This window comes from Trichosurus vulpecula, chromosome 7 (assembly GCF_011100635.1).
Source record: "Trichosurus vulpecula isolate mTriVul1 chromosome 7, mTriVul1.pri, whole genome shotgun sequence".
NCBI lineage: Eukaryota > Metazoa > Chordata > Mammalia > Diprotodontia > Phalangeridae > Trichosurus > Trichosurus vulpecula.
In genome coordinates, this window is record NC_050579.1 from 225,380,474 (window position 1) to 225,524,652 (window position 144,179).

Genomic DNA, 144,179 nt, shown 5'->3' on the forward strand with positions numbered 1-144,179 from the left:
TCCCAAACCATCTTAATTCTTATGCTTTTTCTCCATTTATTATTTTTATTTATCCTGTATATAGATTATTTTGCATATATTAATTGCAAATTGTCTCCACCAACAGATTATAAACTCCTTGAGGCCAAGGACTCTTTTTATGCCTCTTTTTTTGTTCTGTTAACTTTTTTATTTTTAGTTTTCAACACTCACTTCCATAAGATTTTGAGTTCTGAATTTTCCTCTCCTCCCTCCCTGCCCCCCACCCCAAGAAGGCATACAATCTGATACAGGCTCTACACATACATTCACATTAAACATATTTTCACATTGATCATATTGTAAAGAAAATTTAGAACCAATGAAAGGAACCACAAGAAAAAAGAAACGAAAGAGAGAGAGAGAGAGAGAGAGAGGGAGGAGAGAGGAAGTAGTATGCTTCGATCCACATTCAGACTCCATAGTTTTTTCTCTGCATGTGTGCAGCATTTTCCATCATGAATCTTTTGGAATTATCTTAGATCATTGTATTGCTGAAAAAGCTAAGTCGATCAAGTTTGGTAATCACACAATGTTGCTGTTACCATTTACAATGTTTTCCTGGTTCTGCTCACTTCACTCAGCATCAGTTTCATGTAAATCTTTCTAGGTTATTCTGAAGGCCACCTGTTCATCATTTCTTATTGAACAATAGTATTTCATTATATTCATATATCACAACTTGTTCAACTATTCCCCAATTAATGGACATTCCTTCAATTTTGCATATTGATCTGAAAAGGATACATTTAATATTTCTGCTTTTCTGCATTGGATTGTGAGGTTTTAATACCCTCAAAGGTATATTCCTTTCTATCCCCATTCAATTTTCTTGAGAGGGCTACCCTATCTAACTTTTCTAAAATTATATTCACCTCCTTAACTTCTTTCTTGGTTATTTTGTGGTTAGATTTATCTAATTCTGAGAGGGGGAGTTTGAGGTCCCCCACTAGTATAGTTTCTTCCTGCAACTTCCTTGACTTCTCCTCTAAGAGTTTCAATGCTATACCACTTGGTGCATATATGGTTAGTAATGATATTGCTTCATTGTCTATAGTACCTTTTATCAATATGTAGCTTCCTTACTTATCTCTTTTAATTAGATCTATTTTGCTTTAACTTTGTCTGAGATCAAGATTGCTATCCCAGCTTCCTTTACTTCAGCTGAAGCATAATATATTCAGTTCCAGCCTTTCACCTTTATTCTGTGTGTATCCCACTGCTTCAATTGTGTTTCTTGTAAACAGCATATTGCAGGATTATGGTTTATAATTCACTCTTCTCTCTACTTCCATTTTATGGGAGAGTTCATCTCATTCACATTCAAAATTATGATTAATATCTGTGTCTTTCCATCCATCCTATCCCCGCACACCATTCTTGCTTTCCTTCCTCCTTTCTCCCTTTCTCTCCTCACTAGAGTTTTGCTTTTGACCATTGCCTCCCTCAATCTTCCCTCCCTTCTATCAGCCCTCTTCCTTTTCTTTCCCTTTCCCCCTATGACTTCTTCCCTCCCTTCTATCCACCCCCTCTGGTTTTTTTTTTGCCTTTCCCTTGTTACTTCCTGTAGTGTAAGCTAGATTTCTATATCTAACTGGGTATGTTATTCCTTCTTTGAGCTAAATCCAACGACAGTAAGATTCAAACAATGCTTGTCTCCTTCATTTCTTTCCCTCTACTACAATAGGTCTTTGTGTCTCTTTATTTGATGCAATTTACCCTTTTCTCTCTCCTCTTTTCCTCTTCTCCCACTACAATGTCTTCACTACTTAAGTAGATTTTTTATCAACACATCATAGTAAACTTATATCCATGCCCTCTGTGTATGTATACTCCTTCTAAATGTCATGATAAAGATACAATTTAAAAAGATACAATTCTCAAGAGTTACAAGCATCATCTTCCTATGTAGAGATGCAAAATATTTGTTCCTATTTAATAATTTTTTTTCTTGTTTACCTTTTTATGCTTCTTTTGAGTCTTGTATTTGAAGATCAAACTTTCTGTTCAGCTCTGGACTTTTCATCATGAAAGTTTGGAAGTCTCCTATTTCATTGAATGTCCATGTCCTCCCCTGAAAGATTATGCTCAATTTCACTGGGTAGTTAATCCTTGATTGTATTCTAAGCTCCTTTGCCTTATAGAATATTATATTCTACGTCCTCTGATCTTTTAATGTAGAAACTTCAAGGACCTGTGTAATTCTAACTGTGGTTTCACAGTATTTAAACTGTTTCTTTCTGGCTGCTTGAAGTATTTTCTCCTTGGCCTGATAATTCTGGAATTTTGCCTCAATATTCCTTGGCATTTTCAATTTGGGATGTGTTTCAGGACGTGACCTGTGGATTCTTTCATGACTTTTTTACCCTCTGATTCTAGGACCTCAGAGCAGTTCTCCTTCATGATTTCTTGAAAGATGCTGTTTGGGCTCTTTTTTTGATCATGGTTTTCAAGTAGACCAATAATTCTTAAATTATTTCTCCTGGATCTATTTTCCAGGTCAGTTGTTTTATGTTTTTTTTTCTATTTTTTAATTCTTTCCATTTTGTTTGATTCTTGATGTTTCATAGAGCCATTAGATTCCACTTGCCCAATTTTAATTTTTAACAAATTGTTTTCTTCCTTTAGATTTTTTATCTCCTTTTCCATTTGGCCAATTCTACTTTTTAAGGAGTTCTTCTCTTCGGTGAGTTTTTATGCCTCCTTTTCCATTTGGTCAATTCTACTTTTGAAGGAGTTGTTTTCTTCAGTGTACTTTTTTTCCCCCATGTGGCCAATTGTGTTTTTTAAGGAATTGATTTCTACAGTACATTTTTTGTCCTTTCTTTTCCAACTTGTTGACCCTCTCTTGAATACCTCTCATTTTTTTCCCCAATTTTTCTTCTATCTCCCTTATTTGGCTTTTAAAATCCTTCTTGAGCTCTTCCAAGAATGCTTTTTGGGCTTGAGACCAGTTCATATTCTCCTTTGAGTTTTTGAATGTGGGTATATTGAAAATGTTGTCCTCTTCTGGATTTGTGTTTTGATCTTCCTTGTCACCATAGAAAGAATCTATGGCCATTGTCTGTTTCTGTTTTTTGCTCTTCATGCTTGCCCATTCCTTGGTTTTTAAAGTTGAGCTTTCCTGATGGAACACAGGGGATGCAGTTCCAGGTTTCTTGTGCTAGGGGCCAAGGGCCTGGTCACTGACTTTGTGTGCTGGGGCCTCAGGTGTTGGCAGTCAGAGGCCGTGGTGGTCTTGGAGCTTACCTGGTGCTAAACTGGGGTCCTAGTGGTGGCAGTTGGCTTGTGCTGTTTTTCCCCAGGGCTACCCTGAAACTCTTGGGTTGGGGGGGGCAGGTCTGATCCCTGGAGGATCCTGGGTGTACTGACTCACAGGGATGTTTGCCTGCTGGATGACATCTGCCCACTTGGAGTTGCACTGAAGCTTGGGGAGGTTCAGTTACTGGAGGAGGTCAGACAGCTGGCATATGTGGTGGTTTTAGCTAGAGTCTGTTGGATACACTGGCTGTGCCAAGGCACTAGTGGATTTCTGGTGTTGGTGCTTGCCTGCTCCACCACCCTGGGGCTCAGTATCTCTCACCAGTTTGCTTAGGTGAAGCTTAATGCTGGCTTTCTGGGATGCTTCCTATCTTGTACAGCTCCCCTTCCACAAAAGTGAGAAGGACTTTTCCTGTTAATTCCCCAAGCTTTCCAGACTAAAAGACTGCTGCACCTTGTCCCAACTGGCTCCACTGTTCCAGGTTTTTCTCCTGGGGATGATATTTTCTGGGATTTTAGATGTCAATAAGGGAGAATGAGAGCAGCTTATTGTTTACTCCACCATCTTCTTCCCTTAATTTTTGAAACACTAAACACAGTACCTGGCACATAGTAGGTGCTTATCAAATGTAGATTGATTCAACCACCCTACTGGTCAATGCCTAGATGACTTCAGAATAACTAGCCACCTGGTTCTTTTTTTTTTTTTTAACCAGAAATATACTACTTAGAAAAAATATATATATTCCCATGGATTTTCAATAAGTAATATAAAAGATATATTATATCTAGCTGTTCTAATTTTATAGGGATGGAGGAGACTCTGAAAGATTGTCAAAGATGTGGATATAGTTTGTTAAATCACTTTCCTTGTGATGCTCTTGGTAGCATATGCAGTTAGTGTCTTCTAAAAAGTACCTTTCTTCTCTCAGCCTTGGTAACCATCTCTGCCACAATCTAGCAAACCAGCAGGTTTGTCTGAGCTACACTGTGTATTGTTGCCGTTTATGACCTACAGCATAAAAAAAAAATGACTGGTAATGGTCTTACAATTTATAAAAAGACAAAAACAAAAACAAAGAAACAGAAAAATAAAAAGATTATGGAATAATTCAAGCAGCACAATAGTTTGGGACCCTTTACAGGGATGACAAACAATATTTTTATTCATTTCTCCTAAACTTCCTAGAAGGTTCCTCTCAGTTTCTGTTCCAAAGCTTCTCCATCTTCCTCAAAGACTTAACGCTGCTCCCTCTTCTCGCACTTCTACAATCACTTACCTTCCTCATTTTCTAAGATCGAGGCAGGCTGGTATAAATCAGTACCTTCATCTGCCCTTCAGCACTTTCTGTCGCCAGACTTTTTCACTCATCATAATTTTTAGTGTGAGATTTTTCTTGCTGTCTAATATTGTCTCCCCACTTTGATAATATTCCTTTCATACTCCTATTTCTTTTCCTTTTCTTTTTCTTCAATCTCCTTTTCTCCTTTGCTTCTTCACTCACAAATATGTGTTTTTGTGCATATAAAGTTTTGTACCTATATCTATACCTACATTTGTTTCTATGTCTATCTATTCCATCTAAATCTATATGCATATGCCTATATCTATGTCATCTATGTCTATCTTTACATTACCTTAAATAAATCCTTTACTCATATGTAAAGTTACAATCCTATCTCACTTTCTTCTGTCAAGCTTCTCAGTAGCCTGGTCTTCTCCAGATACTTCTATTTCTTCTTCAACCCACTGACTAATTTTGTTACCTTGTGACATATTTTACATATTTAACACCCCTGAACCTGTAAATAAGCTTTTTTTTTTTTTACTGATAGCATTTTCTCTTTTCATTCTTTGTGACATTTATGGCATTTGGCACCAACAACCACCGTTTATTTATTGAAAGCCCCTTTTCCTTTGGCTTCCATAAAATTATTGTGATATGCCCATTGTAAGTTGATATTCAGGGGCTACAGAATCATAGATTCATAAAAGGAAGAAATCTTAGCAATTATCTAGACTAATTCCCTGATTTTATAGATGGAGAAACTGAAATAGTGAAGTTATATGGCTTCCCAAAGACCATAAGGGTAAGGTAGTAAGTAAGCATAGCTAGAATATGAATCCAGGTGCTCTGATTAAAAATTTAGCATTTGCCTGTAGTAACTGACTTTATTTGACTAGTAGTACCTCTTTTTACATATAACAGGCAGAGGTGTGTGTATGTGGGTGTATAAAACATAGCTGAAAAGCTAATAAATACAAAGACATTCTATTCCACAGGTACTGAGATCACATAAAAAAGATACTTGCTTATTTATATAACAAAAATGATTGCTAAATTGAAATGAATTGATAAGCTTTTTAAGTGTACTTTTAGAAATACCAGAAAAGAAAAAAAAGATAAAAATAAAGCCTTTTAAATACAATGGATGCACTTAGACTTGTTCCTGGAAATTTGGTGTGGTACAATGGAAAAGGCACTCAGTTCAGAATAGAGAAAGATAATCATACTTTTAGAGTTGAAATAGACCTTGGAGGCCTTCAAACCCAGCCTCCACATTTTACGGATCAGGAAACTGAGGCCCAGAAAGATAGAGCAACCTTTCCTAGATTCACAATGGCAATAGGAATATGAAGTAACTTTTAAACAATTCTTTCTCACTCCAAGTCTAGTACTCTACCCAGTACACCTTAATGCCTCATGTCACCCAGTTTCTAACCTTGGACAAGTCATTAAACTTACTGAGCATTCATTTTGTTAAATATTAAACACTAGATTAATCAATGCCCCTGACAATAAAAGGGCTAATAAAATCAGATGAGAGCATTTATGAAGTAGTATGGTTTGTAACATATTATTATTATATTTTAAAATTGTGATCATTGTTTGACTCTCCATCTTTATTTCTATCTCTCCCTGCCTACTCTTGACTGACAAGCAGGTCAAATTCTGGTATTGAAATGTCACATTAACAGAACACTGTGAGTTATGAGGAATTGTTCAATCTCAATCATCCCTATTGAATTCACCAGGTTTAGACTTTATTTCTCAGAATTGTCACCCTCTGTACAGGTTTGTTCCTTCTTCCCCTCTCTTCTCTCACTTCTGGACCCCTCCCCACCCCATACATAGAAGTTGCTCTCTCCAAATCTCCATTTATTTTTTTCACCTATTTCTCTCAAAAGTACTAATATTCTTCTGTCTTCAGCTTTATAATCTCAGTCTTATGCAATCATTCACTTTCCTGTATCTCATATGTCCAATTAGCACCTGAGTCTTGCCACTTCTACCTCTGTAGCATCTCACACATCCATTTACTTCTGTCCACTCACTCCACCATCACCTTAGTTCAGGCCCCTCACCCCTTCACACATGCATTTGTGAAAAAACCTTTCTAATTGGTCTTCCCAGTTTGAGTTTTCCCCCTTCTCTTATCCACCCTCCACATAGCTACCAACCGATATTTCTAAAGCACAGATCTGATTACCAAATACAGCCTCAGACACTTACTAACAATGTGATGCGGAGCGAGTGACTTAACCTGTTTGTTTTGTCATCTGTAAAATAAAGATAATAACAGTACCTACACCCCTGGGTGCTGGTGAGGATCAAATAAGATAAGTGTAAAGCACTTAGAACAGTGCCTGGCACATAAAAAACACTATATAAATGTTAGCAATAACAACAACAACCCCAACGAAAAGAACCAGTTCTTTGTTAAAGAATCCCCAATGATTTACAATGTATTATGATCTAAAATGCACTTATCTCTTTGGCATTTAAAATGCTCCATGAACTGTCTTTGTCCTTATTTTCCTAGGTTTATGGTAGAGTGTAAGGTATATTCAGGGAGGACTAGTACTTCTGGTGTTAGGGCTGCCAAGCCCTTTTCAGGGCTACTTTCCACCTTTAGTGTCCACCTAACTCTTATCTGTGGCATGGAGAAGCTGTAGCATGTACAGTAGCCACACCCTGGTAAACCATTTCTGCAAACAGGCTAAACCAGTGTAACCAGAATGGCCTTTGCTTTCTTTGAGTGACTCAGTTTATCTCAGTGAGCTTTACTAAGTGCTAAGCCCCAGACCCAAACCCCATTAGGTGTTAATGTAATCCATATGGATGTGAACCTCCCAGGGTCCTAAGGGGAGGGGCCAACTCAAGAACCAATCACCAGAGCCTGAGCTCTGGTGATTCAGATGATATTTAATGTCTGAAGCCCTATAAGAAGGGAGGACAGAGCCATTGGTGCGGGGCTCTGGAGATGGTGTTGATGAGGAGGCTCCGGGCAGCTATAGCTAAGGAGCCCTCCAGCTTGTAAACCCAGATGTTGAAACTTTGTTGAACTCTGGTAACTATCTGTTGTGACTTGAATCAGACAAAGTCTGTTGATGTTTGTAATTTGTTTGCATTTTGTTTTGAAGTTTAGGATGCTGTTTTTTTCCCCTGAACTGAATAATATTTGAATGCTGAATTAAAAGTAAGCTTGTCAACCCCTTCACCTTGCTTCACTTGCTTAAGCAGATCGAAAGAACCTGTGCTGTTGGCAGCTTTCTGGGTGCTGGCTGTGGGTGAATCTTATACCCCCACAGAAGCTGCTACCCAGATTGTTGAAACATATGGAGTCGGCAGGATCTGGCTTTAACAAGGAAGCATGGCATGTTGGGGTACTGGGCTGGTTGAATGTTTCCCAGTTTTTGAATTGCTCTTTGTACTTGGAGTGGCTATGGTTCTGTGCAGCCTCAGGAGCAACAAAATCCTGAAGGAAAACAGACCTGTGGAAGTGCTGGGTGTGGTTTCCCAGGGGCCCAGAGCAGGAGATAATCCCTTCTTCCCAGGGCTTAAGCTCATAAACCTGGCCCCGGAGGACTGTGCTGAAAGGGTGAAAGTCTTGAGATTATATTGTATATGGAGTTTTGAAACAGGAGTGGAGAATGGCCTTGGAGAGTTGGAGAATGGCCTTCCTACAGATTTGGCAGGAGGGGCTGGTGAGGAGAAAGAAGAAGCAGACAGCAGCTGCCAAAATATTGATCCAAGAGACTGCCTGCATAATAACTTTGGAAAGGTGAGAGCAGTGAGCTGCTTTCCAGCTGACTTTGGTGAGGTGAGCACAAAGATGGGGAACCACCTACATCAGGATTCCAGAAGAAGCCAGGTGAGGCCAGCTGGAGTTGGAACCCAGGAGTCTGAAATCCAGCCCTGGGGCGAGATGAAAACTTTGCAGCAAGGCACTGAGTCTGCCTTTTTGGTCCCTTCAGCTTGGGCTGCTTGGGATTCAGGAGGGCGGCATGGATTTGTTTTTGTTGGGGTGGGGGAAGTGCCTTGGACCCCCAGGGACCCCACCCTGTTGGCTTTATTGCCCAGCGGACCCTCGGGACTTGGAACCGGGGCCTGGAAATTAATGGGGAGAACAGACCCTAAAAGAACTTTGTTTGGACTCTTTCTTTGAAATTGTGACTTTGGGTGCCACATGGAAGCCTGCCATGGCAGTGTGCTGCTGAAGAAGCACTTTATTTGACACTTTATGAGCTTAAGAGATTAACTTGCTTTGATCTAGGGGTGGACATTTGAATTATTAATAATTATTTTGGGGATGATTGATTGAAAAGATTATCTTGCTGGGACCTAGGGGTGGATCACATTTGAATCATAAACCAATATTTGGGAATGTCGCTGAATGATATGTTTTGCTTTATTATGAATGATATGTTTTAGTTTCCTTTGTAATTGGATCACAATGTATGTTCTAGGATACGTGGCTGATTAGATTATGTATCCTAGAACAAGGGTGGAGTGTAACCAGAATGACCTTTGTTTTCTTTGAGTGACTCAATTTATCTCAGTGAGCTTTACTAGGTGCTAAGCCCCAGACCCAAACCCCATTAGGTGTTAATGTAATCCATGTGGATGTGAACCTCCCAGGGTCCTAAGGGGAGGGGCCAACTCAAGAACCAATCACCAGAGCCTGAGCTCTGGTGATTCAGATGATATTTAATGTCTGAAGCCCTATAAGAAGGGAGGACAGTGCCATTGGTGCGGGGCTCTGGAGATGGTGTTGATGATGAGGCTCCGGGCAGCTGTAGCTAAGGAGCCCTCCAGCTTGTAAACCCAGATGTTGAAACTTTGTTGAACTCTGGTAACTATCTGTTGTGACTTGAATCAGACAAAGTCTGTTGATGTTTGTAATTTGTTTGCATTTTGTTTTGAAATTTAGGGTGCTGTTTTTTTCCCCCTGAACTGAATAATATTTGAATGCTGAATTAAAAGTAAGCTTGTCAACCCCTTCACCTTGCTTCACTTGCTTAAGCAGATCGAAAGAACCTGTGCTGTTGGCAGCTTTCTGGGTGCTGGCTGTGGGTGAATCTTATACCCCCACAGAAGCTGCTACCCGGATTGTTGAAACAACCAGGTTGAGGGCAACTGAGGAGTCACAAATCCATTGGTAAATTGGGAGGTGACTACCTCAGGCATGTGAAGACTTCCTCAGTTCAACAGGCAGATGGGAACATATTTTTCCGACAACCATGAAGGCAGCTGAAGCAGGTTTTGTGGAGTGCTTAGAGCTTGGTTAGACATCTAAGACAACAAGAAGATTGACTGCATCTTGAGCCATCACCAGGTTTTTTGACTCCATCCTGACGCTGGACTGTGATGACTGTGGAGGAGACAGTGAGGTCAATGACTTCATGCAACTCTGCCTCATTAAATCCAATTTATGCACAAATCAAAAGACACCACCCATATCATGTTACCATCCTCTATTGCAGAGAGTGCAATTCTGATAGGCTGGCCACAAAATGGACCCTTGCCAAAAAGACTGTTTTATGGAGAACTCACATAGGGCAAGTTCTCACATGGTGGTCAGAAAAAGCAATACAAGGACACTCTCAAGGTCTCTCTTAAGAACTCTGGAATTGATTGTGTAACATGGGAGACACTGGCACAGAACTGCTCATCATGGCATTACCACATCAGAGAAAGTGCTGTGCTCTATGAACAAAGCTGAATTGAAGAAGCTCAAAAAAAACCATGAGATGCACAAATTTTGAGAATCCACCCCAGATGTTCACATGGATTATTTGTGCCCATCCTGTGGTAGAACATGCCAAGCTTGTATTGTTCTGATCAGCCACAGTCAGACACTCTGTAACTTGACTATAGCATAGTGATGTCATTTTGTTTCTCTTTGAGAATGAAGGACAATAACCTAGGTTTATGGCACGTTGCTCCTCTTCCTGTGAACACGGAAGCCCTGTGTTCCAGACAAACTAGACTATTATCACTTCCCATCTCTCTCTGCCTTTGTACAGGCTGTTCCAGAAGTCTAGAATGCACTCACTCCTTGCTTACACCTGCTAGAATGCTTAGCTTCCACCAGGGCTCAAGATCAAATAACACCTATACAGGACTTGCCGTATTGTCCTAGTTGCTAGTATGTTCCTTGTCAAATTACTATGTATATATAGATGTACATCTTTAGCTACTCATGTTTATACAAAGTAATTTCATATATATATATATAGAGAGAGAGAGAGAGAGAGACAGAGACAGAGAGAGAGAGAGAGAGAGAGAGAGAGACAGAGAGAGAGAGAGAGAGAGACAGAGAGAGAGAGAAAGAGAGAGAATTTACATACATGTATGTCCTTGTTTCCCACCCAAATATACAAGCTCCTTGAGGACAAAACCATATTGTCTTTGCATCTCTAAACCTCCATGATCCCTGGCACAAAGTAGTCTCATAATAAAATGCTTCTCAAATTTAAATGAATTGCTAAAATGCCTTTTTTCCCCAAGATTCAGCTTAGGTATCACTCCTCCATGAAGGCCTTCCTGAATGAATGAAAAAGCAATTATTAAGCTATTACTATTTGACCAGTACTCTTCTAAGCCCTGTGAATATGAGTACAAAAGTGAGACAAAAGCTACAAGTGATACCTTCTCAGTCTTTATCACTTATTGACATCATATGTTTAAAATATTTTTTGTCTTAAAACAAATCCATTGCCTGAATCCCCACCCAGAAAGCCATTCCCCATAACAAAAAGATTTTTTTTAAAAAAAAGAGAAGCAGGTAACTTCACATAAATAATTAACAAATCAGTTGTATCACACATTTGAAGTTCTACATGAGTAATCTTCCACTTCTCTATCGGAGGGAAAGAGATGTATTTTAGGGTTTTTTTGCTATTTACAGAAGGCTTTATTTGTGAGCTCACAGCTAGTGGGGAATGCTGGAATACTCCAGGGCAGTGCTCAACATGGAGGGCTTAGTTCTTCTCTCCCAAGCCTCACCCCACTCACTGGACAGTTTTGTCAGGGGACCCTAAGGGACCTTTGCTTCACAGCCTCTGTCTGGGCAGATGACCTTAGACTTTCCTGTTTAATCTGTTTATATTGAGATGAAGGGTCAGTAGCTAAGCCAGTCCTCCTCAAGGCATCTTTCTGGCTCTGTCACTCTGTTTCCAATTCTTCAAAATGCCTGTCTAAGGGTTCGATGTTGTTTTCCAGAGTCAGTGTGGGGTGCTGGCAGTGATGTCCTGCAGGAATGAGGTCAGGTTTGACTTCTCTCTGTGAGAAGCTGAAGCCACACTGTTGAAGATCTTTCCTCTGAGCCTGCGTGGCTTTTGTGGCCTGTTGTAAGGGAGATACTAAGCCCCATCAAGTATAGAAGTGGGTTGGTCTAGCTGTCAGATGTGCTTCATATAGTTATCAAGGATCTGTTATGAGAAAAGATCACTTTAGTGACAGGGTTGCTCATTTTATTTATATAGTATTCAATGCCATTTTGGTTTTCTTTCCATTCATAGTAGTATGGGAATTACTTGGGTTATACAATAATTTTAATATGGTTTCTTTTTGTGACAAAATGGTCACATGTATGTGTGTCCTTTTTTCTATTCCCTCCATTTTACTACTGACAATTAAGTTTCATCACACATGCTTATCTATCTTCTTCCTCACCATTTCCCTTTTCTACTTCCCCCAGTTTTGCAGTTTAGTCTCACGCAAAAAACAAAACTAAACTAAACAAGACATTGTTTCATCTGCAGGCACGGTATTGTTAGATTAATCTACATTGTTTCGGTTAATGATACTAAACAGACTCAGAATAACTGAACTTGACAAGATCATACTGGACTGAACTCGTTTTCCCATCTCCAGTTATTTCTATCAATTGAGTGCTAGATTTTATGTCACATACATTTGTTTGCTCAATTCTTTATGTTTAATTATGCTTCATCAGCTCCCAGTCACAGGTCCCCAGGTCCCCAGAGAGCTAAATTGTTTTTCATCCTTGCCCGCTATGTTCTTAACATTGCTCTGAGGATATAGTCAATCCTTAATAAACATTTTATTAATTTGAGTTGAATTTTTGAGGTAACTCCCTCATCCATTTCATTTCTCTGTTTTATAAGGGAGGCATAAAACATCACTGTGATTCTAAATCAGTTGCTAAGTGAGACTCAAAATGACTCATTTACTCAACTTTTTTCAAAGGAGATAGACTGTTTTACAGTAAAAACTAACATATGCTAAGCAAAGATAACCTATAACTTTTTTAATGCAGTGCAGTGTCCTTTATAAAGGACGCTATTTACCAAGTCCATTTTTTTAAATCTCTGTGATGAGTTTCCATAAAACTATACTATCCTACTCTTCCCACTGGTTCTATGTTCTTTCTTCTATTTCATTTTTGTTAGCTCTTCATCATTCTCCACTCTAACTTAGCTATTCTTCAAAGGCCAATATTCAAACTTCCATTCTCTTCCAATACTCTTATCTATTCTCATGTTTCAGTTAGCATCTATAAGTGATTAAATTGTATACCCAAATCCATGAACTTTACCCCTCCTGAATTCCAACCTCAAATATCCCTGTGGTTGACAGGATATTTCTTCTTTGATGCCCCACAAGTTCAAACTAAATATAACCAAACCACTGAATCATTCATGGGAGAAGAATAAACTCACCCAGAAAAATATAATACACACGAGAGTGTGATAAATTCATGAGGGTGTATATGAGATCAGATGAAAAAGAAATATTTGCGTCTGGGGAATCAGAGAAGGAAAGGTGGATATGGAGAAAACCCAAATTGGGTCATGAAGAGTCAGACATGAGTGAAACAGCTGAACAGTGGCAGTGTCAATTGCTACAGAGAAATCAGAGGGCGAGACCTAAGAAAAGGTCACTGTTTTGACTGATATCTTTGAAGAACTCATTATTATTCCCACTAGAGCTAATTTCCCTTTGCAACTTTCATATAAGTAAGTTAATTGACTGAGAGCTTGCAGGGAAGTTATTCATCTACTCTAACCCTCTTGCTTCCAAGGCCAAGACATTTGATGACCCATCCGCTCCATTGTAATGTAAGGATCCTGTCATTATTTGTGAAAGAAAATGCCTATAATTCTATTATATCTCTAAACCATTTGGCAGAGTCAATAGGAGGTTAGCCTCAGAGTTAAGATAACCTGGGTTTAGGTCCTCCCTCTAGCATATAATATGTGATCATGGATAAGTTACTTAACTTCTCATTGACCCAGGCAACCCTCTAAGACTAAGACCTTGGCATTGTTTGAGGTATTTTTTTTCACAGATACTTCCATAAGGAAATCACAGGACCAAACCAAAAGAAAAGCTTTTTATTTGTAAGTCTGTATTTCTAAGATGTGAGTAGAGCAAACAGATCTGAAAAATCTGTCAGTGGTCACTGAATAAGTTGTTTTTTTAAGCCAGTGAGCTCAGATCCTGGGAAAGTCCAGTAGAGTCAGGGAATCTGATAGGGAAAATAAAGTGAGTCTACTAGGACTGTTTCTGTGCTCTGAATATCAAGGGTAAGACATGATCAAGAAAGGTCTTAATGGTAACCTGGGACACATCACTTCATTATACAAGGGCCCTAGAAAACACCCTAGGGAAAGGGAGAAAACAACTCAAACAAAAAGAACTAACAAACAAACAAAAACAACCCTAAAGTTGATGTTATATTTCCACAGTCACCTAATGAATTTGTTTCAGGCAAAATACCCTCTCAGCCCTTTGAGGGCAGAGACTGTTTGACATTTGTATCTTCAATATGTAACACAATTCCTAGCATATGGTAGTTGATTAATAAAAAAAGAGAATGTTATGTGGAACTATGAACTTATATTCCATAAAATTTTTTAAATGCACATCTTAAATTTCCCATGGTGTTGTCTGTGTCCTTTCAGAACTTCTACTCTTTTTAGCCCTACTTCTTACTGGTAAGTCATCATTACTAAAATGCAAGTTACTTATGTCAACCATGAATCATTGCATTGCTTTTGGGTCCCCCCCACCCCCGCAATTGTGATGCTTCAGAGACCACGATGTTCCATGATTTGCCACCAGATAGTATCAGTGGGAGGAGGCTATAATTTAACACCTGAACTTTGTTGGTATAGAGCACTTTTTGAAGATTGAGAGTGCTAGGCAGTTTTCCAAATGAAATCTGACCTGTTCAATTCAATGTGTGTATTTATAATTAAGGTGGGACTTTTTTACTCTTTTCTCTTTTGGAGCACTTAAGTAATGAAGTGCCTTGATTAATCTGGCCTTTGTTTATTTGATTCAGTCAGGAGTCTTTGATGACCTGCTTACATCAAGGGAAAGCCTAGTTCACATAGGTTTGAGTTGCATGGTTGTGATGCCCTTTGACCATGAACAAGGTATATAAACTCAGAGGTTAGCATTTTGCATGGGGCTCTCACTCACTGGAAGAGTGGCTTGTGATTTGATCAGGCAAGAAGGTGGGTAGCCATTTTTAAGAGTTCCCCAGCTTTGAAAAACCCAGATGTTGGTGCTTCTCTGGTAACTATGTATTGTGATTCCATCTATTTATATGGTCTCTGTTTGTAATTTCTACTTGTATTTGCTCTGAAGTTCAGGGTGCTGGCTTTTCTCCCTGAACAAAGTGAATGGTATATGTATGTTTGATTAAAGTGAGATTAAAGTATTAATCCCTTAAAGTTGCTTTCCTTAGAAGAGCAGATCAAAGAGCCTGTGCTAGCAGCCTCCTGTGTGCTGGTGTTGTTGGGATCTAGGGTGAGATCCTCCTGGCTTAGTTTTCCCATTGTGTTCCCTTGTACATCTGTGGAAAGGCTGGGAGGACAATCTTAATCTCTATCTAGGGTGGGAACCTCCTGGCATAGAATCCTCGTTGTGTTCCTTTTGAAAAGAAGCATTTCTCATCTGAGCTTGCCTATGAGATTGAATCTTTGCATAGTTGAAGTCTCAATCAAAATGGAGATGATTTTATTTTAAGGATAATAGTCCATTCTTGCCTACTCTTTTTGGTATTTGTTTTGGTTAAACTTGCTCCTAGTTCTGTCTCCTTTAATCTTAAGTACCTTAAGTATCCTACACTTTCAGATAACTGACTGCTTAAGGATTTGGCATCAATTGAGTTCCTGGGGGCCACCTTGCTAAAGAACTGACCTCTCGAATAGGACTCTTGACTTCTTGGGGCAGGGATAGCTCTATGGCCAGTTTCAGCAAGAAGAAGCTATGGAGGATGAGACATTTGCCCCTTCCCCCAAGATTTTGAGCATCATTCCTTCTAGGGATGGACTGATATTATTCTGTGTACTTATTTTGTATTATCCTTGTTGTATTGTTTTGTTATTTGGCACCAATTTCCCATTGACCTATGTAATGGATACAAAGATCTGTGGGCTGATGAGGGGGGATTTGGCCACTCTGGTGATGAGATGTTATGTTAAGTATTTTGCAATGTGATATGTTCATTTTGAGGAGATTCTGTTGTACTTGAAAAAATGTTTGTATCTATTCAGGAGCAATCTTTCCTGCTCATTGAATAGGCTTCAGGTGGGGCCAATAAAGGGAGGCTTGATTAGAGACTGGTCCACACTCTTTCATAAACTAGATGTGAGGCCCCAGGCTAGTTATCAAACTAGTTTGCTAGTTTGCTAGAGGCATAAAGCCCTCAGGGCCTTAAGGGGAGTTGCTGAGACCAGAGCCAATGGTATGTGTAATAAGATCGAGTCAATCAGATGATGACTAGGACTGTATAAAAAGAGAGCCCAGAACTGAGAGCAGCAGAGCGGAAAGGAGAGAGCAGAGAAGAGCAGAATTCAGAAGGAGACATTAAGAAAACATTGAGGCAGTAGATACAAATGGAGAGCTAGCATCAAGACTGCAAAGAGTGTTGAACAAGAGAGAGTCATGGAGATTAAGGAACTCAGAGTCAGCAGAGCTGCAGGAGAGAGTGCTAAGCAGAAAGTTAGGATTTGTGAGTGATCTTTTACAGGAAGGCCCTAGCAGTGGGGGTTGGGGAGAGCTGGGGGAAGGCTGCAGTATGGCTTGATTTCTTGCTATAATACTTCGTTATAATTTCCTTGTTAGTACAGTGAGATGGGCTTACCCTCTTTGGAATATTATTGCTACTATTTGAAATGGGGGTCATTGGTCCTTGGATCTGATCCTTTGGAGTCTAAATGCATGTTATAATTCCTCTGCCTCTACCTAGAGAATTCCTTATACTTCGAGATTCCAAACCACTCAGGCATGTCCATGGTCTACTTCGAGGTCATGAATTTTGCCTTACTGCTATATTGTGGGGTCCATTTCATTGTCCTTTATCAGTGAGTGGCCAAGATGTATGTACTGATGGAATAAAAATCTAATATCCAAAAGTTTATTATAAGGACAGCAATATGCATTCTTTATTTACATAGGCTCTTTTCTCTATTCTGGCCAACATTAAACATATATATTTGAATAATAATTATTTTTGATGGAAGTGAAGAATTTTGCATGATGTGGTTTTTCAATAAGATGCATATTTGATAATTTGTCAAGGAAAATTCACTTTGTCATATAAATTAGCCTGTTTCATTCAATTCCTTCATAATAAGAACACCTGATTTCAGTAGTCCTTTACCACCTCCATCCTCACTTTGTATCCTTTTCTTTATCCCCCTTTCTCCACAACAGTCTTCTTATGTAGGTAGTGAAGGTATTCTTTGAAACAATTGTATAGATGATGTTGCTAAGGCTCACTCTGGAAATGGGGATCCCACACCCTATCAACGTTTCATAGCTAGCAATTGTTACAACTGAAGTTTGAATCTAGGTCTTCTGACATTAAGTCAAGCTCTTTTTCTGCTATAGAACAATGTCTCAGATCCCACCCCGAGTTATGAGTAGAAAAGTTAAGAGAAGTTGGAAAGAAAAGGAGATACAGCATAAATCATAAGAAATCAATGTAAATCACATATTATAAAATTCACTTGGCAACCTATGGCTAAAGATAGCTAAAGAAAAATAATATTAATTGTGATGTCAAGGTAGCACTCCATTTTATAATAATTATAATAACAAATCTAATAATAATAATAGAAACTTATAGCACAGCAAGGTTTACAAATCACTTTACATTTATTGTTTTATCCTTGTTAATGATCCCATGAAGTAAATGTTACAGTTATCATCATCTCCATTTGACAAATAAGGAAAATTCAGGCTTAGAAAGACTAAATTATTTTTTTCTGAAGTGGCACAGAAAGTCTGAAGCAGGATTCAAGGTCAGGTCTTCCTGACTCCAGAAACAACACTACTACACAATTTTGCCTCCATATACTGTAAGGAAGTATCTATTAGTCTGTTTGAATGTGGGATACTGCTTCGAAATTGCAGCCTATTCAAAATAACATTTTGAAAAAAATATAGTGTTTCAACCACTCTATTCTCCCTCAGTAAGGGAATATTTCTAGAGGATATGATTCATTTTTGCTCATGTAGTCAATGAAGACACTGAAACAGGATAATAGAAACAGGTTGTGCCCTTCAGGGAAAATGGGCATAACTTTTCAGCACTTCCTAGGAAGAAAAAAAAAGTCATGGTTGATGGTTAGGATTTAGATTTGGTATCAGTAATTAACCATGACATATATTAATGCAGAGAGAGACTCAAAATATACATGGGGATAGAGAAGGAAAATTTAATCAATGTAAATAAAATTTTGTTTTCTGGGTTAGTTCCTGTAATGAAAAAGATTCTGTGACCTCCTGTATCCTCCTCCTTCTCACTATTCTGTCTTCCATTTATAAAAATCTAATTACTCAAAGGGGGAGCCTTTGTTTCCTTGATCATATACTGGGCTTGTAGACCAGAAACTTGGGCTCATCCTATTTTTGACAGATTATTTGTGTCATACTACACAATTCATTTATCTGTGCAAATCCCTAGGATTTACCCATTATGTTATCAGGATTTGTGTTGATGGAGGGACAAAAATGCAGATTTATTGTGTATTCATGGTGCTCAAATATATCAAGTCAAGAAGTCAAAAAGCATATGTAAAGGACTTAACTCTGTAGAGGCACTGAACTAAGTTCTGGAGACAGAAATACAAGGAAAGACAGTTCCTACCCTCAAAGATCTTACATTTTAATGGGGAAAAGACAAAAAATAAAAAGATAAAAGCATGAGAAGATAAGGTATCCACAGGGGTCAGGGTGGAGAAAGAAGTTCCAGTAGTCAGCAGCTGAGCCCAGAGAGGAATGATAGAGTGAAGGGTGTTGGCCTGGAAACTTTCCTCAAAATGGAGGTTCTGGGAGGAACCTCACTCAGAGGAAGGGCCCATGAGGGAACAGTGATCCTCCAAGATGAGAAGGCTCCTTTGAGGAAGTAATCTGGTATGAGAAGACTGCTAGATCGCGTTGGAGAATTAAGTCCAGAGAGTTAGGATTGGAGACCAGAGAGGAATTAAGAAGTAAACATAAATCACTTACAATACAAAAAAAAAATAAGTTTGAGCATTAAGGCAAGCATACTCATGGAACAAGGTTTACTTTCTTCCAGTCTTTTTTCACATATGTCAAGACATTCTGTTTGTGCCATGATTTGTTTTAGCAACCTGGTGAAGCCTGTGAACCCCTTTTCAGAATATTTTAAAATGTATAAAATGAAATACCATATTTCCCCATGTATGAGTCATCTCTTTTGAAAAATTTGGTATCTAAAAACTGGGTATGTTGTTATACAGTGGTTGTAGATTTTTTTACTTGTGTGTGTTTTTGCAGTCGTTGTTGTAGATTTTTTACTTGCATTTCCCACTTTTTTGCGATTGTTGTCTTTGCGCTCATTGTTTCCCATTTGTTACTAGTATATTAGATTATGTTTTGCCACGTTCTGCCTAGAAATGGCTCAGAAAAGATTTTCGTACAGTGCTGAATTCAAGTTAAAAGTGATCTAGTTTGCAAAAGTGAATGGAAATCATGCTGCTGAATGTGTTTGGTCCTCCTCCAACTGAGAAAACAATCCAAGACTGGCTATGGGAAGAAGAAACCCTACTGAAAATGCCATGGCAGAAGAAGGCCATGAGAGGCAAGAGAGAAGAAACCAATTATAAAATGAGTTTGTACCTGAATGAAAAGATCCTGAGATAATATCACGATTGAGATTGTTGTCAAGTCATTTGAGAAGTGTGGCATTTCAGATGCCATAGATGGAACTGAGGATGAGGCAATATATGAAGACAGTGATGTGTCATCAAACACAGATGTGGACAAGCTAATGGATGGAAGTTTGGCCAGTGATGAAGAGATGTATGAATTTTGTGATGAATAAAACATGAGTTCAATAACTTTTTGTAATACATATTTTTTAAACTTTGGGCCCCCAAATTAAGGTGCATCTTATATATGGGGAAATATGGTACATAGTATTAAAAAGCAAAAACAAAGTTGTCTTTTTATTGCCATGCTAATTTGTAGATCTTCTGAACTCTATTAACCCCTGCCATGAATCAGGTGGGTTATTAATTCTCTATGAAGATTTGTAAAAGATAACAATCATAATTTCAGTGTACTCAGTACACTTATAGACAGACAAAGTCTGAAATCAAAATCAAACAGAACTACTCACCTCATTGTCAGTGACTTTGTGTTTTTGATGTTTAAAAATATCGTAGAAATGTCCTAGAGCTCAAAAGAATCTGAATCCTTATTTGATTATGCTCTATCAGCTACTCTAGCCACTGAGATATCTCTGGGAACAAGAGTACATATATGATGACTAGGGAAACTACCATACATGTGGCATAGCAGGATGCCAGTTGCCCTTTAGCCACTACCACCCCTGTCTGGAAACAATCAGGCTATGTGTGTTTAATCTAGAATCAGATAATTCTTAGCCTATGAATATCTTCTTTTTTAATTAAGATTTTTTATTTTTAGTTTACAACACTGAGTTCCACATGATTCTGAGTTCCAGATTTTCCTCCCGCCTCCCCCAATTCCTCCCCAAGATGGCATGGAATTTGATATATCTTCTACACATAACTTCGCATTGAACTTATTTACACAATAGTCAAGTTGTAAAGCAGAATTATGACCAATGGAATGAATCATGAGAAAGAAGAGACAAAACCACAAAACAAAAACAAAAGAGAAAAAGAAAAAAAAAACAAAGGGAAAAAAAGGAGAGCAAACAGTGTGCCTCAATCTGCATTCAGACTCCATAGTTCTTTCTCTGGATGTAGATAGCTCTCTCCATCATGAGTCCTTTGGAGTTGTCTTTGAACCTTGTATTGCTGAGAAGAGTGAAGTCTATCAGGGTTAGTCATCACAGAATCAATACATCTGTGGTTGTGTATACTGTTCTTCTAGTTCTGCTCCACTCACTCAGCGTTGGATTGTGTAAGATTTTCCAAGTCATTATGAAGTCCATATCTTCCTCTTTTCTTATAGCACAATACTATTCCATTACATTTATATACCACAACTTGTTCAGCCATTCCCCAATTGATGTGCATCCCCTTGATTTCCAATTCTTTGCTACCACAAAAAGAGCCACTATGAATATTTTTCTACATATGGGTCCTTTTCCCACTTGCACGATCTCTTTGGGATAAAACCCTAGAAGTGGTGTTGCTGGGTTAATGGGTGTAAACATTTTTATAGCCCTTTGGTCATAGTTCCAAATTACTCTCCAGAATGGCTGGATCAGTTCACAACTCCACCAGCAATGTAACAGTGTTCCAATTTTCCCACATCCTCTCCAGCATTTATCATTTTTCTGTTTTGTCATTTTAGCCAATACGACAGGATTTTGTACCTAAGAGTTGTTTTGACTTGCATTTCTCTAATCAGTAGAGATTTAGAGCATTTTTTTCATATGCCTATAGATATCTTTAATTTCTTCCTCTGAAAACTGCCTGTTCATAACCTTTGACCAATTTCTAAATTGGGGAATGACTTGTATTCCTATACATTTGGCTCAGTTCCCTGCATATTTTAGAGATGAGGCCTTTATCAGAGACAAAATTCATGTGAGAGAACAAAAGGTCTAGAATATCTAGGGAATTAATGAAAAGAAATGCTAAGGAAGGTGGCCTAGCCATACCAGATATTAAACTGTACTATAAAGCTGCAGCTTCAAAACTACCTGGTACTGGCTAAAAAACAGTCATGGATCAGTGGAACAGGTTAGGTACACAAGACGCAGTAGTCAATGACTATAGCAAGCTTCTCTTTGATAAACCCAAAGAATCCAGCTTCTGGGCTACGAATTCACTATTTCACAGAAACCGCTGTGAAAACTGGAAAATGGTATGGCAGAAATTTGGCATAGACCAATATCTTACACCACATAACAAAATAAAGTCAAAATGGGTTCATGATTTAGGAATAAAGGCTGATACTATGAGCAATTTGGGAGAGCAAGGAATAGTTTACCTATCAGATTTATGGGAAAGCAAAGAATTGATTACACAACAAGAGATAGAGAGCATTACAAAATGCAAAATTGATAATTTTGATTATTTTAAATTGAAATGTTTTTGTATAAAAAAGCCAATGCAACAAAGATTAGGAGCGAAGCAGAAAATTGGGAGAAAATCTTGGAATATCTACTTATACTGTGCCAGCTCCCCCCTCCCAATTTCCTGCATTGAGGAAGTAGATAGAATAGAGAATGTGATGTTCTGAGACTAAGAAACATATGGCAGAAGTTAGCCCCTAAGAATGGCTACTCCATTGTCTGGGAACCCTTCTGTGATCACAATATTTGTCTTGCTTAAATAGTGTCATAGGCTGAGAGACCTGGATCTGGAAGGGAGAATAGAGGTCATCTAGGCCATCATCCTTATCTGACAGATGAAGAAATAGAGGCACAGGAAGGGCAAGTGACTGCTTATACTTAGAAGCTACACAAGTGCAGGGGCTTCTATGACATTTGAAGGGTCCAAATGTGGAAATCCATGATACAGCATGTTAGATGATCAAAGATTATGAAACAGGTCCTCTGGATTCTTTATTGATTTCTAGAAGAAAAGCATTTTTCTAAGCCTTGAAATGGTATATGAAAATGGCATGCTGTTATTCTTATTTTTATTGCAATCAGATGGTAGTAATCAAAGGACAAGTCACTATCCTGCTATTCTTCATTTATATTTATCCTTGAAAATCCTTTATATACTCCTTGAAAAATCTTTGTAACAAATCTAATAACAGAAAGGATGCTCATGGTTTTGATGTCTTCTGTTAGACCTTTATATTTTAAAAGCTTTTCATTCCATAATGTTTGGAACTCTGAAAATTCTATATGCTGAAACATTGTTCTTGTTTTTTTAATAGATCAATACTATGTTCTCACAATAGTGGGCAGTTATTTTGTTTATGATAATGCTATTATTTCTGAGGACTTTACTCTTTAAATCCTAAAGGATATTTTTGGATCTGCATTTTTTTGTACAGAGATTTAATCTATTATTTTATGAAGGATAGAAAGCTTTTCTTCCATAACTGATCACCTGACCACATCTTCCTAGATATTCCCTCAGCACTAAAATTTGTGGCTTTCACTGATGTTAAGCAGTTTATATGATTTCCTTTCTTAATCTATATAAATTTGTAAGTTTGGGTTAATTAAGGATAACTTTTTATAATTCTGGGTATAACTAGCATGGTCTTGAACCTTTATCACAAATTCTTCTGTTTTTTCCAAACAAATTCACATGACTTAGCCAATTTTTCAATGACTCTTTGTTGACATATTGTTGTTTGAGTTCAAGGAGGTCTTTGAATTCCACTCTTCTGTCTTAGCTGATTTATAAGTTCAATCTGGATGTACAATACTGACCATTATTGTAAATAAATCTATTATGGCATATATATATATATATGTATATATATATATACATATATATATATATGTGTATATATATATATATATATATATATATATATATATATAATTGTTAGCTTTTACTATTCCTCTGGAGTGAGGTCTGTTTATTCCAGAAGTATTTCTGGAAGTTATAAACCTGTTCATCATGGGGCCTTAAAACACATATCAATACTGTTCCTTCCTGATGAAGAGTGATTCAACTTTTCTTAGCTTCCCTGGGGAAATGGACCCTATGTTTTATTAGCATTGTATAAGTTTTTGTTTAGATAGTTTCAATATGTTCCCACTTATTTTCCTATTCCAAAAGTGATAACACACTTAATTGTTCCTGGAGTTGTTATGTTGGCTACCTTTTTCTAAAAAAATTCCAAAATTATATTTTGAAGTATATAATTAAGGCATGAGTTTGTAAGTGATCAAAAGCTTTGCAAGAATTTGTAAGGATTATGCAGAGGATACAGTGCTTTTAGAAAACTTGTTCAACAATCACAAGCTCTTTTTTAAATTGTTCTTTATACCCCTGGCATTTTTGGTCACATTTGAAAACTACTTTTCAACCATGTTGTTTTCTCATTTATATTTATAGTTTTTTTCTAAAAAATATGCTGTAAAAGTTTTGTATAAAGTACAACATGTACACATGTACTTGGACTACATTTTGGAAGATTGTCTGTTTTCTCAGTGAATGCATTGTATTGAGGAAAAAGTCAATGAGGATCTAGTCCCATAAAAACATGCAAAGGGGCTACATAGATTTTTAGTAAGCTCCCAGACTCGTCATCTAGATATGCTATTGCAAACTTCGAGAAGTTTGTGATGACATGAATGGCACACCCATTCTCTGATATCTTTTGACTTTTTCCTTCTATTTATTAATTGGTGGACTAACTGGGACTAATTGGGACTTTGGATTGGCTGTTGAGGCAGAACATCAGTTCCAATGGAGGAGTTTGCTCTGTTTCCTTCTTGGTGGTGACAGCATGCAAGAATGACTCTCTGAACTGTGGACAGGCAATGGAGAGCATGCCATTCTCCTCACTAGACTGGTGAATAAGTGCATAGCCTCCTTGACAAGACTGTTTATGTGATGGGGCCAAATTTTATTTATTCTTGCTTTGCTACAGGGTCTTCTGTGATTCTGAAAGGATCTGTGATGGGAATATAGATGGTAGCTAAGCTTGAAATACCAGTGTGTTCCTGAGAAGTGACCTGCTTGACCCAGCCTAAACAAACGGGCCAAGATATAGTGTCTTTCTTCAAGGAAGTTACTCTTCCAGTGTCTGCACTGCATTTAGAAGTTAATTTGGTTAAGTGAATGCTTTGTAACTACTTTAAGTTTGATCCCATTCTCTCCAGAGAATGAAGTGACAGAGGGAATAGTATCCCTCCAATTTAGGGGGTTTCTGTTCTTGCATATCTTTTCAGTAAGTGCACATTTGTCAAAGTTAAATGACTTTCACTGGTTAGGTGACATTAGGTCAGTATTATCTACTACTTTAGATTTGCAGAGTACATACAAGAATGGGGCCTTGAGCTGATTATGTTGAAGGAATCACATCATTCCCACAGAGTTACCGCTAGATTCCTGACATTTAGTTTCCTACTGAGTCTCTGACTTGCTACTCAGAGTATGAGCATGGAGAAGGACCTTCGATAAAATGTGTGTTACATATTTCATGTCCATCTGGTTTTCCAGTGCCTAGTTCTGATTAGGTTATATCCAACCTGAGAGTCCCATGCCTCACAGCCAATTGTGGAAGAGGATAGAATGAAAAAAAATTGAAGTGGATGCTTAGTTTGTGTTAGAAAAAAGCCCATAATTTCTATTGGTGGGATAGTGGGATGCAACTCATCTAAACTCAACCACCTCCAATAAGACCACAGCTTCATCTCTGGAGACAACTGCTCTGTATGGTATTTTAGGTAGATGGTAAATTATTTCAATAGTTTCTATGTTCTATTAGTTTAATAACATTCTGTTGATGTTGAATTTATTTATTTGTGTCTGTCATAGTATTTTTTATTGAATTATTTATTTTTATTTCACCTTCACAACCAAATATTTGCTTTCCTCTTCTCTTTCACAAAGAACCTTCCATTTTAATTAATATTTTTAAAAGAACATGAAATGTAGTAAAAACTAACTGACACATAAACACTATCTGACAAGATATATGACCTTCCATAACTATTACCTTTTGTCTCTCAGACTGAATGAGGAAGGTGCATTTTCTCAATTCTTTTCCAAGGCTTCTTGATTATAATTACATAACATTTGATTTTGTTTTATTTTTCTTTTCCCTTACATCATGATTATCATTCTATACACTGTTTTCCTTTATAGGGGCTAGTAATTTGATTTTGCACTAAGAGGTGTACTTTTCATCTTCAGTTCTTCCTGGTTTCAATGCCAAGGAACAAGATGCCCTTCTTTGGATGTGCTGATCACTTAAGATCTCATCACCATGCAGTTAACTAAACTTTGGGTATTCAATACCTTTCTACCTCCCTCAGCCTCTTCTTCGCTCTAACTGAAGAACTGAATGGGTGGAAACATGAAGTTTTCTTTTATAGAGGAAAAAACATGGACATTGTAGCTCTCTTTACTTTCTATCTGCAGCTCTATTTGGTTTCAGCTCCAAAGAACAAGTTGCCTCCCCCATACTGCCTGTTGTACTCCTCCCCTTTCCAGATTCCTTTTCTGTTGTATTTTTTTTATTAAATTGTAAGATCCTTGAGGGCAAAGGATGCCTGTCTTTTTCTTATTTGTATCTGCACTGCTAGACTTTGTGTTATCCTGATTGTGTTTCCACAAAAATTGAATTGTTTCTTTTTGGCTGTTTTGAATATTTTCTCCTTGACCTGGTAACTCTGCAATTTGGCTACAATATTCTAGGAGATTTCCTTTTGAGATCTTTTTCAAGAGGCAAGCAGTGGATTCTTTCAATTGTTATTTTACCCTCTGGTTCTAGAATATCAGGGAAGTTTTCTTTGATAATATCTTGAAAGATGATATCTATACTCTTTTTTGGATCATGGCTTTCAAGTAGTCCAATAATTTTTAAATTCTCTCTCCTGGATCTATTTTCCAGGTCAGTGGTTTTCCCAAAAAGATACTTTGTATTGTCTTCTATATTTTTTTCATTCTTTTTGGCTCCGTTTGAAAATTTCTTGATTTCTTACATAGTCATTAGCTTCCCTTTGCTCTATTCTAATTTTGAAGGAGTTATTTTCTTCAGTGAGCTTTTGGACTTCCTTTTCCATTTGACCCATTCTGCTTTTTAAGGCATTCTTCTCCTCATTGGCTTTTTGGCCCATTTTTACCATTTGAGTACATCTATTTTTAGAGGTGTTATTTTATTCAGTATTTTTGGGAGGGTCTCCTTCAGTAAACTGTTAACACATTTTTCATGATTTTCTTGCATCACTCTCATTTCTCTTCTCAATTTTTCATCTACTTGTCTTACTTGATTTTCAAAATCATTTCTGAGCTCTTCCATGGCTTGAGATGAATTCATATTTTTCTTGTAGGCTTTTGATGTAGGAGATTTGCTTACTTCTGGTGCTATATTTTGATCTTCTTTGCCACCAAAGTAAGATTCTGTAGTCTGGGTTTTTCCCACTGTTTGCTCATTTTTCCAGACAATTAATTGAATTTTGTGCTCTTTGTCAAGGTAGGACTCTGCTTCTACAATGGAGAGTGCATTGTCTCAAGCTTCAGGGGTTTGCATAGCAAACACAACAGTCAGACATGCTTCTAGGCACCTGCAAATTTTCAGTTCTTCTAAGGTGGTATGATCAAAGGAGAGGTGTTTACTCCTCTCCTGGACTGTGCTCTGGTATGTGAGTGGAACTCAAGCACTTTTTCTGCCTTGGAACTGCCAGGAGGACTCCCTCTCCATAGCCACCACAAGCTCTGCCACCAACACTCCTCCTCACACCAAGACCACCGCCCAGGTCTGCAACCCAGATCCAAGCAGGGCAAAAGCAAGAGAATCCTGCCTTAGTGCCAGCAAAGGCTTCCCTGCAATCCCATTCTGATCAGCTGCTTGATCCCCCCACCATCTGTGGACCTGGAGCTCCAGAAGCAGCTACTGCTGTGTACTCTGCTGCCACAGCTGCCACAGCCACCATCACTTCTGGCCATTCCAGGGCTGGGGCTAGACCATGCTCATCTCTCACCCAGGTCTCACAGAGTTTTCCCACTGACCTACTTTGTTCTTGACATTTGTGGTTTGAGAGGTCTGGAAACCACCACAGCTGCCAACAATTCAGTCCCCTGAGGGTGTAGCCCATGCTGGACTGTCCTCTGCTCTCAGCCCAGTGTGATAGACCTTTATTGTCAACCTTCCAGGTTGTCTTGGGCTGGAGATGTGTTTTGCTGTCATTTTGTGGGTTTTGTATTTCTAGAATTTGTTACAAGTATTTGGACAGGTTTGGGGGAAGTTCAAGCAAGTCCCTGCTTTTACTCTGCCATCTTGGCTCCACCCCTTTTCTCTGAAATGTTTCTTTTGAGAACTGCTTGTGCCCATCCTTTGACTTTCTATTAAAATGTTTTGATTCTGGATTTGAGTATAAATTCTCTATATATCATGAATATCATAACCTCATCAAATATATTTAATGAAAAGATATTTACTGTCTTTTTCATCCTAGATGAATTCATTTTTATATTAAATGCTTTTAAATTTCAGGTAATCAAAATTTATCTTTATCTTTTGTGATTGCCTTTTTTGTATTGAGAGGCCATGAAAGACTTGATGATAAAAGAAAATTTTTGTAATTGCCTCAGTGAGGAATGAGATAGAGAACCAATTACAGAAGAGAAATAGGATTGCCTTCTTCCCATAAGGGACCAGGTGAGGTTAAATAATATCAATATACACTAGATTCAGCATAGTTGTATTATTTCCTATATTGGAGGGGACTTTTCATTTACAGCAGTGAAATAAATGGATAGTGAACAAAATCCAGAATAATTGAACTGTGATGTTTTTCCTTTTACTTTGAGTTTTTGCAAGTCAAAATCTAGCTCTTCCTTGGTTTATTTTATCCAGGAATGACCCAAATGTCTTTTTTTTTACTGGAATGTTTATATTTTTTTCATTGATAATGAAACTCAATTTGGGGCATACATTATTTTGAATTGAAACTTGACCTCTACTACTTTTTGAAAAATACTTTCCATTTAAAAAAATTCATTTTGGCTATTCAATAATCCTGAGTTATTTAAATTGTCATTCATGCTACCTGAAATCCTTTCTTCTGTCTTTTTGCAAAATTTTGTTCCATGGTATTGAATTTGTAAAAATTTACTTCAAGTCTTTGAGTTATAAAGTTAGGGATTTTTTCTATTGGTGATCTGTAATTTTAATCAAACAATACTTTCTTGTCAGTATTCAAGACATCTAGACAGTTTCTTGTATCATGTCTTAGATTACGTTATTTGGGGTTTTGCTTATTTAATTTGTCATGACCTTCTGAGAGACCTATGATCTTTACACTGTTTCTATGAATCCTGACTTCAATTCAGTCTCTTTGGAATAAAATTCTTGTGTTTTTTAAAGGCATTTCAATTTTTCTCTCCTTTTATTTAGAGGCTCTTTTGAAGCCTCTATTTCTTTGGTAAGATTCTCCATGATATATTTTATGTTTCCTTTCTGTTATTTGTCTTCTTTAATTCTGCCTTGAAAACTTTCATTCCTAATCTGATTTTCATTCTTTATTATGATGTCACTCACTTCATTTAAATGTTACTTAGCTTATTATGTTTTAGACTTTTGCTTTACTTTCCTAGTAGATTTTCTGTGACTTTTCTCCCATTGGCTCTTTCTCCTTCAATTATTCTATAGACTCTTCCCCTATTTCACCCTTAACTACAACCTATGCTTACTCAGTTTCTTCTTGTAGTGTATTCAGTCAAGTTGATTCCCTTCTGAGCACAGATTTCATGAGGAGATGACTGAATCCCAGCTAGTTTTCTAATTGTCTTCCCTTCAGACACAAAATCTCCTAAGGACTTGCTCAAGATCATTTTTGTAGCTCTTGGTTCTGAACCATGCCTTACTCCAGTAACATTTCGTTTCATAAGCATGACTCAGGCACAGTATCTTCCACTTCCATTTTTTGTTGATTGTATGGTACTTCAGAAATAGTCACTGCTATGGATGGATTCTGCAGGGACTCCATCCCCCCATTCTGAACCCTGAAGGACAAGTCTTTGAGGATGTTTGCAGTACTTTCCTCAGTGGATAGTAGTCAACCCCTCTATTTCCACAACCTTTATAGGTAGTTCATGGAAGAATAAGAATTTGAACCCAGATCCTCTGAGTCCAAATCTAGCTATCTTTTTGGGGTTACATTGAGAAAGCACTTTGTAAACCTTGAAATGATATATACAAATGAGTTGTTGCTGTTTTTGTTCTTCTTTTTGTTGTTGTTGTTTTGTGTCCTTACAGTCTTAGAATATAGAGCATCCCTGGATGTGTCACTAGTCTATTTCTACTTGAAGGAGCATTATCATTGCTTTGACTTGGTTGGATGAGGTGGGGAAGCGAGCAATGATTACTACCCCAGTCTAAGATAATTAGGTTCTTACCTAACGGTAAGACTAAATCTGTTTCTCTTACCTCTACCATCATTCTACTATCAAGGAAAAACACCTGGGGAAGACAGCGCTGCCCATCATTCTTCCATGTTTTGTACTACAAAGAAGTGGGGGCTTAAGCAAAAAAAGAATTGGTCTCAGTGATGGATCTACCTGTCAAGCATGCTTCCAATTAAGGATACGCATAATGAATGCTAATGCAGCTTTACATTGCTTTTTCCCCGCAATCTCTCTCCTCATGGTTAGGTTTTTAATCTATAATTTATAATTTTTATCTGTGATCTTGACCTTTAAAATAGGAAATAACATTACATGATGTTACGTATCAAGATAAATACCTTAGTTTTGAGTAATTCATGCAGAGACTAATGAAAAAATGATGAGTTAGTGCTCTCATTTGGATGCTTTCAGCTCAAAAGCCAATTAGCTCCATTGTCCTGTTTCAAGCAGCAGAACATTACTATGTTTCCATGCAAAATTTCCATTTTGTCAGAAGAGAAGCCTCTTATCCACTAAGTCAAATGAATTTATAATTTGAAAAGTCCACATTGCCTGAGTGTCTGCAGAATACTTCAGAAGCCTAGGAAAATGGAAGTCAACAAAATATTTGGGAAATTATATAGGAGAGCAGCCACTATAAAAAATCATTAGCTTTTATTTTCAAAAGCTTAACCAGTTGTAGATAATATATTATCAAATTTCAAATTTCAAAAATTCACAAGAGCTCATTTTTTCATATCTAAATTTCATATCCAAATCATTAAATGTTTTATATACTATGGAGATCTTGTTATCCTAACTTCATAGAAAAGAAACAAACACTGTAGACAATTCTTAAAAATCTCCTAAAGGCAGACTACACAGTCAGTTTCTTTTGCTTTTAGTAGGAAATAAAATAAACCAAAGCTGGTTATGAATACTCACATTATCTCCTGGAAGAATTGAAAGCTGATTTTGTTCCAGATACTACCAGCCTGGTAATGAAATCTTCACCAGGATAATCTGGCAATTAGATGGTTTCCAAAATATATAAATAGAAGGTAGAAAAGTAATACATATTCTCTCTCATACTTTTGCTGGAAACTGCACTAGCTGTAAAAATAATTCGTTGTTTCCAGTATCTTTCATATAAACAGCATAAAATGGTACATCTGAGTGTGAAGAACTTGGTTATTGAAATATGTTTCACATAAGACAGTAGGTCATAGATATGGATCTGGAACAAATCTTAGAAGCCATTTAGTCCAGTGGCTTCATTTTTGAAATGAGGAAACTGAGGCTGAATGAGAGGAGCCTTGAAAAAATTCGCAGAGATAGCAAGAGACTGAGATGGAATTTGAAATCAGGTCTTGCAGAGGAAAGTCTTACAAATTATACACACATATGCAAATATACATATATATATATATGTACATAGTTATATTTCCATATTTACAGAAATAATTTCTTACCAATACCAACCATACTTCCCAACTGCACAGATTATTTTTTGATTTGTGGATCTTAATGTTCTTTACTTGTGTTTGAAAATTTTATTCTAATTTTCAGATGGTAAAAGTACATTGCAAAGAGGGAATTACCATAGTGAAAGATCTCTGTATCAATAAAATCAGAATATCTGATTTAAAACATAGCAAACAAACAAAACCTAAAAAAAGATAAATGACTTGTCAAGGTTCATTCAACAAATTTATAACAAGTCAGAGCACAGGGTTAGAATTCTATATGTTCTTTCTATACTCATTCTTTCCTTCTTCTATGATAATCTAATAAGTGGCTAAAATTGAGAATCACAGAATTTCATTTTTGAAAAACTCCTCAGAGGCTTTTTAGTCCAAACAATAACAGATGAAAAAGCACATCTATAACACTTTCAGTAAGTTATCTTCCTTGTATTGCTTGATGACCTGTAGTGATGGGGAACCTGTTACACAGTGTCCTACTCCATCCCCAAACTAGAGATATCTGCAGAAATGATAAGGAATCATTAATACACTCAGTGAGACAGAATAAACGTGATCTTCACTGGCTAAAACAATGGGCTTAGTGGAATAACACAAAAATCAAGGGAAATAAATGTAAAGTCTTACACAAACTCAAAAAATCACAAGTAGATGATGGGAGACACATGTCTAAATAAAAGTTTATATGAAAAACGATTTGGGGGGTTTAGCATACTATAAGCTCACTGTGATTCAACATTTTTCTGTATTCATAGATACTTAGATTATATCAAAGAAGGCATGACTTGTGGAAATAAAGCAATAGAAACAGTATACTCTGCCCTAATCAGAGCACATCCAAAATTTCATGCTCATTTATGAGTACCATAATTTATTAAGGATATTAAAAAGCTGGAGATATACCAAAGGTTCACTACTAGAATGGGGAAAGTACTGAAGGTCATGCCATGTGATGATTGCTTAAAATATCTGGAAATATTTATCTTAGGCAAGAGAAGATTTGGATATCTAACGGCTGTCTTCAAGTGTTTAAAGAATTGTTACATAGAGGAAGGATTAGTCAGATTTATTGTTTGGCTCTATAGTGAAGACATATGAAGAAGTTGTAAGTAGGCAAATTTAAGCTTTATATAAAGAAACACATTGAGAATTATCCAAAAGTAGAATGTACTATACTGGCAGATTGGTGGTCTTCATGCAATGTTTGGATGACCATTAGTAGAATGTTATAAAGGAAACTTTTTTTTCATTGCTAATATGAACTAGATGATTATTGAGGTTTTATAGTGCTGAGATTCTGTGAAACACATAAATCTGAAAAGAAGTTAATATTACTTGAATATAGTCTTATATGATAATTATGAGACCTACAATTAATGTTATTATATTTGAATATCTTAACTACCTTGTAAAATAAACAAGACTGGCACCAACACATACAATTTCCAGATGAGGAAACTGAGGATCATAAAGGTTGTGACTTAGATGAATGAACGAATGAAAAAAAGTGTTTACTATCTGCCTCATTCTGTGATAATTTATTGAGGATGCCAATAGAAAAGCAAGTATAGTTCTTGCCATCGAAGAGCTTGCATGAGAATACAGGATAGGAGATAGCACATCTAGAAAAGTGGTGTTCCTGGGAATGTGTTTTGATTTGGAAAGTTGGAAGAGTGGTGAGGAGAATGATAAGAGGGTAGATTGGCATCCCCTTTTTTTGTAGAAATGAAAATACTGATTTGATTTTGGATCCCAAACTGGAAAATGGAAGAGTAGGCTGGCAGAATACTTATTTACTTAGAGGACATGCATGTGGCAGCCAGGCAGTTGGCAAGAAATGATTGGCAAACAAAGTGAAGCATTCCTGGAGTGCACATAGAGATACACATCAATCAGGACAATGGGGTCCCAGGGAAGTAGTTCCAGGTAGTAAAGTGATTAGCAAGAAGATGGCTAGGAAGTGAAATAAAGCACAATTGGAGCTTATCTAGATATAGTGTACCACATGAGACATTCATCAATTAGGACTTTTCAAAGGACAATAAATTGTTTGGTGACAGAAGAGGCCTAGGTTTTCTGACACAAATCTACTCTTTTTACTGTACTACACTGGTGGTTTTCCCTATAGGCAGGGAAGAAAAAATTTATTAATGTTTTAGGTGGTACAATGTTGAACTATAGGACATTGGATTAGAAGTCAAGAAAACCTGAGTTCATATCTAGCCTGAGATACCTATGAGATACTTAATTCTGTGCAAATCACTTAACCTTTTCTGGGTCTTAGTTCTTCATCTATAAAGTGGGGATAATAGCCACAGGTAGTTCAGAGTTATTCTGAAGTTCAATTGAGATAACACATATACAGAGTTTTCAAAACTTTAAAGTGTTAACAGCTATTGCTGCTGCTATTACTACCACCACCACCATCACCACCATCACCACCATCACTACTACCACTACTACTACTACTACTACTACTACAACCACTACTACTACTACTACTACTACTACTACTAGAAGACAGAGGATAATACAAAAAATAATTAATAGGTTAAAGTAAAATTGAAGTTAGGAAATAGGTCTTTTTATCAACTAATAGCCAAATTTTAACAGAATTAGAACAATAGTTTGAGAAGAAAAAAATTTAAAAACTTATTGTCATAGTTAATTTGATGTTATATCCTAGAGCCTTGTAACCAGAATGGACTTTGTTTTCTTTGAATGACTCAGCTTACCTCATTGAGCTTCCCTGGACACTGGGGCTTGCTCTTCCGGGGCAGGAAGCCCAGCGACCATGCCAGCAATCAGAGAACTTCCTGTGTGATGAGTCATGGGGCTGGCTGAGGGGAGGTGTGTTAACCTGGTCTATCCTAGGGGGAGGGGCCAAGTCAAGAACCAATCGACCCTGGTCGTTCAGGCGGTGCTTGATGATGTCAAAAACTCTATAAGAGGGGAGAGGACAGCTTGAAGATCCTCTCTTCCTTTTCTGGTTGGAGCCAGAGATGCCTACAGCCGAAGCTGAGCTGCCGGTAGCAGAGCTGACTGGAGTGCTGAGCAAGGACTGGAGGCCAGTGGGTAATCTTCTTACCATAGAGGGGAAGCATGTATATGATTTTGCCTTATACTATCTCACTTCTCTGTGGCCTCCTGGTTACCCTTGTGAGGCAGACTTATTGGGCCTGGAAGTTTTTGATGAAAATATCAAAATGGGGACGCTGGTTTGTGGGCTTGTTACTGTAGAGTGTAAATACATGCTTTAGTTCTCCTGCCTTCTGCCTAAAGAATTCCTTATAACCTGCAGTTCCGGACCTTTTAGGCACATATGAGATTCTCTTTGAAATCATAAATTCTGCCTTCCTAATATAAGCCTTTAGTTGGAATTATTGTAATCATCTAACTAGGTGTTGTAACAATCTTGCTAGCAGCTGCTGTGAGGGTGTAAGGTCCACCAACAACCAGCACCCATAAGGCTGCACTTGTAGTAACAATCCTTCTAGCAGCTGCTGTGGGGGTGTAAGATCCACCAACAACCAGCACTCAGAAAACTGCCAACACAGGTTCTTTTGATCTGTTTTATTAAGGAAAGTAGCATTAAGGGGTTAACAATCTTATTTCAAACCAACACACAAATATCATTCACTTAGTTCAGGGGAAAAAGCTAGCACCCTGAACTTCAGAGCAAATACAAACAAATTACAAATGTCAACAGACAGACAGACCAAATACAATTCATAGTTACCAACTTCTGAGTGCAGCCGGGAGATACACAAGGGCTGGCCCAGAGTAACGCAATACTCCTGCTGTGTGTCAGAGCTCCAAAAGAGAGAAAGCCAACCTCTGGTTTTATATTTTTTCAGGGTCAAGGGTGAGTCACACATGCAATTCACCCATGTGACCTAAAATCGTCACAAAATGCGACCTAAACCCATGCGGTCCAAAAGCCTCCGATGTCCCAAACATGTCACTCAAACCCATGTAAACTAGGCTTTCCCTTGAGGCAAGGAGGTCACCAAGGACTCCTAATTTAATCAAGGAAATAAAGACCAAACTCTTCAAGGGCACCTGGTTGAATTAAGTGCTAAGAGTCCATTTTGATTGCCAATAAACCATAGGAGGGGAGCATGTAGCCTCAAAGCCACAGGTTCCCCACCCCTGAATTCTAACTGGTACCTTTGGTGAGAAATGATAAGGAGTTGGAGTGAAGTATTTTTCCCTGTTTCAATCCACATGCCCTGGATTTCTGTATTCTTTAGCTGTTTATCTAAGGCATCAAAAATTTTCAAAATATGAATGAAAATTACCCATTGGCTGATTTTTTTAATACGTGGGTGGTTCTCATTTTTACCAGCTAAAATAGTTAGTTTTGTCTCAACCATTATGAGCACTACTCAATCTCAAACTCCTTTTTATGAAAAATAGAGGGGGCATCTAGGTAGCACAATGGATAGAGCCCTGGCCCTGGAGTCAGGAGGACCTGACTTCAAATCTGGCCTCAGACACTTACTAGCTGTGTGACCCACAGCATGTCACTTAACTCTGATTGATTCCAAAAGAAGAGAAAAGAAAAGAAGAGACAAGAAAGGAGAAGTTTAACACGGGTTTGATGTTCATCCAGATTGAAGGAAAATCCAGCCAAGGGAAATTTAATAATCTACGACTCTCCATTCCTAATGAACCCTACACTGAGACTCATAAAGCAATAGTTAGACCAAGTAATTTATTTTCTTTTAAATTTTTTAAAATTATATTTATTTTTAACATTTTTTAAATTTTGAATTCTCAAATACTTCTGTCCCACTCATCCTTCCCCCACTACCTGAAAAGCCAAGCAATATAAACTATATGTATGAAGTTATGAAAACATTTTCTCATTAATTGTGTCATGCAAAAAAAAAAGAAAAAACAAAGTGAAAAAGTATGCTTCAAACTGAACTCAGAATTCATAAGTTCTCTCTCTGGAGGAGGATAGCATTTTCTTTTTGGGTCCTATGGAATTATCTTGGATTATTGAATTAATTAGAGTAACAAAATCTTTCACAGTGATTATCATTACAATATTGCTGTTGCTGTGTACAACGATTTCCTGCTTCTGGTCACTTCACTTTGCATCAGTTCAAGACTTCCAAGGTTTGTTTTTCCTGAAGTCATCCTGTTCATCATTTCTTATAATACTGTTCCATCACAATCATATACCACAACTTGTTCTGCCATTTCCCAATTGATGGCCATATCCTCAATTTGAAATTCTAGAAACCTCATAGTAGAATTGCTGGATAAGGAAAGGTCTACTTTTCATAGCCTATGGATATAGTTCCAAATTGTCCTCCAGAAGAGTTGAACTTCACAACTCCATGAACAATGCATTATTGTCCCTATTTTTCCCCAATATTCCCTCCAGTTTTGGTCATTTTACTTTTCTGTCTTCTTACTCAGCCTGACAGGTGTGAGATGTTATCTCAGAGTTGTTTTAACTTGCATTTCTCTAATCATTAGTGATTTAGAGTCATGCGATTATTGATAGATTTTTGCAATACAAACAAATTGCATGACGAACAGAATCTCTGAAAGAATTAAATTCATAAACCAAAGCTCTACTGTATCTAAATCATGTACCCATTTTGACTTTATCTTGGTGTGGGGTGTAAGATGTTGGTCTGTATGCCTACTTTCCGTCATACTATTTTCCAATTTTCCAGCAGTTGTTGTCAAATAGTGAGTTCTTATCACAAAAGCTGGGGTCTTTGGATTTATCAAACAGTACATCACTAGAGTCATTGACTATTGCATCTTGTACACCTAACTTATTCTGCGTATCCACCACTCTATTTCTTTGCCAGTGTGAAGTAGTTTTGATTATTGCTGCTTTATAACACATTTTAAGATCTGGTACAGCTAGGCCACCTTCCCTTGCATTTCTTTTCATTAATTCCTTTGATATTGTGGACCGTTTGTTCTTTCTGATGAATTTTATTATGTTTGATTGGTATGGCACAGAGTAGGTAATTTAACTTAGGTAGAATTGTTGTTTTTATTATCGTAGTTTGTACTATCCATGAGCAACTGTTTTTTTCCAATCATTTAGATTTGTACAAGTAGTGTTTTGTAATTGTGTTCATATAGTTCCTGGGTTTGTTTTGGCAAGTAGATTCTCAAATACTTTATAATGTCTATAGTAACTATAAATGGAATTTATTTTTCCATCTCTTGCTCTTGGGCTTTGTTAGTTATACATAGAAATGCTGAGGATTTGCGTGGGTTTATTTTATGTCCTGAAACTTTGCTAAAGTTGTTTACTATTTCAATTATTTTTTTACTTGATTCTCAAGAATTCTCTAAATATACCAACATGTTATCTGCAAAGGATGATAGGTTTATTTTTTTCCTTTGCCTATTCTAATTCCTTCAATTTCTTTTTCTTCTCCTATTGCTAAAGCTAAAATTTCTAGTACAATATTGAATAAAAATGGTGATAATGGACATCCTTGATTCACCCCTATCTTATTGGAAATGCTTCTAGTTTATCCCCATTAACAAACCATGCTTGCTGATGGTTTTAGATAAATGCTACCTATCATTTTAAGGAAGACTCCATTTATTCCTATGCCCTCTAGTATTTTTTTTATTTTTTTTTTATTTTTACTTTACAACACACGGTTCTACATAATTTTGAGATCCAGATTTTCTCTCCTCCCTTCCCTCTCCCTCCCCAAGATGGCATGGAATCTCATATAACTACCATATATAACTTCGCATTGAATTAATTTATACACTAGTCAAGTTGTGGAGAACTTTTTTGGTTCTGTCTCTTCTTTCTCATGATTCATTCCATTGGTCATAATTCTTCTCCTCTAGTATTTTTAATAGTAACTGGTGCTGTATTTTGTTAAATGCTTTTTTCTGAATCTATTGAGATAATCATATGATTTCTGTAAGTTTTGTTGTTGATATAGTCATTTCTGTTGCTAGTTTTCCTAACATTGAACCAGTCCTCCATTACTGGTATTAATCCTACCTGGCCATATCCTTACTTATTCTCTAGATAAGTAACTGTGATCTTTTTGCTAATATCGTATTTAGAATTTTTGCATCTATATTCAGTAGGGAAATTGGTCTATAATTTTCTTTTTCTGTTTTGCCTCTTCCCAGTTTCGGTGTCAACATCATATTTATATCATAAAAATAATTTAGTATGACTCCTTCTCTTCCATTTCCCCAAATAGTTTATATAATATTGGAATTAATTGTTCTTTAAATGTTTGCTAGAATTGGCTTGTAAATCCATCTGGCCCTGGAGATTTTTTTCTCATGGAGTTCATTCATGGCCCTCTGTCTATAAATACTTCTTCTAACTCCCCTAATAATGAGAAAATTCTCATGTGTTACAAGTATCATCTTCCCTTGTAGGTATGTAAACAGATTAACCTTATTAAGTCCCTTAGGATTTGCTTTTCTTGTTTACCTTTTTATGCTTCTTTTGAGTCTTGTATTTGAAAATCAAATTTTTTATTCTGCTCTGATCTTTTCATCTGGAATGCTTGAAAGTCCTCTCTTTCATTGTATGTCCAAGTTTTTCCCCTGCAGGATTATATTCAGTTTTCCTGGGTAGCTGATTCTTAGTTATATTCCTATCTCGTCTGGCCTCCTGAATATCATATTCCAAGTATTCTGGTCCTTTAAGATAGAAACTGCTAAATCCTATGTTATCCTGATTGTGCCTTTAAAATGCCTTTTTTTTTCTTTCTGGCTGCTTACAACATTTTCTCTTTTACTGGGGGATCTGGAATTTGGCAATAATACTCCTATCAATTTTCAGTTATTTTGGAGGGGGAAGGAAGAGCAATTGGGGTTAAGTGACTTGCCCAAGGTTACATAGCTAGTAAGTGTGTCCAGTGTCTGAGGCTGGATTTGAACTCAGGTCTTCCTGCTCCTGACTCCAGGGCCAGTGCTCTACTCACTGTGCCACCTAGCTGGCCAGTTTTCATTTTCATTTTGGGGTCTCTTTCAGAAGGTGGATTCTTTCAATTTCAATTTTACCCTCTGTTTCTAGAATATCAGGGCACTTTTCCCTGATAATTTCTTGAAAGATGATGTTTAAACTCATTTTTGATCATGCCTTTCAGGTAGTGCATTTTTAAACAATTATCTCTCCTGGATCTATTTTCCAGGTCAGTTGTTTATCCAATGAGATATTTCACATTGTCTTATATTTTTTCCATTCTTTTTTTTTTGTTTGTTTCTTGATTTCTCATAAAGTGATTAGCTTCTATTTGCTGCCTTTCTTCACATTTTTTCATTGATTTCTTTCATATTCTTGACTATGTTTCTTTCCTCATTAATTTTGTTATTACTTTTTCTAGGTCCATAAAGTAATTCTTTGGTAGTTTAATTGGCATGACACTGAATAAGTAAATCAACTTTGATAAAAATGACCATTCTTATTACATTGGTTTGATCTACCCAGTAATTAATATTTCTTAAATTGTTTAGGTCTGTCTTAATTTGTGCAAAAAATAAGTATTTTTAAGTGTGTTTATTTAATCCCTGAGTTTGTCTTGACAGGCAGACTTCCAAGTATTTAATAATGTATGTAGTTATTTTAAATGAAATTTCTCTTTTTATCACTTCCTATTGTGTTTGTTTCTAATATCAAGAAATTCTGATATTTATGTGGGTTTATTTTATATACTGAAACTTTGTTAAAGTAATTATTTCAAATAATATTTTAGTTGATGTTCTAGCTTTCTGGAAGCATACTATCATATTATCTGCAAAGAGTGATAGTTGTGTTTTTTCACTGACTATTTTTATTCTTTCAATTTCTTTTTCTTGTGTTATTGCTATAGCTAGAATTTCTAATATAATATTTAATAATAGTGATGATAGAGGACATCATAGTTTCCCTCCTGATTTTAGTGGGAAGGCTTCTAATTTATTCCTAAGAGCAAGATAATGCTTGCTTTTAGTTTTAGATAGACACTAATTATCATTTTAAGACAAAATCACTTTATTCTAATGCATTTGTGTGTGTGTGTGTGTGTGTGTGTATGTTTATATGTGTGTGTTTTAAATTAGGAGTAGGTGTTGTAATTTGCCAAAAGCTTGTTCTGCATCTATTGTTATAATCATATGATTTTTGCCATTTTTATTATTGATATGGTCAATTATCAATTATGCTTAAACTTTTAAAAAAAATACATATTGAACCAGGCCTTCCGTTCTGGTGTAAATTCCATCTGGTTGTAGTTTATGATCTTTAGGATATATTGCTGTAATCTCCTTGTAAGCATTTTGTTTAAAATTTTCATGTTGATATTCCTTAGAGAAATTGGCTTATAATTTTATTTTTCTTTTTTTCTCTCCCTGGTTTAATAGTCAACATTACGTTTGTGTCACCAAGCGAATTTGGTAACACTGCTTTACCTATAACTTTTTTTAAAATGATTTATACAGTATTATTAAAGGATGTAATTCAATAGTAAATTCAAATAGTACTGGAGGTTTTTTCTTAAAGAGCCTATTTATGGCTTGTTTAATTACTTTTTCTAAGAGGGGTTATTTAAGTTTTCTATTTGCTCTTCTGTTAATTTGGGAAATTAATATTTTTAATAAATATTTATCCACTTTATTGAGATTGTCAGTTTGGTGCTTATATGTTCAGTACTGATATTAATTCATTGTCATTGGAAAGTGATGCCATGACTTGCAAGTGAATTGGATTTAAGTGGCGGAGGGCAACGCAAATTCATGAGCCTCACTTTCTCCACCGTTTCTTTTTACATTTATCTTTGCTTTTGCTTTGTCTGAAATCATGATTACTAAGTCATTTTTTAACGTTAGCTGAAACATAATTGATCCTGATCCAGCTTCTTATTTTAATTCTGTATTGCTCTTTCTATTTAAATGTGTTTCTTATAAACTATATATTGTTGGATTCTGGTTTCTAATTCGTTCTGCTCTCCACTTCTGTGTTATGGGTTAGATCATCACTATCACATTCATAGTTATTACAGACTGTGTATTTATTCTATTTTCTTCAGTTTATTTTCCTCTTTCTCTTTTGATCATATCTCTCTTCACATCTTTTTTTCTTTTTTTTAATTCTGAGCCTTGCCTTTCTTAAATTTTCCTCCCTCTTCTTTTTTTCTCTTATCCCTTTACCCTCCTACTTCCCTTTCAGTAAAATAGATTTCTATACCCAAATGATTTTGTGTATATACTCCTTTATTTTGAACCATTTCAGATGTAAGGAGTGTTCAAGCATTGGCCACCCCCTCCTCAATTTTCTTCTTCACTGTTAAAGCTCTGTCTCTTCTATATGAGATAATTTTCCCATTTTCTTCTCCCTCCCCTCTTATAATGCATCACTCTTTGTAACCAAGCCATTTTTTGAAATCACCCCAACATAATTATATCACACCTGTTCCCTTTTCTATGTAGATTCTCTAAAACTGCTTTAATAATGATAAAGTTCTTAGAAATTACATGTATCGTATTCCCATATAGGATTGTAAACAGTTTAAACTTACTGTGTCCTTTATGATTTCTTTTTTATATTTACTATTTTTATGCTTCTCATAAGTCTTATGCATGAAAGTCCTATTTTCTATTCATCTCAGGGCCTTTCAGCAGGAAAGCTTGAGAGTCCTCTAATTCATTAAATATTCATTTTTACTCAAAAGGAATATACTTAGTTTTGGTGGGTAGATGATTCTTAATCATAATTCCAGCTCCTTTAATTTTCCACAAATCCTCTTTCAAGCCCTCCATTCTTTTAACATGAGAGCTACTAAATATTTTATGATCCTGACTGTGGCTTAAAGGTATACTTTTTTCTTTCTAGTTCCTCATAGGTCTTCATGACCTGAGAGCTCTGGAATTTGGCTATAATATTTCATTTTGGTGTTTCTTTCAAAAGACGATTGGTGAATTATTTCAGTTCTTATTTTACCCACTAGTTCTAGGATTTTGGTGTAGTCTTCCTTAATAATTTCTTGGAATATGATGTGTATGTGCTTTCTTTTATCATGGCTTTCAAATAGTTTAATAATTCTTAAATTGTCTTGCCTTGATCCATTTTCCAGGTCAATTGTTTTTCAGATGAGATATTTCAAGTTGTCTTTTTTTAAACAATGATTTGGGCCTAGTTTTGTTGTTTCTTGATGTCTCATGAAGTCATTAAATTCTACTTAAACAACACTGATTTTAATGAGTTCTTACCTTCAGTGAATTGTTATGCCTCTTTTGCTGTAGCTAGCTCTGGGTCTTCATTTTAAACCTAAATGCAAAATAAAAGAAGGGGGAAAAAAGAACATTGTCATGTATGCAGCACAACATAAGAGAGATTTCAATATAATGCAATAAATTTCCATTTCTAGAAATCCTAAATAATAAACACTATATATTGTTTTCAAAGTTATCAAGCTTTTCTTTGCTTGCTTTAGGCTTTCTTTTGTTCTCTGCTGTGTACTTTTGATTTTGCTCTGACCAATTCCCCAATCCTCTAGTTTCTGGGCTTATAGCCCCTAAAGCTGCTGCTGTTACGGCTACCCACTCCCACAATGGTTCTTGCTCCAACCATAATGAATTAATGCTTTCCTCTATGATATTTGTTATGAGGTATAAAACCATATCAGAACTTGCACACAACAGCACATTAAGTGGTAGTTTCCATTTTATTTTATTTGTTTTTTCCCCAAGTTTTTTTAATTAGTTTTTTATCTTTAGGTTACAACACTCAGTTTTACAAGTTTTTGAGTTCCAAATTTTCTTCCCGTACCTCCCCTCCCTCCTGACCCTCAAGACAATATGGGATCTAATATATGTTCTACATATACCTTCGCATTAAACTTATTTACACAACAGTAAAGTTGTAAAGACAAGCTCTCTGGTCTCCACTCTCCCCTCAGCACTCTCTTCTGCAGCTCTGTGAACTTGGGGTTCTTACTCCTTATCCTTGCACTGAATTCTGAAGTCTAGCTTCTCTTCTGACTTCTGAATTCTTAGTTCTCAATAGGTAAAAAAGTGGAGCAGGTTCAAATCGATTATTACTGGCTCAGATGCTTCATTATACAGCATGATCACTAGCAAAGCACTTTACCTTTCCCTTTTCGAGAATTATTCCTGACTATGTGTTTCTTAACAGAAGGTATGACTTATTTTTACAAAAAAAAGATGATAACACCAGTGGTTTCTCCAAACATAGGCCAAATACTTATTCATATACTTCAGATGCGGCATTCACAGCATGTATCACAACATTCTCCCACCCCCAAAATATAAACTTATTAAAAAAAAACACATTGGCTGATGAGGAAAAAGAAGTTGTGCCAAGTTTCAGGGGAATGAATTTAGTAATAAGCTGCCTGCAAGCACTATAATATTAGCACTGTCTTTATTAATTATCTCAAAGCTTTTGATTCATTTTACACTTATAAATGGTTCATGTAAGATATAAAATAAATCCAAGCATAACAAAATTTTTTTGTTTTTGATTTTTACATGGAAAACTATTCATTATGCACATTAACATGTAATACACAGTCAATAAATATAAATCTTTAATGAATGTTAAAAATAGACAGAAAGCTTCAAGATTCAATATGGACATGACATTGAATGAACAGAAGAAGTTGGTACCTACAATTATCTTAGTCTTTTCCTTTTAGTATGCATTAACTATAAATATATCAAGGAGAATGCTGTTATCTGAATGTGTTCAGAGACTTCCTAGCATCCCCAAATCAAAGCTGAATGGGAAGAGCATATTTACATCAGTTAAGGCCTATTTGATGTCAGTTTTAACATATACTTCCAGAATTTTAAAGTGGACCATAAATTATTTGGAAAGCACCTTAACAAAAGTACATATAATAAAAATACCTGAAGGCTATAGGAAGATATAGTTTATACAGGAGAAGGAAGATTGATAGACATTCTTAGATTGTATGAAACGTGGGTCAAAACACTATAGAAACACTTTGGAGCAAGATATATTATGTTACTGTGAAATAGTCAAAGGTACATGCCATCTTACCTCTTGAATGTAAATGAAATTGGTATGTGTATAGATCTAAGAAATGGCTAAGATTCAAGAATGGAGCCAAAAGGCCTCCATATTGGGCAACAATGTATCAGAGTAATGTGGATTTATTTATGGCAAAAGCAGAGTTGATGGTGGAGATTTACAACCAGATCATTGCTACCTGGAATTATAGAAAAGTTAATTATAAGAGGCTCAGAATTATTGACAAAATAGCATATGTGAAGAAGAGGTCATAAGTGTGCTACACTTCACCAAAGGATATAAAAGTTTCAGGTACATAGTGCAGTGAATAGAGCACTGTGCCTAGAATCAGGAAGACCCGAGCTCAAATCCAGCTCAGATACTTCCTAGCAGGATGACTGTGGGTAAGTCACTTCAACTTTTTGCTCCAATTTCTTAAATTGTAAAACCGTAATAATAGCACTTACCACCCAAGGTTGTTGTAAGGATCAAATGAGACAAAATTTGTAAAATGCCTATAACAATGCTGTAAGGTCATGCAAAATGAGACTTTTCACCCCATTTTTTTTCTGTTGGAGTGCTTCTCAGCACCAAGTCAATCAAATGACTTTGACTGAGTCTTGCTTTTGTTTGAGGAAGGCCCACACCCTTTCACTAACTGAGATGAGGCTCCAGGCCCACAACCTTTTGCTATTTAGGTCATGAGAGGTGTGAAACCCTCAAGAGGCGTGAAGTCCTAAAGAAGTGTGAGGCCCTTCAGAGGGTGAAGCTCTCAGGCCCTGAGAAAGGATATATGTACTCTGAGGTTAGCATGTTATTTGGGGCTCATTCACTAGAAGTGTTGTGTGATTTGGCCAGATGAGACTCTGGGTAGCCATTATATTCCCCCAGCTTTGAAAACTCAAATGTTGTTGCTTCTCTCTCTGGTAGCTATGTATGCATAGCTTTGGTCAGACAGCTAGAAGCCTGTCTGTTGATTTGTGTTATTCGCTCTATTTATATTTACTCTGTTTGTATTTGCTCTGAAGTTCAGGGTGCTGACTTTTTCCCCTGAACTAAGTGAAAGATATATGTATGTTTGATTAAAGTGAGATTGTAAACACCCTTAAAGTTGCTATCTTTAGAAAAGCAGATCAAAGAACCTGTGCTAGCAGTCCTCCTTGTGCTGGTGTTATTGGTCTTACACCTCCATAGCAGTTGTATGTTACATATGCTTGGAACATGGAAGTTTCTTAATAAATGCTTATTTCCTCCCTTTTCAGACAACTATGTAACACAATGGGCAGAGACCTGGGAGTGGAGTCAAGAAGACTTGGGTTAAAAAAATGTAGCTTCAAATTGTGGCTTTGGTCAAGTCATTTCTTTTTCTTCAGTTTCTTCAACTGTAAAAAAGGAGTTAATAATAGTACCTATCTCACACAGTTGTTTTGAGGATCATGTTAGATAATATTTGTAAAGTTTTTAATACAGTGCCTGGCATTTAATAGGCACAATATAAATGCTTGCTATTTGTTTGTTATTGTTGTTATTTCATTCTTCATTGTTTATTGTGATTATATTCTTCAGTGCACACAATAAGTACTCAACTAAAGTATGCTGAATTTAATTTAAAAATTCATTTTATTTTTTATTCAATTCTTAGAATTTCTTCTGGGAATTCATGGAGGGGCAGGGTTAAATCTGTGATTTTTATTAATAAGAAATTAAAATGAGGAAAATCCCTCTTACCAATGCAGATTTAGCACCTGCTCTTAGGGAGTTGCCTAGGGGTATATGTGGCTATGTGATTTGCCCTGTCCACAAGGATATGTTCAAACAATCTCTTGTTTGTATCTTGTCTTAACCCCAAACTCCTACTGACATCATATGTGACCCAGATTCCCAACATCTTTCTCCATAAAGCTTACCCTCTACTCTAACAAAGTAATTTGACTCATCTATAATAATGAATAATAATGAAATAGGATGAATAAACGTAGTCTAATCTTGGTCAGAAGAGTACTTATTCTGTCAAACTGAAGATATTTTTACTGCCCATTTGTTTTTAGAAGTGTTTATTTGCATGTGACCAGACTCCTCATAATCACTTTTATATAGTTGAAAATTATCTTCAAGGCATCTCTCAAGTTCTCTAGGCAAAATAACCATAGTTCTTTTTAAAGCCCTTTCTCATATGTCCTCATTGTCAACCATTTATCATTAATTTTGCTGTCCTCTGGATACTCTCCAATTTTTCCACCTCCCACTGAAAACACAAAGCTTGGATTAAGAAAAAGTTTTCAAGTCAGGACTTATTGAGGATAATGAGAGTTTGATTTCATTGCTCCAGCATGTTAACATCTAGCTAAAACATCTCTATATTATGCTTGCTCTTCCTTTAATCACATATGGATGTATTTCTTTGCGTTCCATAGTCATACTTATTTTTTATAGTTGTGGTTGGTTGTGTTTTTATACAAGAATGAACTATCCTTATTTAGTTTCCTCCTGTTAATTTCTGACCATTCCTTCAACTTTTCAAGGTGATTGAGAATTCTAGTCCCCTACTCCAATTTGTAAGTTACACCTCACAACTTGGGGTCATTCTTAAATGTAATAATAAGACCTTCAATTCCATCATACAAGTCATATATATGATTTGGATAGACCACTGCAAAATGTCACATTTGTGGACAAGTTTCTTATCCAGTTTTCATGAAATATTCTTTCCTTTGATGGAGACTGAGAAAAGAATATGTGCATATGATGTGTGTCTATATGCAGAGGATTAAAACTTTACCTAGAAAAAGACAATCAGCACTTCACACTGATTCCCTGGATATCTTAGGCCATCTTTTTTTTCCTTCTACTTCCTATCAAAGCCCAAAGAAAATTGCTTCTTTGTCTGGGCCTTAGTTTGGATACTTAGAAAATCAAAGTAATCCCCCTCACCAAAATCTCATAGGTAAAGAGTATGGCTAGGTAAAGGAAGTAATTTTATATAGGTACATATAAATGTTCATATATACACATGTAAATGGGGCCTGTGTGTATATAAATTCTGCATGTATACGTACATACACTCATATACACATACATACATACATACATACATATATACATAGTAGCCTAGGATTCTCTCTCCCTCCCACAAGTTAGTGAAATCAGGAAAGTAAAACATAACAAAGGTAATCCAGTATTCTAGCGAAGCATGAAGAAATGTCTATAACGTCATCCCTTTATGAAGTGTCAAAGGAGTTATCTGATGGAATTGGAAGAGCAGCTGTCAAGTGGTTAGGTGAGATTTGCCAATCATGAAGAGGCCTTTCAAAGAGCTAAGGTTTCTAATCTCTGGACACTTAGTAGCAGAATTCAGAAATAGCAAATTGTATCCCAATATCCTACAGCCCAGGGAATACGGAAACATGAGCTTGTTTTAACAATATATCTGTCCCTGAGTTGATAACCTCAGTACTTAATCCATTTCAAGCATTTATCTCTGAAATATCGAAGAAAAATACCTACTGGTAGTTATGAGTGTTTGTGGGCTATATTAATTCAATAATAACAAATAACTTCTGTACGATTTAAGAAAACTTCACTTTTCATCCTAGCTGAGGCGGATGTGACTTTCCAGCTACCTTAACATCACTGGGAACCTAGAGCTCAGATTAGCTCTATTCACATTGGAACAACTTGGGGAACCTTACAATTTGATTTTGTTAAATGATAAATACATTAGAGGATGTCCTGAACATCTAACATCTGTAACTATCCTTGATGTATTATTCATTTCCATTTCTTCAGAGCAGACAGTATTGTTTGCAATAATATATCCCACATAATACCCTTGGGTACTATAGGGCATGCCAACTAGACACCGCAGTAGAAGACAGCAACATTTCTATGCTCATGACTGTAATGCTTCCTAAATTTTTAGAGGTTTTTATTTAGTGCTTTTTCCTTCTTACAAGATACAATTCTTTTATATCATTTTCCCACATAGATTTTTTTTTGTCTCAGTGGAATTTACCTCATGCCTTAAACTTCCCAGTAACATAGGTCTTTTGTTAAATAATGGGTTTCCAGTAATTGCTTCAAATAGAATGTTTCAGAATTTCCTTTAAGTCCATTATTATATTTAAATATATTTTACAGTGAGAAAAGCTTGTTAAATATGGTTATTATCTTGTAGTTTAATTTAACTTTTATTGATTTAAACATGCTCTCAAGCATAGCTTTTAAAATAGCCATGTAATAAACTCTTTTTTTCAATTAGTGCAAATACAGAAGAATCACAATCAAGAGATGTGGGGGTAGTCAGTTTCTATGGTCTCTTAAGCTGGCAATGGTTATTTAGCCTAACTGGGTAGTGGACCTTGCTTTATAGTTTCCTTTCAAGGAGAAGGAAGGGAGCAGAAAGCTGCTTTCACACTGGCTCAATGAACAGTACTTTTACAAGTCATGTGTATCTCGCTCTCACTGCTTTCTTCTTTATTGATTGAAGATGGCAGATGGTGTTCCTGGAGCCACGTACCCTGATTAGATGAAAAGTGCTACTTGACCAAATCAAGCATTTAAAACCATTTCTATCCTCTCCACCAGATCCATTGTGATTGGGGGCAATGGAGAAGATACAAACTTTTTTGCTGCTTCCACAACATTTATCAGGCCGGTGGCCTGTAACAACTGTAGCCATTGCAAACTGATGAGAAATCAGGACAAAAAGAGAAATTCAGGGCAGCAGAAAGCTTCTCTAAAAAGATCCAATCACCCTCACTCGGCCATGGCCTGAGCTTTCTCTTCTCAGGGAATTTTCAAGTTGAAGTGTTACCTTGTGGGTGATAATTCCTTTTTATTTTCACTCTCCTATGTCTTTACACCATATACTATATTAAATTGTATTCTCATACACAAGAAATGTGTGTTAGAACCAGAACAGTAATCTGCACAGAAGTAAGGGAAAGAATCAGTGAGGGAAGGCAGCACTCCCCCCAAAAAATGGTCATAACCGAGTCCAGGGCCTTATGGGACAACTTCTCACTGAACCTAACCCAGCTCTAGACTAAGAGTCAGCAAGGCCTATGTTCAAATCCTGCCACTGCCACGTACCAGCTATTTGGTGATGGACAAGTCACTCAATATGTCCATCTTTGTTTCTTCATTTATATAGGGAAGGTATTATCTTTAGCCATCATCCTCCAGAGGGATATTGTGAGGCTTAAATGAGATAATGAATTTAAAATGCTTTGCATAAATTCCAGTTGTTATAATACATTCCCCTTCTCCACAATAGTATAGAGAACTTCCAGGGAGGAAACTCCCTCTACCAGTGCAGATTATTAGCTATACCACAAGCCAACAGTCTTAGAGTTTCCTAAAAGATTCAGTGACTTGCTGAGTCACACAGTCAATATGCAGAATAATAGATTTAGAAATAAAAGGCACCTAAAACATAAACATTTTAAACCTTCTTATTTATAGATAAAGAAATTAAATCCCAGAGAGAATGGGCAAGTGACTTACCTTGTATTACATGGGTAGTAAGTGGAAGAGCTGGTATTTGAACTTAAATCTTTGATTCTAAATCTGTTGTTTGTCCTTTATTTTCAGTGAGGATCAATGACATCAAAGGGTGGTCTTGACTTGCATATGAATTGGATTTAAGTGAGTCAAAGTAGTACAAAATCATCAGCCTCACTGTATCTTTCAGAGTCACCAAGGACAAAAGTTAAGATGTCTGGCAATGGCCCAGGATGCAGAGGATAACCTTGGCTTCTTCTAGCCTAACCAAGCTCTAGGCATTCCACAGCATCTGCTTCAGCCTCCATTATGATTGTTGGAACAAGTTGTTTTCATCCATTCATTCCATGGGAAAGTCTTCATATGCTTGTGGTAGAGGTCCCCCTAACTTACCAACAGGTTTGAAGCTTGTAGGTTACCCTCAATCTGATTTAGCCTGTCTGCAGAGGTGGCTTACTGAAGTGTGGCTTCATGAATGCTACAGCTTCTTGGAGCCATAGGTGAGAGTTGGCATAAGCCATTTTTCAACTGTTAGTTCTATCTACTAACACCAATTGTTTATTTGTTCCTACTGATAATCTATTTTATCTTAAAGTTACAGTAACAACATCTGAGTCTTTTTCCCTTTCTTTAAGGGATAATATTCCATGAAAATGTCATTAAAAAGAGGCATTACACTTATCCTTTCTAAAGTCCTCTCCTTCTATTTCAAGTTATGTTTCTTCTACATCTGGCTTTTGAGGTAACTGTCCTATAGATTCCTTCCACCAGTGGTTCTTAGCCTTTTTTGTATCATAGAACCTTTTGGCTGTCTGATGAAGCCTATGGCCCCCTTCTTAAATGTTTTCAAATGCATGACATAAAATATACACAATCATAAAGGAAACCAACAACATGTTGAAATAAAGTTGTCCATGCTGAAGGAGTTATGATGAAAAATGCTAACCTTCCCCTGAGAAAAAAACTCATGGAGGCTGAATACAGATTGAAGCACACTTTTTAAACTTTATTTTTCTGTTTTTTTTTTCTTTTGGGGGGTGTCTGTTTTCTTTTACAAAATTACTAACATGGAAATATATTTTGCATGATTACACATGTAAAACTTATTTCAAATTGCTTGTCTTCTCAGTGAGGAGTACAGGGAAGGAGGTAAAGAATTTGAAGCTCAAAATTTTAAAAATAAATGTTAAAAATGGTTTTTACATGCAATTGGGGAAAAATAAAATACTAAATAAATAATGTAAAATTAAGAAGAAGAATAAAAAGAAACAAAACTAAACAAAAGAAATATTCACAGTGACTAGTGTCTAGTTCATAGTATCTATTGAACTCTACTCACAGAAATACCCTGAGAAAGCCATTCCTCTCTTCTATAACACATCAGTCTACTCACTTCAGTGTAACTGGCTTTCAAATCTCAATCTGCATTAAATCTAAATGTAAGCTTAGATTTAGGTGTCTTTTCACTTATTCCCTAACTTCTTTATAATCTGGGGAGAGAAAGTGGGCTTCCACATTTGGCCAAAAAAGTCTCATTGGAAATATTGTGTCCAAAGCTAGGTAGTACAGATTAAGGACATTAATGAGACTGAGAATGTCTGCAGGAGGATGATAGAAATGGAAGAGGGTTTTGAGGCCATGTTTCAAGAGAATTATTTGTAGGAACTTGGGACATTTAGATAGAAAAAGGAAAGCCAGGAAGAATTGCTACTAGTTTTTTTTTTTTACTACTTTAAGGGGTTTCATACAGCAGATTAAAAGTAACATTATGATCTTAGAGCTCAAAGGGACCTTTGAGGCCAACTAATTCAACATTCTCATTCCATAGATGAAGAAACCTGAGCTCAAAGGAGTTAAAGAAGATGATTGACTCTTCATAGGTACTAAATGGCAGCTTGAATGGCTCAAAGGATGGAACTCTACATTTGCAGTCAGGAAGACCTGAGTTCAAAGCTGGTCTTAGACACTGACTAGGTATATGGCCCTTGGCAGGTCACTTAACTTCTATGTCTTCAATCCAATGGAGAATAAAATGGCAAACCAGTCCAGTATCTTTGCCAAGGCTGCCATGCTATGGTCCATGAGGTCATGAAGACTCAGTTATGAATGAACAACTGAGAAACAACAAAATTGCAGAGCTAAGATCTAAATCCAAGTCCTTTGAATCCAAACCCCAGTACTCTTTTTATTATGGTACGTGATTAAATGTGTTCTGCTTGAATGTAGAAAGTAGGAAAGTTGGCAATAAATAGAAGATGTAAGGAATCAATTTGGTCTTGATATCAGGGCAAACAATGACAACTATTTCTTAGCAATTAGAACTGTCCTCCATTCAAATGGTTGCGCTTCAGTAGCTTATGGCTTATCTGTCATTTTAAATCTTGAAGCCAGACTTCAGGCCCAGTTGTGGGGTATGTTATATCTGTTATCAGAACTACTACTTCTCTTTTCATCTTTTCTTCTTGTGATTGTCTATAGTTTTTCCTTTTACTCTTTTCCTCTCTATACAGGCCATCTCACCAATAAGAGAATTTACTGGCCATAATTTTTCCCTTCATACTTTCATGTACCATATACATTCACCTAACTATATCTAACATTTCAGTTCCCATAGACTCAAAGTGGACATAACCTCTATCTCTGCAATGACTCTGGGAAAGCAGAAAATCCTACCTGTGGTTAAATGTTGTAGGAGGAAGAAAAATCTCTTGTCTTCACATAATCTTAAGGAGAGCTGTATTCCTGCATGTTTATAGTTCACTGGTCTCAGTCCACTACTTAGTCAATTAGCTTTCAGATTCTGAAGGCCCTACCTAAGTAGAGAACTCTCAGAAATAACAACTAACAACCTATATTGCTTCACACTTAGCTCTGACTCGGAAACTGCTGTTCTTAGATTTCTTTTCTAAAAAGAAAAATATATAAAACTTTCAAAAATGTGTTCATTTTTATCATTAGTGTTTGGGCAAAAATATCCATTTGTTTGCTTCTGTCATATCTTGTTCTCTTTTCACTTCATATTTGCTGCTAGTAACCTGTTTTCCTCCATTACCTTTTCTTGGATTGTTTTATGATTTGTTTTAATTTTTTTGTGTGTATAGTAAAACTGTAATTTACTAATTAAAGTAGAGATTAAAACTCATTTTGGAGGGGGGCAGAGCCAAGATGGTAGAATAAAAGCTGGGACTTGCTTGAGCTCTCCCCCAAATCCCTCCAAACATCTGTAAAAAAATTCTAGAGCTACAGACCCAACCTACAAAATGACAGAGTGGAACATGTCTCCAGCCTAAGATGGCCTGGATGGTCACTGGGAAGGAACTACCTCACTGTGCTGGGAACAGAGCACAGACCAGTGTTGGCAGTGCTGGCACATACCAGGCCAGAGCAGACCAGGGGACCAGGCCTTAAGTCACTGAATCACTGAGCTGTGGTGGTTTCCAAATTTCTAAACAGACTAATGCCAAAGGCAATTTAGCAAGTTAGTGTGAAAACTTTGTTTGACCTGGGTGAGAGAAGGTCCAGGGGCAGCAGCAGGGGTGGTGGCAGCAGCAACAGCAGTTACTTCTTCTGGAGCACCAGGCCCACAGACAGTGGGGGGAATCAAGCAGCTGACCAGAGCTGCAGTGCAGGGATCTCTTGACTGGTACTGAGGCAGGTTTCTTTTCCTTTGCTTTGCTTGGATCTGGGTCACAGTCTTGGTTGGTGGTCCAGGGCTGAGGTGTGGAAGAGCTTGTGGTGGCTGTGGAGAAGGAGTCCTCCTAGCAGTTCCAAGGCAAAAAAGAGTGCTTGAGGTCACTCACAGACCAGGGCACAGGCCAGTAGAGAAGTAAACACCTCTTCTTGGATCATACTGCCTCAGAAGAAGTGAAAATTTACAGGTGCCTACAAGTAGCTCTGAAAACAGCAGCACAAAATCCCTGAAGCTTGGGACAGAGCACTCCCACTCTGGAAACAGGGTCATACCTTGACAAAGAGCTCAAAAGTCAAGTAATTGGCTGGGAAAATGAGCACACAGTGTGAAAAAAAACCTGAGACTATAGAATCTTACTTTGGTGACAGAGAAGATCAAAACACACAGCCAGAAGACAACAAAGTCAAAGATCCTACATTCAAAGCCTACAAGAAAAATATGAATTGGTCTCAGGCCATGAAAGCACTCAAAAAGGATCTTGAAAATCAAGTAAGACAAGTAGAGGAAAAATTGGGAAAAGAAATGAGAGGGATGCAAGAAAATTATAAAAAAATGAGCCAACAGCTTGCTAAAGAAGACCCCTCCAAAAATACAGATGAACAAAATACCTTAAAAATAGTCTAACCCAAATGGCAAAAGAGGTCCAAAAAGCCAATGAGAAGATTACCTTAAAAAACATAATTGGACAAATGGAAAAAAAAATTCAAAGGCTCACTGAAGAAAATAATTCCTTAAAAAATAGAATGGAGTAAACAGGAGTTAATGACTTTATGAGAATTCAAGAAATTATAAAACAGAACCAAAAGAATGGCAAAATAGAAGACAATGTGAAATATTTCATTGAAAAACCACTGACCTGGAAAATAGATCCAGGAGAGATTAATTTAAAAAAATTATTGTACTACCAGAAAGCCATGATAAAAAAATCAGCCTAGACATCATCTTTTAAGAAATCATCAAGGAAAAATCCCCTGATATTCTAGAACCAGAGAGTAAAATAGAAATTTAAAGAATCCACTGATTGCTTCTGGCAAAAGATTCCAAAAGCAAAACTAGGAATATTGTAGCCAAATTCCAGAGTTCCCAGGTCAAGGAGAAAATATTGCAAGCAGGTAGAAAGGAACAATTCAAGTATTGTAGAAACACAATCAGGACAATACAAGATCTAGAAGCTTCTACATTAAGGGATCAAAGGGCTCGGAATATGATATTCTGGAGGTCAATGGAGCTAGGATTAAAACCAAGAATCACCTGCCCAACAAAACTGAGTAATAATTTTATGGATTTTCAATTAAATAGAGGAGTTTCAAGCATTCTCAATGAAAAGACCAGAGATGAATAGAAAATTTGACTTTCAAATACAAAAATCAAGAGAAGCATGGAAAGGTAAACAGGAAAGAGAAATCATAAGGGACTTATTAAAGTTGAATTGTTTGCATTCATACATGGAAAGATGATATTTGTAACTCATGAGACCTTTCTCAGTATTAGGGTAGTTGAAGGTAATATACATATATGTACATATATGTATATATATATATATATATATATATATATATATAAAGAGACAGAGAGAGAGAGAAAGAGAGAGAGAGAGAGAGAGAGGGCGCATCATGAGTTGAATATAAAGTGATGATATCTAAAAAATATTAAGGGGTAAGAGAGGAATATATTGGGAGGAGAAAGGGAGAAATAGAATGAGGTAAATTATCTCACATAAAAGAGGCAAGAAAAAGCTGGTACAGTGGAAAGGAAGAGGGGGCAGGTGAAAGGGAATGAGTGAACCTTACTCTCATCAGATTTGGCTTAAGGAGGGAATAACAAACACATTCAATTGGGCATCTTACCCTACAGGAAAGTAGAGGGGAAGGGGATAAGATAGGGTGATGATAGAAGGGAGGACAGATTTGGCGAGAGGGTAGTTAGAAGCAAACACTTTTGAAAAGGGACAGGGTCAAAGGAGAAAATTGAATAAATAGAGGATAGGATAGGATGGAGGGAAATATAGTTAGTCTTTCACAACATGACTATTATAGAAGTGTTTTGCATAATGATACATGTATAACCTATATTGAACTGCTTGCTGTCTCAAGAAGGGGGGATGAGGAGGGAAGAAAGGAGAAAATTTGCAACTCAAAGTTCTAAAAACAAATGTTTTTACATGCAACTGGGAAATAAGACATACAGGCAATGTGATATAGAAACCTATTTTGCCCTACAAGAAGGTAAGGAGGAAGGGGATGAGGGGAAGTGGGGTAATAGAAGAGAGGGTAGACTGGGGATGGGGGTTATCAGAATGTATGACATCTTGGGGAGGGGGGCAGGGGAGAGATGGGGAGAAAATTTGTAATTCAAAATCTTGTGGAAATGAATGTTGAAAACTAAAAATTAATTAATTAATCTTTAAAAAAATAAAAAAAAACCTAATTTTGGCAAGGGATATGTTCATCTTAGAATACCTTTTTCTTTACTTTATGTATCAGAGATTCCAAGCCATGACAATCAATACTTGAAATGTATTGATGGTTATTAAGAACTAGACTAGGGGGTAATAGCTTTCTCCTTTGAGAACCTGTTCTCCATGTCTTAGAATTTAATGTTAAGTCCTTAGGATACTTTGCTGGGAGAAGGGGAGGGAATTCTTGAATTTGTAGAAATCCAGGGTATTTCAAAGATTACCACCTTACAATAAATGCAAGGTTATACTTGTATGATTTTATTTAAGAGGTCAATTTTATGTTATCCCTTTAAAATATTTCTAGCTGATCAGTTGCCTTAAACTTTAATCATTCAAAAATTAGAAAGTCAAGGTTTTTCATTTCAGGGTCATGAATATAAATTTGTTCTAGATAAGAATGGATTCTTTCATATTTCCTGATTGTACTATGACCCCCCCCACCCTTTGCAAAATAATTAGGTTCAAATCCTGCAAATTTTGCATTATTATCAGGAAATCTTTGTTTTTCATTTAAAGCATTCAGTTTAATGAGACCACATTCCTTTTTTCTCCTGATCCTGGGATCTGTTTCCTGGGTCCACCTCTTTTCTTTTCCCACAGTCTTGGGTCAAGCCCTTAACTGTTCTGCAGGGGGGCTTTTATTCAACTCCCTGTTATTTCTTGCCCCAGCAGCAACACTTCCTTCAGTGTTTTTTTTTTTTTTAATCATGGCATTCTGTTGCTCAGAATGCTGCAGTGGCTCTGAAACTGCTTTCCAATCAAATTAAAACTCCTGATTCTGGGCTTCATTCTAGTCCTAAGAGATCTGCTCCACTACTGCCTCCCCCATCTTATGTAACTGCCCTTATCCTAGTCCTGCACTCTAACTACACTCTACCCAGGGAAATTTACTCTGAAAGAAGGGAAGGGTCATCCAGGAAACTTAGTTTTCCTCTTGCTTTCATTATTTCTTACTCTTCACTAGCCAGTTAGAAACTCCCTTCTCCATCAAATCCTATCATCCCCCTCAGTGAATGCTTTCTGGACTAATTCCATTAGGCCAGGGATTCTTAGCATTTATTGTATCATGGATCCCTCTGGAAGCCAGATGTATCCCTGATGTATGCCTACGTGTGTGTGTTTGTGTGTCTGTATGTGTTGGCCTAGTTCATCCTCCACCTCTCTCCTCTTTTGGGCTTATGTAAACTCAAGGGTTATTAAATAACTCCTACACAGGGAAGACTTGGAGGACCAAGGCAGTTGTTGGGAGCTTCCTGGATTTCTGGCAGCAAGGGGGAGGGGAAAGTGTCTAAGTAGCCTCCAAAAATGAAGGAAGAAGTCTTTCAGAGGTCTGTAATGGGGCAAAGAACTGGCATCCCCCCCTTCCCATAAGACGCCCAGGGAGGGAGAGATACTGACTGCTGGTCAAAGAACACTAAGTGTGCCATGGTACAAGGCAACTTTTCTGAACCAAGATGATGATTGCTGACTATGCAGGAAGTATAATCATCCTGAGTGTAGGCTTGGAATTCCTGGAAGTTTTCTTACACATGTTAACATTTTTTAAACCAAAGGAACTCTGAGAACTGGAAGGGTTGGATATCACCCATCACATGGAACATATCACGTATATGTAGAACTTCATCCTTCCAAAAGACAGGTAGGAATGGGGATTACAAAACTTGAGTTTTTTGATCTTTGGTTATTCTATATTTAGTCACTCCTTTATGGGACTGTAGCATTGTTCTATTTTGTTTTTATTCTTTCTCTTGGTAAATGGTGGAAGTTTTTCTACAACAATGATGTCATACTCCAGTAGAAATAGGAACCCACTAAACTATACATAAGGATACCTGCTGGATGCGTTAGAAAACCATACACTAACATTATCTATATTCTATTGTATTTTTCAATTTATTTTGTTAGATATCTCTTAATTACATGTTCATCTGATTCAGTGGTGGCCAGCAATTTGTGTTTGACACCTCTGTTCTAGGGGAGTTTTAGCATTTTATTAATAAGAAGTGGGGTGTGATGGGAGCAATATCTTAACTCTTTCCTCATGAAAATTAGTGTAGTTTTTCCTTTAAGAAAGTATTGAAACCATCTTCACATTTTAATTGGCTCAGAAGGCTAAAGACTGAAGTTACCGAAGTTTGTTCCTGGTTACCTGACTACAACAAATGTCCTTCGATGATGCTTCACTGCCAGACCACTATATGCAGCTTGGAGGCAGAGGATCTTTGCTAAGATGAATTAATTTACAGTGTTCTCAGTATTTATCTATGTTGAATAGCTTTCCTTTGCTATGACTAAATAAACCTACATCTGTTAATTTATGAATGATCCACAAATGTGTCATGTCATTCCAATATCAGACTTAAACTGTTAGACTCAGAACAGAAATCTTAGATAAAGGCAAAGATGCCATGCTCATCAAGTTGGCAGTTGGAACAAACTTTGGACAGAAATCAAACATATTAGATGAGAGAGTCAGGATCCAAAAAGATCAAGACAGGCTAGAGAATTGGGCAGAATCTAATAAGATGAATCATAGAAGGGCAATATGAAAAGTCTTACACTTGATTACAAAATAATTAACAGATACAATATGTAAAGTAGTTGTTCTGAAAAGGACCTGGGAGATTTACTGGATCATGACATCAACATAGTAAAGAAAGGGATTTTTCTTCTTGTTATTTAGTTATTTCAGTCATATCTGATTCTCCATGACTGCATTTGTGGTTTTCTTGGCAATGATTTTGAAGTGGTTTTGCATTTCCTTCTCTAGTTCATTTTGCAATTGAAGAAACTGAGACAAACAAGGTTAAGTGATTTGCCCAAGGTCACACAGCTAAGTGTCTGAGATCAAATTTGAACTCAGGTCCTCTTGACTCCAGATTTGGTCATCTATCCATTGTGCCACCTAGCTACCCCGAGAAGGGATAAGGCAACCAAATGAAATAATGCAATTAAAGATTGAATTGAGAAAGGCAAAATGTCCAGGCACTAGGGATAAGTTAATTGTGCTATGTCCTGTCTCCATATGAAGTCTCATTTTCTAATCAGATATCCTATTTCATGAAAGAGGTTTATCAAACAGAGATCATTCCAAGCAGAGGGAATAGAATGTCTACTAGGCTCAAGATAATGATATATGAAGTTCAATTGAAGGTATAAGTGATGTCTATTTTGGAAAACAGTCTGTCTCAAGTCTGTCATGATTCCTTTGGATCCTAACTGGAACATGATAACCATCTTCATGTAGATGAAGGGCTGTCACATAAAAGAGATTAGACAAATTGTGCTTGGCCCCATAGGCCAGAAATAGGAACAATGCGAAAAAGCTATGGAGAAGGACATTTATATTTGACATAAGAGTGGGGAGGATTTCCTAACTAATAGAACCATCCTAAAGTGAAATTGATTGCCTTTGGAAGTAGTTTAATTGTTCACTTCTTCTCCTGCACCTTTGAAGAAGCCCCAAGTCAATTTGAATAATAATTATGATTAGTAGTATTGATAATAATGGATATAATAAAGATGGCACTTATTAGCACTTTAAGATTTCCAAAGTGCTTTACATTATTTATTTCATTTGGTCCCTGCAAATGGTACTGATAGGCAGCATGACATGGTGGATAGGGAGATGGCCTTAGAGAGAGGGCAAGTTGGTTCGGCTTAAATCTTGCTTATGACACATACTGACTATATGATACTAGACATATGACTTAACTTTTCAGTGCCCCTAAATAATTGTCTAATACTTGAAGTTGCAGAAAGGCTGCAGATATTAATAGAGGGTACTGTCACACTGCAAGTTTTCTAAATCAATAAAACAATAGATTCAGACTCCTCACCCCAGCCCTTCACCCCAGAAGTGGGAGAGAGTAATTAAAATATTTCAACTGTCAGAAGAAAGAAAATGCCAACTAAATTTGCAATAGTGGTCAACTTGTAGTTCAAAGAGCATAATCAATTCAGCAGAGCTCCTGAATTCAAAACCTAGCTCTGCTACTCACTTACCTGTGTGATATTGGACAAAATGCTTGACATTTTTGAGCTTCAGCTTCCTCATCTGTATAAAGAGGGGATGGACTAGAATCAGTGCTATCAAATTCAGTTAGAAATCAGGTTACAAATACATACATAAGGATCCTTAAGGATAACATATTAACTTAGTTTTAAGATGTAATGTTATCTCTGTTTTCTTGAATTTGTATTTATTCTCTTAAATATTTCCCAGGTACATTTTCATCTAAGTACCTACTGTGGATCAAGCACCATTCTAGGCACTGATGATGCAAAAGCAAAAACCATGAAGTCCCTTTCTTCAGGTAGCTTGGATTCATTCCATTTTACAGTCGTTATTCCAAAATGAACCCAGTATAGGGCATTTGCACAAACATTCTGACTTTTTGAGTCTCTGTTTACTTGAATTTACCAATTCTTTTATGTCTATTATCTCTCTAACAATTTGCCTACTGGGAGTTAATTTAGTAGAAAAGAGTGATAGGACATAGGAGCCTTATCTTTAGTCATTCATTAAAGGAATTTTTCTTCTGATAAATTCAACCCCATCAAATACTATTTCCAAACTATCAGCCTAAGCACATTTATTTTACTGATAAGCCCTCAGAAAGCTAGATCCTGGACTGAGGATTTCCATCTGTTCTTCTTGCTTTAACCTTCTGTCCCCCATAGACTCTGGACTATGATTGGTAATCTTCTTAGGGGAGAGAGATGGGATGGGATTTCCCTCAGAGTCATTACTGCCTTTTAGATAAGAAAGGGTGGGGATTACTAAAACTTTTATTTAAGCCTGCTCATCTTCAAAGTAGGTTACAAGTTTTAGCAATTAATGATGAGAGATTGGGCCTATCACTCTAGGGCTAAAAGTGTTACCTATTTCTCTCACTGCCTATCCCCATTCAGAGACCTATCCCTATGATCCCACATAATAATGTTTGTCTACTGTGTCCATCCCTCAGCGCTTCTTGCTTCTTGTCAAGAGTCATTAGCAGCAACAGCTTTCAGGAATGCCCCTGCCTACTTCCACAAGCCTGCATCTCCCTTAAATTGAAATGGAGCTTTCAAATTCCTCAAGTCAATGAAAAAATTGTTTTGGCTCCCTCTATCATTAAAACCTGTAATATTCCATGAAATGACCTTCAGAAATTATTTCAAATCTTATCTCCAGGCATAGACACAGGCATAAAAGAACAATCAGTGAGGATTTGCCACTACTGAAAGTTCACTGACCAAAAATCACCTTTTAATTATTTATGGAGGGGGGGAATTGCATTCCAAGAGAACGTTTGATCACAGACTTGTGGGCTTTCAGCAAAAAGAGAACCACTGGTCCAGAGATTGCCTCCTTCCATCCTCTTTCTGTTCATTATCATTTTTTTCCATTGCAATACAAGTGTCCCTAGCACGGCTCAATAGATAAGATTTTACCAGCCAGACAAAGGGGAAGAGGGGGAGGTGAAGAGTGTGGGAGAACAGTAAAGACATCTAGCTAGAATTTTATTCCACAAGTTGTGCATAGGACAAATAAAGATATTGGCTTATTCCTTATCATGAGAATATCTCCAGAATAAAATAGATTGTGTGCATGAACAGTACAGTAAAAATAGATCAGAAAAATAGACCATGATTGAAATCAGTGATGATAGTAAGAGCTGATCCCTGGGTCTAGATGTAGAGGTAGACGGCCATCTATTCCAAACTCCAAATATTATAGTTAAGAAAATGAAGCCCAAACTGATCTGTGCCCTAGAGTTTTGAAGAGCTGCCCTGGGGGCACTGAGATGGTCTTTCTTGTCCAAAGCGCCCCTTAAGTAGTACCTCTGGGATGGGGGTGGAAAGATGAGGGGGATTCGAACCTGGATCCTCTGAATGCAGAGTCAGTATTTTTTTCCCTACTGTATCATACTGCCTTACTCATTAAATGCATTAAGGTTTGCAAAGTGCTTTACTTACATTACTTCCCCTGACCTTCACAGCTATCTTGTGAGGTAAATATTACAGATTGTATTATCATTTCCATTTTTCAGGTAAGAAAACTAAGGCACCAAAGAGTGATAACAAATATTTAACAGTTGTCTTCCAAAAAAAAAAGTACAGATGACACATTTTTAAGTTTAAATCCCTATCATTAATATTTTCTCCATTACTTTCTTAGTCTAAATAATTAACAAAAAAAAAGCCAAATCCCAATTTGTTAGTTTTTGCTGATTAATGAAGTGTAAATGCTCACACTGAAAATTTAACAATGAGCTTTAGATAATTTGTGTCTTAAACACACCTTTGAGCAAGGTAAAGTTCAAGGTAAAGCATCTATGCAGTAGCAAAGATCAGCCTGCAATACAGGTCTCCTGACCCCTAACCCAGTTTTCTTTCCATACCAGCATGCCACACTTCCTGTCTCTTGGCTCACTGCACTATTTCCTTAATGGGAGACAGAGAAGTAAGGCAATATCAAAGGCCTCTTTCTTATGCCTTCACCTTTTGATTCAATTCAACAAGCATTAATTAAGCACCCACTATATTCTAGGCACCATGCAGAGTGCTATTAATAGAAAGGCATCATGATTACAAAAGGTATTAAGCACTCATCATGGGATGAGAGAGGAAGAAAATGGAGAGAGAAAGAAGAAAAGGCAGAAAAGATGATTAAGGGGAAGAAAGAGGAAAAGGAGAAAGAAGAGAGAAAAGATATAAGAGAGTAAAAAAAATGGCAAAAGAGAGAAAAAGCTAAGGAGGAAATTTGCATAAGAAAATGCCGTGGGGGGGTGCGTGGGGGGGTGGGCACAATGTGCCATTGGCAAAAATCAGTCTATAAAGCTGTAAGAGAGTAAATTAACAACAGGAGGGTCAGCAGATCTTTTCATTGAAATTGTTGAGTTAATAAACTAGCTCTCTTTACAAATTTGACTTATTAGCATATTTAAATTAAAAACAGGGATTTAAAATCATTAAATAAGATAATATTTTCAAATCTAGCAATGGTGTTTTTAGGTGTATGTACCAAGAAGACCAAACAAATATTTCCAGTCCAACCTATAAATGATAAACAATATTCATTAAAACACCAAACGTCATCAAGCTTCTGTTTAAAGATTTGTGATGAGTGCTGGTGGGGGCAGCAAGGAACCCATTGACCTACAAAATAACCTTTTGGGTAGCTATATATATATATGTGTGTATATATATATATATATATATATATATATATATATATATATATATATATATATATATATGTATGTATGTATGTATGTATAGTTGCAAGCAAAATTGTCCTGCTATCAAGAATAAATTTGCCTTTGCAATTTCTAAACCTTCCTCTGAGTTTTTCCATCTTAGGTCAAACAGAATAAATCCAATCCCTTTTCCACATGACAGACCTTCAAATACTTGATAACAGTTATCATATTCTCCTTGAATCTTATCTTCTCCAGACTGAGCACCCATAGTTCGTTCAACTAATCTTCATATGCCATTGACTTAAAGATGTTACCATTCTTACTTCACACTTCTGCATGTTAGCATTATAAATTTAATATTAGAAAAGACATTGAAGATCATATGTTCCTCTGCATCTCTATACAACTAGGAAATCTGGGACCCAGATAAATTCAGTTACCCAAGGTCATTTAGCTAAGAACTGATAATGCTAATATTTTTCCCCTCCATGGTACCGTGCTGCTTTTTATTTTAAATATCCTTCCTAAATTATGTTTTCCAGAAGTAAACAAAATGCCCCAGAAGTAACCTAGCCAAGGCAAAATGTAGAGGAATTATTTCAATTCTTGTTCTGGGAAGACATCCTAAAAGATTCAAACTTATTGGTAAGTTGATTAATTTGTGATTTACTGCCAATAAAGCAAATTGTAGATTCCATGTTGTGTGATTCTCATCCACACTGTCTCAAAAACTATGGATAATTAGTGCTTTTTTGGTTATTATATGATATTAGTAACCCAGACTGAGCTGGTGGTCCACTAAAATCCTCCCAAGTCTTTTTTTCACATTAAGTATTTTCTACTCATGACTTTTCCTTCTTACATTTTAAAAATTGATTCAGTGAACCAAAGTATGACACTATATTTGTCTCTTCTAAACTTCATTTTTTAGATGGAACTTCATGTTGTATTTGATCATTTTTTGGGATCCTGACTCTGTCATCTTGAGCAATGATTGCCAAACTGCATGGCAAATTATTGCCCATAGGCATAGTTGCCTCACCCCACCCCACCACCTACACATACCATTTTCCCTTTTACTGTAATAGTTTTTCCTTGTTCATCTCTTTTATATGAGATAATTTCCCCCATTTTCCCCTTTCCACCTTCTCATAGGACACCCCTCTTTCTCTCCTATCCATTTTTTCAATCATCCCAATGTAATAAATTTGCTCCCACACCCTCTTTCTATGTAGAATATTTCTCACTACACTAATAATGATAAAGTTCCTAGAATTTACACTTATAATCTTCTCATATGAGAAGGTACACAGCTTAATTATATTGAGTATACTCTGATTTCTCCTTCATTTTTACCTTTTCATGTTTCTCTTCAGTCTTATATTTGAAAATCAAAATTTATATTCAGATTTGATCTCTTCATCAAAAAATCTTTAAAGTGCCTTATTTCTTCAAATGTCCATTTCTTGCTCTGAAGAATTATACTCAGTTTTGCTTGGTAGTGTTCTCAGTTTTTTTGCTTTCTGGAATATTATATTCTGAGACCTCTGCTCTTTTAGGTGGACTCTGCTAAATTTTGGGAACAGGGCTCAACTATGGTTCCAGGGTGTTTGAAGGGTTCCTTTCTGGTTGTTTAAATTATTTTAACTTTGCCCTGGGAACCCTATAATTTGATTCTAATATTCCCAATAGTTTTCATTTTGAGATCTCTTTCAGATGGTGATTAGTGGGTTCTTTCAATTTCTATTTTTACCTCTGGTCTTAAGATATTGGGGCAGTTTTCCTTGATAATTTCTTGAAGTATGATGTCTAGGCTCTTCTTTGATTGTGGCTTTTAGGTAGTCTAATCAATCTTAAATTCTCTCCAGTTTGCTAGGTCAATTGTTTTTTTTTTTTTTCTGATGATGTATTTCACATTTTTTCCTGTTTTCTTCATTCTTTTGAATTTGTTTTACTACTTCTTGATGTCTGATAGATTTACTATGTTCCACTTGCTCAATTATGGTTTTTAAAGAATTTTTTTCTTCATTCATTTTGTACCTCTTTTTTTGATTTGGCCAATTCTGTTGTTTAAGGTACTCTTTCTTCAGTGTTTTGGAGCCTCTTTTGCCAAACTGCTATCTTTTAATACTTTTTTTTCTTTTGCTTTCATTTCTTTATCTGATTTTCCTCTACCACTCTTATTTGATTTTCAAAATCATTTTCCAGCTCTTCCAAGAATTCTTATTTGGTTTGTGCTAAATTCACATTTTTTTTCTTTGAGACCTTGCTTGTAATTATTTTGAATTTATTGTCTTCTTCTGAGTTTGTATCTTAATCTTCCCTGTTAGCATAGTAGTTCTTTGTGATCGTAGTTTCTCTTCTTTTTTATTATTTGCTCATTTTCCCACTTTATTTCTTGTTTTGGAACTTTATGTTAATGTTGGGCCCTGTTCCCAGTTTGAGAGGCAGACAGATACTGTCTCAAGCTTCGAGTTTGTTTGTTTGTTTTGAAATACTGTTTTCAGAACTCATTCTGGGGCTTTGGATGTTTTTACTGCTTCCAAGATGCTGTGATCTGTGGAGAGATGTGGTTCCTGCTCCCTTGCTCTACAGTCTAATCCTTACCAAGGAAGGACCTCTGATCCTTTGGAATTACAATCAATACTGCTTTTCAGGGTCCCTGTTCCATTGGGATAAAAAATGATATTGTTCCTCACCTTCCCTGATCCCTTTTGACCAAAAGATATGCTGACCCTCAGGTATTCCACTTCATCTCAGCTGAAAGTGCTTCTCTCTACCCTTTAACTATTACCCAGAAGTTGGTATAGGTAATGGAATTGCTAAACAGATTTATCGATTAATGAAAATTATGTAAGGAAACTGTAGAAACTGTATACCATATCACTTCAGGTTACAAACATTTGATACCTATCAAATACTTATCAAAATACCACCTGGTGGCTAGAATTATATATTAGAAGTTATCTGGCATTCAAAAACAAATAGACAACAAACAAATCTCTATTCTGCAAATGCAGTATTCAAAATATCCTTTAAAATTAAAAAAAAAAACATGCATTGGAACTGGAGAATGAGTTCCTTACTACTTCCTGGAGATAACAATGATCTATAAAATTTAAGAATGTATATTGCCATATTAAATACTCATGAACACCAAAGTATAAGAAATTAGAACGTAAACACTTAAATATGATTTCAATGAAGTGATTGATTTAAAGTGTTGCACAGTTGGTCCAGAATATTATTCTATGCTGGTGGAAGAGCAAGAAAAAAGGGATTATGGTGGGGATACTTACTATAAGTTTCCTGTTCAGTTTTAATTGATTACTTACTAACTCTCACTCACAGAATGAAGTATTATAGCTCTCTGGGCCTCAAAGGCACTAGACCATCTTTTCTAGACCATAATATTTTAAAATGTAAAGTTTTAAAATAAAAATATAAAATACATTGTTATTAAGGAAACAAGTCTAGTTGGAGTTGAAAGTTCATATTAGGAACAAACAAGATATTGGTGGGGGGTAAAGCTTTGTTTGAAAATGAGTTTTTAATATTGTTCTGTTTAGTTTTTGTTTGAGTGAATTCATTTCAGAGAGTGGCCAATAACATAATATAGACATCCTTTAGCTACTAAATTGCCAGAAAAGTCTGGATATTTTTTCCCCAGACGTACTTCAAATGTGTATGGGAGTTTATATTTGACCAAATTCAGATGGAAAAGATGAATCACTGCATCAGATACTATTGGGGGAAAAATTGAGTGGATGAAGTAGATAAAGAAATACAAAAGGGTAAAAAGAAATGAACTCAGGAATGTTTGGAATAATATCAACTTCACAATGCAAAGAGATAAAGAAATTACAGAAAACATTGGGCTATTATTTGTCATTGCCCTTTCTGAAAATAGTGCCTCTTAGTGATGGTAATGCCAGGGATGATGTACGTTGCTTGCACTGAATAATACCTGTTTTGATAAATGTTGAATACTTGTTTTTGTTACCTGCAGTTATCATATCAAAAAATCTTCATTTTAAGTTTATGTATGCAGTGCTTCCATAGTAGATAAATGTTATCTCTAGTCATACTCTATAGAAGCTGATTAATTTTTCCTAACCTGTATGCTAGTAATTAAGGTACCTTCTACCAGTTGACTAGCATTGCCTTGAGATGTGGTAACATAATCTACTAGGCTTGGATTTCCTCAGGTTGGGGTGGCTGAGGCTCATAAAATTTAGCATATAATTCTCCAATATTTTCTTGACTATAAATGTTAATTCTTAATCATCTCAGTGAGCTCATCCCTGTAGCTATTCCCTTTAACAGTGCATATTGTAACTTCTATCCACTCATTCTGTATGACTTGTCTATGCTCTCCTAGAAATTTTTAATAGAAGGTCTAACCAACATGCTGAGAATACTCCTTGAGATTTCATATTGACTGATTATTATTGGACCCTCAATTACTGTTTGCTTTTGCTACATGATTAGACTGAAACACAAATTTATTTAAATAACAGTTACTCAACAAAACTGCAATTTTTATACAAGTCTTAGAAATAGTGATGATTTAGAGAAAGAATAACAAATGCTAATGTACTATCACCTGCACTTAATTTAAAACAGGTTTCCTACAAGGTCTAAGTTGCAAATTTTCTTTTATTTGAATAACACTTTCATAATTCAGTGGATCTGTTTACTTTTCAGTGTTAATACTCCACACAATATTGTTGATCCTAAACCATTTGTTTAGATTCATTGTATGTGACTTGTCTCTAAGTTTCTGAAACATAATGAAATCTATTCACATTCATTCATATTATGAATGTATGAAATAGATAAAGAAATACAAAGAAGTGTAAAGAAATGGGTCTTAGAATATTCAGAATGACATAAATATTGTATATCCTACTTTTCCTACCATTCATCTCTCCATAATGGTTTAAGTATCCCTCAAATATAATTCTTTAGACAATGTGTTATTTTCATTCTCAGTAATCAAGAATCAATGGAAGAATATTGGCTTTAAAAATTATAGGACTTAAGGTGGAGTCATAAAAATAATTAAACTGAGTCATAGGATAATAGAATGTTAGCATTAAAAGGAAACATGCCATTTTTGTCCACTCCTTCTAAAAATAATGTTTCTAACACTTGAAATTTGAAAAATTACACATATTACCTCTTTTAATCCTCACAATACCCCTGTGAGATGTTATTGTTATTATCCTCATTTTATACATGGGGACACAGAGGCTTAGAGATGCTAAATGACTTAGCTATAGTCTCACAATTACTATATCTGAGACAGGATTTGAATTCATGTCATCTTTACACATTTTCTTCCCTTTGGCGCAAAACTGCCTTTATTTTATAGATGATTAGGCTGAGGCCCAAAGAAATGAAGCAACTTACCCAAGGTCACACATGGAATCAATAACAAAGGTTGAAGTGGAAATTAATTCCTATTCCCAGGTTACTTTTATTTCCATGAAGCCACATGGCCTAATATTTCCATACAGTCAGAAGTCATCTCTGAACTATTCACTCTTCAGCAATGTTTAATACTTAAGGGTTTTTGCAAATTTGGCACAGCCCAGCATGAAAGCTTGCCACTTCAGTCTGCTGCCCTGCTTCAGGCATCAAAAGACTTTAATTAGCTTCTTTCCCTTAATTATTCTAGCTAGGACATTATCTGCTCATGGTTTCTGCCACTATAAGGACCCAAAGTCCCTGAACCTTTCCCACCAGGGGCTGCTTCACACTATGCTGCTGTTCTTGGTTCTTTTTTCCTTTTAAAGTGAGAAAAGAAAAAGGATGTGAAAAGATCATGCTCCATCCCCCATAAGGCCTAGCAACTACAGCTTCCAGTTATGAAAGTGTTACTCTTTCCAAATGCCAAGAGTTTAGTTCATGCTCTTCTTTGATCTAACCTTTAATTGTACAAAAGATTTTGCATAGAATGGCTCAAGATTATTATTATTTTTAATCACACTAACGAACACTGAATTTTGACTCAGCAAACCTGAGCCAAAATCTTAGTTCTGACCCTGTGTAGTCTTTTTAGTCTTAATTTCCTCATTTATATGGGGATAATGACACTGTCACTTCTTATGGCACAGGGCTATGGTGAGGAAATTGTGGTAAATTTTAACGGACTAAAGAAATTTGAGTTATTACTTATTTCTTTGAGGCATTTTGTAAGTTGACTTCTTTCTTTTGGAAATTGAGCTTATTCCTTGAAGGGTCCAGGTCCTTTTTTGTCTGAAGATTTTAAAACATACCGTGGACACAGAACACTACATATACACCAGTAGTGTGTTTTTCTTAAATCCTTTAAGAAGGGTAGCTCTAAAACAATCAGTAGAAATATGGAAAATGTTAGTATGTTGCATCTTCTGGATGAAGCAATTGTCAAATCTATTATTCACTGTCTATGCTTAATCTCTTCATTTTACTAAATTGTTTTTGAGAAAAATAAAGCTATTTACAACAACATCATTTACTACTGTGTGTATCTTCCCGTGTACTCTCCAACTTCAACTGTACCTATCTTTTGTCATCTTTGCCAGTTTGCTGGATGTGAAGTGACCCTATAATTTTCTGGCAGTTTTCTTGGCATCTCTAACATAGAAAGTCTCTGTAAAATTACAAATGATTGAGTTATGATAAAGAAGGAAGAACTTTTCTAAACCTGGGCCCCATTATGGCTGCCAGAAGTGAATTGCCTCATATGCCCAGAATGCTTTTTTTCCTGAACTCTACTTCATGGTTTCCTTAACTTCACTGAAAACTCAGCTCAAATCTTCCTTTCTGTAAGAGGCCTTTCCAGGTTCCTCTCTAGCCATATGTCCAGTGACATTTCTAAAATTACATTCTATCCATACTGTATATATCTTGTTTTCAGGTAATATTCACATGCTTTCTCACCCACTGAATGTGATCACTATGAGTCCAGGGACTATGCATCTCCATCCAATTTATTTACTTGTTCATTCGTTCATTTGTCTTCTTTACTTCCTTCCTTCCTTCCTTCCTTCCTTCCTTCCTTCCTTCCTTCCTTCCTTCCTTCCTTCCTTTCTGTGTTTATGACTGGCACATAGTGCACCTTTAATGAAAACTGTTGATGACCATAAAGGGTTATTTAAAAAGACAGAGCCAAGATCATGGAGTAAAGGCAGGGACTTGATTGAATTCTCCCCCAAATCCCTCCAAATTCCTGTAAAAAATGATTCTAAACAAATTCAAGAGCAGAAGAACCCAAAATATGCTGGAGTGAAACAAATTTCCAAACCAAGACAACCTGGAATGTGAATGTCGACAGTAAAGGTATATTGCATCAGGCTGGGAGAAAAGTGCAAACTAATGCTGGCTGCACTAGCACAGACTACGCCTCCCTGCAAACCTAGAGCTGGCCTCAGGGGACTAAATCACTGGCAACTGTGTTGGTTTCTAGACCTCTGAGCCCACAGACACCAAAGACAACTTAGAAGGTCAGTAGGAAAGGTCTGTTGGACCTGAGGGAGAGGAGCATGGTCTGGTAGTGGCAGGATTCTCAGCTCACAGAAGGTGGAAGGATTGAGTGGATGATCAGAGAGAGATTCCAGGGATCTCTTTGCTGGCACAGAGGAAGAATTTTCTTGCTTTGCCTGTGCTTTGATCTGGGTTACAGTCCTGCGTGGTGATCCTGGTGTGAGAAGTAGCACTACAATGAGGGAGCTTGTGGCCCCACTGAAGAGAGAATCCTCCTCACAGTTCCAAGGCAGAAGAGTGCCTGTGGTCACTAATAGACAAGAGCAAAGGCAAAGAGGGGAGTAAACACCTCTCCTTCAATAATACAACCTTGGAAGAACTGAAAATTTACAGATCCTTAGAAGTATCTCTAAAAATAGCTGCACAAAATCCCTGAAGCTTGGGACAGTACACCCTCCACACTGGAAGCTGAACCCTACCTTAAAAAGACTTAAAAAGTCAAATAATTGGCTGGAAAAATAAGCAAACAGCAGGAAAAAATCAGACTATAAAATCTTTCTTTTGTGACAAAGAAGATCAAAACATACAACCAGAAGAAGACAACAAAGCCAAAACTCCTATATCCAAAGCCTCCAAGAAACACATGAATTGGTTTCAGGACATGGAAGAAGTCAAAAAGGATTTTGAAAATCAACTAAGACAAGCAGAGGAAAAATTGGGAAGAGAAATGAAAGTGATGTAAGAAAATCATGAAAAACAAAATCAACAGCTTGTTAAAGGAGACCCAAAAATACTGAAGGAAATAACACCCTACAAAATAGAATAACCCAAATGGCAAAGAGGTCCAAAAAAGCCAATGAGGAAAAGAATGCCTTAAAAAAACAGAATTGGCCAAATGGAAAAAGTGGTCTAAAAGCTCACTGAAGAAAATAATTACTTAAAAATTAGAATGGAGAAAAAGGAAGCTAATGACTATGTAAGAAATCAAGAAATTATCAAACAGAACCAAAAGAAAGAAAAAAATAGAAGACAATGGGGAATATCTCATTGGAAAAACCACTGACCTGGAAAACAGATCTAGGAGAGAGAATTTTAAAATTGTTGGACTACCTGAAAGCCATGATCCAAAAAATAGCCTAGACATCATCTTTCAAGAAATTATCAAGGGAAACAACCTTGATATTTTAGAATTAGAAGGTAAAATAGAAATTAAAAGAATCCACTGATCACTTCCTGAAAGATATCCCAATAAACTCATAGGAATATTATAGCCAAATTACAGAGTTCCCAGGTTAAGGGAGAAATATTGGAAGCAGCCATAAAGAAACAATTCAAGTATCATGGAAACATAATCAGAATAACACAAGATTTAGCAGCTTCTATATTAAGGGATTGGAGGTCTTGGAATATGATATTCGGGAGGTTAGAGGAGCTAGGATTAAAACCAAGAATCACCTACATAGGAAAACTGAGTATAAACCTTCAGGAGAAAAAAAATGCACATTGAGTGAAATAGAGAACTTTCAAGCATTCTTGATGAAAAGTCCAGAGCTGAATAGAAAATTTGACTTTCAAATACAATACTCAAGAGAAGCATGAAAAAATAAACAAGAAGGATAAATCATAAAGGACTTATTAAAGTTGAACTGCTTACATTCCTACATGGAATGATAATATTTGTGACTCATGAGAGGTTTCACAGTGTTAGAGCAGTTGGAGGGAATATGTAAATATATATACTTATGCATGTATATGTATATATATATATACATATGTGTATATTATATATGTATATATATATGTATATATATATAATGGAGAGACAGACAGAGAGAGAGAGAGAGAGAGAAACAGAGGGCACAGGGTGAGTTGAATATGAAGGGAGGATATCTAAAAATTAAAATTAGGGAGTAAGAGAGGAATGTACTGGGAGAGGGAGAAAGGGAGGTATAATGGTGTAAATGAACTTACATTAAATAGGCAAGGGCAGTCCTGTTCAGGGCCTGTAGCAGTGGCAGCAGCAGCAGCAGCAGCTACTCAAGGGGCTATTAGCTCACACACTGAATGTTTAAAAGTCACCTATTTAAACTTCCAGGAGGAAAGACAGTGGAATAAACAGTGAGTCACTCTCATCCTCCCTTGTTGATCTTGAAAAAGCCAGAGAATATTGTCTGAGGAAAAATCCTGGAATAGTGGAGCCAGCGGAAAGATGGCAGTCTTGGGAGGTTAGGGGATTAACAGTAAAGCTCCATCTTTCTGTGACTAAAGGGGAGCAGTTCAGGACAGGAAGCATCCTGGCAAGCTAACAGCAAGTCTCACCTCAGTGGAGCAGCAGGAGATCTTGAACCCAGTGTGGAGGAGCATGCAAACACCAACACCAGGCACATACCATCACCAGTTCAGCACCAGGTAAAATACCAGACCACTACAACATCCAACTGCAAGCACCAGAGGTGCCAGCACAGAAAACCAGTAACCAGGCCCCTAGCCTCTAGCATAAGTCTGTGACAGGGCCCCCTGGACCCTATAAGCAGAGATTAAATTTAAAAGCCAGAAGAAAGGCAAACACATGAGCAAGAAGAATAAAAATAAAATCAATGACCATAGAGAAGTAACTTGGTGACAGGGAAGATCAGAATGCAAATTCAGAAGCAGACAACATGGTCAATATACCCACATCTGAAACCTCAAAGGGGAATATGAACTGGCTTCAAAACCAAAAAGCCTTCTTGGAGAGCTGAAGAAGGGTTTTAAAAGTCAAATAAGAGATGTAGAAGAAAAATTTTAAAATAAAATTGACAAAATAGAAAAAAGTACACTGAAGAAAACAATTCCTTAAAAAGTAATTAGCCAAATGGTAAAGGAGGTACAAAAGCTAACTGAAGAAAATGATTTGTTAAAAATTAGAATTGAGCAACTGGAAGCTAATGACTCAATGAGACATCAAGAACCCGTCAAAAAATTGGAAGAATGAAAAAAATAGAAGAATACATATAATACCTTATTAGAAAGATAACTGACCTGGAAAATAGGTCCAGGAGAGATCATTTAAGAATTATTGGTCTACATGAGACCTATGATGAAATAAAGAGCTTGAACAGTATCTTTCAAGAAATCATCAAGGAAAACTGCCTTGAGGTACTAGAACCAGAGGGTAAAATACTTATCAAAAAATCCACCAATCACCTCCTGAAAGAGATCCCAAATTAAAAATGCCAAGGAATATTGTAATCAAACTCCAGAATTATCACATCAAGGAGAAAACACTGTAAGCAGCCAGAAAGAAACAAGGCAAATATTGTGGAGCCACTAGTAAGACTCAATGAAATACACTGAATTACTCAAAGGAAAAAAAAAAGCCAAACTCTTCAAGGGCGTTTGGTTGAACTAAGTGCTAAGAGCCCATTTTGCTTACCAGCACACTCCACCCCTTGTTCCAGGATACATAATCTAATCAGCCATGGATCCTGGAACATACATTGAGAAACAGTTAGGCAGGAAACTAAAACATCATTCAAAATAAAGCAAAACATATCATTCAGTGACATTCCCAAATATTTATTTACAATTCAAATGTCCACCCTAGATCAAAGCAAGTTAATCTCTTTAGCTAATACAGAGTGTCCAAATAAAGTACTTCTTCAGCAGCACAAGGACAATGCAGGCTTTTTCCCAGTACCCTGAGGCAAGGGCATGCTTTAGTTAGTAAAGTCCTAAAGCAAACAAACAAACAAATAGAGTTCTCTTGGGGATGTGTCCTTCTCCCCAAACTGCAGTTGCAGCTTCCACTTGGCACCCAAAGTCCAAACAAAGTTCTGTTGGGATCTGTTCTCCCCATTATGTTCTAGTCCCTGGTTCCAAGTCCTGAGGTCTGATGGTCAATAAAGCCAAGAGGGTGGGGTTCCTGGGGGTCCAAGACACTTCCCCCACCCCAACAAAAACAAATCCATGCCTCCCTCCTGGATCCCAAGCAGCCCAAGCAGAAGGGACCAAAAAGGCAGACTCAGTGCCTTGCTGCAAAGTTTCTATCTTGCCCCAGGGCTGAACTCCAAGCTCCTGGGTTCCAACCCTGGCTGGCTGTTCTTAGCACTTACTTCAACCAAGTGCTGTTGAAGAGTTTGGCTTTTTTTTTCCTTTGAGTAATTCAGTGTATTTCATTGAGTCTTACTAGGTGCTAAGCCCCAGGCCCAAGCCCCTATTAGGTGCTAAGCCGATGTTGGCGTGAAGTTCCCAGGGTCCTAAGGGGAGGGGCTAAAACAAGAGCAAATCGTAGGAGCCTAAGTTCTGGTCATTCAGATGATGTTTGATGACATCTAAAATGCTATAAGAAGAGAAGACAGAGCCATTTGGCAGGGCTCTCACTTGTGGTAGTGCTGATGCAGAGACTCCACGCAGCTGTAGCTAAGAGCCCTCTAGCTCGTAAACCCAGATGTTGGGACTTTGTGAAACTCTGGTAACTATGTATTGGGATTTGAATAAGACAAGGTCTGTCTGTCGAAGTTTGTACTTTGTTTGTATTTTGCTCTGAAGTTCAGGGTGCTGGCTTTTCCCCCTGAACTATGTGAATGATATTTGTATGTTGGATTAAAGTAAGCTTGTCAACCCCTTAATGCTGCTTTCCTTACTAAAGCAAATCAAAAGAACCTGTGCTTTTGCAGTGTGCTGGCACCGTTCTTGTTGTTGGGCTTGTGTTGGTCTTTCACCCCCACAACAGCTGCTAGCTGGATTGTTGAAACAAGGAGATAAATGGGGAAGGTGATAGAAGGGATGGCAGAATGGGGGACAGGGTAATCAGAATTCAAGGCATCTTGGAGTGTGGGGAAGTGAGAGATGGGGAGAAAATTTGGAGCTCGTAATCTTACAGAAGTGAATGTTGAAAACTAAAAATAAATTAATTGAAAAAATAAAAATAAATACTGTCAAAAGGCTGGGAGTCTTCCAAGTGAATGTTGGACCTTTGTTTCGCATATCTTGGGAACACACAAACAAAAAGCAGAGGGCATGTTCATTTTTCAAAATGTATTTGAAGGCATTGGCAAAATCCTTGGCTTTTTCTTTTCAGCAATATGAAAGTATAATTGCTAATAATGGGAGTAGAAGTATGGCTGTTATTTAGGAGGAAAAATGATCAAGTAATTAGGTGGAAAGGACCCAAGGGCCCCTTTCATTCCTAGAACTATGATCCTATTATTAAAAATTTAATAAGGATCTTGATTTCATTAGTATTAGTGTTCTTTTCAACTAATGACCAAAATATTGATGTTTTCTGGTAATTAGATTCTGTTAAATTTGTAAAGTATCTTGTAAAAAGATTGGAAAGAGATAGCTCAGCAGCCACCAGACCCAGGTTCAAATAATTCTACTGCCCATGATGATCATGGACAAGTGACTTAACCTTCCTGGGACCCAGTTTCCTGGACTATAAGAAGAAGGAGTTGGATGATATGGTCACTGAAATATCTTTTAGGTTTAGATTTACAATTTTATATGCCTAAACAATTAACAAACTATCACCAAACTCTATTTGAAGCTTTTCTAACTTAAGAAATTCTTCCAGAGTTTTTGTTCTTTTGGCCTAGCTTTAGAGAATATCTAAAATATTGTGATGAGGCATTGGATTTGTATTTTAGAGAAACAGTTATATGAAAACTACCATGAATTACATATGAAATTTCCTTTGAAATACTTTTCTAGATTTTTTTGCTAACTCTGATGACATCTTTAAGCCTCCAAATTTTGTTTTCTATCAATTCCATTCCTAATTCAGTTTTTACTGGTGAGAAATTTCTCATTATAGATCTTTTTTTTTTTTTTTTTTACTGACCAGAATGTATTAGATGATCCTTAGTTTCCTTTAATGTATTCATTAGCCATTTTAAGGAGCTCCATTTTAAGTCCAGCTTTGTTTCTTTGTTGGACAAATTTTGAAAGCTTTTTGTTTGGTTTATTTTTTTTTCTTGAAACTTTTCTTCAGGATCTTTGAATTTGTAGTATTTGTTCATCTTTTATTTTTTTCCTCCTAGCACTCACTTTCCTTAACTGAGATAATATTTTCTTTTGTTACAGCTCTTCTTTTCTTCCTTTTTCAATCTAAAAACAGATTTGGGGACATTTTTTATCTAAGTGTTTGTGCATTTAGAGGAGGATCATTAATCATAGGATTTCAATTTGGAAGAGACCACAAATGTCATCTACTCCAACTCCCTCATTTTAAAGATATGAAAACTGAGAAATAGAGAAGGTCTAATTTGTCTGAGGTCACATAGATAATAAATTGTGGAGCTAGTATTTGAACTGACATTGTCTGGCTTTTGAACCAACACTTGTTCCTTTATATCACACTGCCTTTCAAGACCAGAGTACATGTACTCTTTGTGGCCTCACATGCTACCATTTTGAGACAAAACTTTTCCCAATAAACTTTAAAGAGAAGAGTGCCCACTGTACTTCTCCATATTTTTTCTTCATCAACTCAGGGGAGAAAGGATTGAAATCTTTATGAGTATAGAAAACCAGAAATAGGAAACAGATCTGACAGATTTTCTTAAATCAAATTACCAAAAAAAGTACAGAAAGAAATCTTCTAACTTCAATTTCCCAATAAGTTTTTCAAAGTAGTTTTACAGAACTATAACTATGAAGGGAAAGGCTACAGAAAATAGAATCAATGGATGTCATTAAAGAAAAAAAGGTTAGATTTTACTCAGACATACTGTCATCAAACCCTGAAGTTTCATTGATTTTTTAAAAAGGAACTTACAGGTAGCTAAGAAGAAAAAAAATCAGTTATCAAGCTAGCCCAATTTGAATTGCATAGGATTATCCATCCATCACAGGAAAACAGAGAAAAAGCAAGAATATAGCTGACATTTATAAGCACATGATTTATAGGAAGTAAAGTGAAGTCAAATTTCACCCCACAATCTTCTACTCAGCTAAAGTAAGAATAATAAATGAAGGTGAAAAATATATTTTCAATTCTGCACAAAATTTCTATGGATTCCAGCAGTACAAAGGAAACTTGGCTATAGCCTTTGATTTGCAGTTCAGCTATGGAACAAATCTTCAGGCAATTAAAATGAGTAGACACAAGAGAAGCAAAAAAAAATTACTAAACTCAAAGGAGAAATTAACAAAATTGAAAGGTAAAAATAACCAAAAAACTTGCTGTGAAATCAATTAGTCACTAGGAAAAAATAAAAAGGGAGGGGAAAAACCAAATGAAAGAATATAGAGGAAATGCAATCATAACTATAATGAAAACTTTAGAGTATAGGACACACAATAAGTTTGGATTTAGATGTGGGATTTGTGAGGTCTGTGGTTTCATTTGTATGAAAACCTCTTGGGGAAGCAAATCACTCTATCAATTTAGATACACACCTAACCTCCAACATAAAGTTTTAAAGAGATGGTTAGGGCAGTGAGAAGTTAAAGGACTTGGGTGAAATTACAGTCAATGGGGTATAGAAATCTGTCTTGCCCTACAGGAAAACAAAAGAGAAGGGGACAAGAAAAGGGCAGGGTGATAAAAGGAAGGGTAGATGGGGAGAAGGGGTAATTAGAATGCACACCATCTTGGGGTGTGGGAGGGAAGAGATGGGGAAAAAATAGGAACTCAAAATATGGTGGAAGTGAATGTTGAAAACTAAAAATAAATTAATAACTAATAAAAACAAAAAAATAAAAATACAACGGAGAGAAGAAAAAAGAACTATAAAATAATATCATTAATGAATGCCAATAAAAAATAACAAAAACTAAAATAATGGAAAATTGAACATAGATATTTTCTGAAATTAGGTCTTATTATCATGAAAATTGACCCAGGAATGAAACTATTCTCTATTATTGGGAAATCATTTAACATAATATTTTTATTAGTTCTAAAATCTAGCATGTACTTGGTATTTTAAAGTTTTCAAATCTTACCTTTTCCTTACAACAGTTCTCTGAGTTAGTTAATAATATTATCTCAAATTTACATCAAATGAAACTAAGACTGAGAATTATTGTGTGACATGCCCAGGGTGCAATGTCTAGTTAAGTTTCTGAAGCAGTATTTCAACTCAGGTATTGCTGACTTTGAGTCCATTGTTTCTAATGCTATCAGTAAAACATTAAAAAAATCAAAATATTTTAAAAGCAAAACTTTTGATAATATATAGAACTGTATTATATCAAAACAATCGCTAAAAAGTAGAGAAAAACATTAATTTTTTTTCTTTAAATAGTGCAAAATATTTGTTTGATTCCCAAAGCTGGTTATTATATGTGTAACTAGGTGACAAAAGGTGAGTTGTAAGAAAGCCCATTTAGACACACACACACATATATGCACACATGCATGCATGAACACACGCACATGCATGCCCAAATAAAAATCAGAGAAATGATAGACTTGAATATACCAGAAAATGCATGAGTAAATAAGTTCTTTAGGAAAAAAAGAATTGAGGTTTCAGAAAGATAAAGCTGAACTCTGCTCTCACCCAAATCTCTCTTTGATGATTTTATGGAGGCCCACTGGAAATCAAGGATATATTGAGAAACTGGCTTCCCCAATATATCTGCTGCTTCCAAAAATTTTACTTGTGTTTCTCCTGAGGATGGTCTGGAATATAATTCATCTCTCCTCTCAAAAATTCTCAGTTATTCACTCTGCCCCTTACATACTGTCACTTCACCCAGTGTTCACTCTTTCTTGAATCATGATTTTCTCATAAACAGCTCCATGTAAAGCACCTTATAACTGGGTGGATGGCAGGTTATAATTATAACAGGAAAATTGAATGAATGAATGAATGAATGAAGAAGCCTTCATTAAACACTCACTGTGTATCGAGCATTGTGCTAAGCACTGGACATACAAATTCAAAAGGAAAGGCTACCTGTCTTTACATTATAATGTGGGAAACAATGCTTAGCATAGAGAAGTGGTCAACACGGAACACTGATATAAAAAACTACAGAGATGGCAAGTAGGGCCATAAGGGAGTAGAGCTGCACATCTCATTTAGGAATAATACCAGAGTTGACTTGATTATGATTTATGGTTTCTGAAAAGGACTAGGAAAACCACATGTAAAGAGTCCATAGACAAAAAGGGAGTGCAGTGAAGCATGGATTCCATCAAATTGTATTCTAGGAGAAGTGATCACTAATGAAGAGAATAAAGCTCTTAGGGAAGAATTTTCTCCAGGTCATCTTCTCTTGTGTTGACTAAGAGACAGCTTGTGAAGAGGTCATAGAGGATGGAACTAGAAAATAGAGAAAAGCTTAAACCCTTCTCTACTTAATATGTAGCATTTCTAACATTACTAAGCAGAGTCTTTGAAATATTTGCTTTCACAGCAAGAAAAGAAATAAAAGTTGACAATCAAAAATCTTTCCAGTTACAGAAATATAAGAGAATCAAAAGCAATTATCAAGATAATGACTTTAGCAAAACATGCAGGTATAAAATAAACCCACATTCATCATTATATCTATTTATGATCAACAAAGGTAATAGAATTAAGCTACCAAGTCATATAAAGCTTAATATAAAGTCAACTATAAAATATTGTTTCACAGATATAGAGACCTAATTAGAGATAAATTCAATGTTTAGGGCTAGGCAGAACTAGTATAGTATAAATAGCAGTGCTTCACAAATCAATCTATTGAGTTAATTTCTTTGTTTGATCAGTGTGGAAAGCTGGAGCTGAGGTTCTTTTTAACATTTCACATAATCTGAACTAGTCTAGGCTTACTCAGATCATCCAGCAGAGATGCCCTGAAGGGTCTTTGGAGCATGCCCAGGTTACTTAATATAGAAGCCTTTATGTACCTTGTCAGGTGGGAGGATGTAGCCTTCTCTGATTAATTGTTATGTAGCTGGGATATACCACATCTTTAAACTGGTAGGACTGAGATGGTGGCTCTCTTTGTGACTGTCTCTATTTCCTTTCATGTTCCTTCCTACTGTGCACAGAGGGAGAAAATCATACTGAATGGGTGCTATGAACTGAAACGGTGGAAGGTGAAGTACTTCTTTCTCCTGTTGTCTTGTACCCCAGATCTGGTGCCACAAAATTGGCTTGGGGGTGTTTGTTTCTGTTTCACATAGTTTGTTCCTGTTTCACATAGTTTGCTCTTCTCAGTTTCAGGTGCTGCCGGTCCTGGGAGTTTGATCCTGGCAATCTTAGAACACATAGGATGGCACAATCACTCACTTTGGCAGGGAAGCATGAAAAACTACAGTCCCTGAGACTAAAACCCAAAGAGAGTTTTGGACTCGGAATTGGGACTAAGATTTGAGCTAGACTAGGAACCTAATAATTACTCCCCTTCTCCAGAGACTGAAGTGATGCAGAATGGGGAGGAAGAATCATACCTAATGTGTGTGGGAGTAAGTTTGTATATTTTTGATTATACATGATGAAATAAACATTCCTCTGTTAAAACTAATCCAATTTGGTATGGATTAAATAAAACTGGGGTAAAGGGACCCCCTACACTTGGGGAAAATATGACCAGTGATGGTCATAAATATTTGCGGAGAGCCTAGATACCACAAAACCTATTTCAGGGTAATGGAAAACCTTGGTAGTGGGATGAAATCTAACCCACCTGGATTTCTGGGCAGTGAGGGTCATGGAAGTAAGTATAATTTCTGAAAGTTGTATTTGTCAAAAGCAAGAATAAAACCCATAATTTTCTCACTTCAAGGTCAAACTGATATCCACTTGCTATTTTTCTTAATATTATTCATATAAAAATACCAATTACAAATTTTATAATGTCAGACAAAAGTAATGTGTATATGGAAAAACAAATTGTCAAGAATACCAAGGAAGCTATGAAAAATAAGGAAGGGGGATCTGGGCTCTTAAATTTCAAATTATACTACAAAGGGATGTTTGTCCAAACTATCTGGTTTAAAAAAAATCCAGTCTTCCTCTGTGACATGAGTGTTTTTTACACCTACATGGCCCAGGGTCCAAGGAAACAGTCCAGCCTCTTAATGTGGGAGACTAGTAGGGCACTGTGTTCCCCACCTGCATGTCACCTCTTTAACAGGGAGGCCATTGTCCCCTGGACTGACTGTAAGAGCCTATGTAGCAAATAGCCATTCAATATGGTAGAAGAAGCCTATATATCCTACTGTCATATGGTACTCAGGGAGGTGTGCTTCTTCAACCTGAAGATCCTCCCTTGACCCTGTCCCTTTTCAAAAGTGTTTGCTTTTGATTACTTCCTTCCCCTATCTGCCCTCCCTTCTATTGTCCCCCCTTTTCATCTCCTTCCTCCTTCTTTCCTGTGGGGTAAGATACCCAATTGAGTGTGTATGTTATTGCCTCCTCAGGTGAAATCCGATGAGAGCAAGATTCACTCCTTCCCCCTCACCTGCCCCCTCTTCCCTTCCTACAGAACTACTTTTTCTTGACACTTTTATGTGAGATCCTCCAACCACTGCTGACTGACCCCTCCCTCAACCTGCACATCATTCACCTTGTTGGAGACCCCTTGGCAGCATTCTGATGCTGGCAAAACACGAAAGAGGACCTGAAGTATGACAACCATATTATCATGGGGAACCAATGGAATAAAATAAAGAGTGAAGACCAGCCCTATCACTTGATGAAAGCTATCTGCCAAAGCCAACAGGAGATCTAAAGGCAGCACAGTTGTTACCAGACTCCCTATGAGAATGCTACTTGCTAATATGCTATGAGGATTTGGTGCAGGACCCACTGACCCAAACCTCCAAATTGTATGAATTTGTAGCGTTATGTTTTCTGTCTCATCTTCAAATCTGGATGCATAACATCACACAGGGCAAGGGCATTTGAAGGAACACCTTCAAAATAAACTGCAGGAATGCCCAAGATGTTTCCCAGGCCGGGTGTTGGTCCTCACCACATGACAAGGTAATCCAATTACAGAAAATTTGTAAAGATTACATGAACCTGATGGGCTACCTTCCCATATTGTCTGAGAAAGACCAGAGAAATTTATCAGTGAATTTTCAATCTACTCTTGAGATCCCTTAAAGGTGGGCAACTAAATGAATTGAGTGATGGCCTGTTTTTGTACAGTAGCTATGGTCAGCTGAATCCTTTTGAGTCTAACTGTTTCTCTAGGGGTGTACATATGAACCTGTTGTTGGATATAACTATATGTGGCCAAAAGACACTCTACACCTTGGCACTGGTTTTCCCCCTTGTGTGGAATGCTCCCTTCTTCACTTCTGCCTCTGAGCATACCTGGGGTTCTTCAAAAAACTCAAGCATGACTTTATGAGGGAGATCCTCCCTGATCCCTCAAGCTAGTACCTTCCCCAGAGGGTACCTTGTATTTACTTTGCAGGTATGTAGTACATATGTGTGTGTGTGTGTGTGTGTGTGTGTGTGTGTGTGTGTAGCTCATATGAGCTCTGATAATCTTTATCCCCACTTTTATGAGCTTCAGGATCCATAACAAGAGTATATTCCCTGCTCAGGGTTCTAGGGGGCCCTCCTGAAAAATTGGGGTGATTCTCTAATGCCATCAACCAAATACCCCAGTAATATATTTTTTCCACCAACTGTGCTTCAAGATTATGAGATAAAAATCATTTTAGTAAAAAAAAATAAAATAAAAAATTAAAAAATTAAAAAAATCAAACAGAAATATCAGTAGAATAGATTAGAAAATAATGAACTAGCTCTGGTTGCAGACATATTTTAGGAATATAGGTCATTTTCTAATTCATAGGAAGTCTAAGAACATGAACAAGGAGTTCTAAAAAAGAAACTAACTATTAATCATAGATGAAAAGTTGTGTATCTCAAATAATGATAAAAATACAAATGCAAAAAGCTCTTGGATTGTGCCTGATTCCACATCAAATTGATAAGATAGAAAAGAGGATACAATTCATTGTTTACAAGGCTCCAGGAAAACAGGAACCTGGCAGAGCTGTGGATTGGTCTGACCTTTCTCAGAAAGCAATATGGAATTATATTGCAAGAGTTATAGAAGTGTGCCTAACCTTTGCCCCAGTGGTCCCAGTACTAGCATTAAATACCAATGGAGTTATGGATAAGCACAAAAAGACCTATATATACCAAAAATATTACAAGTGGTGCTATTTGCCATGGTAAAAATTGGAAACGATCTAGGTGTACATCAATTGTGAAATAGCAGAACAAATTACAGGAGATGAATGAGTGAGACAGTATATTGTCCCACCCTGAAAAGCACTGAACATGAAGAATTCAAATGAAGAATGTATATTACATGAACAGCAAAGGAAGTAAAACCAAAATAATAGTATAGATTAGGATTCCAAACTTATAGTTGAACAATAGTAGCAAAAACTCATATTAAATACAATAAAAGTCAAGTGGTGAGACATTTATTAAGCACTTATTATAGGCCAATCATTACATTAAGTGACAGGAATATACGAAAAGGTAAAAAAGAAAAAGAAAAAAAAAACAGTTCTTGCTCTCAAGAAGATGACATTCTAATTAGAGAGACAACATGCAAATACCTATGTATATACAACACACACTAAATAAATTGAATGCAATCCCAGGAGGAAAACAATAGAAATGAGGGTTTCTTAAAGAACCTCTGATAAAAGACAGGGTTTGAGTTTAGTCTTGAAGTAGTCCGTGGAAGCCAGGAAGAGGAAGAGGTGAGAAGGGAGAGCATTATAGGAATGAGGGGAAAAAACAGGGAAAAGGGAGGGTGTATGATGCAGTTTCGTACGAGAGGAACAGAAAAACAAAACAAAGCAAAATGACATTATGTGTGTATCCATAGTGGAGTGGAATTAGGTGTTAGGTCAAAAAAGAATCAAGAAGTCACGAACAATGCGAGTATAATTAAAGTCAATTTACACATTTCTTCAGGTTAGTGTTAATGTTCAGAAAAGAATGACTGTCACAGATGCACGTACTGCCATTTACAATTATTTACTGTTTTGGAAATGAAGGTGGGGAAGGGTATGCCATTGTTTCTAGATTTCAGCTAGCATAGTCACTTTCATTATTTTATTGATAAAAGCCAAAATAAATCTTTATAAAATAAAAAAAAATATTTTTGACCCTTTCCTCTCCTAGATGTGACTGAATTTTCCCTATGTTGAGTGGGTAGAACACTGGATTTTATTTCCTGAAGAAGGACCAGTTATTTGTGTCATTCAGTATAGAGAGCCTGGAGCCAAAGCCTTATTTGTTATTGACAGGTTTAAATTAGGAATCTTCTATCGTCAAGCTACTTTTTTTCTTTGAATGAATGTTGAACTATAGGAGAGACAATACAGAAATTCGATTGAACTTAAAATTATTCCTGGATACAGCAACACAGGGCCTTGGCACACAGTGCTTAATTTAAGTGCTTGTCGACTATTTATTGACTTGATTTTATCATTTTGTTGTAGATTTCAAATTCGGTTTCTATTTTTTTAGGTAACTGCTTAGATATCTCATTGTAGTCTTGTCATCTGATATTTATACATTAAATATCTAAGAATAACTTTACTAGCTAGATGGCCACAGGTAAATTTAAATTTCTAATTATCAGTTTCTTCATCTGAAAAAATGAAAATAATAATGACTTGCTGGCTCATGAGGAAAATACAGTTTAAATTGTGAATGGACAGAGAAAGGGATTTGACCTGTGATTTCACTGCTTCCTGGTGGGGAAAAAGGAAAACAAAAACTTCTCTCTTCCAATGGAGGTTGCCACTTTGCAGTTTATAGTCTTTAAGCATGTCGGTGAGCACTTGGAGGTTTAGTAACTTGCTAAAGGTCACATAGCCAGTATGTTAAGGGTGGAGACTTGAACCTAGGTGTTCTTGTATCTACTACGCTTGGCTCTCTATCTGCTTCTACTAATAAACTGTAGAGAACAAACAGAAATGTAAGATATTATTATAGAAAAGTTCAAGTATAAAGGAATAATTCTGGTTTTTATAAGACATGCACAAAAATCATCTTATTACTCTGTCAACTATTACTATGCTACTGCACAGTTGATAATCGATTGGTCTTGCAGCTCTGGGCCTGAAGTCAGGCCTCAAACATGACCTCAGCCATTTTGACTATAGGTAAGTCACTTAAACTCTGTTTACCTAAGTTTCCTCAACTGTAAAATGCGGATGATAATAGCAGCTACCCCCATAGGAATGATGCAAGGATCAAATGAGATAATACTTGTAAAAGTGCCTGGCCCATAGTGGGTACGATATTGGTGTTTATTCCTTTCCCTCCTTACTATATGGCATTCATTACTATAAAGCAGTTAAAAAAATGGAAAGAGATGAGTGCAAGAGATCTGGGTTCCAATCTTTTTTTTCCTTACTTGGTATCTTTGAACCTCAGTTTCTCCTTCTGTAAATTCTCCAGATGTTGTAATGCATCATTCTATGAATCATCACATTTTACATATTTTAATAGAAAAAATACACCTTAAGCCTTTGATACTGCTCTATGTATTCTATTCTCCATGGGAACCTTGATGTCCACATTCATACATTGTCAATAGGGATCTGGATAGGGGCTGGACCTGCAATTTCATTGGGATAAGGAAGTCTTAGGTAAAGAAACTCCATCTTCTAATGCAGATTATTGCTTTTTCTATAAATCATATATAAATCATAGTTGATTCATACAGTCAAAGGTTTAGTGACTTGCCTAGGGTCATACAACTGGAGTATGTCTGAGATAAGACCTGAATTCAGGTATTCCTAACATGAAGGTCAGAGAACTATTTATTATATCAAATTGTGTCTCATCAATACCAGTGATACCAATGCAACTGGGGAGTGGCCCTCTCATCCTGAGTCAACATGAGGCCAAAATTGCCTGGTGAGTGTAATGGTGGACTAAACCAATAAACCCAGATTCTATGAACATATTTGGAGTATTTAGGTGACACAATTCCCGCACAAACATTCTTCCTCTCCCTCTCCCCAACACATACCTGTGGAAGAATCTTAGAAACTTGCTTGTCCATAGGGAAAATGATACATAATGTAAATGCCATGGAGAGATTTGGAGCATGTGCAGACATTCTCTAACTGGTTCCAGCTGACTAACCACATGGTGAAGAGGAACCTCTTTGATTAACTATGGAGCTGGAACTGAGGTGCATTTAAAAGGCATTAGCCTGCAGTGTTGTTTGAAGTTGTGAAGTGATCCAACCAATCTGGAGAGCAATTAGGAGCTATGCTCAAAAGGCTATAAAACTGTGCATACCCTTTAATCCAGCAATAACATTGCTAGGTCTATGTCTCAAAGACATCCAAAAAGAGGGGGAAGGACATATTTGTACAGAAATATTTATAGCAACTCATTTTGTGGTGACTAAGAAATGCAAGTTAAAGGGATGCCCATCAATTAGGGAATGGCTAAATAAGGTGTGGTATATGATTGTGGTGGAATATTATTGTACTATAAAAATGACAAACAGGAAGGTTTCAGAAAAACCTGGAAAGACTTACATCACCTGATGCATAGTGCATAGTGATGCATGGAAACAGAACCAGGAGAGTGTTGTATACAGCAACAGCAATATTGTTTAATGAAGAACTGTGTATTAATTAGCTATTCTCAATAAGACAATTCTAGAAGACTAATGATGAAGCATGCTATCCACACCTAGAAAATATAGACTGAAGCATGCCACTTTTAGCTTTCTTTCATTTTTTTTTCCATTTGAATCTTCTTGCATAAAATTACTAATATAGGAATGTTTTACATATTTGCACATATATAAACTACATTTGACTGCTTTACCATCTCAGGAATGGGGGAAGGGAGTGAAAGAGGAACAGAATTTGGAACTCAAAACTTTAAATAAAAATGTTAATTTTTTTAGATTACCACAAAAAATAAGTGAGAGAAAAAATAAAAGGTATTGGTTATCCAGAGCCTGTCCCTTTTGGTCTGGCTCCTTCCTTCCTCACCATGTTTTAGTGAAAGAATAGCTCTTTCCAACATTCAGATTGGGAAAATGAGACAATGCCTGTTTCGGCTTTAAGTTTATTTTTTCTGTTTCCAGATGAAGGAGATTAGAGGCTACAACCTTTAGAGTTTTGAAGGGGAAAGTGTACCAAAAATGCTGCTTGCAGCTGCTGTGGAGGTATAAGACCAACAACACCACCACACAGGAGGGCTGCTAGCACAGGGTCTTAAACCTGCTTTTCTAAGGAAAAAAAAACTTTAAGGCGTTTCAAATCTCACTTTAATTAAACGTACATATATCATTCATTTAGTTTGGGGGAAAAGCCAGCACCCTGAACTTCAGAGAAAACACAAACAGAAATTACAAGCAAAAATTATGTAAACAGAGAAAATAACACAAATCAGCAGACAGGGCTTTTGTCTGTCCATAGCAATACATACATACTGACCAGAGAGTAAAGCACCAACACCTAGGTTTTCAAAGCCAGGGGCTCCTTAACAGCTACCCAGAGTCTCATCTGGAGAAACCATAGGAACACTCTTCAAAGGAGTCAGCCCCAAGGCAAAATGCTAACCTCAGAGTATATGTACACTTCTTCAGCATCAAAGCACATCACAACCATGTGACTCAAACTCATATGACTTGGGCTTTGTCATGACTTAAGCAGATCATCAAAGACTCTTGATTCAATCAAAAACTCAATCAAAGGCACTTGATTGCCTTAGTGCTGAGAAGCACTCCAAAAGAAAAAAAAATAGTGAAAAGTCCCACTTTGCGTGCCATTATATCAAGAAAGCAAGCCACCAGGAGGTCCAGGAGTGTTGTCAATGCATAATCAATAATCCTAATCTTTAGATCCTTGGGGAACAACATTTGGGCCTCAAAGCAGTTGGTTATGCGACATTTGAACGTTAACTTAGTGCAAGCAATTCTGTGCAGAAATAAAGTTGCTTGAGTCCACCTTCCCTGAGGACTGAGGAGGTATAGAGTCAAGAGTATGACTTTGTAGTTGTTGGGAGAGAAATGTTTATACTTCTATGTTTGCTTTATCTTTGTAGTTAATATCTTTATAAAAGCTGTCAGTATTACTTGGTTAAATAGAACTATACAATTAATCACTGGTATCCAATAGTGTGTGTGTGTGTGTGTGTGTGTGTGTGTGTGTGTGTATGTGTGTGCATGTGTGTAGGATACACATCAGAATGGAAGCTTAAGGTGATTGCATTATAGATTATAGGAAGTACTCTGAATGCTTCAAGGGGTACTCCTAGAACTGTAAGAAGGTGATATAATTAGCCTTTTTCTGGAAAAGTTAGCAATCACTACACCATTATTTTTCCCACTTAGTATTTTATTTTTTCCAATTACATGTAATGATAATACTCAGAATTCACTTCTATAAGATTCTAAGTTCCAATTTTTTTCTCCTTCCCCCCCTCCCCATGACAGCAAGCAATCTGATAGAGGCTACATATGTACAATCTTATTAAAAATATTTCCACATTAAGTCATGTTGTGAAAGAAAAATCAGAACAAAAGGGAAAATTATGAGAAAGATAAAAAAAAAAAACAAAAAGGAGAAAATAGTATGCTTCAATCTGCATTCAGACCCCATAGTTTTTTCTCTGGATATGGATAACATTTTCCATCTTGAGTCTTATGGAACTGTCTTGTAATCCTAAGAAGAGTGAAATCTATCAAAGTTGGTCATCACACAACATTGCTGTTACTGTGTACAACATTGTTCTGGTTCTGCTCACCTCACTCAGCATCTGTTCAAGAAAGTCTTTCTTGGTTTTTTGTCTGCAATACACCTGCTCAATAGTATTCCATTACATTCATATACCATAACTTGTTCAGTCATTCCCCAATTGACGGACAACCCTTCAATTTCCAATTCTTTGCCACCACAAAAGAAGTGCTACAAATATTTTTGTACATATGGGTCCTTTCCCCTTTTTATGATCTCTTTGGGATATAGACCAAGTATTGGTTTTGCTGGACCAAAGGGTATGCACAGTTTTATAGACCTTTGGGCTTAGTTCCAACTTGCTCTCCAGAATGTTTGGATCAGTTCACAATTCCAGCAACAATGCATCAGGTTTCCAATTTTCCTACATCTTCTCCAACATTATCATTTTCCTTTTCTTCTCATATTAGCCACTCTGCTGGTTGTGAGGTGGTACATCAGAGTTGTTTTAATGCACTTCTCTAATCAAAAGTGATTTAGATCATTTTTATATGATTACAGAAAACTTTAATTTCTTCATCTGCAAACCACCTGTTCATATCATTTGACCATTTATCAATTCAGGAATGAATTTTATTGTTATAAATTTGACTCAGTTCTTTATATGTTTTAGATGTTAGGCCTTTATCAGCAACTCTGGCTATAAAAATTGTTTCCCAGTTTTCTGATTTCCTACTAATCTTGGTTGAATTTGGCTTTGTTTTACAACATTATGTTTAATATGGCTATCAATAATAAACACAGTTAGATGAAACTCTTCCCCCCTTTTCCCTTTGATCCCCCATCTGACCTTATCTAGGAGCATTTATTAAATACCAAAGGCTATTACTTCAAGTTGCTCTCAAAACCTAACTCTATCCAATGGGGTTATGTATTGTGGAAGAGGTAGTTAAAAATAACTAGTGCACTGAGGAGCTATAGAGAGTTAGATCAGGGGTTACTTTATTTCCCCCAGTAAGGAAGAATGTGAGAGTGAGAATCTTCCCTAATTGGATTTCTGGCACTGGATTCTTAGAGATTCTTTAGGATCAAGACTCCTCAGATGAGTTTGAGGTAACTTATTGGCAACTAAGGATTTGCATTATTTTACCTTTAGAGTTATTTGAATATACTACATATGGAGGTGTCAAGCTAAATCCCTTGGAAAATAAATTTCACTTTTAGCTTAGAAGGAAATACAAATTTTAAAATCTGATTGTAAAATTGAAAATGTTACAGTAACATTTATAGGAACTTTTAAGCTTCTTAGCAGAAATCTCTTATACAAGCTAACTTGGCACAGAAATTTTCAAATAAACAATGACATTCAAAAATAATCATTAAAACCATTCTAAGCTTCACTTTCCCACTACCTAAATGTGGGACCTTACACAGAGCATGAAGCTCTCACTATCTCAGGTTTTTTTTTTTTTTTTCCGGCCCTAAGACATGACTACAACTTGCCTCCTAGGGGAGACCAGAATTCCCTGACTCTTTAGTGCTTCTTATAGTATACGGCACTGTACCATTGAATATTTATGCTTATTCAAACTCAAACTTCAGTTTCTTTAAAAATTAGAATATTTGGAAATCCCTAACTCCCTTCATGACTTAACTAGAGGGTCATCTCTTGCAAAAGGCTTTTCAATATCCCTACCCACTTCCTTTTAGCTAGCCTTCCCCTTCCTAACATGTAATATTTTATTTACTTTACATGTATTTTATGATTACTTATCTGTGGAAATGTTGTTTAATTTTAGTCTTTGTATCCCTGGAACTTTGGCTATTGCCTTGCACATAGTAGGTAATTAATATATACTTGTTAAATTAAAATTAATGTCTAACTGTTCTGGATCTCTTCCATTGCATTAACAAATCCCACTGAGGCAAATATCACAATGGTGAGCATATCATCTCACTGTTTTATGTATTACCTGATATTTATGAGAGGGTCATTGATTAAAGAACTTTCTTCAAAGAAATACTGAATTATCTTAATGTATGTTTGAAAGTTTTATTCTGTCTCCCAACTAAAGAAAGAAAAGGCCAAGTCTCTAAGGTAGATGCAGATTTTATGTCTAAGACTTGCCAGCCATATCTACAGGGATATAAATTCCTTGGCAATGTCCGTAAGAAATATCTTTAAATCACTCTTCAGTGTTGGTATGAGCTCTCTAAAGAGCAGAAACAACCTCTATGATTTTCATGAATTCAAATCTATTTCAATTACACAATGGCCATTCAGAGATAGAAACAAACATAAGGATCAGCAAGACAATTATACATAGAATGGAGAATTCAGTTGAAATATACTATGTAATGAAATGAAAGAGGAAGAGACAGCAGTGGATAGAGAATATCTACGTTAGCTAGAGATGTGGGGATCATTAGGCCCATCTTGACATTTTACAGATAAAAAACCATCTTTTTTTAAAGGTTTCATCAAATATTTTATGATCCATTATGAAATGTTTTAAGACTATTAACAATAAAAGACTAAAAACTAGCAAGTATGGAACATTTAGAGCTAGATTAAAAAAGTAAATACTCAAACTGTACTTAATGGACCTAAAGAAAGGAGCTTTGATTTATAGTGAAAGCACCAAGTATTTCTTTGCTTTGGTCCTGCAATGTCATTACTAGGACCCTCTTGTCTTTTAATGTTATTAAAATTAGAGTGCTTTACTCAAAGGTCCTCTGCCAGTAGAAGTAATGTTTTCATTCCAGTAATTATGATCATATTGATGCTAAAAGATGAGGATGAAAAACAAAAAGTTTCCTTGCATTTACTTGTCTCTTATAATTGGTCCAAAAGAAACAAATTACCTAGAGCAAGCTGAAGTCATAGATGACACAATTATTAAACTCCCAAATGCCATGAAGATAGTCAGCAGATTAGGTGGGAGAATAAGAATTCAAAAATAACTTGCATAAGTGATAGTAACAACTAAATCAACCAAAATAAAGTTTAACAAGCAAAACAAACAAAAACACCCTAAAGCCTTATACATGGGTAAAAAAAAAATTAAATCAATGGTACAAATCTACTATGGGGGGTGGCGGGTGTGGATATAGCTAGAAAAGAGTTAGAATGAAAAACATTATGGGAAACCTTGATAGTCCACATTCAATAGGCATCAACAGAGTAACAGGGAAGCCAAAAATGTTATTTTTGATCTTAGATCATATTAAGGAGAAATGTAGTTTGAAAGAGTGAAGTGAAAATCTATCCACATACTGTACTGGTCAGACTATATATGAAGTATTAGACTCATATTTGAGAGCCACATTTTAGGAAGGACACTGATAAGTTAGACATATCCTGTTATTATTGTTTAGCCATTTTAAGTCATTTCTGACTCTTTGTGACCCCATTTTGAGGGTCTTCCCAGCAAAGATAGTGGAGTGGTTTACCATTTCCTTCTCCAGCTCCTTTTACATCTATCTAGTAAATATCTGAGGCCACATTTGAACTCAGCTCTTCCTGACTCCAGCCCTAGATCTCTATACCCTGTGGCACTTAGGTGCTGGACATATTCTACTTGATATCAAAGAGAAGAATAAAAGAAAATGGAAGAAAGTTTCCAAGTGTCATATTTAAGTTCATTTTTAAGGAAAACTTCCTTATGAATAGACATGTCCAAATATGGAACAGGTGACATTCTGAAGGTGGTTGGTTATTGTTGCTGTTCTTTGTCCTTCATTCTTGAAGAGAACCATAACATCAAGAAAGTGATGCCATGCCATTAGAGTAAATTGGATTTAAGTGAGGGAGGGCTACACAAAGTCACCAGCCTCACATTCTCCTCTAGAGCCATATGGAATAACCTGAATGAAGAGACAGTAGGTTTCTCTTCATTGCAGGTCTTCTAGCAGTGGCTCGATGGCCACTACTTAGGGGTGTTTTATGTGTTATTTTGTAGGCATAAAGTGCATTAAATGACCACTTACAGTCCTTTCAAATAAGAAATTCTGTGACAATGTTGACTATATTCAATAAAGATTTATTAAGTGTACTATGTGTTACACTAAGGATACAATTAAAAAGTGACAATACTTGCCCTCAAGGAGCTGATAATCTAAAGACAAAATACAGAAGGAAGTAGGAAAGTGAGGGCAGCTATGGGAATATCCAAGTGGAAGGTGTTCAGGATCCTGAAGTGACCTCCAACTGTACCAAGAATAGACTGGTTAAGGGAACTAGTGACATTTATCCTACAGGAGTGGTGACAGAATTAAAATTTATGCCATGTGAAAAGTGCATTAGATTAATTTTAATTTGGGTAGAACTGAGAACAATGGGTGGAAGTTTTAAAGAGGCAAATAACAGCTTGAAATAAGGGTAAAGTTGGCAGTGATTAAAACGTCTCCAGAAAAGGAGCTATGGAAGGAATGGTCACATAGATGAGAGGAAAATTATTGAAGAGAAATGTCATAAAACCCAGAAAAGAGAAAACATTCATGAGAGTGTGATCCACACCATCAAATACAACACATACATCAGAAATACTGAGTATTGACAAAAAATAAAACCGGTTTTGGCAATTAAGTGATGACTGGTATCTATAGAGAAAGCAGTTTCAAAAAATAAACAGTAAAACTATATTATTAAGAGACCTCAATTTTCCCCTTTTAGAAATCAATAAATCTAACTGCAAAATATATAAAAAATAACATAAGGTGATCAATAGAATCTTAGAAGAATTAGAGAGCAAATTGGAGAATATCTAGAGACTCTGAATCCAAAAAATTGAACATGGAGAAAACAGAATGGGAATAAAGAGAAATATAGTGTTTTTTATTGGCTAGACATAACACATTTACAAACATCAACCATGTATAAGGTCATAAAAATTCACAAACTAAAGCAGAAATTATTTTAAATGCATCCCTTTTGAACCATAATGTAATAATAAATTACATTCAATAAATGGCTGTGGAAGCACAGATTGTAAGTTAATTGCAAATTAAATAGCCTAATCCTAAAGAAAGAGTAGGTCAAAGAATAAATCATAGAAATAATCAACAATTTCATTAAAGATAATGACAACTATGAGAACATATCATATTTTTGGGATGGAGCCAAAACAATATTTTGGAGAATATTTCTATCTCTAAATGCTTACACTAATAAAAGAGATAAAAGGTGAATCAATAAATTGGTTATGTAACCAAAAGAAAAAACTAGAAAAAATAAAATAAAAAATAAAAATCTTCCATTAAGGACCAAAATAGAAATCCTGAAAATCAAAGGAGAAATTAATGAAATTGAAAGTAAAAAAAAATAACTAATAAAAGTAATAGCTAGTTTTATGGAAAAAACACAAAGTAGACAAACCATTGGTTAATTTGATTGTTAAAAAAGGGCAAAGAAAACAAAATTATCAGTATCAAAAAATGAATAAGGTGAATAGACTACCAAGGAAGATGAAATTAAGGCAGTTATTAAGAGCTATTTTGCCCAATTATATGCCAATAAAAGGGACAATATAAATGAAATAAATGGATATTTACAGAAATATAAATAGCCCATGCTAAACAAGGAGGAAGAATACTTAAATAATCCTTTCTAAGAAAGAGAAATTGAACAAGTCATTAACGAGCTCCCTAAGAAAAGATCCACAAGATCAGATGGATTTATAAGTTAATTCTACCAAACATCTAAGGAACAATTAATCCTACTCCAATATATAGTATTTGAAAAAAATAGATAAAGAAAGAGTTCTAGAGAATAACCTCTATGATACAAATGTGTTTGATACCTTATGCAGTGAAAGCAAAAACTGAAAAAGAAAAATGTAGACCAATTTACCTAATGGGTATTATTGCAAAAACTTTTTAAAAAATCCTAGCCATGAGATTATAGCTATATGTCACAAAGATCATACACTATGACCAGCCATGATTTATAGCATGAAGTAAGATTGGAACAATATTAGGAAAATTGTAAGTATAATTAACTATATAAATAACAAAATGCCAAAAATTATATTCTATTATCAACAGATGCAGAAAAAGGTTTTTGACAAAAAGCAATATCCATTCCTATCGAAAACCCTAGAAAGAGTAGAAATCAATGGATCTTTTCTTAAAATGATAAGTAGTATTTACCTAAAGCCAATAGCAACCATTATTTGCAATGGAGACAAATTAGAAGTATTCCTATATTAGGATCAAAGGTGAATCAAGGATCTCATTTGTCATCACTATTGTTAATATTGTACTGGAAATGCTAACTACAGCAATAAAATAAGAAAAAAAGACAAGGAATTAGAATAGGCAATGGAAAAATGAAACTGTCACTCTTTGCAGATGATAGGTGCTATACTTGGAGAAGTATAGGAGGCAGAGCCAAAGTGGTACTGTGAAAGGAAGGAACTACTGGAGCTCTCTCACAAATCCTTTCAGATACATCTAAAAAAGTGAATATGAGCAGATTTGAGAGAGTTAGAAGCCACTAATAGACTGAGAGGGGAAGGGGTGCCAGGCACGGGGAACAGCACCACACCACACCAACTGGGAACAGCAGAGGAGCCCAGCAAGTACCCTGGTCTGGGAGAGCACTGGGTGAGTGAAACATGGGAACAGGAGCAGTCTCAGGGCTTAGGTATTAGCTATGGCTGCGATTGAGCCCCAGGCCTCTCAGCCCAGGACAGGAGTCTGTTGGAGGTAAAGGAGACATGAGCACAGAGCCTGTGGCCACTGTGGCATCTACTGTGGAGGCCTCCAGCCCACATACAGTCTAAAGGTTTGAAATATGCCATGATGGCCAGGTAAATCATCTCTCCCTCCCTTCCTCACACAGAGAATACTCCCTTGGGTGAAATCTGAAATAGAGGAGCCAGAAGTTGGGCTTCCATAGCCTTTCAGTCAGAGAAGTTGGGGAAAGTGTCCTTCTTGTGGTGGAAGAAGGAGATTAGTGAAGGAAGAGAGGTGTCCCAGCAGGCCCCAACTCAGCAGAACAATGAGAAGCATAGTGCATCAAACAAAAAATGAGTTAAAACAATTAACAACATTAAAAACATTGTAGGATATAAAATAAATCCATAGAACTAATCAGTATTTCTATATTTTACCAACAGAATCGAGCAGGAAGTGATAAATTCCATTTAACATAACATACTTGGGAGTCTATCTGTTAAGACACACTTGAGAACTAATATAATATAATCATAAAGTAATTTTAACACAAATAAAGACAAATCTAAACAATTGGTAAAATATTAATAGCTCACAGACAAGCTGAGCCAATATCATAAATGAGCAATCCTACTTAAATTAATCTATTACACCATATCAATAAAAATACCAAAGAATTATTTTGTGCAGCTAGACAAAAATAATACAGGAAGTCAATTGGAAGAACAAAAGTTCAAGAACATCTAGGAATCAACGAAAAATAATGTGGGAGAAGGAGGCAAGATGGTGGGGTAAAGGTAGTGACTCACCTGAGCTCTCCCCCAACCCCCTCAAAATACCTTTAAAAATGACTCTAAGCAAATTCTAGAGCAGCAGAGCCCATAAAAAGATGGAGTGAAACAAATTCCCAGTCCAAGGCAACTTGGAAGGTCATCAGGCAAAGTCTGTTGTACCAGGGTGAGATTGGAGTACAGTTCAGTTCAGCCCTCACCAGAACACACCAGGCCCCAGCAAACCTGGAGTAGGTTTTGGGACAACTGAGTCACCAGCAGCAGTGAAAGTTTCCAGACTTCTCAGCCCATGGACACTAAAGACTACTTAGAAGGTCAGGAAGAGAGGTCTGTCGCACCTGGGTAGAAGTGGAGCACAGTCCAGCACAGGCCACACCAGCAGAGCTCCAGCAAAACAGGAGTAGGCCTTGGGAGTGAGTGAATCAGCAATAGTATGAGTAGAGGCTGCTTTTGGGGAGCTCTCAGCCTACAGATGGTAAGGGGATCAAACAACTGGTCAGAAGGAGATTATAGGGGTCTTTGTGCTAGGATTGAGGCAAGACTCTGCTGTTTTGCCCATATTTGGATCCAGGTCAGTCCTAGATGGCAGCCCCAGGGTGAGAAAGAGCAATAGCATAGCAGAACTTGATGCAGCAGGGAAGGGGGGAACCTTCTCACACTTCCATGGCAGAAGAGTGCTTGTCTTTACTCACAGACCAGAGCATAGGTCAAGAGAGTAGTAAACATTTCTCCTTAGATCATACCATTTTGGATCCATACTTTGGATCAATTCTCTGTTGCTTATGCTAATTTTGGCCTAACAGTTAACATCAAAAAAACACAGATGCTCCATCAGCTACCACCATACCATCCATACATGGAACCATCAATTACAGTAAATGGAGAAGTTTTGAATTCTGTGGATAAGTTCAGCTACCTTGGTAGTATACTATCCAGGGTCATACACATTGATAATGAGGTTGATACACATATTGCCAGAACTAGTTCAGTGTGTGGGAGGCTCTGAATGAAAGTATGGGAGAAAAGAAGTATTAGACTGACTACCAAATTGAAGGTCTACAGAACCCTTGTGCTGACCTCATTGTTGAATGCTTGTCAAATCTGGACAGTGTTCCAGTGCCATACCAGGAAACTGAATACCTTCCATTTGAATTGTCTAAGGAAGTTTCTGAAGATCACCTGATAGGATAAGGTACCAGATATGAAGGTCCTTACTTGAAATGAACAGCCAAGCATTCAAACTCTGCTTCAGAGAGCACAAATCCAAAGGGCTGGCCACATTGTTTGACTGCAAAATGTACGCTTGCCAAAAAGACTACTTTATGGAAAACTCACACAGGGCAAGCATTCACATCGTGGTCAGAAGAACTGATCCAAGGACACAAGGACACTCTCAAGGTCTCTCTTAAAGACTTTGGAATTGATTTGCATGATATGGGAGACACTGGCACAGGACTGCTCAGTATGGCATGTCCACATGAGAGAAGGTGCTGGGCTCTATGAGCAAAGCAGAATTGAAAAAGCTCAAGAGAAATGCAAGATGACGTGCAAACTTAGAGAATCCATCCCAAATGTTCACATGCACTATTTGTGCCTGACCCATGGTAGAGTATTATGAGCTCATATTGGTCTGATCAGCCACAGTTGGGCATATTGAAACTTGACTCTAGCATAGTGATGTCATTTTGGTCCTCTTCGAGAGTGAAGGACAACTAACCAAACAACCACCTTGGAAGAACTGAAAACTTACAGGTACCTAGAAGTATCTCTGAAAACAGCTGCAGAAAACCCCTGAAAGTTGGTATGGTGTGCCCTCCACACTGGAAGCAGAGCCCTTCTTTAACAAACAGTTAACAGTCAACTAATAAGCTGAGGAAATAAACAAACAACAAGAAAAAACCCAACACAGGTTATTGAAAATTACTATGGTGATGAGGAAAATGAATTGGTCTCAGGCCATGGAAGAGCTGAAAATGGATTTTGAAATTCAAGAGAAGTAGAGGAAAAATGGAGAAGAGAAATGAGAGTGATGCAAGAAAATAATGAAAAATTAGTCAACAGCTTGGTAAAGGAGACATAAAAAAACTGAAGAAAATAACACCTTAGCAAGCAGACTAACCCAAATGGTAAAAGAGGTCCAAAAAACCAATGAGGGGAAGTATGCCTTAAAAAGTAGAATTGGCCCAATGGAAAAGGATGTTCAAAAGCTCCCTGAAGAAAATCATTGCTTAAAATTGGAATGGAGCAAATGGAAGCTAATGACTTCATGAGAAATCAAGAAACAATAAAATAAAACCAAAAGAATGAAAAAATTGAAGACAATGAGAAATATCTTCTTGGAAAAAACAACTGTCCTGGAAAATAGATACAGGATAGAGAATTTAAAAATTACTGGACTACCTGAAGTGCAATTACAAAGGGCAAAGGAACTATAATTACTACCAAGGATCACCTACCCAAGCAAAACTGAGTGTAATCCTTCAGGGGAAAAATGGATATTCAATGAGATAGAGGACTTTCAAGAATTCTTGCAGAAAAGACCAGAGTTAAATAGAAAATTTGACTTTCAAATACAAGACTCAAGAGAAACATAAGAAGGTAAAGAGGAAAGGAAAATCATAAGGGATTTAATAAGCTTAAACTGTTTACATTCCTACATAGGAAGATAGTATTCATAACTCAAAAGACATTTCTCATTATTAGGGTAGTTAGAGGATAAATAGAAAGAGGGCACATGTGTGAGTTGAATATGAAGGGATGATATCTAAAAAATAAAATTAAGGAGTGAGAGAGGAATGTACCCAGAGAAAGAGAGAGGGAGAGGTAGAATGGGGTAAATTATCTCACATAAAGAGGCAAGTAAAAGCTTTTACAGTGGAGGGGAGGAGGGACAAGGTGAAGAGGAGTGAGTGAACCTTATTTTCATCAGAATTGGCTCAAAACAGGAATAACATGCACACTCAACTGGGTACAGAAATCTATCTTACTCCACAGGAAAGTAGGAGGCAAAGGAAATAAGAGGAGGGAGGATGACAGAAAGGAGGGAAGATTGGGTGGGTAATCAGAAACAAATCACTTTTAAGGAGAGAAAATGTGAAAGGAGAGAGAGAATAGAATGAATGGGTTGAGGTGAAATAGTAAAGGCCTTATTTCTCAAACCTATGGATAACTGAGTCAAATTTAAAAAATAAAAGCTATTCCCCAATCTATAAATGGTCAAAAGATAGGATCAGTTTTCAGATGAAATAGTCAAAGCTATCTATAGCCATACTCAAAAAAATACTGTAACTCACTACTGATCACAGAATTGTAAATTAGAACAATTCTGAGGTACTATCTCATACCTATTAGATTGGCTAATAGGACAGAAAAGGAACATGACAAATGCTGGAGGGGATGTGGGGGAAAAAAGACTTTAATGCACTTTTGGTGGGGTTGTGAACTGATTCAACCATTCTGTAGAGCAATATGGAAATATGTCCAAAGGGCTATAAAGTCATACATACCCTGTGACCTAGCAATACCACCATTAGGTCTATATCCCAAAAGAGATAAAAAAATAAAAAAGGAAAAGGACATATAGGTACAAAAATATTTGTAGCAGTTCTTTCTGTCGTAGCTAAGAATCAGAACTTAAGGGGAAGCCCATCAATGGGGAAATGGCTGAACAAGTTGTGGTATGTAATTATGATGGAATACTATTGGACTGTAAGAAATGATGAGCAGGTTGCTCTCAGAAAAAAAAAAAAACATGGAAAGACTTGCACGGAGTGATGCAAAGTCAAATGTACTGTGCATAAAGTAACAACAATATTGTAAGATGATCAGCTGTAAGTGACTTAGCTATTCTCAGCAATACAATGATCCAAGACAACTCTGAAGGACTTATGATGAAAAATGTTATCCATCCCCAGAGGAACAACTGATGGTGTCTAAATGTAAATTGAAGTATTTTTTTAACTTTATTTTTCTTGAGGAATTTTTTTTATTTGTTTTCTTTCACAACATGCCCATTATCTACATATTTTACAGGACTATACATATATAGCCTGTATCTAATTGTGTGTCTTTTCAATGAATTAGGGTGGGGAGGGAATAAGGGAGAGAATTTGGAATTCAAAGTTTTTAAAATGAATGTTAGAATTGTTTTTACATGTAACTGGGGAAAATAAAATAAGATAAATAAAAGCTAAGGAAAAGAAAATAATAATGTGATGAAAGGTAGCCTTGCAGTAATGGATTTCAAATGATGTTACAAATATTTTATCTTCTAAACAATCTTGTACTAGCTAAGAAATGCAGTGGTGGATTAGTGGAACATATTGTGTATACAGTAAATGTATATAGTAGTAAATGTATACAGTAGTAAATGACCACAGTAATCTGCTGTTTGACACAAGCTTTGGGGGCAAGAACTTACTATTTCACAAAAACTTCTGGGAAGATTGGAAATTGGCAGAAACTAGGCATAGAAAAACTTCTCATAATTATACCAAATATGCCAAAATTAGCTCAATATTGGTGCATGATTTAGGCATAAGTGATCATATAATTAAATAAATGGTGAGGCATGAAAAATTTACCCATCAGATCTACAAGTAAGGGAAGAGTTTATGAATAAACAAGAGATAGAGAGAACAATGGGAAGCATAATAGATATTTTATTACATTAAATTAAAAAGGATTTGAACAAAAAAATCACTGTAGCCAAAATTGGAATGAAAGAAGGAAATTGCAGGAAAATTCTACAAGAATTTTCTGTGATAATGGCCTCATTTCAAATATATAGGGAACTGAGCCAAATTTATTAAAAGTAAGAGACATTCCCCAACTAATAAATGGTCAAAGGATACGAACAGGAAATTTTCAGAAGAAAAAATCAAAGCTATCAATAGTAACATGAAAAAATGCTCTAAATCACTATTACAGAAATACAAATTAAAACATCTCTGAGGTAATGCCTCATACCTATCAAATTGGCTAACGTGACAGAAAAAGAAAATGATAAATGCTGGTAGGAATGTGAATAAATAGAGACGCTAATACATTGCTGGTGGAATTATGAACTGGTCCAATCATTCTGGAGAACAATTTCATACTATGACCAAAGGGCTATGAAACTGTGCAACCCCTTTGACCCAGCAATAGCATTGTTATGTCTATATCCCAAAGAGATCAAAGAAAAGGGAAAAGAACCTATTTATATACACAGCTCTTTTTGTGATGGTAAAGAATTGGAAATTGAGGGCATGCTCGTTCCCCTTATTGTGGAGAGTAATGACTGAACAAATGGTGGTATATGATTGTGATGGAATGCTATTTTGTTATAAGAAATGACAAGCAGGATGATGGAAAATGAAGTGAGGAAAGCCAAGAGAACATTGCGTACTGTGACAGCAATATTGTAATGATCATCATCTGTGAAAGAATTAATATCTTTGTCAATAGAATGATCCTAGAAAATTCCAAAGGATCCATGATGAAAAATGCAATCCACTTCCAGAAGGAGATCTGCTGAACTTAGAGTACTCATTGAAGCATATTATTGTTTAATTTATTTTTATTTTTTTTTTGCAACATGGCTATTATGGAAATATATTTTTATGACTTCACATATAAAATGGGTATCATATCATTTGCCTTCTCAATGGATGTGGGATGGGTTAGATGGAAGGAGAGAATTTGTAATACAAAATTAAAAAAAAAGAATGTTAAAAAAACTAAAATAAAAGATGTAAAATAATTGAGAAAACATTTTAATTTAATATTAAATACCATCTTGTAAAAATAAAATCAGTGAAAGAAAAAAATTCTTTGTATTGTTCAGAATGAGATTCAGTTTTTCAATGTGCTGACAATTTGGCATATGCATTTCAGGCAGTGTTACACTTCTAGAGACAAATATTAGAAATGTGGTCTGACCAAGTACAACTATTTTATTCTTGATTCTGGACACTTTGAATCTCTTAGTGTAGTCTGAAACGGCACCTGATTTTGGGGAATACTGTATAGCAGTATGTTGATTAATATTAGGATTCTGACCTTTTAAAAATGATTTTTATCCTAGCTATACCTGCTTAAACATATATATATATATATATATATATATATATATATATATATGTATATGTAAAGTTGATTACTTTGAAAAGCTAGATGAAAGACTTTATATTTATTTCTAAAAAACTTTACTTCCTTTTATTTAGCCCCATAGTCTAGTGTGTTAGGATGTTTTTATTTCTGGAGGAGAAGAGATTTGGAATTTTATTTTAGCTCTCCCATCTCCCCTGAAGTTTGGGAGGTCTTTTTTTCTTTATCTAGAGCATAAATGATAAATGGTTTCAGGCCAAGCAAAAATTCACATGATGGTCCACTAGAGACTGTATATTGACACACTAATGACTATTTTTGGGTTCCTTCTTTCTATCAGTTCTGAGTACATCAGCCTAGAATATCTTCTAACTCATATAGTTCCACATTGTTCATAAGGATAGACTGAGAGATTTTTTTTCCAAATGCTTTGATAGAATCTAGGTATTACCTTAACTGGGCTGTTCAGTGGATAGAGTGCTGGGCCTAGAGTTGGGAAGACCTGAATTCAAAGCCAGCCTCAGACACTTAGGTGGGTGATCCTGGGCAAATCATTTAACTTCTGTTTACCTTAATCCACTGGAGAAGGTAATGGCAAATCACTTTGGTATCTTTGCCAAGAAAACCTCATAGATAGCATTGGTGTGCTATGATCACTGGGCTCACGATGAGTCAGACACAACTAAACGACTACCATAAAGTATCTGATATAATCTAATAGCAGTGTCAAAAAGCAATAAGTTCATTTTCAAATGATCTTTTCTATGAAATTTTCTCTTAGTTGTTATGACTCCCTTTCTGAATATTTGCAAACTATCCTTTAATTAATATAGTCTAGATTTTTTCTAGAAATCAAAGTAAGTCTCATTGGTCTACAGCTTATGGACTCCATCCTCTTCACTTTGAAAATGAATACAACTTTTATCTCTTCCCAGGTTTCCTATACAGCTTCAAAATGAGCCAAGCTACCAGTATTTTTCTAGCCAACCATTCTCATTGGCAACAATATTGGAATCCTCCCATTTGTCTCTTCTGCCTTTCCCCATGACAGACTCTTTGAAGTGGTAATGACACTTAATCAGGAAGAGTAGTTTTATATAATTAAATACATACAGAAGAATCCCATACTATACATAACACAGGATTAAAGTTAGTTAGGGGTCAATTTACTAGCATATCTCAAACATACCAAGATTCCACCCCTCAAAAAAAGTAATGAGAATCATATCATTGTAATATCAATTAAGTTGGGATTTTTTTTAATGTTTTAGAATGATGAATTAGTTAAGTGGCTTTTATTGAGCCTTACTAGGTGCAAAGCCCCAGGCCCAAACCCCTATCTACTAGTTCCTAAGCCTATGTGGATGTGCAGCCCTCAGGGTCCTAAGGGGAGTTGCTAAGACCAGAGCCAACATTAGGAGTCTAAGTTCTTGTCACTCAGATGACTTTTGATGATGGCTAAAAGGTGTATAAATAGAGACAACAGAGCTATTTGCAAGAGGCTCTTACTCTTGGAGACTCTGGGCATCTGTAGTTAAAAGCCCTCCAGCTTGTGAACTCAGATGTTGATGCCTTTTTGTAAAGCAGATCAAAAGAACCTGTGCTGGCACTGCTCTTGTTGTTGGACTTGTGTTGGTCTTTCACCCCCACAGCAGCTGGTAGCTGAATTGATGAAACAATCATAAAATAAATTCTACTGCTATGTTTTGGGTTTATATGATCAAAATCTTCCTTGTCTCACCTCTGTCCCAAAGTGCATCCTTATGGGACTTTTCCCTTATTAGTATAGATGAATAACCTACCCTGCAGGAGCATGAGAAGGAGCTCTAGCCTTCATCAAGACCCTATAGGGACTCTTCAGAGATGAATGTTCTTGGGGACTGGTCAAGTTTTAAGTCATCTTTGAGTGACTAGTGATTTCAAGTGCTCCTGGCTTCCAGCTTTCAAAGGGAAGATAGAAGAGGCTGACTACAATTCAGACTATTGAAGGAAAAGAATCTAGAAAGACATGCGAGGAGTTGGTAGTCTCCATCATGTCCCAATCACCAGGTTGCTAAACTAGAGGCTAAAGAGGATTTCCCCTTGAATAAGACCTGGGACTCTTTCTCTTGGTTAAGCTCAGTTTCTCATTCTCAGTGGTGGAACTCCTTGATGATTTGGTATATGTTCTCCTATGTATGTCTTCTCTTATTTCCGTTTTACTATGATTTGGATAAGTGGGCTTCTTTGCAGTTTGCTACTTATGTTCATTGTAGAACTGGCATTAGGTGGGGAAGCGGTCAAGCTTTGGATCTCCAACTTGTGTATCCCCTCTCCCTAGAAATGACAAAATGATCTGAAGCTAGTTAAAATATGATTGCTTCCTCTAGATAAACAATATTTAAGGATGCAGATAAAAATAATTTTAGCTTAGTACTCCCTATCTCTGAGAAGATTAGAGTGGTCTTTGGTTGCTGCTCTCATCTTTCCCCTTATGGAAGTAATGAAAGCCTCTATTGGGTAAGAACGGGGGAGAAGAGGCTATAGATGTCTATTCTGATTCACTTCACTTTGAGCCACACAATGACAGCTCTCACCTTGCATGTAGAATCCTCACTGTGCTTTTAAGATGCACTTGGTTTTTCTCTCCATTTTTCTTAAATCATTATTTATTTATTTAATATTTTTAGTTTTCAGCATTAATTTTCACTAGATTTTGAATTACAAATTTTCTCCCCATTTCTAACCTCCCCTCCACTCCAAGGTGACATATATTCTGATTGCCCAGTTCCCCAGTCAACCCTCCCTTATGTTACCTCACTCCCCCACCCCATCTCCTTTTCCCTTACTTTCTTATAGGGAAAAATAGATTTTTATGCCCCATTGCCTGTATATATTATTTCCTAGTTGCACGCAAAAACTTTTTTTTGAACATCTGCTTTTAAAACTTTGAGTTCCAAATTCTCTCCCCTCTTACTTACCCACCCACCCTCCCTAAGAATGCAAGCAATTCAACATAGGCCACATGTGTATCATTACACAAAACCCTTCCACAATACTCATGTTGTGAAAAACTAACTATATTTTGCTCCATCCTACCCTATCCCCCTTTCTCCAATTTTCTCCCTTGACCCTATCCCTTTTCAAAAGTATTTCTTTTTTATTACCTCCTCCCCCTATCTGCCCTCCCTTATATTGTCCCCCATTTTTATCCCCTTCCCCCTTCTTTACTGTGGGGTAATATACCCAACTGAGTGTGTATGTTATTCCCTCCTCAGGTCAAATCTGATGAGAGCAAGATTCACTCATTCCACCTCAGCTACACCTCTTCCTTCCCAACAGAACTGATTTTTCTTGCCACTTTTATGTGAGATAATTTACCTCATTTTGTCTAGCCCTTTCTCCCTCTCTCAATATATTCCCCTGTCATCCCTTAATTTGATTTTATTTTTTTAGATATCATCCCTTCATTTCAACGCATCCTGTGCCCTCTGTCTATATATATGTATATATACATATATATATATATATGTATATGTATATGTATGTATGTATGTGTGTGCATGTATGTATATTCCCTTCAGCTACCCTAATACTGAGGTCTCATGAATTATACACATCATCTTTCCATGTAGGAATGTAAACAAAACAGTTCAACTTTAGTAAGTCCCTTATGATTTCTCTTTCTTGTTTACCTTTTCATGCTTCTCTTGATTCTTGTGTTTGAAAGTCAAATTTTCTATTCAGCTCCGGTGTTTTCACTGAGAAAGCTTGAAAGTTCTCTATTTTATTGCAAATTCATATTTTGCCTTGGAGCATGATACTCAGTTTTGCTGGGTAGGTGATTCTTTGTTTTAATCCAAGCTCCATTGACCTCTGGAATATCATATTCCAAGCCCTTCAATCCCTTAATGTAGAAGATGCTACATCTTGTGTTATTCTGATTGTGTTCCCACAGTACTCAAATTGTATCTTTCTGCTTGCTTGCAGTGTTTTCTCCTTGATCTGAGAGCTCTGGGATTTGGCAACACTATTCCTCGGAGTTTTCTTTTTGGGATCTTTTTCAGGAGACAACCAGTGGATTCTTTCAATTTCTATTTTACTCTCTGGCTCTTTCTTGAAAGATGATATCTAGGCTCTTTTTTGATCATGGCTTTCAGGTAGTCCAAAAATTTTTAAATTATCTCTACTGGATCTATTTTTTAGGTCAGTGGTTTTTCCAAGGAGATATTTCACATCGTCTTCCATTTTCTCATTTCTTTGGTTCTGTTTTTATAATATCTTGATTTCTCATAAAGTCACTATCTTCCACTTGCTCCATTCTAATTTTTAAGGTAGTATTTTCTTCAGTGGCCTTTTGGAACTCTGTTTCCATTTGGCTAATTCTGCCTTTCAAAGCATTCTTCTCCCCATTGGCTTTTTGGAGCTCTTTTGACATTTGAATTAGGCTATTTTTAAGGTGTTAATTTCTTGAGTATTTTTTTGGATCTCCTTTAGCAATTCATTGACTTGTTTTTCATGGTTTTCTTGTATCATTCTCATTTCTCTTCCCAATTTTTTCCTCTACTTCTCTAATTTGCTTTTCCAAATCCTTTCTGAGCTCTTCCATGGCCTGAGACCAGTTCATGTTTTTCTTGGAGGCTTTTGATGTAGGGTCTTTGACTTTGTTGACTTCTTCTGGGTGTATGTTTTGGTCTTCTTTGTCACCAAAGAAAGATTCCAAAGTCTGCATCTGAATCTGAGTCTGTTTTTGCTGCCTGGCCATGTTCCCAGCCAACTACTCGACCCTTAAGTTTTTTGTTGTCATTATAGTTTTTGGAGGGATCTGGGGTGGGAGGGAGCTCATGCAAGTCCCTGCTTTCCAGCTGCCATTTTTCTCTATTTTTTAAAAGAAAAAGAAATTTGCAAAAGTGATCCAGACATGTAAAAATATGCATAGATATAATGATTCATCTCAATAAGATGCCTCCCACCACATTCACTTCTGCAGTGAAGTCTAAGGTAAAGATTATATTCTCATATATCTTCTTTGGGTCCAAGTTTGTTCAGTATAATTCTGCAACATTCATCACCTTTTTTTGTGGTGGTTGTTCTTTACATTTTTATTTTTGTAATAATTGTGTATATTGTAATTTTTGTAATATATTATTTTTCTAATAATCATGTATATCGTTTTCTTGGCTCTGTTTACTTCACTTCTCCTTAAATCATGTCAGTATTCAATGTGTGTTTATCATGCCTATTGATTCTTTCAGCATAGTAGGATTCTATGATATTTATATACCACAATTTGTTTAGTCATTCCTCAATCAATGTTAATCTATTTTTTCCAGTTTTTTTTTTCTACTGCAAAAGTGTTACTATCAATATTTTGGTATAAATGAGAAGTTTCTTTTTATCAATGACATTCATGGGATATATACCTAGTAGTAGAATATCTGAGTCAAATACATACTGAATTGTAGCCCTGAATACTTTGAAGATGAAGTGTCTCTAAGTTGAATGCCACAATGTGTAATTTCATTACAGATGTAAATAAATCAATGAAGGGTATTAACATTTTAGTCACTATATTTGCAAACTCCACATTGCTTTCCAAAATGATTATAATGATTTACAATTCTGTTAAAATGCACATGTGCTTATCTTCCCATCTTTTCAATGTTTGCTATTTCTTTTGTCTTTTTTTGTCAATTTCCAAAGTGAGTTGAAACCATTCCTGTTTTGATTTATATTTCTCTTACTAGTGATTTTGACCATTCTTTGAAGTGGTTGTTAATAGTCTACAATTTCTCTTTTAAAAACTGTTCTTATCCTTTGACCATTTATGAAATGAAGAATGGCTTTTGGTCTTATATATTTCTGTAGTTGCCTATATATTTTAGATAACAAACTCTTGTACAAAAGAAATCAAAACAAAGATTTTTATCATTTATTTCCCTACCTGTTCTAGATAGATTTTTTCATGTCAAGAAGGTTTTAAATTAATAAGTATTAACTATTTTATATTTTGTAATTGGCTGGCCCTATCATGTTTCTAAAAGAATACATTTAGCTGAGAAATGTATAAGATGTATTTTACTTTTAATTTTTAAGGTATACTTTTTAATATTTAGGTTGCATATATAGTTTGAATTTATTGTGGAATATGGTATAACATGAGTAACACAGTTACTAAAAAATAAAATTTTGAAGATATCAACAAATACTAAACCATATGACTATATTCTCTTTATAAAATTTTTGTATTCAAATGGCCCATGTAGGCATTAAGGCAGACTTGGTGAAAATATAAACAATAAGCATATAAGATCTCATAATTTTCTACAGCATACCACATATTTATGATCATAAAAGTATCAGAGATGTATAGAGCATAATAGAATTTAATGTCTTTGTTATCCATTTATTTTAAGAAATTCATTAACTTAGCAGCTTGAAAAGCCCTGAATACTCTGAAGTTGGGGTGTCTCTAAGGTGAATGCCACAATACATAATTTTATTATAGATGCAACTCTAACCATTTAACTATCCAAAACCTATTGATGAATTAGACCAATATACCTCTTCCAATAAAAAATTTTGCCTCCAAATACCAAAATTTTTTAAGTTTCCTTGCAAAACATGAAAGCAAATAAAATCTTGTTTAATGATCCTCAGGTCATAAACATCAGGCAAGCCAAAAATCAGGGAGATATATGCTTGACAAAACCATTTGGTACTGTTGAACAGACATTCCTCGTGAATTATAAGGTCCTTCAAATACCCTTGTTTTCAGGTGATATTGTAGCAGTTGCATCAAGTCCCTGAACACTTCTTAACCACTTTAAAACATTTGGCCTGAAAGACCAAGTGAATAAAGAATGTTTACTGCCCAGCTTCTATTATGTTGCTGTCATATCTTGCTATTGTATAGCTCTTAAAGAGTATTATGAATATCTGGGAACAATGGTTACATAGAGAGGAAATGCTTGGCCCAGAATTAAACAAGCAGAATCTGGGCTAGATTGCTTTTGGGGCATTGGACAGCTCCTTTGATAACCCAAGACTTATCCCTGAAACAACAACTCATCTTTTTAATACTAATACTTTAACCATGTTTTTATTAATATGCCTATGAAACATGGAACAAAATAGTCTTTGAAGAATAAAAAATAATAATCATTCAGCGAGCAATGGAGAGACACATGATATGTGTGAACAAACTATGATATATAATGAAGAATTTCAAATAATAGTAGTAAATAATATCGTAAGGGAAATGCATAATACAAAAAAAAGACAACACTGGTGAAGAAAGGCAGACTGTCCGATAATTCCATTGACATCCTTGAAATTTCAAGAAACAATGAGGAAGCTTCCAACCATGTGGCAAACTGTGGAGAGGAATTAGACAGGAATTACACAAGGTAAGCATGGATGGATGATGATCTAAATCATTGGAGGGGATATTGAAATTGATAAAGTTACAGATCATCTTTGAATATTTATGTTACATAAACATAAACAGCTTGCTAAAGATGTTGGTCAGTGTCATTGATGATGTACTGCAGAAAGTTCAAAAAAGAAAAACTTTACTTACTATTGGTTAGAAATTCCAAAAGTTCCTTTTCTTAGATGACAGTTTTAAATCTTCCCGTTTCCCTTCTTTCTATTCACATGGCCAACACTTTGCTTAAGGCCTTCATTACATGCCACAGGGGATATTGGCCTGACACCTTAATTTGGTCTACCTACCATCAGTCTCTCTTTTCTAATAGATTCTTTATGCAATTGCCAAATTGATATTCTCAAAGCACACCTTTCCATGTCATTCCCCTGCTTGAGAAGCTTGAATTGAATCCTTACTGCCTCTAGTAGTCCTTAGTTTGGTATTCAATGTCCTTTACAATCCTGTTTCAGCCAGTCCTACCAGACTAATCTTATATTATTCCCCCTCACACACTCTACTCTCCAGCCCAGTTGACCCACTTACTCTTGTGTATTCAGGACATTTTATCTCCCACTTCCATACCTTTGTAAATATGTTCAATCCACCTGGAATATGTCCTTTCTTACCTCTGTTTCTTAGAATCCTTAACTTTCTTAAACTTTTAACCTATCTCACTACCAGTGAGAACTCTTACTTAAGGGCCCTAATATCAATTTTCTTATCATCAAAATGATGCGAGATTAATTAGATAACATCTAAAATCTTTTTTCAGCCCTCAATTTATTATTCAGTGGCCTTGACAAGGTCATTCCTGATCCCCCAATTCCCATCACTTCATCTTCCTCTTGAAATTACTTGGTGTTTACTTTGTATTTTGCACCTGCTTATCTATGTACCTATTTTCCCATCCATAGAACATAAACTCCTTAATGACAGAAACTGGTGTTTTAATGGTTTTTTTGTGTTCTTAGCATCTACTGTTATACATACTGCCTAGCAGTTGCTTGATAAATATTTGTTAAATGATTATTTGATTGATTGACCCACGACAGTGTACAGCCCTGGAGTACTAGAAATTCTTCTTACTGAAATCCTCATAAGATGAATGAAAAACCCAAGAGGTAGAGTTTGGGTAATTAATAATTGATTTATTAATTAGGCTAACTACTAATCAATAAACTAATGCTCAGGGGTTTTCCTCAATAAACAAAGACTCCCAACAGAGATACACAATGTCTTAATTGTTTATGAAAGGGAATGCCCTCAACAGCAGAAATCAACCATCCCCGGTGGACAATTAAATGAGTAGGCAGGCTAAAAGTCCTCAGCTCCTCCTGTTGAGAATATGGCTAGATCATGAGACTTAGCTACCCCCAGCAACCTGGACAAAGGAATCCATCTTCATCCAGATCAATCTGGTTATACAGCACTTAAAGAACTGAGATACCCTAAACTCCAGTGTAAGTGTATGAGGAAATGAACTTCATGCTTTAGGGTTGGAATTCACCTAGATGAGATTATTTTTATGTACTGAACAGAAGTAAGTTCTCCTCAGTGGGTGGGGTCCAGGAGGATGTTCCTGGAAGATTTAGGCAATCTCATCTATCAGTCATGCCATTCAGAGACTATCTGACTGATCCACAAGGGCTGGTTCCTGAATGAAAAAAAAGTAAGAAGCCTGGATCTTAATTAATAATAGGTTATTAGTATAATAAAAATTAATCAAGGTGGAGCAAATATAGTGGAGTAAAACCAGGAACTTATCTGAGCTTTTCTCCAAACCCCTCAAAATACCTTTAAATAATAACTGCAGGAGCCAAGATGGTGGTTGGAAAGCAGGGACTTGCTTAAGCTTCCTCCCCAGATCCCTCAAAACACCTATAAAAATGGCTCTGAACAAATTCTGGAGCTGTAAAATGCATGAAATAGAAAAGGGAAGCAGGGCTCCAGCCCAGGACAGCCTAGATGATCACCAGAAAGGGTCTATTGCATGGAGCTGGGAGCAGAGCAGAGCCCAGTGTGGGCCACACCAGGACCAACCAGACAGGGAGCCAGCCATAACAGGCACTAGCGCCCTGAATCAGTGAGCTGTGGCAGTTACCAGACTTCTCAACCCACATATGCCAAAGACAACAGAGAAGGTTAGTGGGAAAAGCTGCGGGGATACAGTGAAGGGAGTTCAAAGTCAGCCACCACCCCATGGGCAATGGAGGTGGTGCAGCTCTGAGGATGCTTCCAGAGCTACAGTTGCAGTTGCTTCTGGCCCCAGGCCCACCTGGTGGGAGGAATTAAGGGGAAGATTAGAGCAGGAGTGCAAAGTCTGCTTTGCCCTGCCTACATCTGGGCTGCAATACTGGTAGGCATTTCTTGGGGGAGAAGGAGTGCTGGTGTGGCAGAGCTTGCTGTGTAGAAGTAGCTCTGAAAACAGCAGCACAGCCCTTCCAGCTTGGGACAAAGTAGTCTACTCTACAAGCAGACATACCCCAACAAAAATCTCAAGGGTCAAGTGGTTGACTGGGAACATGAAAAGGCAGCAAAAATGGACTCAGATTCAGACTCAGAATTTAGAATCTTTTTTTGGTGACAAAGAAGACCAAAACATACAGCCAGAAGAAGTCAACAAAGTCAAAGAGCCTACATCAAAAGCCTCCAAGAAAAGCATGGACTTGTCTCAGGCCATGGAAGAGCTCAAAGAAGATTTGGAAAAGCAAGTTAGAGAAGTAGAGGAAAAATTGGGAAGAGAAATGAAAATGATGCAAGAAAACCATGAAAAACAAGTCAATGATTTGCTAAAGGAGACCCACAAAATACTGAAGAAAACAACATCTTAAAAAATAGGCTAACTCAAATGGCAAAAGAGCTCCAAAAAGCCAATGGGGAGAAGAATGCTTCGAAAGGCAGAATTAGCCAAATGGAAAAGGAGGTCCAAAAAACCACTGCAGAAAATATTATCCTAAAAATCAGAATGGAGCAAGTGGAAGCTAGTGACTTTATGAGAAATCAAGATATTATAAAACAGAACCAAAGGAATGAAAAAATGGAAGACAATGTAAAATATCTCTTTGGAAAAACCACTGACCTGGAAAACAGATCCAGGAGAGATAATTCAAAAATTATTGGACTACCTGAAAGCCATGATCAAAAAAAGAGCCTAGATATCATCTTTCAAAAAATTATCAAGGAGAACTGCCCTTATATTCTAGAGCCAGAGGGTAAAATATAAACTGAAAGAATCCTCTGACTGTCTCATGAAAAAGATCCCAAAAGGAAAATTGAGGGGATGCCTATCGATCGAGGTATGGCTGAACAAGTTCTGGTATGTGATTGTGATGGAATACAATTGTGCTACAAGAAATGATGAAGTGTGTACTCTTAGATAAACCTGGGGAGAGACTTGCATGAGCTGATACAAAGTGAAGTGTACTATGTACAAAGTAACAGCAATATTTTAAGATGATCAACTGTGAATATCTGAGCTATTGTTAATAATACAATGATCCAAGACGACTCTGAAGGACTTATGATGAAAAGTGCTATCCATCCCCAGAGAAAGAAATGATAGTGTCTGAACACAGATTGAAGGGTTTTTTTTCACTTTCTTTTTCTTGGGGTTGTTTTTTTGTCTCTGTTTTCTTTCACAACATGACTATTATGGATGTGTTTTGCGTGACTACACATGTATAATATATCTAACTGCTTGCCTTCTCAATGGTGTGTGTGGGGATAGAAAAGCAGACATTTTGGAACTCAAAGCTTTAAAAGTGAACATTAGAATTGTTTTTACATGTAACTAGGGAAAATAAAATAGTAAATAAATAGGAAAGAAAGAGAAAATATTTCCCACTCAGCAACTCAAACAAGATATTCACACAATTGGGCATCCACTGAAATAGAAAAGGGAAGTAGTTGCATCACATTGTGAAATTATTCTTCAAATTTGCAAAATTATTCCAATCAATAAATCCCTCTGAGATTAATGAAAAAAAATGTCATAACAGGAGGTAAATCAGTCCCTATGGTTAGATAAACCAAAGGGGTGTAAAGCACATATAACTACTGAGAAAGGAATTTGGAGATGAAGAGTCATTTGAATAGCTAATAGATAGAATTATTCAAGCCCTACCTATCTTCCACTTAGAGATTTCTGCTTAATTAGTAAGGGTCCTAAATGGCATATTTCACTGCTATAAATATCTTCTTTTGCTCTCTCTTCCATAAACTCCAACTCAAGCTTTCTGGGACTCATTTGTAACATAAAAACCAAAATGAATAAAATAAAATTCAGATATCACTTTAGTGTCTTGCTTCATGAAGTTTGTATTTTGGTGGTATATATTAGATGCACCTGTCTGTGTACTGAATTCATGCATAATAATAAAGAGACAGTGATTACATGTGGTGTAGTTTTCAAAATGGTCACATTTTGAATGCAAAACCTCAAATTCAACAGCAATCTCAACTGTGGAAAAAATGCATTATGTATACAAGGCTGCTTCCCAAATTTCCAATTAATTTGATGTGGTATGCACTCTGTCTTCAGAACAATCAATTAGCAACCTGGCTCCTGATCTGAATATCTGAATACAGATTAAAAATGAGGGATGTGTATACTTCCTCAGAATATAGAACAGAATCATTTGCAGGGTTGGGTTTATGTACTATTAGTTAGAGAATGACACATAATGAGGTGGAAATATTTTATAATTTTTTTTAAATAATTGCCAAGATAAATGCCCATGTCCATATTTGGAAAACTATAATTTTAAATTTGGTAACCACTTTAAGAAATGACATACAAATATTTTGAATATAGACAAGTATCTTCATGTAATAGTGAAATAAAAACCATGCATTTTTTTTTTACGTAGATGGAGAGAACATTGGACTTAAAGGCAGATTACCTAGGGTTAAGTTCTGGGCTGATTACTTTTTAGCTATGTGATCTTGGGAAATTTTACTGTCTTTTCATTTTTTCCCTTTTCTTTCTTTTTTTTAAAGTAGGTTTTGGTCCCACATGGTAATTTACACTGAGATTTTGCACCCTTTCTCCTCAGTGTCTCCTCAGTTTAACTCAAATTCCACCTCCTTCTTGAGACCCTTTCTTATGCATCCTTATTCTTCTTCCACAATGAACTATTAATGTCAACCCCTAACCACAGAATTTACTTTATTTATATTGTGTATACATTTGTAATGTGTACCTGCCAAACCAATAGTAAGTTCCTGGAAAACAGAGGCTATATCTCTTTGTTTTTTTTTGGGGGGGGTGTCTTTGTTTCTCTAGTACCTGGCACAGAGTAGGCAATTAAAATGATTGTTTATTGATAACATTCTAAAATCACTTTCAACTCTAGTATGATTTGACTTCAATCCTATATATCATATATAAATATATATATGTCTGTGTGTATGTATGTATATGTGTACATACATGTGTATGAGTACATATACATCTATATATATCATGCATAGACACATATACATACACACACATATATACATATATATGTATATATGTATGTGTATATATATATATATGTACACATATACATATACACATATATTCTTTTTTGGAGAGAAGTGGGTATAAAAACTGCATGAAATTCTACCACCACTGTAGGTATATCTTACCCCGCTACACACTTTGCCTTGTCTTAGAAATCCCTCACTGGGATTGCCCATTAAAAATATTTCTGAGTTCAGATATGGTGTGAATGTTCGTCCCACTTAAATGAGATGGAAATCACTAACTCTATTCTGACTGATAAGATGAAGGACCACCAGTCTTTACAATCAGGCCTGCTGCCAGTCTTAAAGCCTTCCATGCCTTTAACACCTGTCAAGTCCCTTTGTCCTCCAGACCTCTGGCATTGTCTTTTGGGCTACAAATGCAAAAATGCAACCCCTGGGGCTTGCCCTCTGCTTTGCCTCACTGCTATGTCCTTAAGATTTCCATGTCTTTTCATCTAACTTGCATGTGAGTCTTCTTGTTGTATCTCCCAATTAGAGCATGAGGTCCTTAAGAGCAGGGGGCTGTCTTTGATATTTCTACTTATATCCACAGCACTTAACACAGTGCCCAGCACATAGTAAACAGTTTTATTTATGCACTGTGCTAGGCCTCAGAGGTGATACAAAGCCATTAATTTTAACAGGAAAAAGTGTCTCTATTACCAAAATGAAATTAAGTATAAATAGAAGTCTATCAGATTTTTATGCAGTGTGGTGAAGTTTTTCACAGGAAAACACTCACTCAAGGATAAACATTGAGGATTTTAATAGAAGAAACATAAATCCAGAGATGTTCATAGTACAGATTTTCTGATTTCCAATCAGTCCTTAGGCCAACAAGGATTTTTAAAATACTTACCCTCTCCCTGGCACTGTGCTAAGTTCTGGGGCTACAAAGAAAGAGAAAAGCATAGTCTTTCTCCTCATAGAGTGCGCATTCTAATCGGGGAGACATTTTCCAAAGTGCTGTACTATTCTAATTTTCTCCATACTGCTCTTCTCAGAACCTCCATTTAATGAGGGTACCCAAACCAGCTATTTTTTTTATTTCCCTGCTTGCTGAACTCTTTCAGACTTCTCAATTATGTGTTATTGCCTAATATCTTTCCTCCCTCCCACATGCTTCTGAGCTTCGTATTATGTTCTTTTGTTGCCATTAGGTTGAAAGGTCCCTGAGGACAGGGATTCTCTGTCTCTGTCTGTGTCTTTGCCTCTCTCCCTCTCTCTCTCTCTCTCTCTCTCTCTCTCTCTCTCTCTCTCTCTCTGTCAGCTCTGTCTCTCTCTCTCTGTCAGCTCTGTCTCTCTGTTTCTGTCAGCTCTCTCAGCTTTCTCTTTCTGTCTCTCTGTCTCTCTCTCCCTCTCTGTCAGCTCTGTCTCTCTCTGTCTCTCTCTCTCTCTGTCTCTCTGTCTCTCTCTCTCTCTCTATCTCTCTCTCTCTCTCTATCTCTCTCTCTCTCTTTATATTTCTATTCCTAGCACTTAACACAGTGCCTGACACATAGTAGGCATTTAAGAAATATTTGTTCCTAGGTGGCACAGCGGATAGAGTCCTGGGCCTGGAAACTTGAATCCAAATCTGGCCTCGGACTCTAGCTCTGTGAGACTTATTTTTATTGGATGACTGTTAATTGAATGAATTTACACGCAAACAACTATGTACTTATATAATACAATATACAGTACAAATGGGAGGTCATCCTAGAATGGAAGGCACTCACAGAGGGAGCAGGGGAAGTAGGGATCGCTATAATTCTTTTGCAAAAGGTAAGATTTGAACTGGGACTTAAAGGAAGCCAGAAAAAATCTAGAAGGAAAAAGTTTGGTAATAGAATATTCTGTTTGGGGAACAGCAAGAAGACAGATGTCACTGAATCATAGAGCACGTGGAGGAGAGTAAAGTATAAGAAGACGCAAAAGTAGGAAGGGGCCAGTTTTTGAGGAACTTTAAAGAGGTGGCTGATAGCACAGTAGAGTATTGGGCCTGGTCTCAGGAAGCCCTGAGTTCAAATCCAACCTCAGGTAATTACTGCCTATGTGATGCTGGGCAAATCGTTTAATCTGTCTGCATCAGTTTCCTTAACTGGAAAATGGAGATACTAATAGTTCTATCTCATAGTGTTGTTGTGATGATGAAACTCCATATTTATAATGTGCTTAGCATAGAGCCTCACGTATAGTAGACGCTATTTAAATGTTTGTTCACTTCCCCCTTTTAAAAGCCTTAGATAGATAAAAGTGAACGTTGAAAACTAAAAATAAGCAAAATTATTAATTAAAAAAAAGAAATGATGACAGGGTGGTTTCAGAAAAAAAATGGCGAGACTTATATGAACTAATGTAAAGTGAAGGGAAAAGAACGAAGAGATCATTGTCCATAGTAATAGCAATGTTGTAAAGCTGATCAAGTGTTAAAGACTTAAATCCTCTGATCAATATAGTGATCCAAGGTTATTCCAAGGAACACATGATAAAAAATACTCCACCTCCACAAGAGGAACTGAAGAACACTGGGGGCAAATTGAGATACTATTTTCTCATTTTACTCTTTTAGCTTTTTGGCAGTATGACTAATATGGAAATGTTTTGCATGATTTCACATGTACAATTGATATCTTATTGCTTCCCTTTTCTGTGCGTGAGGGACAATGGGGGAAGGAGGTAGATAATTTGGAACTTAAAATTTGAAAAGAAAAGATGCTTAAAAGTAAATAAATAATATTTTTAAAAAGCCTTAGATACATCTGGATTAATAAATCTGAGAATTATTTGCTTAGATATGATAATTGAACCCATGGGGACTGATTAGAACACTAAGGGAGCTAGTATAGAGGGAGAAGTGAAGAGGACCCAGGACAGAATTTTAGGGGACACTCACAGCTAGTGGGTATGACTTGGAGTATGATCCAGCTAAGGAGACTGATTACAGAGCAGTCAGAGAGGTAAGAGAACAAGAAAAGAATGATTGCAAAGGTCCTTGAAAGGAAGTGAGAATCTAGGAGGAGAGATTGATCAATAGTGTCAAATAAGTAAACAAACAAGTAAATAAATAGATGAATAGACGAATGAATGAATAAGTAAATGAATAAATAAATACTAGAGGATCTAAAGAAGCAGTCTGCCTCATTGTTGAGAATGGAATACACAATGCTTAGATATTGGAAAGCTTCTGCCAGAAATCTGATTCCCAGGTATTCTCATGTTCCTGTAGACAATTCCAACAGATATCTTCATTTTACCCCTAGGCAAAACATAAAGGGTGACAATGATAGAAAAATCCAGTAGGCAGGATGGTATGATAGAAAGTTCCCTAAAATAAAAGTGAGAGTAACCAAGATCCTCTCCCAGCCTTACTGCTAACTAGCTGTGCAAGTTTAATCTTCCTGAGCCTCAGTTTCCTCATCTGTCAAATGGGAAGACTAATACTTGTTCCATCTAACTAGCAGCATTTTTAAGAAGAAAGCATTTTGAAAACCTTACATTGCTACTAAATGTGAGCCTTTAATATTATTGGTGTATTTCAACAATGATTTAAAGAATTTGCTTTAGGGAGGGCTAAGAAATTACCTGTCAGACACGGAACGAAGGGGCAGGGATTAAAAGAAACAGGAACAAGAGATATCATTTATATGTTGCTTTAGGGTTTGAAAAAAAAACACTCCACAAACACTAATGTCTCACAACCACCTTGGGATGCAGATGATAAGCTGTTCGGTTATGGAAATTGAATGGGACAAAGTTTAAAAACATTTCAAGAAGCTTCTCCAGGTTCACTTAAGTGCCTGTCTTAAATAACAGATTTACCCGTATGATGTTGGTGACTCCAGTTGGCTTAAATATCCAAAACTTATTTGTCCCACTGTGTGGCTTAACAGCTAAAAAACAACCCTACAGATCATATTGTGTCATTCCTGTCAGAAAAACAATTAGCTGGTTGACATAAATTAAAGTTTCACAGTAAGCAGATTTCTTCCAGCTGTTCATGGGGACAGAAGCAAATGCAAATAGAGTGAAATATCTAATTGGAAGTTCATCCAAGTAAGTATTGCAGTTACCTATTTTACCTTGTTTACCATCACAGAAATCATGAACGTAATAATCAAAATGTGTACTATCCTGGAGGAAACATTCAATATAGCTTTCATTTGAGTGCATACAAACCATCTGTGTTGCTAATTAATTGCTAGTTGTATACCATTTGTTTTATAGATGTCTCATGGGATGAATGACAGAATAGAAACCCCTTTGAAACTGGGTAAAAACACTGGAACTCAAGTGAGTTAAGGGGTTTTAATCTAAAATATATTTATCAACTTCCCCTTCATTCAATATTTTAAATCGAATCCTCTTTTTTTAATTGTGAACATAAAAATCATGCACAAACACAAACATTGGATATGCAAAGAAAAATGTGAGAGAATTATATATCTTTTTATACAAATTGTACTTATGTGACTGTGAACTTGTTGGGTTTAGTTTCCATTCTAATAAATAGATGTATGTATATATACACACATACATATGCATATTCATGCATACGTGTGTATATATATATATATATATATATATATATAGTCTCTATTCACATACATACATATATGTGTGTGTGTGTGTGTGTGTGTGTGTGTATTTGAACAAGGCAGTAAAGAGTTTGATCTACTTGGTCTACTTGTCTATTCCCATTTGCATTTTGCATTTTCTTCTGCAGATTTAGGAATATTTTTTATTATTTTAGTGTAATTATCATTACCCACTAACATACTACTACTTCCACCCCTATAGAAGACTTTTGCTATTTAAAAAAGTAATACAAAACAAATTGTATGGTCCAGCAAAATATGTCAATACATTAACCACACGTGAAAATGAATATCCCATATCCTTCCTTATTCTCAGTTTTCTTATTCCTTATGAAGACATCAGCATCATTCTCATCTCCCAATTTTGTAAGTGTAGTATTCTGGATCCATCACTCTATATATGCAATCATTTGTCAAATCTTGCCATTTCTACTGAAATAACATCTCCTCTGATTGACTCCCTCATCTCTGCTCTCACAGATAACACATAGTTAACATAAGATAACATAGTTTCAGGCCCTCATCATCTCTTTTCTCAAATTATTGCAACAGCCTCCTTATTGTTCTCCCTGCCTCAAATTTTTTACCATTCCAGTCTATCCTGTACACTTCTACCAAAGTAAATTTACTGAAGCATAACTTTGCCCATGTGACTCTCCTAATCAACCAACTATAGAAGCTTCATATAGCCTCTAGGATAAAATACAACTTCCTCTATTTGGTTTTTAAACCCTTCAATACCTTAGCCCAACATATCTTGCCAACCTCTTTCAATATCAGTCTTCCTCCCACACTTTGCCATTTAAATATTGCAGCCTTTTTTTTTTGCTCTTTACAAACAATACTCCATCATCCTTCTCTTTGCTTTGCACTGGCCTTCTCATGTACATGAAACATTCCCTCTTATTCTTGCTACCACACACAGTCTTTTTCTTATTTTAACATCCACTTCAAACAACATCATTTGATTTACCCAACTGCGAGCCATTAGTGACTTTTCTTTGAAAAGTTTTAATACTACCACCCTGACTACTTAAAATGTCTTTTGAGTTTTTCTATCTAAAATTTTTTAGACAGTCTCCTTAGTTCTTCTAGATTAGTATGAGATTTGTCACTCATAGGCCCATCCAACTGCTTTTTTGTTCAGGGGCTTTGACTTCTTTCATTTCTGAGTTGGGTCTCTTCACACCAACTTAGGTGGCTTGGGGCTCTCTCACTCTTAGGGGCTAACCATATTGGTATAAAACTTAAGACAAACATGTTATTGGTTTAATATACTGCATCTAATAATTTTATTAATTAAGGAAGCAGCTTATGCCAGGTAAGTCAATTTATCACTACCACCTCCCCTGAGATCTATAAAGACATGGCCCTGGATCTCAAGCCCAAAAGCAATGATGAAGATAATGCTCCTAGAACATCTATCCTTTTTCTATCCCAGTCCCTGGAGCCATCACCTGGGGAGGGGGCATAACAACTGTGGAGGAAGACCAGTCATCCACTGACTACCACTTTTAGAGCAAAAAGGATGGGGTAGTTGAAGCAATGAGATGAGGAGAGAGGCAAGGATGAGGAGAGAGAAAGGTAGTATGTATGGGGCAAGTCAAACTACCTCTACCTGAACACCATGAAGTGTTTGGGGAAGACCAGCACCTTTGGTGTGAGGGCTTGAAGGGTCCTTTTCAGGGCTTCTTATTTGCCTTTGGTGTCCCCAACTCTCACCTGTGTCTCCAAAAAACTGTAGCACACACAGCAGCCACACCCTGTTAAAATCATCTCAGCAGGAGGTTGAAGGTAACTGACAGTCCTTAAACCCATTGTCAAGTTAGGGGAATGTCTACCCAAGTATGTTAAGACTTTACTTAGAACACACAAATAAAAAAAAAATTTCCGATGGTTATGAAGGTAGCTGAAGAAGGCACTGTGGAACTTGGTCAGACATCAAAGATGATGCAAAGAACATCCACTGCATCCTGGGCCATCACCAATTTTCTTGATTTTTGTCTTTCCACTGGACTTCAATGACTCTGGAAGAGAGAGTGAGTCTGATGACCTTGTGCAACTCTGACTCACTTAAATTCAATTCACATACCAATCAAGAAACCATCTATGTTGTGATGTCATTGGTCCACTTCAAAAATGAAAGACAAATGCCACTACCACTTCCACTTCTATTCAGACCTTCATGAAGATAGCCTATGACACTGAGCCCAAGATTGTTGTTTGCAGCTATGTCATTCCAGACCAGTGGCTGTGTTTCCAACCTAGACCCTGCATCCATCAACGAGGGGAGAAATCACTTTGAAAAAGGGGCCAAAATATCTTACCAACACCAAAAAACATCAAGTAGTAGGGAATCCTGAGTCCTGAGAGTGGAACTACCACCACCCCACCCCTGACCCTGATTTCAGTTTGACCATTTCAGTCATCATCCTGAGAAGCCACTGCATAGACATATTGTCTGGCAAGGACTAGACAAAGTTGAGTAGGAGGAAAAAGTGTGGTTTAATGGATATCCTCATCTCAACTCCAAAACAAAATAAAAACTCTAAGGCGATGACCAGACCAGGAAGTTATGAGGAACTACAAGGAAAAACTACCATGGAACATCTTTCCAGCTAGAGATAAGAAAATTGGCCAAAAGACATGGGAAGTATATAAGGTGGTCAAAGATTGCAATTTTAGACCAACTCTGAGTCCAGAAATATAGCCTCTTCTAGAGGAGTGTATCAACAATGCTGTTAGGAGCTGCTGCGGAGGCTTAAGATCAGCAACACCAGCACACAGGAGGGCTGCTAGCACAGGTTCTTTCAACTGCTTTTGTAAGGAAAGCAACTTTAAGGGGTTTACAATTTCACTTTAATAAAATATGCATATATTATTCACCTAGTTCAGGGGGAAAAACCAGTACCCTGAACTTCAGAGGAAACACAAACAGAAATTACGAACTGAAATTATACAAAGACAGCAAATAAAACAAATCAGCAGACCGGGCTTCTGTCTCTCCATAGCAATATATACATAGTTACCAGAGAGAGAAGCACCAGCATATGGATTTTCAAAGCTGTAACAGCTACCCAGAATCTTGTCTGGTGAAATCACAGGAATGCTCTTCCAATGAGTGAGCCCTCAAAGCAATATGGTAACCTCAGAGTATATATGTAGATACACTTCTTGAGGGTCAGCACACAGAGGGCATCACAACCATGTGACTCAAACTCATGTGACTTAGGCTTTCTTATTACTTAAGCAGGTCACCAAAGACTCTTGATTCAATCAAAGACTTCTGGTTCAAACAAAGGCAAGATTCAGTCAAAGGCACTTCATTACCTTAGTGCTGAAGAGCACTCCAAAAAAAGAGAAAAGTCCCATTTTGCTTGCCATTACAAAGAGCCAAAATCACTGACTCAGATCCCCAGGTTTCAAATCAAGGACAGGGATAGCCCAATGAGATGTTTCACACAGAATAGATCTTAGACAAGGGTCTGGGCCCACTCCAGAAGTATAAGTTCTTCCAAGGAGGATCAAGGATATGAATCCAAACAGGGATGGGCTAGCAGCACAATACAGAGTAGCCCACAGACTGCAGAGGACTGGGTTATGGCAATACCATCAGTATACAGAGATTGATACTAACACTAAGTAAGTCCTAATTTGCAAAGTAAGGCAGGAAGAATGAATTAAAAAATAATTCAAAAAAGAAAATAAATCCAAAGTGTCTGCAAGCAAAGCATCAAGGAAAAACAGACTTTTGCCAAAAGAAATATTAGAATTTTTAGATTAAATGAAGCAAAACTATTTTTAATGAAATGAAATTTTAAAATAATTTAAAAAATATATAAATGAAAAGAGAATGATTGAGAAAATAAATGGAAAAGAAATGTGAACTTTAGAATAAATATTTTGAAATTAAATGTGCAGCTCAGGAAGAAAAAGATACAAAACCTTACTCAAGTAACAGACTTTTAAATTTAAAATGGAATTAACAAGTCAATGATTCCATAAGACAATAAGAACTATGAAAACAAAATCAAAAGATACATAAACACACACATAATCATCTCTTAGTAAAAAAAATTGAGTATAAATCAGATTTATGAATCATTGTACTACCTGAAAATTTTGACAAAAAAAGAGCTGAGACCTTATATTTCAAGAAATTATGACAGAAAATTGTACACTTTGAATGAGAGAGCAATGAGAAAATGGAAAAAATCTAATACCCACCTTTTTCTATTTTAATAGTATTTTGGTTTTTCCCAATTACATGCCCAAAAAATTCCTAGCATTCATTTTTATAAGATTTTGAGTTCCAAATTTTTCTCCCTCCCTCTCTCCCTGTCCCTCTTCCTCAAATAATAGGTAATTTGATATAGATTATGTATGTGTTATGATGTGAAATATATTTTTATATTAGTCAGAGTTGTGAAAGAAGAAACAGACCAAAAGGGAAAAAAAAAACTCTGAAAATAATAAAGTAAATGAAAAATGTATGCTTTGATCTGCATTCAGAGTCCATCAGTTCTTTATCTGTATGTGAATAGCATTTTCCTTCCTGGGTCATTTGTACTTATCTTGCATCATTGTGATGCTGAGAAGAGCTGAGTCATTCATACTTGATCATCACACAATGTTGCTGATACTGTGTACGATATTTTATTGGTTCTGATTATTTCATTTTTTTGTTTAAATTACATTATTATTTATTTAATATTTTAGTTTTCAACATTGATTTCCACAAGATTTGAGTTACAACTTTTCTCCCCATTTCTACCCTCCCCCCATTCCAAGATGGCATATATTCTGATTGCCCTGTTCCCCAGTCAGCCCTTCCTTCTGTCACCCCACTCCCCCTCCCCCCATCCCCTTTCCCTTTAATTTTTTCTAGGGCAGGATAGATTTCTATGCCCCATTCCCTATATATCTTATTTCTCAGTTGCATGCAAAAACAACTTTTTCTTTTGAGCCTCTGATTTTAAAACTTTGAGTTCCAAATTCTCTTCCCCTTCCCTTCCCACCCACCTTCCGTAAGAAGGCAGGCAATTCAACATAGGCCACGTGTGTATCATTATGCAAAACCCTTACACAATACTCATGTTGTGAAAGACTAACTATATTTTGCTCCTTCCTATCCTATCCCCCTTTATTCAATTTTCTCCCTTGACCCTGTCGCTTTTTGAAAGTGGTTGCGTTTGATTACCTCTTCACCCTATCTTCCCTTCCTTCTATCATCCCCCCTTTTTGCCCCCTTCCCCCTACTTTCCTGTAATGTAAGATACCCAATTGAATGTGTATATTATGCCCTCCTCAAGTCAAATCTGATGAGAGCAAGATTCACTCATTCCCCTCATCTGCCCACTCTTCCCTTCCAATAAACTGCTTTTTCTTGCCACTTTTATGTGAGATAATTTACCCCATTCTATCTCTCCTTTTCTCTCTCTCTCAATATATTCCTCTCTCATCCCTTAATTTGATTTTATTTCTTTTAGATATCTTCCCTTCATCTTCAACTCACCCTGTACCCTCTGTCTATATATATGTATATTCCCTTCTACTATCCTAATACTGAGAAAGGCCTCGTAAATTACACACATCATCTTCCCATGTAGGAATGTAAGCAAAACAATACAACTTTAGTAAGTCCCTTATGATTTCTCTTTCTTGTTTACCTTTCCATGCTTCTTTTGATTCTTGTGTTTGAAAGTCAAATTTTCTATTCAGCTCTGGTCTTTTCACTGAGAAAGCTTGCAAGCCCTCTATTTTCTTAAAAAAACATATTTTTCCTTGGAGCATTATGCTAGTTTTGCTGGGTAGGTGATTCTTGGTTTTAATCCTAGCTCCTTTGACCTCCAGAATATCATATTCCAAGCCCTTCGATCCCTTAATGTAGAAGCTGCTAGATCTTGTGCTATCCTGATTGTATTTCCACAATACTCAAATTGTTTCTTTCTGGGTGCCTGCATTATTTTCACCTTGATCTGGAAACTCTGGAACTTGGAGACAATATTCCTAGGAGTTTTCTTTTTGGGATCTTTTTCAAGAGATGATCAGTGGATTCTTTCAATTTCTATTTTACAATTTTTCCTCTACTTTTCTTACTTGCTTTTCCAAATCCTTTTTGACCTCTTCCATGGCCTGAGACCAATTCATATTTTTTCTTGGAGACTTTTAATGTAGGCTCTTTGGCTTTGTTGACTTCTTCTGACTCTATGTTTTGATCTTCTTTGTCACCAAAAAAAGATTCTAGAGTCTGAGTCCGAGTCTGTGTCGTTTCTCGCTGCCTTGGCCATGTTCCCAGCCAACTACTTGACCTTTGAGCCTTTTGTCAGGGTATGACTGCTTGTAGAGTAGAGAGTGCTTTGTCCCAAGCTTTAGGGACTGTGGTGCTGTTTTCAGAGCTACTTATACTCCACTGTCACTGCAAGCTCTGCCACAGCAGTGCTCCTCCTCCCCCAAGAACCACCAACCAAGACTGCAACCCAGATCCAAGCATATCACAGCAAGCCCTGCACTCCTGCTCTGGTCTGCTGTTTGATTCCTTCCACTGTGTGAGCCAGGGACTCTGGAAGCAGCTGATGCTGGAGTTCTGGAAGCAGCCACAGGAGCTTCCCACTGCCACCACCACACCACCTCTGCCCCCCCCACCCAGGGTTGGGGTCAGACCACTTTCTAACCCAATCTAGCAGTTTTCCCTCTAACAAGCTCCATTGTCTTTGGAGTTTGTGGGTTGAGAATTCTGGTAACTGATACAGTTCAATGATTCATGGCCATAAGTTCTGCTTTGGGCTGACTCCTGGTCTGGTCGGTCCTGGCACAGCCCATGCTGGGCTGCGCTCTGCTCCCAGCACCAGGCAATAGACCCTTCTCAGTGATGATCCAGGCTGTTCTGGGCTGGAGACCTGCTTCCCTCTGAGATTTTGTGCATTCTGCAGCTCTAGAATTTGTTCAGAGCCATTTTTACAGGTTTCTGGAGGGGTTTGGGGGAGAGCTTAAGCAAGTCCCTGCTTTCCAGCTGTCATCTTGGCTCCACCCCCCTCATCATTTCATTTTATATCAGTTCATAAAACCTTTTCCAAGTTTTTCTGAAATCTGTCTGTTAATCATTTCTTATGGCACAATAGTATCCTAGTATTCACATACCACAGCTTGTTCATGCATGCCCCAATTGATGGCCATCCCCTTAATTTCCAATATGTTGCCATCACAAAATGGGTTGCTATAAATACTTTTGTAAATGTATGTTCCTTTCCCTTTTTATGATGTCTTTGGGATAATGACCTAAAAGTGGTATTGTTGCATCAAAGAATAAGTACAATTTTATAGTCCTTTGGGTATAGTTCCAAATTACTCTCCAGAAAGGTTGGATCAGTTCACAACTCCACCAAAATTGCAACAGCGTTCCAATTTTCTCACATATTCTTCAACATTTACCATTTCCCTCCTTTTATTGTTATATTAGCCAATATGATAGGTATGAGGTAGTACTTCAGAGTTGTTGTAATTTGCATTTCTCTAATAAAAAGTTATTTAGAACAGTTCTTCATATACTTTTTCCAAGATATTGATTTTTTATTCATAATTCTCTTGTATCACTCTCATTTTTTCCCAATTGTTCTTCTGTCTCTCTTATATTCCTTTTAAGCTCCTTTCTGAGCTCTTTCTGGGTTGAGACCACTTCCCCTTTTTCTTTGGGGTTTTGCCCATATCTGTTTTGCCATTGTTGTCCTTTCTGATTTTGTGTCTTGATCTGTCATGTCACCGTAATAATTTTCTATGGTCAGATTATTTTTTGTAACTTTTTGCTAATTTTTTGGCTTTTTTTCCTTTATTTTAAGCTTGAGCTCTGCCCCCAAGCTGGAAAAGCACTGTCTTAGGCTTCTTGTACCAGGGACTGAAAGCCCTAACTGTTTACCTTTTGCTGCACTGATGTTGCCCTAAGGCCGTGGGGGACCCTCACGTTTGGTGTTGTACTGAGGTGTGAGGTGAAGGTGGCTGGTGTGACTGGAGGAACCTGGCAAGTTATCTGGTGTTGAGCCAGGGTTCTAGTGCTCGTGTGTTGTGTGTGGTGAGGGCCTACGGGTTGTTTCTGCATTTCCCTGTAGCTACACAGAGGCAAATGATGGTCTGGGTGCTGAAGACTGCCTGTTTGCCCAGGGCTATGCTGAAGCATGTGGAAGTTCTCAGAGCTGGAATATTCTAGTTCTTTTTCTATGCTGATGCATGTGGGGTGTCCTAGGGTGGGTGTTTGCTTGTTCCACCACACTGGTTTGCTGAGGTGAGGCTTGCTGCTGGCTTTTTAGGATGCATCCTGTCTTGGACCTAAATGAGGCAGACTTTTCTTGCTGATCTTCCAAGGCTCTTGGGCTAAAAGATTGTTTCATCCCACCTTGTCCTGGTTCTACTGCTCCAGGATTTGTTTTAGGGTGCTATTTTATGTTTATTTGGAAGTGAATATGTGAGACTTGTGGTGATTTATTACTTACTCTGACATCTGGCTCCATTCTCAAGTTACTATTCTTTTTGCTTGCATTTCATAATTTAACCTCAGTCCAAAAGCCCATTTATGTGGGACTCTCTCCTCACTGATGAAGATGAATGCCCTGCCCTAAGTGAGAGGCAGGGCAGAATTGGGAGGAATATGGTAAAAACATATGGCGTAGAGAGAGAGGAACTGTCTCAGTGTCACCAGTTTTAAAAATTCAGGCCTACTGCCCACCTTCTTAAAGATACTTCTGCTTTTATATTGTAAAAGTCCATCAACGTCCTTTGGTATGGTTGAAAAAAATAGAAAAGTAGCGCTCTAAAAGTATAGATAAGGAAGAGTCAGAAACAATGAAACTCAACAACTCAAGAGGTTGATAAAAACAAAAAAGATAAATTACTTGGAGCAAGGCCCGATTTCTCAATAACTGGAAAATTAGAAGGCAGTTTAGCAGAAAATATGTTTAAGTCAATATTATACATATGTATTTAGGTCAATATTATAAACTACAAACCTTTGGCAAGTATTGTGGAAGTGAAAATTCTTAACTAAAAAAGATTATAAAAGATGAAGTAGATAATTTGTAGTACATGAAATTGTATGAATGCACCAGTGTACTAAAACTTATATTCCGTAAAGGACCTTTGAAGTAAATATTCAAAATCAATTGAAGGATAAATGATTTTATTCGAAATAATTTGTAGGTCAAAGTCAAAATCAAAAAAGCAACAGGAAATGTCATCATCAAAAAGGACAATAATGCAACTATATTAAAAAAAAAACCTTTTGGGATGCAGCCTAAGCAGGCTTTAAGGGAAAATTCCACTTCTAAACATGTCTAAAAAGAAAGAACAGATAATTGAATTGGGAATGCAAATAAAAAGGAACAAATAAAAATTCTCAAATGCATACCAAAGTAGACATAATGAAAATTTAAAAGATTAACAAGATTAATAGCAAAATAAAAACTGAACAAAATAAAAAAAAGAATTGTTAAATGAAAGTAAAAACAATTTAAAATAAATGAAATAGAAAATAGGGGAACCTATAAAGAAAAAGGAGGAAACCTAATTGTATCAGAAATGAAAAAGAATTCATAATAATCGAAACTGAATAAAGGAAATTATGAGAAACCATTTTCTCCAACTATACACCAGGAAAATCTGATTGTATAGATGAACAAAAGAAAAAGAGAATTTAAATTATTCATTATCAGAAAGAATAACTTGAACAAGCCACAAATGAACTTTTAAAAGAGCTAGACAGATTTATAAGTGAATTATATAAAACATCCAACTAACCTATAACTAGTGTAATTTCAATATTAAAGAAACTATTTTCAAAACTAGGAAAAGAAGGAATTGTGCCATACATTTCCACTATATGTGTTTTACATCTAACTATATTGATAAATACCTATCTGTCTATGTAGAGAGAACAGAAAGAAGAAGAAGAAGAAGAAGAAGAAGAAGAAGAAGAAGAAGAAGAAGAAGAAGAAGAAGAAGAAGAAGAAGAAGAAGAAGAAGAGAAGAAGAAGAAGAAGAAGAAGAAGAAGAAGAAGAAGAAGAAGAAGAAGAAGAAGAAGAAGAAGAAGAAGAAGAGGAAGAGGAAGAGGAAGAGGAAGAGGAAGAGGAAGAGGAAGAGGAAGAGGAAGAGGAAGAGGAAGAGGAAGAAGAAGAAGAAGAAGAAGAAGAAGAAGAAGAAGAAGAGGAGGAGGAGGAGATAATTTCATCAATTTCATAGGGTTGTTGTGAGGATTAAATGAGATAATATTTGTAAATCACTTTTTAATAAATAGGACTTATCTTTTCTTTCACAATAGGATGTCAAGGAAGATGGAGTTCATGTTTTAGACAGTAGAATTTTTAAAAATCTTCTCTTTTAAGCCAGAGAAGGGCAATTTTTAAGCAGTACCAGCTTTACAAATTGTCTTGTAGATAATCCAAATTTCAGAAGTTTCTAAATGTGAACATTCAAAGGATTTTCCAGAGAAAGAAGGAAATTTCCTGATACTGTCTTCCTTTGAAAAAGGGAAAGGAACAACCATATTAATCCCTTTCAGTGTCCTATCTGGATGGTAAAGTAGGATGGCAGTAAGGAAATTGTATGTTTACCAGTTTCCAGGTCAAAGCATTGCAATTAAATTGACTACACTAACTTCTTGTCCAAGTGGAGAGAAAAAGAAAGATAAATTATTTCCCTTTCTCAACTCTTTTTAGCACTTTAAAAATTGCTGAAGGACATACTATGAACAAAAAAGAAAAATTTTGACAAAAGTTAATTCAAAATGTCTTTTAGCTTAAAAAAAATCATAACATACACCCATATGAATCATAGACTATGCTAAAGCTCTTGGATTGTTTTATTTTTCCATGATAAATGTTAAATAATTTTCACATTTATATAATTCATTTCCTATTTAATGCATCTAGATTCAGACGTTCACATTTTTTTAAAAATTTAAATAGCTCAGTTATATCCAGCCTTGGAAAAACTCACCTTTTTAAACTCTTTCTACAGTGATAAGCTGAACCACTAAAATATAAATAATATATAAATAAAATATAGCATATAAAATATAAATATTAAATATAATTCACATGCAACACTTTATAAGAGCTCATCAACAGGAAGTTTTTTTTTAATTTGACAGAAATGGAAAAATCATAAAAACTTATCACAGCCCGTAGGAACATTTTAAAAAACACTACTGTAGATGTGTAATGGGTATCATATTTCTTACCTTCCTAATGGGTGGGGAAGAGACTGGAGAGATGGACAGAATTTGGAACTCAAAGTTAAAAAAAATTAAAAATAAAATAAATATAAATTAAAATATGAACACCACTATAGAGAGAACAAGCTATATATAATGCATTGCTCCAGTGAGCTGAGAGTTACCCTTCCAATATTCTCCAAAAGCTCCAACCCTAGTGATTATGTAAGAATATATAAAGAACTAATAATTAAATGGTCTTCTGATTATTATTTGGGTGAGAGTCAAAATGAAGTACTTAGAGGAGAGTTCAAAGAACAGACTCTGCTGACTTCCAGTGTCATGTCTCCAACTGCCTTTCATAAAGCTCAAACTGAATGTCCTGTAATATATTAAACTCAATATATCCAAAACAGAATTCGTTGTCTTTCCCCTTCAACCCTTACCCTCTCTTGCCTTCCCTATTACTGTGAAGGGCACCACTATTCTTTCAGTCCTCCCAGGCTGCCTACTTATGTGTCATCCTTGACTCTTCACTATTTCTCACTCCCCACCCTATCCATTCTGTTGCCAAGATCTATCAATTTCACCTTTGCGACACTTTTTGAATATAATCTCTTGTCTCCTCTGATACTTTCTCCAATCTAGTAGAGGCCCCTTTCACCTCACTCTTCTACTATGACAATAGGTCACTGATGGATCTGCCTCAATTCTCTCCCCACCCTAATGTATTTTCCATTCAGACTTCAAAATAATTTTCCTATCATGCAGGTCCAGCTATGTCATTTCCTACTCAAGGAACTGCAGTCATTCCCTATAAGATCCAGGTTCAAATACAAAATCCTGTTTGATGTTCAAATCCCTTCATGATCTAGTCTCCTACTACCTTTCAAGTCTTATTATAACTTCTTCTCTTCCCCATACTTTTCAACCCAGTGACACTGGCTTCCTTACCATTCCATAAGCAAGAAACACTATGTCTCAGCTCCCAACATTTTCTTTGGCCATACCTCATGCCTAGGATGTTCTCCCTCTTATCACTTTATCCTTACTTATTTTGCCCCTTCAAGTCCCAAACAAAATCCTGTCTTATGCATGGAGTCTCTCCCAATCTCTCTTAATTCTAGTCCTTTCCCTCTTTAAATTATTTCCTCTTTTTCCAATACGTAGTTTCTTTAAAAATGATTCCAACACCCAATATTTCAGAATATTTCTGAGAAGTTAATCTAAACTAATCCCATGGTCTACATTATCTAGTATATAATAGAGTCAGATTTGAATGACACAGATAAATGAGTGCTTCCTGGTAAGTACTTGGTAAGTTAGGGTTTGATTCATACTTAAAGGTTCTATACAACTCAAGCAGTTTGGGGTAAGAATAACAAAAAAAGCTTATATGATTCCATATGTAATATTAACCTCAACAAAGAAGTGGGATCAAAAAGGTACCCTATAATGAAAGGGTTCAATTCAATAAGACATCTCATCTTTTCAAGCCTCAATTGCTTCAACAGTGAAATAGAGATAATAAAATTTGACATCCAAACTCACAGAATTTTTATGTTATAAGATTTAGTTGATCAGTCTTAAAATGTTTTAGAAATCTGTTACTATAATGTGAGTTAATAAGCAACAATATTTCTATATAATGAATACTTAAGGTGGGGTTAAAAAACATGTTAACCTTCCATTCCGGGAACTTACAGTCATTTTGAAAAGACAATGCATGCATGCATGAATTCATGAGACTATGTCAAAATGTGTATATCAAACAGTAAAGTCTTCACATATACAGAGAAAGGAGAAATCATTTAGAGCCACAGTAACTCTGGAAAACTTCATGAAGGAACTGAAATTAGAGCTGAATCCTGAAGGATGAGAGGTGGGACACAACAAGTCTGGCTTCAGGGCCAATTCTAGCCGTGGATTCAAAGGGAGAGATGCAAATAAAAGTGTGTGTGAAGGTATAAAAGTGGAGAGGAGGAGATACATTCAGGCACATGCTGGAACCAGCTTCATAGAGCTCACTAAAGCTGATGGTTAAATTTACAGAGGAAGCATTTACACATTAAAAATTGAAAAAGAGAGCTTGATTTACTGTTTTGTTGCTTATCTAGACAAGAGAGTAATGGAGAAACTGTTAATAATGAGGAGTAAATCTAAAAGTATGTCATATATAACCAACTCCCATCTAAGAGCCAGTTGTTAAACATTTACCAACACATTTCTGATAGTAAGGCAACTAGTCTGACAGATATAAGGCTTCAAAATAGGGCAACAATGAGTGAGATATGAGGTTTATACCAAGATGGCCAGATTAGGTAAAGTTTGATGGCTCCTTATTAAGTCAGACCTTTGGAAATGCTGGCTTTATTATATATATAATATATATATATATACACACATATATATATGTATACATATATATATATATATATCTTGGAAAGTGACATAGTTTAAATATTCAGAGATATATTATTATAACTTTTGATAGTACAGTTTCCTAACTGCCCTGAGGTACTATAACCAGAGGGCAAAATTGTCATCAAAAGAATCCACTGACCACTTCCTGAAAGAGATCCCAAGTTGAAAACATCAAAGAATGTTCCAGCCAAATTACAGAATTATCAAGTTATGGAGAAAATACTTCAAGCAGCCAGAAAGAAGCAATTCAAATGTCATGGAACCACAGTCAGGATAACACAGAACCTTGCAGCTTCTACATTAAAAGATCGTAAGACTTGGAATCTGATATTCCATAAGGCAAAGGAGCTTGGATTACAACTAATGATCAAGTACCCAGAAAAATTGAACATTATCTTTCAGGGGAGGAGATGGATATTCAATGAAATAGGGGACTTCCACACTTTCCTGATGAAAAGACCAGAGCTCAATGGAAAATTTGATCTTCCAATACAGAATCAAGAGAGGCATAAAAAGGTAAACATGAAAGGGAAAAAATCAACCATGGTATTCAATAAGGACAAACTGTTCACATCTCTACATGGGAAGATGGTACTAACAACACTTGAGAACTGTATCTCCCTTACATCATATAGAAAGGAAATATATAGACAGAGGGAGCTGGTTTGAGTTGATTTTGATGTGTTGATAAAAAACCTAATTAAGCACTGAAAAAAGATCGTGATGGGAGAAGAAAAAAGAAGGAGGCAGAAAAGGGTAATTACATCACATGAAGAGGCACAAAGACATATTACAGTAAAGGGAAAGAAGGGAGGGTGATGAGCATTGTTTGAACTTAACTCTCATTGGATTTGGTTCAAGGAGGGAGAAACAGACTCAGGAATAGAAATCTAACTTTAGGCAGTTGAAGGGGAAAGGGTGAAAGGAAAAGGGGGTGGGGATGGGAGGGAAGAAAAAAGTAGTAAGTTAAAAGGGAAAGAAAAGGGCTAATAGAAAGGAGGGCAGGTTGGGGGAGGAGGCAGTCAAAAGTAAAAGTCTATGGTGGAGGGAAAGGGAGAAAGGAGAAAGAAAAGCATAAACAGGTGGAGGGATAGGATGGAGGGAAAGACACAAATAATAAACAGTCAATGTGAATGAGATGAACTCTCCCATAAAACAGAAGCAAATAACAGAATAGATTAAAAATCATAATCCTACAATATGCTTTTTACAAGAAACACCTTCAAAACAGAGAGACACATGCAGGATAAAGGTAAAAGGCTGGAGTAGAATATATTATGCTTTAGCTGAAGTAAAAAAAAAAGCAGGGGTGGCAATCCTGATCTCAGACGAAGAAAAACAAAAATAGATCTAATTAAAAGAGATAAAGAAGGAAGCTATATCCTGGTAAAAGGCACCATAGACAATGAAGCAACATCATTACTAAATATATATGCACCAAGTGGTATAGCATCCAGATTCTTAGAGGAGAAGTTACAGGAAGAGATTGACAGCAAAACTATACTAATGGGGAACCTCAACCTCCCCCTCTCTGAACTAGATAAATCTAACCACAAAATAAACAAGAAAGAAGTTAAAAAGGTGAATAGAACTTTAGAAAAGTTAGATATGGTAGACATCTGCAGAAAATTGAATGGGGATAGAAGACAATATACTTTTTTTTCTTGGCAGTACATGGCACCTACACAAAATTGATCATGTACTACAGCATAAAAACCTCACAATCCAATACAGAAAGGCAGGAATATTAAATGCATTCTTTTCATATCATGATGCCATAAAGATTTTATGTAATAAAGGGCCATGGAAAGATAGACTAAAAATCAAATGGAAACTAAATAAGTTAATCCTAAAGAGTGAATAGGTCAAATATCAAATAATAGAAACAATCAATAACTTCATCCAAGAGAGTGCAAATAATGAGACAACATACCAAAACTTGTGGGATGCAGCAAAAGCAGTTCTTAAGGCAAGTTTTACATCTCTAAATGTTTACGTGAATAAAATAGTGAAAGAGGAGATCAATGAATTGGTCATGCAATTTAAAAAACTAGAAAAAAACAAATTCAAAATCCCTGACTAAATACCAGATTAGAAATTCTGAAAACCAAAGGAGAGATTAATAAAATTGAAATTAAGAAAACTATTGAAGTAATAAATAAGACTAAGTGCTGATTTTATGAAAAAAACCAATAAAGCAGATAAAACATTGGTTGATTTTATTTTTAAAAAAGAAAGAAGAAAGCCAAATTACCAGTATCAAAAATGAAAAGGGTTAATTCACAACTAATGAAGAGAAAATTGAAACAATAATTAGGAACTATGTTACCCAATTGTATGCCTAAAAATTTGACAATCTTAGTGAAATGGATGAATATTTACAAAAAAATATATAAATTGCCAAGATTAACTGAAGAGGAAATAAAAAATCTAAATAACCACATCTCAGAAAAAGAAATTGGGCAAGCCATTAATGAACTCCCTAGGAAAAAATCTCCAGGGACATATGGAGAATTCTATCAAACATTTAAAGAACAATTAATTCCAATAATATATAGACTATTTGGGAAAATAGGCAAAGAAGGATTCCTACCAAATTCTTTTTATGACAAAAATATGGGACTGATACCTAAAAGGGGAAGACTCAAAACAGAGAAAGAAAAGTATAGACTAATTGCCCAAATGAATATAGATGTAAAAATTTTAAATAAAATTTGAGCAAAAAGATTACAGCACATTATCATGCAAATAATATACTATGACCAGGTAGGATTTATTCTAGGAATGTAAGACTGGTTCGATATTAAGGAAACTATCAGCATAATTCATCATATCAGCAACAAAACTAGCAGAAACCATACGATTATCTCAATAGATCCAGAAAAAGCTTTTGAAAAAATACAACACCCATTCATATTAAAAAAAAGAGAATGCTAGAGAATCAAGTAAAAAAACTACTTGAAATAATAAATAACTTTAGCAAATTTGCAGGGTACAAAATAAATTCACAGAAACCCTCAGCATTCCTATATATTAATATAACAGCAAGAGATAGAAACAGAAATTCCATTTAAAGTTACTGTAGACATTATAAAATATTTGAGAGTCTACCTGCCAAAACAAACTTGGGAACCATATGAACACAATTACAAAACTTTTCACACAAACAAAGTCAGATCTAAATAACTGGAAAAACATCAGCTGCTCATGGGTAGGCTGAGCTAATATAATAAAAATGACAATTTCACCTTAATTAATTTACTTATTTAGTGCCATAATATTCAAACTGCCAAAAATTATTTTATAGAGCTAGAAAAAATGATAACAACATTCATCTGGAAGAACAAAAGTCCAGAATATTAAAGGGAATAATGAAAAGAAAAGCTAGGGAAGATGGCCTAGCCATACTAGGTCTTAAACTGTATTATAAAGCAGCAATCATAAAAACTACTTGTTACTGGCTAAGAAATAGAGTGGTGGGTCTGTGGAATAAATTAGGTACACAAGACACAGTAGTAAATGACTATAGGAATCTACTCTTTGATAAACTCAAAGACTCCAGCTTCTGGGATAAGAACTCACTATTTCACAAAAACTGCTAGGAAAACTGGAAAGTTAGTATGGCAGAAACTGGGCATAGATCAATATTGTATACCATATACCAAAATAAAGTCAAAATGGGTTCACAATTTAGATATAAAGGCTGATACTGTAAGCAATTTGGGAGAGCAAGGAATAGTTTACCTGTCAGATTTAAGGAGAAGGGAAGAATTTAAGTCCAAAGAAGAGATAGAGAATATTGCAAAATGCAAAATGAATATTTTTATTACATTAAATTGAAAAGTTTTTATACAAAGAAAGCCAATGCAACCAAGATTAGGAGGGAAGCAGAAAATTGGGAAAGAATTTTTACAACCAGTGTCTCTGATAAAGGCCTCATTTACAAAATATATAGAGAATTGAGTCAAATCTATAAGAATACAAGCCATTCCCCAATTAAGAAATGGTCAAAGGATATGAACAAGCAGTTTTCAGAGGAAGAAATTAAAGACATCTATAGTCATATGAAAAAATTCACTAAATCACTATTGATTAGAGAAATGAAAATCAAAACAATTCTTAACTACCATGTCACATCTGTCAGATTGGCTAATATGACAAAACAGTAAAATTATAAAAGCTGGAGAAGGTGTGGGAAAATTGGAACACTAATGCATTATTGGTGGAGTTGTGAACTGATCCAACCATTCTGGAGAAGAATTTGGAAATATGCTCTAAGGGCTATAAAAATATGCATACCCTTTGACCCAGCAACACCACTTCTAGGGCTATATCCCAAAGAGATCATACAAATGGGAAAAAACTTACATGTACAAAAATATTTATAGCAGTTCTTTCTGTGGTGGTAAAGAATTAGAAATTGCAGGCATGCCCATCAATTGAGGAATGGCTGAACAAGTTTTGGCATATGAATGTACAGGAATGCTACTGTGATATAAGAAATGATGAGCAGACTGACATTAGAAAAACTTGGAAAGACTTATATGAACTAATATTCAGTGAGGGGAGCAGGACCAGAACATTGTATGTAGTTACAGTCACAGCGCAAAAGAATTACAGAGTCTGAATACAGATTGAAGCCAATTATTTGCTCTCTCTTTTTTGTTTTGTTTCTCCTTTCTTGTGGTTCATCCCATTGGATATAATTCTTCTTTCCAACATGACTAATGTGAAAATATGTTTACTGTAAATGTATATGTAGAATCTATATTGGATTGCATGCCATCTTGGGGCAATGAGAAGGGGAATGACAGGGAGGGGAAGAAAATTTGAAACTCAAAAGCTTGTGGTGGAACTGATTGTTATAAATTTAAAATATATGAATATAAAATAAAAAAGTAAAGTTTTCTTAATTATCTTTATCTGTGTGGTTTAGAGACTTGGGGTGTGTGTGTGTGTGTGTGTGTGTGTGTGTGTGTGTGTGCATTTGACTAAAAAAACAATTAAAACAACCCTTTTCTAATGAAAATTACAGCACATTGAATAGGCTTGTAAGGTGATTGACCAATCAGGTGTTGTTAGGGGTGGGGGTGGGAAGGAGGTGTATTTGATCTTCAGAAAGGATACATTGATTTTTTACTTTCCAAGATAACATTGACCATTTCCAAATAATTGTGCTGAAAATAATAATCCTGTTGACTTCTCTAAGGCAACTTTAATTTCTCTCACTGGAAAATACCAGGGTCCTACCTCAGCACTGTAATTCCATAATTTCTTAGTGCTGCCAACAAAAGTCCAGTAAAAATGGAAGTAAATGGATTAGGACCTCAAAGTAATTTTCTAAATGGCCCTAACAGGTGCCCTTATTTTTAGAATAGGTTTAAAACCTGGCATTACCTACAAAAACAGTGTTCCTATGAACACAGATGAGGTGTGAAATCACAAACATCAATAGAGTAGCTCCTATTTTCCATTTGATTTTTAAAGAAGTCACTACTATCAACTGCCTTTCTGCATTAAAAAGGGAAAAATGCAAAGTAATGGATTAGGGCTCTGATTTTTATTTTAAGATTAAAAAATAAGTACTTCCAACAAGAATGAGAACAGATGGTTACTGCAGCAATCAACTGGAATTGTGATTTGGCTGTCCTCTTTTACATTTTGACAAACAATAATCAAGAACTAGGTAAGTGTTTCCCATAAAGATTCATGCATCTGTCAAATTCTCTTCCCAGAATTAAATAACTTGATTTAAAAAAAAATAATAGGAATTGGGCAGATTAAAAGTGAATGGCTGCCACCATCTAATAGCAAATGTTATACAATCTAAATACATCTCTGGAAATAAACTAAATGTATTTTTAGAACAAGAAGTAAGAACTAATAATTTTCATTTTAACCCTTAAATTTACTGATTCTTCAGTTTAAAATTGGGTCCAGATCACTGGTTCTCAAAATTTGATCTCTTTACATTCTTAAATATTATTGAAGATGCAACCAAGAGTTTTTGTTTACATGGATTACTTCTATTGGTTTTAGTCTTCTAGAAATTAAAACATATTCATATCATTATGAAAATTGTTTTGACCTCATTAACCTAATGAAAGATTCTTGGGTTCAGATCACACTTTGCAATCTTTTGTTCTATATAACTTTTGAGGTCTTTTCCTGCCCTAGTTATCTGTCATTTTGGCAGCTAGGGGGGATAATAGATAGAGCACTAGATGTGAAATGAAGAAAATGTGAGTTCAAATATAGTCTCTGACACTTATTAGCATGTAACTTTGAACAAATCAGTTAAAAAAATCTGCTTGCCTCAGTTTCCCCATTTGTAAAATAATGATAGCACCTATCTCCTAGGATTATTGTGAGGATTAAATGAGATGGTATTGTAAAGGGCTTTGCAAACCAAATGTGTTTGTGTATATATGTATATATGTATTTTATATGAATGTTACATGTATTGTGTATGAATGCTAATGATGATAATGATGGATGATGACAATGATGTTACTGGGAAAATCAGTCTTCCCAAATGGCAATTTATATGTGATGTGAAATGAATAATCCTTGATACCTACCTCAGCCTGAAATATAGAGTGGGAAAAAAGAAGTTATAAGAGTATAGTAGAAGTTTCAATATGAGAGCAAGTTTAAAAATAATTAGGATGAGAGAGCTTTAAAAGATCAAACTCTACTGTTTCAGCTGCTTCAAATTAAACAAATAGTTGTATTTCTAGAAATATAGGATGGTTTCAAATCAATGAGTATTTTGGTACTGTTAAGTAAAACAGAAAGACCTAGCGTAACATCCATGAAAGGAGGAGTTGTATCTTCTCAAAGCCTTGCATTCATGTTCTCAAGCACCTGGCACCTTACTCTATGCATGGTATATGTTCAATAAATGTTGGAATGAATGGATTAAATGGTTAAGAACTATTTTTTTCAGTTTTCCATCATGCCTGACTCTTTGTGACCTCTTTTGAGATTTTCTTGGCAGAGATGCTGGAATGTTTTGACATTTCCTTCTCCAGTTCATTTTACAAATGAGGAAACTGAGGCAAACAGGGTTAAGTGACTTGCCTAGGGTCACACAGTTATTAAGCATCTGAGATGAGATTTTAATTCAGAATGAGTTTTCCTGACTTTAGCCCTGATACTTTATCCTCTGACCACCTAGCTGCAAAATAAAACAAAAATTATTAGAGCTGGTATTGTTTCCTAAATGATTTTAAGATCCATGAATCTTATGTGAAACATTCAGTTCATAATTATTGTTTGTCAAAATGTAATAGACTTACAAATCATATTTTACTTTGTTACCTTGGTACCTAACCAATAATAATTTGAATGGCTTATTTATTTTAATCTTATTTTAATCAGAATAGAATTCAAATTATTTTGTTGGTATTACCTACATATTGAATCCTGCCTCAGATGATAACTTTGTATTAGTGAAATCCCTGGGTAAGTGAGTTAACCTCTGTCTGCCTCAATTTCCTCATTTTTTAAAAAATTTGATAACACTAACCTTACAAGATTTGGGGGATAAATCAGATAAAGATTGAGTCAATTCAATAAGCACTTATTAAGCACCTACTATGTGTCAGGTATTATGCTAAGTGCTGGATGATGATAATAAAAGATGAAATAATGAAGCCATTTGATTTAGCAAGGCCAGTTGATAATAAGGGAGCAGGAATCATTAGATGATAAGTATGTTTGTCTTCCATTTATTAAGTCTAAATTCTCCTAATCCTGAGGGAAGATAGAATACAGATGTTAAGAACTCTGACCTGAAGGGCAAGTGTATACCTCTTCTGGGAAAAATTAAAAATGTGTATCCTGGAGGTTGAATAAGGCAGAGACTCACCGAAGCTCTTCCCCTAACCACTCCAAATACCTTTAAATAATTAAACAAATTCCAAAGTGGCAGAATCCACAAAAAGACAAAGTGAAGCAATTTTTCAGCCCAAGACAACTTAGAATGTCAGCAAGAAAATCCGTTGCACCAGGGCAAGAGAGGAGTGTAGTCTAGTGCAGGTCACATCACTGCAGACAGAGCCCCAGTAAACCAGGAGCAGGCCTTGAGGCAACTGAATCAATGGCAGCAGTGGTAGTTTCCAGAGTTCTCAATCCACTGGTGGTAAGGGCATTGGACAGTGGGTCAGAAAGAGATTTACAGAGGTCACTTTGCTCGCACCAGGGATGGCACTCTGTTGCATTGCCTATACTTGGATCTGGGTCACAGTCTTCGGTCTTGTTCCCAGTGCAAGGAGGAGCACTAGCATAGCAGAGCCTATGACTACAAGGGAAAAGGGGAACAGGGACCTTGCTCACAGTTCCAGAGTTGAAAAGAGTGCTTGTGGTAACTCATAAGACAGTGCACATTACAAGAGAATAGTAAACACATTTTTCCCTAGATCATACCTTGGAAGAGCCAAAAACTTATTGGTCCCAAGAATTACCTCTGAAAGTAGATGCACACAAAAACTGAAGCTTGGAAGAGTACCTCCTCCACTAGGGAAGCAGAGCCCAGTCTTAGAATAGAAGGAAAAATCAAGAAATAGGATAGAAAGTAAGCAAACAACAGGGAAAAAATTTTGGCCATAGAAAGTTACTATGGTGATAAGATCAAAATGCACACTAAGAAGACAAGAAATTAAAAATTCTTGCATCCAAAACCTCAAAGAAAAATATGAGTTGGCCTCAGGCCATGGAAGTGCTCAAAAAGAATTTTAAAAATCATGTAAGAGAGGTAAAGGGAAAAATAATTTTGAGAAGAAATGGGTGATGTAAGAAAATCATGAAAAAGGAGTCAAAAGCTTGGTAAAGGAGGCACAAATAATACTGAAGAAAATAACACCTTAAAAAACTGAATAGGCCAAATGGTAAAAGAGTCACAAAAATCCAATGCAGAGAAGAGTGCCTTGAAAAGCAGAATTGGCCAAATGGATAAAGAACCACAAAAAGGCACTGAACAAAAGAACTCCTTAAAAAGTAGAACTTGCCCACGGAAATGGAGACACAAAACCTCATTGAAGAAAATAAGTCCTTAAAAGTTCAAACTAGGTGAATAGAAGCTCATGACTTTATGAGGTATCAAGACAGAGTCAAATATAATCAAAAGAATCAAAAACTAGGAGAAAATGTGAAATATCTCACTGAAAAAACAAATGACCTAGAAAATAGATGCAGGAGAGATATTTTTAATAGTTTGAATTTATTTTATATTTTAAAAAATAAAAAAGCAAGATATACATAACAGAGATTCACAGTCTCATAAACAATCACTTTTTACTGTTGTACTTTTTGAATAGTTATTTTTTATAAAATAAAGCTATGTTCTAGATGGAAGCTAGTAGTAAAGAAGTAAAATTAAAGTAGTCTTATAAACCTAAAGAATTTTAGCATTAGAGACTGTCCAGTCCCTTTTACCCATCTCTTTCCTTTCTATTAACTCTGAAATAAGAGAACCACAGAACTTATGTCAAGGTTGAGGTCTGGGCCTTTTGAGGTAGGGTTCATTAGTTTCCCAAAGCATTCATTCTTTAAATATTCAATTGTTTCACTGAACACCAACTACATGTAAGGTCTTGGGCAATTATTAAACAGTAATATTTAAGGAAGTTAAAAGAAGTACTTCTTTAAAATAGAACATGAGTAAGCAACATATATGGCCAGAACTACTTATTAGGTCACTGATGGAGAAAAAAAATGTTAGAGTAAATGCTGTAGTCTTAGGTTGCAGAGTAAATATTTGTTGAATATTTTTTCTCTTTCAAAATTTACCTACATGTATTTGGCCTATCATTCTCACTCACTGAGATATTTGGGATCCGAGATTTGTTTTACTCTATATTTACTATCCCTCTCATTTTTATGTCACCCACAAATTTGTTAAGTATGCCATCAATTTTATCCATGTCATTCATTTAAAAGAAATTCAAAGTAAAAGAACCAAAAGCTGAACTCTGAAGTGTGTAATTAGAGATATACAATCCTACTAGAGTAACAT

General features: G+C 36.2%; 2 pseudogenes; one reads left to right on the forward strand and one right to left on the reverse strand.

Moving 5' to 3' along the window:
- Positions 1-11,499: 11,499 nt before the first annotated feature.
- Positions 11,500-63,642, reverse strand: LOC118857826 (annotated as a pseudogene).
- Positions 63,643-81,747: 18,105 nt separating this feature from the next.
- On the forward strand, positions 81,748-82,885 carry LOC118857827 (annotated as a pseudogene).
- Positions 82,886-144,179: the final 61,294 nt, after the last annotated feature.